The following is a 144,179-nucleotide window of genomic DNA, read 5'->3' as shown; positions in this document are numbered from 1 at the left end:
GTCCATTGTTTGTGTTTCTTGGCCCAAGCAAGTCTCTTCTTCTTATTGGTGTTCTTTAGTAGTGGTTTCTTTCCAGCAATTCGACCATGAAGGCCTGATTCACATAGTCTCCTCTGAACAGTTGATGTTGAGATGTATCTGCTACTTCAACTCTGTGAAGCATTTATTTGGGCTTCACTTTCTGAGGCTGGTAACTCTAATGAACTTATCCTCTGCAGCAGAGGTAACTCTGGGTCTTTCCTGTGGCGGTCCTCATGAGAGCCAGTTTCATCATAGCTCTTGATGGATTTTGCGACTGCACAAGTTCTTGACATTTTTCGTATTGACTAACATCCATGTCTTAAAGTAATGATGGACTGGCATTTCTCTTTTCTTATTTGAGCTGTTCTTACCATAATATGGAGTTGGTCTTTTACCAAATAGGGCTATTTTCTGTGTACCACCCCTACCTTGTCACAACACAACTGATTGGCTCAAACGCATTAAGGAAAGAAATTCCACAAATTAACTTTTAACAAGGCACACCTGTTTATTGATATGCATTCCAGGTGACTACCTCATGAAGCTGGTTGAGAGAATGCCAAGAGTGTGCAAAGCTGTCATCAAGGCAAAGTGGGGCTACTTTGAAGATTCTCAAATATAAAATACATTTTTACTTGTTTAACACTTGTTTGGTTACTACATGATTACTACATTGTGTTATTTCATAGTTTTGATGTCTTCACTATTATTCTACAATGTAGAAAATAGTAAGAATAAAGAAAAACCCTGGAATGAGTAGGTGTGTCCAAACTTTTGACTGGTACTGTAAATATTCCTCAGATTTTGGGCAGAGTAAAACCTCTCGCTTCGCCTCTTCCTCTCTGACTAACAGCAAAAAGACAGTGGGCAGTAATGTGGTGGTAAGGAAATGGTTAACATGAAGGGGGTATGATTCTATGAGGGAGAAATTGCACCTGGGATAAGTGGAATATTCAATTTATTCTAAGAGGTAGTTATTATAACAATGGTTGCATAAATGTGGATTTTTTTTTTGTAGGCGGGCAATTCCATGGTCACAGAATTAAGCTGAGACTTGAAAAGTATTCCAAACAAAACCATCAAATGCAAAGTGAAACAAACCAAACACCATGCATAAGGACTACTTTTAACAATTTCCACACAAAATGTTACAAAAACACATTTACCTGAAGAACAGTGCAGAAGTAATGTTTGGTAGAGTGATGGTAAAATCTCCCTCAGTTTTTTGTGACCATGTTTTCCAAAAACTCTGTTAAAGATCTACCCCAAATTAAGATTCAAAGATGTCTGCAGTAAGAATGGGGTGTCAGCTAAAATATGACAACGAGTTTAAAAAATATATATTTTGGTTATTGAACTACAGTAGGCCTAAGTAAAGTGGATTAACACTCAGTAACAGAATGACATCATGGGTCCCTGATCTGCATTATAAAGACATGCATAATTATGAACATCCTTCCCTTAATGGTGATGTATCCTGAATAAGTACACATTGGTAGAAAAATGTACTATCCTCCTTTGCTTGTATGGGTATTATTCTACAGACTGGCTATTATTCTAATGAGCTCCGCCCCAAACAAGACCAAATTTGCATGGCCCGGACCGGACCAAATTTGTATCAATCACAGTACAGCACAGAAGAGCACAGTACAGTACAGTAGAATATAGTACAATACAGCACAGTAGAGTAGAGTTCAGTACAGTAGCGTATAGTTCAGTACTGTACTGTACCATAGAGTATAGTTCAGCACTGTACTGTACTGTACAATACAGTCAATTATACTGTACTAAATTCTAGGCCTACTGTGCAGTACCTTATTGTATTTTACTGACCTATTATCTCTACTCTACTTTACTGTACTATACTGTCCAAACTTGTGAAACGGTCGTCTATGATTGGTTCAGATTTGGACTGACCAAATTTATATGACTTTTCAACATCCATGGACATTTACATTTTAAAAATGTATTTAACCTTTATTTAACTAGGCAAGTCAGTTAAGAAAAAATCTTATTTACAATGATGGCCTACCCCAGCCAAACCCAGACAATGCTGGGCCAATATTACGCCTCCCTATGGGACTCCCAATCACAGCCGGATGTGATACAGCCTGGATTCAAACCAGGGACTGTAGTGATGCCACCTGCACTGAGATGCAGTGCCTTAGACCACTGCACCACTCAGTCAGCGCTCAGTTGGTGAGAGGGCTAGTTACAGTAAATGGAAGAGAGGGGACTTATGGTTAGGTGTTAGTAAGAGCCAGGAGAGGTGACATTAACGAGAGAGAGAGAGAGAGAGTTTATTATCTACTTCACTTGCTTTGGCAATGTTCACATATGTTTCCCATGACAATAAAGCCCTTGAATTGAATTGAGAGAGAGAAAGAGAAGAGGGAAGAGAGACACAGAGAGAGAGAGAGAGAGCGAGAGAGAGAGGGAGGGGTTGTACAGATGGTTTTCACACTCTTGCTTCAACAAGGGCTTCTGAGTGGCGCAGCAGTCTAAGGCACAGCATCTCAGTGCTAGAGGTGTTACTACAGACACCCTGGTTGGAATCCAGGCTGTATCACAACAGGGTGTGATTGGGAGTCCCATAGGGTGGTGCACAATTGGCCCAGTTTGGCCCGGGGTACGCAGTCATTGTAAATAAGAATTTGCGTTTAACTGAATTGCCTGGTTAAATGAAGGTTAAATGAAAAAAAAAAAAAACATGAAAGAGAAAGAAAACAGTTATGAGCTGAACATAATAGTATGCCAGTGGAAGGGAGGACAGTAGCAGGTGACCCAACGGTGGTTTGTGACAACTATGAATTCCCTTTGTAGCCAATTCTGTTACAGATTTTTGGGTAATTCGGTTAATGGTTTGGTAACAGAATGACGCATTTTAATCATTTAATAAATCATAAACCAAATGATTTATCAGCAAAAACACAATAACTAATTGGTAGGTCTAAATTACTCGATACTCTTGTGAACTTCTATTATCCTCTCTCCTCATGATGGAGCGACATTTGAAAATATCTTAAAGATATGTGGGTTTTTGGAAACAGAATGGCAAAACACGAGGCGATATTTTCTTAACCTTACAAAAGGCAAATCATTTCTGCAAATCTAAATATAACTGTTGATATTAGTTGGATACCACGTCATTTCAATGTGGACATGTGTGTAATATTTGGTAGAGACATTGACCAATGAGATGTCAACCTATATTGGCTCACTCAAAATGTCAGACAGAAGTTTGTTGAATTCCCAATGTGTTATCACAATGATCTCAACCATGTAAAAGCACAACCAAAGTTCCTACGGGAATACAACATCCGATATGTTATTTATTTATACAACAGATTAACGCGCTATCACTGTGCTTAGCAGAACCAAATTGACAGTTTCATAATTTAGCACACACTCTTAGCCAGAGCAATTTACAGGAGATTGACCTGGATAACAGTTGAGACTATAATAAAGTACATGGTGCAAGTGATCAATGCCGTTCAAGATTCTTCACAGATTATTACAGCACTTACAGCACAAGATCTCCACAGACTTGCGATGACCTAGTCATGCTGTCTTGAACATGCACACTTTATATGATTACACGAGAAGACATTTATAGTTACAGTAACTTCAAAATATGGCCATAGATGTTTTACTCATTTTAATGTTGATTTAAAAAAATATATATGTATTTCACCTTTATTTAACCAGGTAGGCCAGTTGAGAACAAGTTCTCATTTACAACTGCGACCTGGCCAAGATAAAGCAAAGCAGTGCGACAAAAACAACAACACAGTGTTACACATGGAATAAACAAATATGCAGTCAATAACACAATAGAAAAGTATATGTACAGTGTGTGCAAATGTAGTAAGATTAGGGAGGTAAGGCAATAAATAAGCTTTAGAGGTGAAATAATTACAATTTAGCATTAACACCAGAGTGATAGATGTGCAGATGATGATGTGCATGTAGAGATACTGGGGTTCAAAAGAGCAATAAATAAATAAATAACAATATGGGGGATGAGGTAGTTGGGTGTGTTATTTACAGATGGGCTGTGTACAGGTACAGTGATCGGTAAGCTGCTCTGACAGCTGATGCTTAAAGTTAGAGAGGGAGATATAGACTCCAGCTTCAGTGATTGTTGCTATTCGTTCCAGTCATTGGCAGCAGAGAACTGGAAGGAAAGGCAGCCAAAGGAGGTGTTGGCTTTGGGGATGACCAGTGAAATATACCTGCTGGAGCGTGTGCTAAGGGTGGGTGTTGCTATGGGGACCAGTGAGCTGAGATAAGGTGGGGCTTTACCTAGCAGAGTCTTATAGATGACCTGGAGCCAGTGGGTTTGGCGACGAATATGTAGCGAGGGCCAGCCAACGAGAGCATACAGGTCGCAGTGATGGGCAGTATATGGGGCTTTGGTGACAAAACGGATGGCACTGTGATAGACTACATCCAATTTGCTGAATAGAGTGTTGGAGGCTATTTTGTAAATGACATCGCCGAAGTCAAGGATCGGTAGGATAGTCAGTTTTACGAGGGTATGTTTGACAGCATGAGTGAAGGAGGCTGAGAATGTTACATTAGTTTGTAAGATAGCCTTAACTTTAGGCTATTTAGTGTATTACAAAAGTAATATTGACTTGTGTTTGGTTAACAACACAACCAATGATCAACATTTAAAGGAGATGTAGAATATCTACTGCTTGGATAGTTTCATCTGAGCCCCTGGCTTAATGTTAACTTTTATTTTTGGTTTAGTTCATCATTAACTTGAAAATTACATTTGAAATCAACCAAAGCTTGAAACTGTAGGACCAAGTGTATTGTCTATTGTTAGTTGAACCCTGGGTTGAACTGAAACAATAGCAGGAGGTGCTGCCCAGCCTATAGTTTTTTTCTGATACTGGATATAACGCTGAAGATCTGACGTGGTTTCAAAGGTAGAAATTCAACATACTTTATACAAGATTTGTCTATGTTGAAAATTTGCTGATATGATGACATAATCCTGTGGTTGAAATTACACCCTCAAAACAACAGTTGATTTTTTTTAATTTCAAATCAAATGTATTTTACAGGAAGACTCCACGTCACAAAATGTTGACAAATTACGTTGAAACAACATTGATTCAACCAGTTTGTGCTCAGTGTGAGAGGTCTTTACTTCAACATTATTGTGTTTTGAATGTATTTCTAATACCTTTTAAGACTTTTTCTGCTAGATGTTTTCTAGGACATTTTCTCCATCTGTTTGACCAGAAATCAAAGCCTTTACTTATTCCATATTTTTATGATGGAAAATGGTTTTAAAAAATTATATATGCCTAAACCCCCTAAGGTCGACACCCCCCCCCCCCCCCCCCCCCCCCCCCCCGCAAAATAACAAAACCTCCATAAAAATATGTCAGTTGAAGCTAGTGATATCAGCTTTTTGCATTGGATGCTCTCAATCCACCGCATCTGCCTATGTCGAACTTCCGCCTGTGCGATAAAAGATGACAGGGTCAGAGCGGTGTTTGTTAGAGCATGAGACATCCCGAAAATCTGTTGTTTTTTTACAAAATCGTCTGTAGCTTCTGAACGGTTTGGTCTACAATTATGACACATCTATGGAAAGATGAGACTCTCATGAACACGGTGGTGTTCTTTCTCCGTGTTTTCTCTATGACCTCTACAAGTGTCCGGAGACTCGTCTGAAGTCAGTAGAGCTGATCTGCCAACTCCTGTCTGTAGCATCTGAACTGTTTGGACTACACACTAATATGATATGTGGCAAAGGTCTGTGTGAAGGTGAGACTTCCATGTTTTGCTCTCGGACGCCCACAGGCCTCACAAGACTTGTCTGAAGGTCCCCTATACACGTTAAAACAGTGAATGGAAGCATAGAGTACCAGTCAAAAGTTTGGACACACCTACTCCTTCAAGGAGTTTTCTATATTTTTTTACTATTTTCTACATTGTAGAATAATAGTGAAGACATAAAAAATAACACATATGGAATCACTTAGTAACCGAAAAAAAGTGTTAAACAAATCAATGACAGCTTTGCACACTCTTGGCATTCTCTCAACCTGCTTCACTTGGAATGCTTTTCCAACAGTCTTGAAGGAGATCCCACATATGCTGAGCACTTGTTGAGGGCTTTTCCTTCACTCTGCGGTCCAACTCATCCCAAACCATCTCAATTGGGTTGAGGTCAGATGATTGTGGAGGCCAGGTCATCTGATGCAGCTCTCCATCACTCTCCTTCTTGGTCAAATAGCCCTTAAACAGCCTGGAGGTGTGTTGGGTCATTGTCCTGTTGAAAAACAAATGATAGTCCCGCTAAGAGCAAACCAGATGGGATGGCGTATCACTGCAGAATGCTGTGGTAGCCATGCTGGTTAAGTTTGCCTTGAAATCTAAGTAAATAATTGACAGTGGCACCAGCAAAGCACCCCCACAACATCACACCTCCTCCATGCTTCACGGTGGGAACAACACATGCGGAGATCATCCGTTCACCTACTCTGCATCTCACAAAGACATGGCGGTTGGAACCAAAAATCTCAAATTTGTAATCATCAGACCAAAGGACAGATTTCCACCGGTCTAATGTCCATTGCTTGTGTTTCTTGGCCTAAGTCTCTTCTTCTTATTGGTGTCCTTTAGTAATGGTTGCTTTGCAGCAATTCAACCATGAAGGCCTGATTCACACAGTCTCCCCTGTTCTTGCCATATTATGGACTTGGTCTTTTACAAAAAGCAGCCAACAAGTGCTCAACATATGTGGGAACTCCTTCAAGACTGTTGGAAAAGCATTCCAGGTGAAGCTGGTTGAGAGAATGCCTTGAGTGTGCAAAGCTGTCTTCAAGGCAAAGGGTGGCGACATTGAAGAATCTCAAATCTAAAATATATTTTGATTTGTTTAACACTTTTTTTGGTTACTACATGATCCCATATGTGTTATTTCATCGTTTTGATGTCTTCACTATTATTCTGCAATGTACAGTGGTGGCCAAAAGCTTTGAGAATGACACAAATATCAATGTTCAAGTCTGCTGCCTCAGTTTGTATGATGGCAATTTGCACATACTCCTGATAGTTATGAAGAGTGATCAGATGAATTGCAATTAATTGCAAAGTCCCTATTTGCCATGCAAATGAACTGAATCCCCAAAAAACATTTCCACTACATTTCAGCCCTGCCACAAAAGGACCAGCTGACATCATGTCAGTTATTCTCTCGTTAACACAGGTGTGAGTGTTGACGAGGACAAGGCTGGAGATCACTCTGTCATGCTGATTGAATTTGAATAACAGACTGGAAGCTTCAAAAGGAGGGTGGTGCTTGGAGTCATTGTTCTTCCTCTGTCAACCATGGTTAATTGCAAGGAAACACGTGCTGTTATCATTGCTTTGCATAAAAAGGGCTTCACAGGCAAGGATATTACTGGCAGTAAGATTGCACCTAAATCAACCATTTATCGGATCATCAAGAACTTCAAGGAGGGCGGTTCAATTGTTGTGAAGAAGGCTTCAGGGCGCCCAAGAAAGTCCAGCAAGCGCCAGGACCGTCTCCTAATGTTGATTCAGCTGCGGGATCGGGGCACCACCAGTACAGGGCTTGCTCAGGAATGGCAGCAGGCAGGTGTGAGTACATCTGCACGCACAGTGATGCGAAGACTTTTGGAGGATGGCCTGGTGTCAAGAAGGGCAGCAAAGAAGCCACTTCTCTCCAGGAAAAACATCAGGGACAGACTGATATTCTGCAAAAGGTACAGGGATTGGACTGCTGAGACTGGGGTAAAGTAATTTTCTCTGATGAATCCCCTTTCCGATTGTTTGGGGCATCCGTAAAAAAGCAGCTTGTCTGGAGAAGACAAGGTGAGCGCTACCATCAGTCCTGTGTCATGCCAACAGTAAAGCATCCTGAGACCATTCATGTATGGGGTAGCTTCTCAGCCAAGGGAGTCGGCTCACTCACAATTTTGCCTAAGAACACAGCCACGAATAAAGAAAGGTACCAACACGTCCTCCGAGAGCAACTTCTCCCAACCATCCAGGAACAGTTTGGTGATGAACAATGCCTTTTCCAGCGTGATGGAGCACCTTGCCATAAGGCAAAAGTGATAACTAAGTGGCTCTGGGAACAAAACATCGATATGTTGGGTCCATGTCCAGGAATCTCCCCAGACCTTAATCCCATTGAGGCGGGTGGACAAACAAAAACCCACAAATTCTGACAAACTCCAAGCATTGATTATGCAAGAATGGGCTGCCACATGTGGCCCAGAAGTTAATTGACAGCATGACAGGGCGGATTGCAGAGGTCTTGAAAAAGAAGGGTCAACACTGCAAATATTGACTATTTGCATTAACTTCATGTAATTGTCAATAAAAGCCTTTGACACTTATGAAATGCTTGTCATTATACTTCAGTATTCCATAGTAACATCTGACAAAAATATCTAAAGACACTGAAGCTGCAAACTTTGTGGAAATTAATATTTGTGTTATTCTCAAAACTTTTGGCCATGACTGTAGACAATAGTAAAAATAAAGAAAAACCCTTGAATGAGTAGGTATGTCCAAACTTTTGACTGGTACTGTATATGGAGACAGTTTAATGCCAAAATGATGGGGTTAAATACATGGACAAAAAAAATGATAAATGTTTCCTAATCTTTCTTATATCGCTCAGATATAGGAGAGACACTTCAGAACAAACTTTATTTAGATCTTTGGGGGGGACCATCTGTTGTTCCATGTAATGAATCTGTTATTCAATGCGTTATTAAGGGCTAATAGCATTAAGGCCAAAAATTATTTTTCATCAAATCGTTTTTTGAAATATATACTGGGGATGATTCAATGGGTCTTGAATTTGAAAATAAAATAGCTAAATGATCCATGGTATGACCTTATTAAAACAATTCCATATAGCTTAGACAGGGCTTAGAATCTGAATGGTTTTAATAAAGCATAAAAAGATAGACTTTTCATTTGACACCAAATTTGATGTACTCCTATGGACTTCACCTGTTAGTGCTCATGGGGCTTTTTTTACATGGAAATACCTGGGCTTATTCATAGCAAGGGTACACATCTCAGAAAGGACCCTATATGCCCATATGCCTTTTATGTTGTGATCACATTTATATTTGCACCAAATGAACTTTAGGCTCTCACCAGGTCCCAGTTACATAAAAGCTCCCAATGATTCAGTCTTGGATGTGTATTCCCAATGACCAGTCAATTGTGTGATTCATACTTTTAGTGAGAGTGAATGTAGTTTGAATGTACAATAGGTCTTTATGTGAGATAATTATGCTTGTTAAGTGCTAGCTACTCCCTCCATCCCATATAAATCCCATATGAATCCCATATAAATCCCATATGAATCCCATATAAATTTGGACACACACACACACACACACACACACACAGACATTTCAAAACAGAACCTATTCTTGAGCCACACGAAAATAGCTCTACCTCAACATTATCACAACATACAGTGCTATGCAACCAGAGAGGTCTGATTGCCACAGTAGCTAGTCTGTGGTTGACTAGCCTAGTCAGATCATCACAGTGGCTGATGGTCTATTCTAGCCCCATCATTTTTGTCTCTCTGGCACAACACATGTGTATGTTTGTACATGCACAGAGAGACAGTTAAATATGCACGCACACACACACACACACGCACACACACACACACACACACACACACACACACACATGTATATACATTGTCAATAACTCCACAACAGCACCATCAGAAATGCTTGGAGGATCACATGACAAGTGACAAGTGCTGCAGGGACTCGGCCAGTCAGTCACTGCCTGACCTGACCACGCATGGCTCTCCCTTGTGACCAGAATAAGTCCTTACATTAGGCTTACTTGCACTGTCTGATCTGCTCCGAGTGTCAAATCTGAACCCAATCTAAAGTGTTTAAGAGAGATTTATTTTGCGTAGGTAATCTATCTTCAGTCTGTTGACTACATTAGTTGACTACATGTGCGTAATGCCGCGAGGGCAAACCCTTTTGGACCTGAATAGCCTAGCCTATGTTTTTATTTATTTGTATGTTACTGTTCTATATGCATGGGTTTTAGAGAGTGATGTGAAGGGTTAACAAATTGAAAACAGATGAAACAAACATTTTTCATGTCGGACGTCATCATGCAATGGGCGTGATGTAGCCGTTAAAGGTCTGTTGCTGAGTTACTATGAAAATAAACTCACATCAGACAGCTCTCATCAAATAATACTAATCAACATCTATTTGTTTCAGCGTGTAGAATATAATTTCATAAAACTAGAATGGTGAATTGTTTCTCTCTCGTCTATGTTGGTTTATTTGTGTGGGTTATTTTATTTACCATTCTATGGTATGTGTGGTCCTCTGGTCCTTGCCTTAGCTGGCAATCTGGGTTTCAAAAATCTGTCATCATTCCAAAGCGCCGCGTCTTCATGGAACGACAGACACGAGCGCAATAATGCCAAAGGGGGGTGTGCGTATGGCAAGCAGAGAGCGGAGCGGAGAGAGAGATATTTAGAGCGAGAGGCAGATGTCTTTCTCCACTCCAGAAGAGAATACCGCAGCAATGGACAAATAATAACGACGTAGTAAAACTCATTGACAGCTTGATAAGACCTCATTTCTGACTTCCGCTAAAGACACAAAATAGCCTGACGCATGCATGTAGGAAGATCCAGGTAATATCGGTCTCAAATCGCGTAAACGCGAGGCGCATAATCATCGTTTTCATAATGCGGGCGTGAGTAACATACTGTAAACGGAGGGAGGAATACGGGAGGTTAGTAGAGGGCCAGTGGTAATCGGCTCAACACTATACGAGCTATAGTCCTCTCCGCCAGACCAAAAGCGGGCGAGAGCGGGCCGAGACAGCAGTATGTCGAACCGAAAACATCGGGACAGCCAAGAGATATGCGCCCGCAAGGTCCGGGAGCTGGCCCAGGCTGTAGTAAACAAACACTGCTTCGAGTGCAGTCAACCGGGGGTGACTTACATCGATATCACCGTGGGCTGCTTCGTGTGCACGTCGTGCTCTGGAATGCTGTAAGTAGGTGGATACACAAGGGACATATATATTTGGATAGCTTCTATAACATGCTTATTGCGCACATGAGGCTATTATATATGCCTATAAAAGAAGCCCATTGCATGCAAATTATTAACCAATAATAATGTCCGGTATGCTGCATCTGCAGAGCATATTTGAAGATGCTGTTATATTTGAGCATTGAGAAGGAACTGAAACGTGAAACTGTAGCCTAACGTGGCCTATGCGCCCTGTATTCATTTACGAGGTCGCCCCTTGGTGTGTTAACTTCCTATGGCTAGAGTTAATTGTACTACTACTACTTTAACATTTTCAGGCGTGCCCGTTTACCGCGCCGTGTTACGTTTCCTTTCGTCGTGGCCCAGGTTTGGTGTCTCTTTCTGGTTCATGTAACATTCTGCATGCAGACCGTTGCCAGCTCAGGTCCTCAACACATTATAGGCTATGGCTGTAGCATGTCGCAAGGTTCAGTCATTTGCAGTGGCCAGATTTCAGCACAGGTTTAGACTCTTGTCACGAGCACAGAAGAATAGTCTAAACTTTAAACCCTTTGCACACTAAATGAGCAAACTATTATGTCATGTTTTGTATGCCTAACCTCTACACTAGATACATTTGCACTATGACAATTTTCGCATTTTCTCACAGTCACCTGTCATGGCATCCATTTCTCGAACACTTTAAATCCCCCTTACATCCCATTCCTCTTCAATTCTCTATCATGAGTGTTCCTCTTCAGTGATTTATGTGATTATAGGCAGAGCAAATGTGAAGTGCCCACTTTTACACACCTTCCATCTCTCATTTATTGTTTTTTCTTATTTTTTCCAATCTCTCTGCCTCAGGAGAGGACTCAACCCTCCCCACAGAGTCAAGTCTATCTCCATGACAACCTTCTCCCAACAGGAAGTGGAGTTTCTGCAAAACCATGGCAACGAGGTGAGTGACAAACGGGTCGCATCCATTATTGACAGTCAGCTGGGCTTGTAGGCGGGACCTAACAGTATTCCAACTATATTTCACCTTCCTCATTACAATTCTGGGGGTAATTTTCAGTGCTCCGCTGGAGACTTCAATATTTTAACGTCAGGAAAAGGTGAACAAAACACAATTGTGATGCATACTTGGAATCGTAACATTCAGTATTCTATACATTTTTGATGTTCCAGGATAAATAGAGCAATAATAGATTATATACCATAGGTATTATAAATAGATATCATAAATGATACATGTACATCCTTTTACCGAAGCCACCTTGAGAGGGATTGAGGCGACGTGAGGTAGATTTATCCATCTCCCATAATAGTTTTTTTTATGTGAACTAGACAATATTAGATCCAAACCCTCACCTCTCTAGACCAGTCTGTTGTAGAATCTCCTCTATTTTCTTATCCCTCTTTTTGAGATAAAAGGGGATGCTTGATGCCCCCCTCCTTTATCAGTCAGACCAGATAATGGCACTGTTTTGGTGGTTGCAGACGGTTTCTGGAGGAATTTAGCTGCTCTGCCCAATTTGTGCAGTGAACAGAACGCAACATCACAGTTACACCCAAACCACCTCGTGTGTGTGTGTGTGTGTGTGTGTGTGTGTGTGTGTGTCTAATGCATTGCTTATGCCCAATAATTTAATTTTTGTGTGTGTGAGTGTATGCATGAGTGTCTGATTCATTGCTCTAACGCAGGTAGAAAAGTCTGGATATTTCAGTCAGATTTAGTCATGATTAATCATCTTGGTGATTCATTTTCATGTCAGTGAGATGCAGTACTGTGACTAAAACATGTAATTAATGTGTGGGAAGGCATGTGTATTGTTTATGTTCTGTATCATTGTGTGTGTGTGTGTGTGTGTGTGTGTGTGTGTGTGTGTGTGTGTGTGTGTGTGTGTGTGTGTGCGTGTGTGTGTGTGTGCGTGTGCGTGCGTGTGTGCGTGTGTGTGTAGGTGGGGAGGAGGACCTGGCTGTGTGCCTTTGATCCAAAGACAGAAGGTTGTTTCGACACAAGGGACTCCCAGAAACTGAAGGAGTTCTTCCAGGACAAATACCAGAAGAAGAAATGGTGAGGAAATCAATAAATATGAAATATTATCATCATATATTCAGAAAGATATCCATATGTCATATCTCACCTTCTCTGAACTAATCTGATCAAAGCTCCATAGTAAATCATTTGTAATTGCACATTGACCAGAATTTGTGGAATTTTTAGGACAGTGCATTTACTTACCGTGAGAAAAGTTTTCTTTTTTAGTTTAGTTTAGTTTCATTGAGATAGAATCTCTTCCTCAAACGTAGTCACAGCAACGTGTAACTATTTCCAGGCATTTTTCGAAGAACAAGAACAGGAGGGAGGTAGAGGGACCCTGGAGCCCTCCTGGGGTACAGGCCTTACCCATCTCTCACGGCCCCACACCCGCCCAGGCCCAGTCCCACGCCATGCCCCCCTCGGCCAGACTGTTACGCACACTGGTGAGATACATAACACCTCCGAGAGATTGAGGAAATGAGAGAGAGAGAGGCAGAGCTGTATTTCCTGTCAGTAAAACTGCATTGAATCAAATTAAATCAGAGAAGGTGAAGAAAGAGAGAGAGCGTGAGATAGAGAAGGGGAGGGAGAGTGATAGATAGAGAGAAAGAGGAAAAGAGATAGGCAGAGAGAGGTGTTACTGTGGACAAGAGTAATAGAGGTAGAGAGAGGTGAATACTGTGAGGTCATACGACACAGAGAGAACCCACTCCAGGTCGTCTCCACATCAAAGATAAAGTGATTCATAATAGATGAAGGGTTATATGAGGATATGTAACACAGAGGGGAAATACACCCACCCACTGTGTGGTGACTGTCTTGTTCCCTCCCTGTCTAGCCTCTTCTCCAGTCCCAGCTCTCGTCCTGGGGGGACAGAGTCCCCGCTATCTCCCCTGCGGACATGAGGGCTGACGTGTTCACTGCCCGTGCTCCCTCGCGCTCCCAGAGCTTCAGAGATCCCCCTATGAAAGGTTGAACTGTTCACCATCTTTTTTTGGTACTATGAATAATGGCACCTGAGGCAACATGATTTGACCTTGTTTTTTCTTTCTCTTTCCACTTCTCTCTATTGTTATGTCTGTCTCTCTATCTTTCTCACTCTCTCTCTGTTATTCTCCCCTGTCTCTGTCCTCTCTTTCCTTGTCCCATCTCTCTCTCTCTCTCTCTCTCTCTCTCTCTCTCTCTCTCTCTCTCTCTCTCTCAGACTCTCTACTGAGTGGTATAGAAAGACAACGTCCAGGCTCTCTTTCCTCGGCTATGGGAAATCATAGCCATGCCCCCTCCTTCCCTGCCCTCCCTCGACCCTCAGGTACAGACCACACTGACCTCTTGTCTGATTGGTTGTCTTATGAAATATACTCCTGGTGTCTTCTTCTACCTACATATCTCTCATTTTCTTCCCCATCTCTGGTCCCTCTTTTTCTTTCTCTTTTTCCTTCTCTCTCTTCACGTTTACCTCCTTAGCCAGTAGCACTTTCAAAAACAACTTCACTTTAGGTAAGGCACTAACCTGTACAGTATTTGAAAGTGTGCTGAATGGTTATTCAGCGGAATATAATAGAAAATAATAGAATAGATTTGGTGGTTGTGCATACTGCATAATTTCCTGTAAAACAGTAGTAAATGTGTATCTCAAGCCTGGCCAGGTCAAGGAGAGACACACTGTACCCTGAGAGGGAGGGAGGGAGGGAGGGAGGGAGGGAGGGAGAGAGAGAGAGAGAGAGAGAGAGAGAGAGAGAGAGAGAGAGAGAGAGAGAGAGAGATAACACATTTAAAACTATTTTTAGAGAGTAGCCAATGCTCCTTTCAACGAGGGCCCAATGGTATTCCACCATGCTGTGGTGCAGTAGTGTAGTGAGCTATATGGGTCACAGTTCTAATCATGCACATTGACATTCCGAATAAGTATGCTATGAAGAAGTGTATGATAAAGTAGGCTATGATTCAGTCCAAATCCTGCTGGCTGCTAATACATGTAGCATGCTAAATGTTTATGCAAAGCTAGTATTGCCCCAATTCTGAGGTTATATTTGCCATATTGGACTGTTGAGGCTATTGCCTGGTCAGGTCATATGGTCAGAAAAACAAATGCATGGGCTGTGTCTGAAATGGCACTCTATTACCTATATAGTTCACTACTTTGGCCCTGGTCAAATGTAGTACACTATAGAGGGAATAGGGAGCCATTTCGAACTCACCCCCAGCCTTCCTTATGTCGGCCATCTTTTTGTTGGCTCTCCCAGGTCGTACAGTGGCCTCCTCGGGGGGCTCAGCTCCCTTCAGGGCCTTCCCTAAGTCTCTGAGTGTGGACTTTGGAGGGCTCAGCCAACAGCACAGTCGCAGTGCCCTCAGCGTCGCCCCCCCAGCCCCCGGCCCCAACACACACACAGACCACCAGGACCGCTACGCTGCCCTGTCCCAACTGAACAGTGTCTTCCCTGACACATCACCCGGACCTGCAACTGGACCAGGACTTACAGGTAAGGGTACAAGGAGTGAGTGGGGGGTGTGTGTGTATGTGTGTGTGTGTGTGTGTGTGTGTGTGTGTGTGTGTGTGTGTGTGTGTGTGTGTGTGTGTGTGTGTGTGTGTGTGTGTGTGTGTGTGTGTGTGTGTGTGTGTGTGTGTGTGTGTGTGTGTGTGTGTGTGTGCATGCATGGGAGAGACAGAGATAAAAGGTTGTTGTCAGCTACATTGCATAACGTTTATAATTCCCATTGTGCTTTCAGCTCTGAATGCCACACCACTGGGTTGTAGCAGAATGACTTTGGAAATATGTTCCTGTTTTGATTTAGCAATGCTACTAAATGCTAACATAACTAATGCTAACATAAATGTGCAGGAACAATGCTTTGGGCATGTTTAAACATATATTGTTTTATTCCCATGATTGAGTACATACTACTTCTCCCCCAGGCAATCATATAGGTATTGTTTTTCTGTGTCATAGTTTAATTTGATGAATATAGCGTTGAACTCTAGAGCAGTTTTTTTTTTACACTTTTACACTCAATACATTCACACCTTGACGACTCAAGCTCTCAGGAAACTTTGCATCCTATGTCTAAGTGATTTAAAGTACTCTTACCAGCTAATTACACTTGATCTCTCGAATTAAGCTCCAGCTAAAGCCCTGTGCTTATGGTCTGTCTATTGTTTTAATGTCTGTTGTTAGCACCCCCCGGTGGACTACGCCAGTATAACACACTCTTTGGGAAGCGCCTGTCCTCCAGTTCTACTCCTGCCAGGTAATGAATTCAATGTCAAGCAAATGCACTTAACGTTCATATTAAGTTAACTGACTATGTGTCAACTCTGTACACGTGCATTGCAAATGCGCCGGTCCCAATACAAAAAGATTATTAAAGATGATTTATTTTCTCAGGATATCTGCACACCCTTGGTTTAGTAATTCATGACAGTCCTACACCAGAGCTGGAGACAACTGCAATAGTAAATGGATTGTTTTAGTTGTTTTTTTTTATGTTCATACATGTAGTAATACAATAATACAATAATTCATACCCTTTGACTTAATCCACATTTTGTTACAGCCTGAATTTGAAATGGATAAAATATATATGTTTTCTCAACCATCTACACACAATACGCTACAAGAACAAAATGAAAACCTTTTTGCAAATGCATTGAAAAGGAAATAGAGAAATATCTCATTTACGTAAGTATTCATCACCCCTGAATGTTCGGCAGCGATTACAGCTGTGAGTCTTTCTAGATAAGTCTTTAAGAGCTTTGCACACCTGGATTGTACAATATTTGCACATTATTATTATTTTAATTCTTCAAGCTCTAGTTGGTTGTTGATCATTGCTAGACAGCCATTTTCACGTCTTGCCGTAGATTTTCAAGCCTGTTTAAGTCAGAACTGTAACCAACTCTGTATCTGTTTTAAAGTCACCATTGGCCTCGTGGTGAAATCCCTGAGCAGTTTCCTTCCTCTTCGGCAACTGAGTTAGGAAGTACTCCTGTATCTTTGTGTTGACTGGGTGTATTGATACACCATCCGAAGTGTAATTAATAACTTCCCCATGCTCAAAGGGATATTCAGTGTCTGCTTTTTTCTATATATTTTTTTACCCATCTACCAGTAGGTGCTGTTCTGTGCAAGGCATTGGATAACCTGGAACACTTATTGACTCAAGACATTTCAGCTTTTCATTTGTAATTCGTTTGTAAAAATGTCTAAAAACATTATTCCACTTTGACATTATGGGGTATTGTGTGTAGGCCAGTGAAACAACATCTCAATTCAATCCATTTTAAATTCAGGCTGTAACACAGACAACATTTTGAAAAAGTCAAGGGATGTGAATACTTTGTGAAGGCCCTGTATATAGTTGGTCCTCCCTCATCCTCACCTTCCTTCCTTCGTCTCTTCTTTTCCTTCTTTCTTCAGCTCTCCAGGCGTGGATGCCGTGACGGGATCCCAAACATTTGCAAGTAGGCAGTGTTACAAAAAGATGAATTAATCACGCGGGTGTATATTTCTCATGAAAGATTTTAAAAGACATGACCAAATCCCTTAACCTCTTTGTCTCTCACTTGTCTCTCTCTCCCTGTCTCTCTCTCTCGTTGTCTCTCTCTCTCTCGTCTCTCTCTCCCTGTCTCTTTGTCTCTCTCTCTCCCGTCTCTCTCTCTCCCTGTCTCTCTCTCTCTCTTTGTCTCTCTCCCTCTTTCTCTCTGTCTCTCTACCTCCATGTCTCAGATTTCCCCAACCCATTCAGCTCCTGTTCCAGCTCTCAGCAGCAGCCTACCCTCTCTCCCAGTAACCCCTTCCACAGCTCCACCTCAGGAGGTAAGTTTCCCGCAGGGCTAGTGCAATCCAGCGTCCTTGGGGCGTCTCTACCCTAAACCTTAACCCTAACCCTAGTCTTAACCATACCCCTAACCCTAATCTTAACCATAACCCTTACCTAACCCCAACAATTACCTTAACCTTTTGACATTTCAACTTCAATTGGGTAACGTCAGAGTTGGGACGTCCCAAGGGGAAAAGGTCAAGAATGTTCCAGTAACAGTTTACATGAAGGTACTCTTTAACGTGTTAAACTGTATATAAGTAGTTTATAGACCGTGTTCATGAGTTAGTACTGTAGTTTAGACATCATTAACAAGCGGTTATAATGGAGAATTGAGAATAACATCTGCTCCATATACAAGACCCCTGGATTCGCGGTGTATTGGAGGACACAAGATGACACCCCAGTGTTGTGTTTCTTCCAGGTGACTCCAGTGGGTTTGTCACCTCTCCCACCTCAGTGTTTCCTCCGTCTGCCACCTTCCCAGCTCCCACTACCCAGAATGCATTTCCTCATGAGCATGCCAACAAACAGGAAACCAACGGCAAGTAGAAGTCAACAATCGTTCAATTCTATTCTTCTAAGCTCTGCTCTTTCCTATTCTATTCTGCCAACAGAATTGCGAGAATGTTCTCCAACGATCCAGTACAGGACCACACGAAAATAGCACTTGCCGTTTTGCGTTCTGTATATACAAAGTACAGTACATGCTTTGCCAAGAAACACAAAAGTTAGCCAGTACTGTGGTGTTTGATGGCTGCGCTACCACAGCAGCATGCCATGTCACCCCACAGCTAATGATGATTACCAGCATCTTCCCTCCCCTGCTTACACAACACCAACTCAGTCCCTAAATATAGAGTTACAACCCAGAAATGTTGAATTAGTGATATTGCCATGGTTTGTGGGGCGTTGCCCATTCTAGTAATTATATTTCTTTGTTTACTCCCCCTTTCATGTTGGGTGCTGGTTGATTTCAATGTGTGTTGAATGGCAATTCCCATGTGGTCCTATATTTGTCAGACTAGTATAGTATTTGATGTATTAGTATTTGGTCTTAATGTGTCTCTGGCTTTGGGGGTGTTGTTGTGTTTGTAGGTTTTGCCTCTTTCCCTGCACCGGACTCTCAGCCCAAAGTTCCTTGTCCAATGTCAGTGAACCCATTCACTGTGAGTACCACACTACAGCAACACAACCACAATGAGCATTGAGTGCACTTCAATAGGTTGAGCGGTGTTTGCTGGGGATTTGGATGGGAGCTGCTTAATTATCATGCTGAAGCTTAATTCAACAGGAATAAACGGTTCATTGGTGTTTGAGGGCTTTTCTGGAGCAGTACATTTACAGTAGGAGCTCTCCTTCGCTCTCTCCCTCTCCCTCACCATCTCCTTCGCTCTCTCACTCTCCCAACCTCTTTCCCTCCTTCGCTCCCTCCCTCTCTCAGGGGAATGTTTACCCGAGTAGAGGAATGTCGCGAAACCCTTTCATCTGATCCCGGCGCCCCGGGCTACGACCGACATGGAGGGGTGGACTGAAGACCGGTGAACTTGAAGAGCTGCTGCCATTTCAATGCCCCTTCAGAGAGAGGGGGGGGGGGGGGGGCGTTCATGCAGGCCCCTCTCCCCTCTACGTGTGTGTGTTCGTGCGTGCGCGTGTGGAGTATCTGTACTGTAATGTTTATCCATGGAATGTGTGCATGTGCGTGCCGGTGTGTTTGAGTGTGTGTGTGTGTTTACCATATACCATTTACCAAGGGTGTTTATATGGCAATAGAATCCACCTCAGGGATCTGTGCGTGTCATCACCAAGACGTACACACACACTTACACACTTAAGCTGGGTGTACACTACATGATTTTGGCCCCGATTTAGCTGTCCCAGACAAGATTTTGAGATCGGAGACAAACTGTCGTTGCCTACTCCTTTAATGTGAGCGGGTCAGAGATGCAATCTCAGGGCTACTGATCCCGTCTTTGAGCAGTCCCAGACGTCCCGATATTTTCAAACGTTTGATTTTTGTCGGCACAAGATCTACAATGCTCTTGGAAGTGTGAGATTGTGCATCGACAAGTTCTGAGAATGGTGATCAGAAAGAGCCAATGAGAGCTCGCCAGAGAAGAAGCCAGTTAGATGATGACGTTGTTTCGCATCACCCAGAATGTGTCGACTCTCAAGCAGAAGCCATGACTACTAGTATGCATTTGTACTTGCCTTTAACCAAAGCCAAAGTGTCAAATTGTTAAACAGCTCTCTCTTCACAAGCAATGTTATTCCATTCAAAATGTTGGCTAGATATTTCAACTCTGTATGGCAAGCGTGAATGTCTGACTGAAAACGTTTACGAGGCTGCTTTGAGCCACACAGCTCGCTCTAGTAACATTAACAATCCAATCACATCATCACGTCAATGTTTTGATGAGACAGCGGGGTGGTACCGAGAATCCTCACGGCCAAGTGAAGAATCTTGGCGTGTGTCACACCCATTTGTGCTACGTTGGCAAGACTAAAAACTACAGGGGAAAAAAGTTTGTTTAATGTGAGAGGCTGAGCGATGTTAGGATTTTAAAAGTCGTGCAGTGTACACCCGACATTAGCTGTTTCTCCCATGTACTGCTTCTGTGCAACAGCAGCCCCATCAGCACGTCAAATCATCATATTTTGCTCACTTTTTGGATACACCTCTGATAAGGACATTGAAAAACTCCCCAAAGCTAGCCAGTCCAGTCAGTCAGTGTGTATCAAGTCACAGAATGGAAACATCCCTCTTCAAGGCTTTCAGAGCTGAACAATATGACAAGCGCAAAGAAATTATGACAAGAAAGCATTTGTTTTTCTTAGTGACGGTTATGCCAGCCTTAACACAACATTCTCTTAACGCATGTAGATTGGAAAACATTCAGACAAGCCTGCCCCCCCCCCCATGTGCTGCGTGCGTATCAGAAGAGGCTGGTGGGAGGAGCTATAGAAGGACTGGCTCATTGTAATGGCTGGATTGGAATCAATGGCACGGAGTCAAACATGTGGTTTCTGTCACAATGAGCCTGTTTTCCTACAGCTCCTCCCACCAGTTTCCTCTGTTGTGTCCGAATGTGGAAAACACATTTGTCATTGTTTTTTTTAAAATGTTTTGTTGTTTTTTGTAAATCGTTTGTGTTTCAGTCTCAGGCTGCATGCGCTGGGAGGGCTGCAAGAGGAGATGCTATTGAATGTAAAAGCTGTTTTCAAAACAATAACAGTGTGTTTCATCTCTCCCAGTGATGGACCAAATGTTTCTTGTTCTTCTGGGTGACAACATGGAGGTGAAATTCATTGTCTTTCTTTCTTTCTCTTTTTTTCAAGAGTTCCATCGAGAAAGTATTTGTAATGAGAAGTGTCCGTGTTCATAAATTCAAATAATATTGGTTGCTTCTTTAAACAGTGTCTAGTTCTTTATTCGTTGTGTGTGTGTGTGTCTCTCTCTCAATTTTTCAATTCAATTCCATTTGCTTTATTGGCATGACTTAACAATGTACATATTGCCAAAGCTTACTTTAGACATTTAAAATATTAACATAATTAATAATAATAATCAATATTGTCAACGGGACAACAGTAACAACAATAACAAAAGGTCAAAATAGCCATACATTTAACAATAACAATAAGCATAGAGGACACATGTTGGTTGGTCTGTCAGACACTGTCCCTCATTTTATGGCAGGCAGCAATGTAGTGCGCTGCCAATCCACAGCTCTCTGCGTCCTCCCCCAACAGGACGGGTAGCCTGTCCTCATCAGAGAGTTATTTGAAACCTTGAATAAGGGTTTAAAATTTGTGGAAATTACACTCTCTAATTGTTTTATATTTTTGACATTTTGTCAGGAAATGCAGCTCTGTCTCAGGTTCTGCTGTTGTGCAGTGGTTGCACAGCCTTTCCTCTACAGGGAGCCAGGTTTTCCTGTGTCTACCCTTCTCAATGACAAGGCTGTGCTCACTGAGCCTGTACTTCGTCAAGGTTTTTCTAAGGTTTTGATCAGTAACCATGGTCAAATAGTTATCCACGGTGTACTGTCGATTTAGGGCCAGATAGCACTGCATTTTGTTTTGTGCTTGTGTTTCTCAATAAGTCATGTCGTTTTGTTTTGACTGTGTTGTAATTTGGTTTATTCTGATTGATTGGAGGTTCTGGTCCTGAGGCTTCAGTGTGTTAGTATGTGAATTCAGCCCTAGGACCAGCTGGATGAGGGTACTCTTTTCTTTGCTCAGTTCTTGGATTTGCAAGGCTTGGTAATGAATTGAGAGGGGCTCACTGTATTTTAGATGTTTCCAAAACTGAATTGCTATTTTTGTTTGTTTTTATTAATACTAATTTATACTAGCTATACTAATTTATTTACTAATTCTGCCCTGCATGGATTGTTTGGAGTTTTCCTCTGGACATGTAGGAGAATCTTACAGAACTCTGCATGCAGGGTTTCAATGAGGTGTTTGTCCCAAAAGGGTGAAATCTTGTTTTGCAAGTGGACCCAACACCTCGCTGCCATAAAGTGCAATTGGTTCAATGACACATTCAATTAGTTTTAGCCAAATTTGAATAGGTATTTCAATTAGATTTTTTTTTTAATGGTGTAGAATGCCCTGCGTGCTTTCTCTCTCAACTAATTCACTGCATCATTAAGGTGTCCAGTTGAGCTTGTTTTTAAACGTAAGTAGTTGTAGTGTGTGCAGTACTCTATATATGTTGTACCAACTGAGAACTTTGGTTTAACTTCCTGAGATCTAGATCTTCTCTAGAAAATCATAATTTTTCATATTTTTGGGGTATACTGCCAGGGTCCAGGTCTGGCAGTACTGCTCTAACATGTCCAGGCTCTGCTGTAGGCCATGTGCTGTGGGTGACAGCAGGTACAGGTCATCTGAAGAGCAGGCATTAAACCTCTAAATTGTGGAGACACTATTTTTCTAGAATAGTGGCCATTTCGTTTATGTAAATATTGAAGAGTGCAAGGCTCAGATTCCAACCCAGCTCCTGGTTAAAGAATTAAAGTTATTTTCTTGCCTTTTCTTTTCTCTCTCTCTGTGTGTGAAATGTTTCAATTGTTTCACTAAACGTTTTGTAATACATAACTTGTAACAAACAATTTGGATCATCAAATATTCACCCAAGTAATTCCTTCCTTCTGGCTATCGGTCAATTATGAGTATACTATTGTGACAACATTTAACCACCAGGTGGCGTATGTTCAATAGTTTTCAAACCATGTCCATTTATTTTTTATTTTATGTAACCTTTATTTAACTAGGCAAGTCAATTAAGAATTAATTCGTATTTACAATGCCGGCCTACCAAAAGGCAAAAGACCTCCTGCGGGGACGGGGGCTGGGATTTTAAAAAAAATATATATATAACATATATATATAGGACAAAACACACATCACGACAAGAGAGACATAAGACAACAACATAGCAAGGCAGCAACACATGACAACATAGCAAGGCAGCAACACATGACAACATAGCAAGGCAGCAACACATGACAACACAGCATGGTAGCAACACAACATGACAACAACATGGTAGCAGCACAAAACATGGTACAAACATTATTGGGCACAGACAACAGCACAAAGGGCAAGAAGGTAGAGCCATATTGCATAATTCTACATCTACAATGTAATAATGAAAATAAAGATGAATCGCTAGGCTGCTAGTTATAATTATTAACTATGTGTAATTAAAATAATACAATAAACAATCTTCATAAATAATACATTCATATGACTGAATCATGTAATTATGCCTATAAACATCATGTAAAATATTCCCATTACAGTTCAATCGATCGCACCAACAGCTGTAAAAAGATTCAACTGAAAAGTTTAATAAAGCCAAATGTGCTCAGAGTTTCCATCATCGGGAGGCAATTTGATGAGGGTTGCATTTTTGTTGAGTCTTGAGTGTTGTATTTCTTGTTATGAAATGTCCCAATCGTTCAACCGTGCAGCACATGATGTGATCTTCAAAATAACTTAGCAAATTCCACAATATTGGCTGAAGAACACATAGGTATTCCTCTAAGAACCAAACGGGAATTCATTCGATTCGAATTAATCTCTCTCTCTCTCTCTCTCTCTCTCTCTCTCTCTCTGTATACTCTGCCTCTCTCTCCCTCTTAAATTATCTCACATACTATGGACAAGTGTTGACTGACAACTTTTCATAGTAGCCCCACGTCTAAGCGAGGGGACAGGAGCGGAGGGGACAGCGTTACAGCGAAGTAGTCCGTACACTGCTGCAGCTACAGTACATGGATTAAAGCGCTCTGCCTACTAGCTAAATAGTATCGATGTGCATTCCGCATCATTTGGCTCCGTTCAGTTTAAAAGAGCCGCATAATTTGCCTCCCAAACGACTCTTCATTGAAACTGTTGGAAAATCGACCTAGAACCACGAAAACATTTGCAAATCTCCAATGCAAAGACAAAATAGTAAGTTACCATTACCCTATGTGAGATCGTGATATGCAAGTTGAACTACATTTTTACCTAGCCAAATTGTTAGATCGCCTGCAAAACGTATTTTTTTTTAATGCACTGCAAAAATTAGAGTGAACCAGAATGACCGCTATTTATTGTTTCTGCATTCAGAAATCCTCCATCTTCAGATAATGATTGTGTAACTTAGTTGTAAAAGCAGTAGTAATAGTAGTAGTATACAAATCAGGGAGCCAAATGAACGGCTCTTTCACGAGATGCGATTTGGTTCCCAACGTTTGCCAAAAAGAGCCGTTCATTCGCGAACGACTCATCACTACTACACAGTAGTAGCAGGCGCTTTCGCGCAGTTGCCGAATGTGCTCGCCTGTGTGTTCGTGCAGAAAACTAAAGGAGAGACTGCTGAGTTGAACAAGGTAGTTATTGCAACGAGAAAGGAAGGGGATATTTAGCTAATCTTTTAAAAGACTAAACTGGACCAGAGGACCTCTCTCCCTTGCATACATGTGTTAAAGGGAGGGAGGGGAACGGCACATAAGGATGTTTGAATTACCCTCTACAGTTAGCTTGCGAGAGTGTTTTTGCTGAGTTGAAAATATTAAGTTTAGGTTCGAGAAAAACAAGGTAACTCAAGCGCAATGGAGAGCCAACCACCCGAGCCGCAAATCTACGAGGACGTTCGAAAGAGCGGCTATCTCCGCAAGCAGAAATCCATGCACCGGCGATACTTCGTGCTCCGGACGGCCTCGGAGAGGGGCCCGGCCCGGCTCGAATACTACGAGAGCGAGAAGAAATTCAGAGGAAAGACACCCGTCCCCAAGAAAGCGCTGGTGCTGGAGACGTGTTTCAACATCAATAAGCGGGCTGATGCCAAGAACAAGCACATGCTAGTGCTGTACACACGGGCGGAGAGCTTTGCCATCGCGGCAGAAAACGAGGCGGACCAGGACGAATGGTATCAGGCCATGGTGGAGCTGCAATGCAAAAGTAAGTAAGCAAACTACAACGAGCTCTATATGGCTGCCTATCGTTATAACGAAGTGGCCATAGTATTACATCTGAACGTGGCGATGTAGCCCACTGCAGCAATTTGCTCAAATGCAGCTTATAAACACGACACGTGCTGGTTTAATATACCACGACTGTCATTGTTATTAGGCTATTTGTTATTAGGTTATTGTTATTAGGCATTTCAAATATATATATATGGTTATTGTTATTAGGCTATTTTTAGGACATCCAGAAATGTGCATAACGGGAGTAACTTAACATTGCTCGTCAGCAGCGAGGAACGTCCCACTGCTCACTACCAGCGATGTTTTAAAACATGTCGGCACACGATTTTAGCGTAATAGTTTGAGGCATGCTCTTTGCGTTTTAAAGAAAAGTGATGTCAAAATATATCCATATTACAGTGGGTTACTGTACTTATTAATGTGTTTTGCTGCCTATGGACCATCATTTAAATATGATGTAAAATTACAGTGCATACTTCTTTGCATAATAATTATATTTAGCCAAGGTCCCCCAGAAACGGCAAATCGTATGTTCCAAGTTGCGCTTATCCTTGCCAACACCCTGAGAACGTTATCATACTTTTTTCCCACACCCATATAGATAGCCTACTTGCGCCAAAAGTTCACATATGGACCAAAAGCTTGTGGTTTGTACAGGGTTTAGAGACGGGTTAAGTAAGTAGTTTCATTAAAACGTTGCCTGTATCAAGAGTAGGCTATATTGGAGACAATGTTCTACAGCCAACCCTCCTCCTGCTTCTTCCTTTGCCGAGTCAACCCTGGCCATTGCGCAAACGCATCCAGATTTTTTGTCATGAGCCTGATTCTCTGTTTACTTAGTATGCACGATAAAAATATGAACAAAGTATGAACACTCCCTACAGTAAATCGCCAGAGCGTCTGTTAAATTACTAAAATGTAATTATAAACTGGGTGATTCGAGCCCTGAATGCTGATTGGCTGACAGCCGTGGTGTATCAGACTGGTATGACAAAACATTTCTTTTTTACTGCTCTAGTTACACTTGTAACCAGTTTATAATAGCAATAAGGCACCAATGGGGTTAGTGATATATGGCCAATATACCACCGATAAGGGTTGTATCCAGGCACTCTACGTTGCGTCGTACCTCAGAACAGCCCTTGTGTGGTATTTTGGCCATATACCACACCCCATCGTTCCTTATTGCTTAAATGTATGTTTTTATTTTCTGCTGAGATGACAATATTTGCCAAGACAAGACATCACAGTAGAGGATACACACAAAACCAACAGCATGAACAAGTTTACACAAGATCCATATTGTTGGATACCTGTGTAGTGTGCACAAGTACCACTAGGCACACTCATCTTCCCTTCAGAGTTTTTTAAAAATTATTTATTCACATTTGCAATTATGCACATACAGTAACAAAAAGCATCGGTTTTCAATTTATACACGCTTTCAAATCCCTCCTGATATCAGCAGTTGAGCAAACCTTTTGTGCAAACAAAACTATCAAGCCAGTGGCTGACTGTGGCTGCAATCACCCGTTTTTTTTCTGCAGTCTCATCATGGGAAAGAAAGCTCATAGACCAGTGACGGGGGTGGGGAGGACACATGATGCAATCTTGGGTTCAAGGTACTTACAGCTGACCTGCTGGCCTACGTTATGTAAAAGAGCTGACTACAATGGGGGGGGGAAAGTAGGAGCTGCCGCAACCAACAAGAGAGAAAAGCAGAAGCCTCTTACTGTGTTGAACATGTCTTAAACATTCTCCACAGGTAACGGTGATCAAGAGGTTGACATAGAATTGGACCTCTTTTGACTTGGTTAACCTGTGCCTTAAAGTAACTGTCCAGTGTTTCTATGAAATATGGCCTATAATTTAAAAGCATATTATCTGTGTGGGAAGGGTGTGTGTGTACCCCAACAACAGAATGGTGTGGGCATATACCAGTCATTAAAATTATTCATGCGAGTAGACCGTTGATTGGCCAGGTCATCCTACTCTAGAATGGTGATTGGCCAGCTCATCTCCCCTCAGGAGTATGATATCTTACTCGATTAGAAAATAGTGAGCATTTTTTAAACGGCCTGTTGGAGATACAATTTTGAGGTGGGGTTTTTTAAGTATTTTTTCCCCCTAAAATGTATTCTTTGGCCACAGATAGTACCGTAGGACAACTTTATTTAGATATAAGTCGACAACATTATTTGGGTATAAGTCAACAACATTATTTGGATATGAGTTAACAGAATATGAGCTTTTAAATTAGATTTTCACTGGACAGTTACTTTAAATAATGTCTTAGGCCTATGACCTGTGCAAAGGGGTCCAGGCTGTCTCGGGCTTTAGTTGGCCCTATGTACAGATCTAAGATCAGTTTTCCCTACTCCAGTCCTAACTGTAACCAATTGGGCACCAAAAACAGCAACAATATGTTTACATTTACATTTTAGTAATTTAGCAGACGGTCTTATCCAGAGCAATTAGGGTTACGTGCCTTGCTCAAGGGCACACCGGCAGATTTTTCACCTAGTCAGCTCAGGGATTCGAACCAGCAACCTGTCAGTTACTGGCCAACACTCTTAAACACAATGCTATCTGCCGTGCATATGTTATATGCAATAGGTTACATACAGTGCCTTCAGAAGGTATTCATCCCCTGGACATTTTACTCATTTTGTTGTGTTAGACCCTGAATTTAAAGATTTTTCGTCACTGGCCTACACACAACACCCCGTAATGTTAAAGTGGATTTTTTATTTTATTTTTTACAAATGAATAAAAAATGAAAAGCTGAAATGTCTTGAGTCAGTAAGTATTCAATCCCTTTGTCATGGCAAGCCTAAATACATTCAGGAATAAAAATGTGCTGAACAAGTCACATGATAAGTTGCATTTACTCACTCTGTGTACAATAATAGTGTTTAACATGAAAAACTACCTCATCTCTGTGTCCCACATACAGTGCATTCAGAAAGTATTCAGCCCTCTTGACTTTTTCCACATTTTGTTACATTACAGCCTTATTCTAAAATGGATTAAATTGATTTTTTTCCCTCATCAATCTACCCACAATACCCTAAAATGATAAAGCAAAAACAGGTTTCAACCGGAAATATCACATTTACATAAGTGAAACTCAGTACTTTGTTGAAGCACCTTTGGCAGCGATTACAGCCTTGAGTCTTCTTGGGTATGACGCTACAAGCTTGGCACACCTGTATTTGGGCAGTTTCACCCATTCTTCTGTGCAGATCCTTTCAAGCTCTGTCAGGTTGGATGAGGAGCGTCGCAGCACCGCTATTTTTAGGTCTCTCCAGAGATGTTCTAACGGGGCTCTGTCCGGGCCACTCAAGGACATTCAGAGGCTTGTCCCGAAGCCATTCCTGCGTTGTCTTGGCTGTGTGCTTAGAGTCGTTGTCTTGTTGGAAGGTGAACATTCGCCCCAGTTTGTGGTCCTGAGTGCTCTGGAGCAGGTTTTCACTAAGGATCTCTCTGAACTTTACTCCGTTCATCTTTCTATCGATTCTGACTCATCTCTCAGTCCCTGCCGCTGACAAATATCCCCACAGCATGATGCTGCCACCACCATGCTTCACCTTAGGGATGGTGCCAGATTTCCTCCAGACGTGACGCTTGGCATTCAGGCCAAAGTGTTCAATCTTGGTTTCATCATACCAGAGAATCTTGTTTCTCATGGTCTGAGAGTCTTTTAGGTGCCTTTTGGCAAACTCCAAGTGGACTGTCATGTGCCATTTACTGAGGAGTGGCTTCTGTCTGCCCACTCTACCATAAAGACCTGATTGGTGGAGTGCTGTAGAGATGGTTCTCCTTCTGGAAGGTTCTTCCATCTCCACAGAGGAACTCTGGAGCTCTGTCAGAGTGACCATTGGGTTCTTGGTCACCTCCATGACCAAGGTCTTTCTCCCCCGATTGCTCAGTTTGGCCGAGTGGCCAGCTTTAGGAAGAGTCTTGGTAGTTCCAAACTTCTTCCATTTAAGAATGATGGAGGCCACTGTGTTCTTGGGGACCTTCAATGCTGCAAAATATTTTTGGAATTATTCCCCAGATCTGTGCCTCAACACAATCCTGTCTTGGAGATCTACGGACAATTAGTTTGACCTCATGGCTTGATTTTTTTTTGTCAATTGTGGGACCTTATATAGACAGGTGTGTGCTTTTCAAATCATGTCCAATTAATTAAATTTACCGCATGTTGACTCCAATCAAGTTGTAGAAACATCTCAGGGATGATCAATAGAAACAGGATGCACCGGAGCTCAAGTTCGAGTCTCATAGCAAATGGTCTGAGTACTTGCAGTTGAAGTCGGAAATTTACATACACCTTAGCCAAATACATTTAAACTCAGTTTTTCACAATTCCTGACATTTAATCCAAGTAAAAATTCCCTGTCTTAGGTCAGTTAGGGGCACCACTTTATTTTAAGAATGTGAAATATCAAAATAATAGTAGAGAGAATTATTTAGTTCAGCTTTTGTTTCTTTCATCACATTCCCAGTGGGTCAGAAGTTTACATACACTCAATTTGTATTTGGTAGCATTGCCTTTAAATTGTTTAACTTGGGTCAATCGTTTTGGGTAGCCTCCCACAAGCTTCCCACAATAAGTTGGGTGAATTTTGGCCCATTCCTCCTGACAGAGCTGGTGTAAGTGAGTCAGGTTTGTAGGCCTCCTTGCTCGCACACGCTTTTTCAGTTCTGCCAACACATTTTCTATAGGATTGAGGTCAGAGCTTTGTGATGGGCACTCCAATACCTTGACTTTGTTGTCCTTAAGCCATTTTGCCACAACTTTGGAAGTATGCTTGGGGTCATTGTCCATTTGGAAGACCCATTTGCGACCAAGCTTTAACTTCCTGACGGATGTCTTGGGATGTTGCTTCAATATATCCACATAATTTTCCTGCCTCATGATGCCATCTATTTTGTGAAGTGCACCAGTCCCTCCTGCAGCAAAGCACCCCCACAACATGATGCTGCCACCCCCGTGCTTCACGGTTGGGATGGTGTTCTTCGGCTTGCAAGCCTCCCCCTTTTTCCTCAAATTATAATGATGGTCATTATGGACAAACAGTTTTTATTTCTATTTTTATTTCATCAGACCAGAGGACATTTCTCCAAAAAGTACGATCTTTGTCCCCATGTGCAGTTGCAAACCGTTGTCTGGCTTTTTTGTGTCAGTTTTGGAGCACTGGCTTCATCCTTGCTGAGTATAGGACTCATTTTACTGTGGATATAGATACTTTTGTACCTGTTTCCCCCAGCATTTTCACAAGGTCCTTTGCAGTTGTTCTGGGATTGATTTGCACTTTCACACCAAAGTACGTTCATCTCTAGGAGACAGAACGCGTCTCCTTCCTGAGCAGTATGACGGCTGCGTGGTCCCATGGTGTTTATACTTGCGTACTATTGTTTGTACAGATGAACGTGGTACCTTCAGGCTTTTGGAAATTGCTCCCAAGGATGAACCAGACTTGTGGAGGTATACCAATGTTTTTCTGAGGTCTTGGCTGATTTCTTTTGATTTTCCCATGATTTCAAGCAAAGCGGCACTGAGTTTGAAGGTTGGCCTTGAAATACATCCACAGGTAAACCTCCAATTGACTCAAATTATGTCAATGAGCCTATCAGAAGCTTCTAAAGCCATGACATAATTTTCTGGAATTTTCCAAGCTGTTTAAAAGGCACAGTCAACTTAGTGTATGTAAACTTCTGACCCACTGGAATTGTGATAGAGTGAATTATAAGTGAAATAATCTGTCTGTAAACAATTGTTGGAAAAATTACTTGTGTCATGCACACAGTAGATGTCCTAACTGCCTTGCCAAAAATTAACAAGAAATTTGTGGAGTGGTTGAAAAACGAATTTTAATGACTCCAACCTAAGTGTATGTAAACTTCTGACTTCTACTGTATATAAATAAAGTATTTAGTTTTTTTAGGTTTAATACATTTACAAACATTTCTATAACCCTGTTTTTGCTTTGTCGTTATGGGGAATTGTGGGTAGATCGATGAGGAAAACAATACATTTAATCATTTTAAAAATAAGGCTGTAACGTAACAACACGTGGAAAAAATCAAGGGGTCTGAATACTTTCCAAATGCACTGTACAATTAATTACCTGTAAGGTCAGTCAATCAAGCAGTGAATTTCAAACACAGATTCAATCACAAAGACCAGGGAGGTTTTCCAATGCCTCACAAAGAAGGGCACCTATTGGTAGATGGGTAAAAAAAAGCAGACATTGAATGATCATGATGAAGTTATGAATTACACTTTGGATGGTGTATCAATACACCCAGTTGCTACAAAGATACAGGTGTCCTTCCTAACTCAGTTGCCGGAGAGGAAGGAAACCTCTCAGGGATTTCACCATGAGGCCAATTTTGACATAAAAACAATTAGAGTTTAATGGCTAATGATAGGAGGAAACTGAGGATGGATCAACAACATTGTAGTTACTCCACAATACTAACCTAATTGACAGAGTGAAAAGGAAGCCTGTACAGAATATAAATATTCTAAAACATGCATCCTGTTTGTAACAAGGCAGTAAAGTAATACTGCAAAAAATGTGGCAAAGCAATTAACATTTTGTCTTGAATACAAAGTGTATGTTTGGGGCAAATCCAATACAACACATTACTTAGTACCACTCTCCATATTTTCAAGCATAGTGGTGCCTGCATAATGTTATGGGTGTGCTTGTAATCGTTAAGTACTGGAAAGTTTTTTTCTGGATAAGAAGACACGGAATGGAGCTAAGCACAGGCAAAATGTTAGTGGAAAACCTGGTTCAGTCTGCTTTCCACCAGACACTGGGAGATTAAGTCACCTCTCAGCAGGACAATAACCTAAAACACAAGGCCAAATCTTATCTGGAGTTGTTGACTCAAGAGGTTGAATACTTATCAAATCAAGATATATTAATGTTAGAATTTTTCTTCCACTTCACAGAGTATTTTGTGTAGATCGTTGACAAAAAAAAATAAAATTGATCCCACTTTGTAACAGAACAAAATGTGGAAACAGTCAAGGGGTGTGAATACTTTTTGAAGTCACTGTAGGCCTCACTGATCCTGGATCTATGTCAACAGTTTCTCCCCCACACACAGCACTACGCATGGAGTGGGTATGGGATGTGGTTGCCAGATTAGGGAGACCGGGAGCAGGGAGGGAGAAGAGAGGGAGGAGAGGGGGTGTTTCTCACTCTCTGTAGTTGTCAGCCAATAAACAATCGGCAGAGCAAACCAAATAAACGACCCTGTCGACTCTTCGTCTGGTCAAACATTTTGACATCTGTCTTTTGGCATATCTTGTGTCAATTGTGCCACTGAATTCTCTGTTACTGAATGACAGCTTAACTCAACATTGCTCAGAATGCTGCCACCCTCTCCTCCTGTTTGTTTAGTGTTGTGTTATAAGTGTAAATCTATTTTCTCTGACTGGTCTGAAGTTTAGACATTTCTCAGTCAACCCCAGCGCCAGCCAGCTACATCAATCTACACCCATACGGCTCATATTGCATATAGGGTCTAGCTCATGCGGTTTCAACATTTTCCATCTCTTTCATGCAGACGTTTGACAAAATAATTTTTGAGGTGTATGAGGCCACCTTGTGTGCACACCCACTCACACACAACCCTTGGGATTCCAACCCATATAGAGTAAACGGGTATATCATACAGTGCTTGGAAGAGTCGACAACAAGCTCCTCCCATTTTAAATGATGCCATTGGAAAAATGGGCGGAGTCTCTGTGTCAGTGACCATCTAGTCTTCGGGGTTTCCGTCCAGTAAGCTGAAAGTGTATGGGGGTAACGTGAACCCCCACTTGTACAGTTGGGAGGGCAGAAGGATTCACACCCACCCAGATACCTTTTCAGTCGAGCAAATACTGTGCTGCTGCCACTTTCAAGTCATGTCAGTCTCCTTGATCCTATAGCAGTGCTTGGTGACATGCTATGGCTTGAACTGAGGTTTTGAGCCAAAGCTGACACATTGAGAGGTAGCTACAGTATTACGTCACAGTGCTACATTATTATTGGCAGTGTATGTGAGAACAGGGGCTACAATGGAGAGAAATGCATTCTCTCTCTCTCTACACACACACACACACCCTAACACACACCCTAACCCTAACCCATAACTCTCATTGTAACCCTAACCCTAACCCATAACTCTCATTGTAACCCTTACCCATAACTCTCATTGTAACCCTAACCCTTACCCATAACTCTCATTGTAACCCTAACCCTTACCCATAACTCTCATTGTAACCCTAACCCTAACCCATAACTCTCATTGTAACCCTTACCCATAACTCTCATTGTAGCCCTAACCCTAACCCATAACTCTCATTGTAACCCTAACCCTTACCCATAACTCTCATTGTAACCCTAACCCTAACCCATAACTCTCATTGTAACCCTAACCCTAACCCATAACTCTCATTGTAACCCTTACCCATAACTCTCATTGTAACCCTAACCCTTACCCATAACTCTCATTGTAACCCTAACCCTTACCCATAACTCTCATTGTAACCCTAACCCTTACCCATAACTCTCATTGTAACCCTAACCCTTACCCATAACTCTCATTGTAACCCTAACCCTAACCCATAACTCTCATTGTAACCCTTACCCATAACTCTCATTGTAACCCTAACCCTAACCCATAACTCTCATTGTAACCCTAACCCTTACCCATAACTCTCATTGTAACCCTAACCCTAACCCATAACTCTCATTGTAACCCTAACCCTTACCCATAACTCTCATTGTAACCCTAACCCTTACCCATAACTCTCATTGTAACCCTTACCCTTACCCATAACTCTCATTGTAACCCTAACCCTTACCCATAACTCTCATTGTAACCCTAACCCTAACCCATAACTCTCATTGTAACCCTTACCCATAACTCTCATTGTAACCCTAACCCATAACTCTCATTGTAACCCTTACCCATAACTCTCATTGTAACCCTTACCCATAACTCTCATTGTAACCCTTACCCTTACCCATAACTCTCATTGTAACCCTAACCCTTACCCATAACTCTCATTGTAACCCTAACCCTAACCCATAACTCTCATTGTAACCCTTACCCATAACTCTCATTGTAACCCTAACCCTTACCCATAACTCTCATTGTAACCCTAACCCTTACCCATAACTCTCATTGTAACCCTAACCCTTACCCATAACTCTCATTGTAACCCTAACCCTAACCCATAACTCTCATTGTAACCCTAACCCTAACCCATAACTCTCATTGTAACCCTAACCCTTACCCATAACTCTCATTGTAACCCTAACCCTTACCCATAACTCTCATTGTAACCCTTACCCATAACTCTCATTGTAACCCTAACCCTTACCCATAACTCTCATTGTAACCCTAACCCTTACCCATAACTCTCATTGTAACCCTTACCCATAACTCTCATTGTAACCCTAACCCTTACCCATAACTCTCATTGTAACCCTAACCCTTACCCATAACTCTCATTGTAACCCTAACCCTAACCCATAACTCTCATTGTAACCCTTACCCATAACTCTCATTGTAACCCTAACCCTTACCCATAACTCTCATTGTAACCCTAACCCTTACCCATAACTCTCATTGTAACCCTTACCCATAAGCTTAAAATATCCTTTGTCCCACAAGGGAGAATTTTCTTTGTTTAACTATCCTTGTGGGGACTTTGGGGGATTTCCTGTACCCATGAGGAGCCCACACACACACACACACACTATCCGTGCTGCGTTCTGGGAAACTCACCTGGAGCAACCAGGGACTGCCTTCATCTTAATATCTCGCAGGCTATCTCCCTCCCTCCGTAACTTTCACAAATACAGCCCAGCTGCCATGCAGAGACCGAGAGAGATATTGAGATCTTGATTTGTTCAGCTGGGTCCAGGGGGGCCATATGGCCAGTAAATACAGTATCAAGCTGTAAGAGAAGCTTATTTACCAACCTATTTATATTCACTGGAGTGTATCAAGGCTGAAGTAGGGTATTAGAAGTATGGAGCATCATCGTTTGCCAGGCAAATAAAGTCCTCTGGCTCACAAGCCACCTCAATAACTGTTGTTGGACCTAGTAAACAATGAAGCAGTGTAAACTGGAGATGAGAGATGAGATACACGGCACTGTCAAGCCAGGCGCCAGGCAGGGGCACTGTGCGCGCGCACACACACACACACACACACACACACACACACACTAGGAGGTAAACCGCTCATTAAACTATAGTGTCATACACAACCAGCAAGCCACAACCCAGAACAAAGGCCCTTCCAGGTCTGTCTCGATGATAAACAGCTACTAAGCTCTGATCTACAGTCAGTGTTCCCTTTTGGCCTCACATGAACCACAGATATATTCACTGGTGTATGATCCACTAACCCCATATTAGCTCTGATCTACAGTCAGTGTTCCCTTTTCACTTCATATAACAGACATGACTATTATCTAATACTCTGACTCTATATCAGTGCAAGCCAAGACACCACTTCACCCATGTGGATACACTTGTCTCAAGGCATGGCTGTAGTGTAGTATTTATACCCAGCCCTTGTCATCCAGTCATCCAGGCAGGCGGTATGATCCGGACCTCACCGGTGGCCGCCTCGGCCGGGGAGGCGATTAAAAGTTAAACCCAGTTAAACTGCTGCTCATCTCCCTAATTAGACCGTAATTGTTGTCTCCGGGTCGGCCTGACCCGGCGCTGCCCGACGGGGACAACAGGATGGTGGGTGTGAACCGGAGCTAGCTTAGCCTAGAGCTATTTTGGCCGCTCCTTCTCTGTGTCACAAATGGCACCCTATTCCCTATGTAGTGCACTACCTTTGACCAGAGCCCGGGTCAAAAGTGATGCACTACATAGGAAATAGGGCACCATTTGGGATGCCGCCTGAGTAAGCACTGTGAGCTGGACCCTCCCTCCTCCTTCTCACGTTAGCCACAGGGCCACGGGGTCATTTCCTATGCAGAAAATAGTTGACACCCATTAACACCCTGTAATTTCATTCAACATGTAGGGCTAGCCCGTGTTTTGCTGGGCAGGTAGATCCCCTGTTGCACAATAGACCCATGTTCTCTCTCAACAGTCAGCTACTGTAAAACGTCAGCCCGAAGGCTCGGCTCGACATTTAGGCTTGAGAGTGATCAATTTAAATCCCCTACACGTGCTTCATATGCATGTTATATGTGCAACAAGCGCAATTTATCCCAAGGATAGTCGGTAAGTGTCCCATAATTTGATTGACATGAGGGAAAGGCTGAGAGAGGAACACAATCGATCACGTCGATGAGCATGCATAGAAACCTTTTTATGGCGATATTGATCTGCTGGTTGATAGCTAACCACCAGCTCACCGCACGCTGCTGCAGGACCAGATCAATGGGTTCATCTCAGTGGTGAATGAATTGGACTTCTGCAGCTGCATTGGCATGAAGAAAACTGGACAGGTTCCAGTTAATTCCATTGGTAGTCCTCCTCTGCTATATTACTTTGGCTTATCTTGTACTTTTGGCTGAGTGATGAAGACTAGGAGACGAGAATAGACCGCCTCTTCTGGTATGCACCTGGTGTGTGTCTTCCTCCAGCGCAGTCTTCATCTGTCAGTGGTTCTGTGAGCACACAAGAGCCTTGACGTGGCGCTCTTTATTGATTGCTGCCAGGTTGACGAGGCTGTTGTGAAGACCGACCAGCACGCTAGCTAACCTTCACGCTCACTTTCATGTGGTGCTTTAGCGATGACAAATCTGGATGCCTCACTGATAATTGTGTGCGTGTGTGTGTGTGTCTTCATAACGCACACCATATGTGCGAACTGAGCCTTAGGGAGGTGGTGGTGTTGTGTACGTGTTGTGTTTTTTCCTCCGGGGGGGCCGGGAGAGAGGGGGATGGATCATGAGGGAGTGGGAACGGAGGAGAGGTGGGGGAGTAGAGGAAACAGACTGGGACACTCGGCAGTAAGGGAGATACTTTTTGGAGGGGACCCACGGTTTTATTGACACACACAGACACACACACACACACTAGACACAGCTGTCCTGTGTCTCTCCGCACTGGTAACTCAGGGTGATGGCGAGAGATGAGGGGGAGAGATAGCCAGGCAGGCAAGATGGTAAGCGAAGGGACTTCAGGCCTCAGATGTCCAGCTTGTTGGCTTCTTTAGTGGCGTATTTTAGAGTGTTGTGGCATGCTAGGGCACTGGGGTCAGCGGCATGAAACAAGGCCTAGTGGGAAAAGGATCTTTCCATGCCAGCTCTAGCTTTCAGTGATTAGCTGAGTGCATTAGCGAAACTAGGAGAGATAACGTTTTTACGCCTAGCACTCACAGATATCGATCCCCTCCATGAATCTGATGCGATTGGAATGTAAAAATCCACAAAAAGCGATGGGGGGCGGGGGCGCCACACGGTTTGGGAACCCCTGCCCTACTTCATAAAATGATCATACATACAGTACAGTAGGCTACTTCACACCAAAAACATAGGTTCTAAATGTAACCTAAAGAGACTTTTTGGTCAAATGAAAGTTGAGAAACTAAACCCTCAACTTCACTACAGCGTCTGACTAATAAAATAGACTATACATTATGCAACACTACTGAATCCTACCAGACATCACACATGCAGCCTACCGGCCAACTGAGGGCTACTCCAAGGCACAATGTCCATACTGAACCTACATGTCAGAGTTGAGGGCATTTCCATGGAAAAGGATCCATGAGCACCAACATGTGAAGTTCATAGGAGCATATCAAGTCGGGGGTCAGATGAAATGAAATCTACGTCTATCTTTTTTAGAAACTGGAATAAGCAAAGGCTTTGATTTCTTGTCAAACAGATGGAGAACGGGTCATAGGAAACATCCAGACCGAAAAAGTCTTTAAAGGTGTTAGAATTACATCGAAACACAATAATGTAAAACTAAAGACTTCTGGCAACTAATATCAGCACTTACTGATATTTAGTTAAGGATATATATTTTTTCCTTCTGTAAGTTTAAAGGGACACTTCTGCTCCCCAGAGCCAGATGAACTTGTGGATAAAAATCGTATGTCTCTGCGTGCAGTTTGATGGAAGTCGCTAACTAGCATTAGCGCATTTGCTAACTAGTGTTATGGTAACTGCTAGCATGCTAGTAAATACCATAGCCTTCCAGACAATGGCCTAACACTAGTAAGTGCATTGGCTCGCGAAACTACCTCTTAACTTCCTTCATACTGGATCCATTGCCAAAATCCCAAACAATACCTTTATGAAATATTGCCTTGTGCCTTGAAATTCAGTAACCAAAAACCCCACACAGATCATTAAGATATTTTCAAAATGTTCTCCCTTTTGAGGAGGGAGGATCATGAAATTTCACAGAAGTAATGAGTAAAGGTAGACCTATCAATTAGTTATAGTGTTTTTATGTTAATTAACTATTAAGTAATAAAAGTGAAATTCTGTACCTATTATTCTGAAATTCTATTAATGATTTGGTAACAGAATTTCTGCAATTTAATTGGCTACAGGGAGAAATTGTAGTGGTCACAAACCACAGTTGGGTCACCTGCTACAGTCCTTCCTTCCACTGGCATACTGTTATGTTCAGCTCTTTACCGTTTTCTTTCTCTTTCTGTGGTCATTTCCAAACGCCTGAAAGTACCATGTTCATCTGTACAAACAATAGTACGCAAGTATAAACACCATGGGACCACGCAGCTGTCATACCGCTCAGGAAGGAGACGCGTTCTGTCTCCTAGAGATGAATGTACTTTGGTGCGAAAAGTGCAAATCAATCCCAGAACAACAGCAAAGGACCCTGTGAAGATGCTGGAGGAAACGGGTACAAAAGTATCTATATCCACAGTAAAACGAGTCCTATGTCGGCATAACCTGAAAGGCCACACAGCAAAGATGAAGCCACTGCCCCAAAATAGATGGCAGTATGAGGGAGGAACATTATGTGGATATATTGAAGCAACATCTCAAGACATCAGTTAGGACCCAAGTTAAACATTTTAAAGGCAATACTACCAAATACTAATTGGGTGTATGTAAACTTCTGACCCACTGGGAATGTGATGAAAGAAATAAAAACTGAAATAAATCATTCTCTCTACTATTATCTGACATTTCACATTCTTAAAATAAAGTGGTGATCCTGACTAACCTAAGGCAGGGAATGTTTACGAGGATTAAATGTCAGGAATTCTGAAAAACTGAGTTTAAATGTATTTGGCAAAGGTGTACGTAAACTTCCGACTTCAACTGTACACACGCACACACGCGCGCGCGGCTAGCAGCCTCACAGGTTCATGTGCAAAGGACAAACAGCTGTTACGACCCCCAATAAAGGCAGGGCTGAGCTGGAGCAGGAGGAAGCAGGGGGAATACCGTAGTGCCTTGGAGCCAACAAGTCATAATCACACCTTAAGTCATATAATGGCCTGTGGAGAGATTCCCAGCAAGACATCTACTGTATATGCTTATACTCGTCTTGAGGGGGTAGAGAAGGGTCCAGTTAATAAAGTATGCATGAATAGTGCAGTGTGTGTGTTCTGGACTTCACACTGCAGTTGGTGGTAGCCATACGTGAAGCTGAACGTTGTCATAAGGTTGTAGTTAGGTTATAATACGTGACCTATCTTGTATGAATAGAGTAGTGTGTCAGAGTGTGTTCAAACTGCAGTGTGTTACATCCATTAATCACATGTTGAACTGAATGTTTCCGTAATTTTTATTTATTTTTATTTTACCTTTATTTAACTAGACAAGTCAGTTAAGAACAAATTCTTATTTTCAATGACGGCCTAGGAACAGTGGGTTAACTGCCTGTTCAGGGGCAGAACGACAGATTTGTACCTTGTCAGCTCGGGGATTTGAACTTGCAACCTTTCGGTTACTAGTCCAACGCTCTAACCACTAGGCTATCCTGCCGTAAGGTTGAGGTACAGAAACGATGGGCTATATGAATAGAGTAGAAAGTGCTCTACTTATCCTGCAGTTTGGCTGTAGCCACAGACTAGCCACGTGGAAAAGCCATCTGAAGCTGAATGTTGCGATAAGGTTGCCCTACAGTTGTTTTGCTAGCTGGAACCGTCTGCTGTTCACCCAGAGAGGTGCTCCTTGTAGCCCAGGAGTACAGGGTCACTTTGACTCCGTCTTCACCATCCTGTAGTCTTATGAATCATCAAGACCGCTGCTGAGGGCTTTGGGAAATGACCGCTGTGTGTGCGTGAGGGCTAAGCTCGTTTGCAGTGTTATGTATCCCCCCCCCCACCCCTGTCCCTCTGTCCTTGTGCTGGACCTGACTGCACGGCCACCCCACTGGGTTTTCATTGCGTGAGCTAAAGGCCTTGCTCTTTCTCCACCGCTGGCTCTGTTAGTAACACTCTGCCAGGGAGAGGTCCCTTAGGGGACAACCAGTCACATCTAGAATTCACACACTTCTGTACACCTCCTACTTCTGGAACGTCTGAAAGAGGTTGGTACGATGGCAGGTTGGGTAGCTGAGATGGATATTATGGCCACTTTAAGGCGACGATAAGTGCAGCAGTGGAACCATGTACGCAGAGAGTCTGGAAGCACGTTCAGGGAGCGAATACATTCAAATAAATAAATGAGCAAAACAAGAAACACAAACAGCGTGCCGTCATGAAAAACAGGAACAATGACGACTGGAGAGGAAACCAAAGGAAGTGACATATAAAGGGCAGGTAATTAAGGAGGTCATGGAGTCCAGGTGAGTGTCATAATGCGCGTAACGCGCCCTAACGAACAGCCAGGTGACCTACGAGGCCGGAGAGGGAGCACACGTGACAAGCTGATGCGTTTAACTGAGCTAGCGGGCTGCTCTGACTGCTGCAGACGGCGTGTGTGGGTGCGTGTGCACGTGCACTCTGTGCGTGCGTATCACTAGCAGGTGTAGGAGGGAAAGCAGTGGCCTTGCAAGACCCGAGATCAAAGAAGGCTGTTGTGGGGTTGAAGTGGGAAACTTGACGCTCGGCTGATTTCTAAGGATGTATTCATAACAAGCAACACAGGGCTGCTTCGCGGATAGCTGAGGAGTTGTTTGGGATAAATGAAATGCCCGGTTGAGCGGTATTTGGCCTGGGGATCTGAGGCCGTGCGTGGGAAGGATGGTCAGCGGAGGGGGATTGTAAGATGGTGACAGGGAGAGATAGTGTGAAGGAAGGATGGCGGATCTATTTTGACTTCCATTATTACCCTTCAAGTCAAGTTTCTGTCGTCACTCAGTAGATCCCGGAAAGTCTACGTCTTTTCCTTCCTCGTGTTTCATTCATTCTTTAACTTCTGCTTTCATTTTTCTCAGGGACCTTTTATTTTCCTTCTGCATTCCCTCATCTGTCTCAGTCCCTCTGCCTCAAAATCTACAAAACACATTTTTCTGGTGGTAAATCTTTATGCAGCTGGCAACAACACACACACACACACACACACACACCCACTCAGACAGCGGTCGATTAAATAGTCGTGCTTGGCTTAGAGTGACTCATCTAATGCAGAGGACATGCATCGGACACAGCCAATGGTCTACGTTGTTTTCCATGTGTTTGGTACCATTGATTCCATTCCAGCTATTACAATGAGCCCGTCTTCCTACAGCTTCTCTCACCAGCCTCCTCTGTCTGGCATAACAGCTATTCTGGTGTGCCTTGATGTCCTGGTTCATCATCCATTTAGCGGTAAGAAAGCCAGAAGAACATACACACGCAGGTTTCCCATTCCACGGCCACAACTGAATGTTTTGGAAGCGGGGAGTGGAAATGTTAGTCATAACAGATGGTCGAGTCTGTCGTCGTTTTGTTTTTGCGTTCGTGCCGGAGGTTTTTGTCCATACACGTGGTTGTGATTATTGGGTTAAACAGAAGGCACGGGAGAGACAGAGGAACACATGCTTCCCTGCACCTAATTGATACCACTTCATGTATGTGCGCGAGCACATACACACAAACATGCACACGTGCACAGTCCAGTATGATAATGTTGGAGGCTATGGAGAAGTAAGGGCTTTCTTGTGTTTGGTTGAAGTTGACAGAGGTGCCTCTAAGAGCTATCAGTCTAAACATCTAAGCATTTAGGCCTAGTCTTAAAGCGAGTGTGGGTCGTTTGCTTGCGAAGGATTCATTGACACCCATTCTTATCTATTAAAGCCGTTATTAAACACGTGTTCTGGTTCCCTTACCTACCACTGATATTAACAGAGGACTTCACTGTTCAGTATTCAGTGAGTGACCTGTAAATGAGGGTCTACTGTAACCAAACCTTATACAGTAAATTAACATTTTTTTCTATGGGGTTGTAATGTATTCAGAACGTCTCAAACCTGCAAACGCCAACCAGGTGTATGGAAAAGAAGTCGTCCTAAGGGCTACAGAGATGGGCGGGATGGATGGTAAATTATCAACACCGACCATACCGATCACTTATCGCAGGCATTTTGCTGATATCGTTCTTCACAACAAGTAGCCTGTTCTACAGAAATTAAGTTTGTAATTAAAGAAGTTTGCTAATGCGGGTGATCGTTAATGGGACAATTGATGGCTACAACCATCAAACTAGTAACAGTAGTTTAAAGGATAATAAGAAAAGAGGAGTGGTGCACATGAATGTTATGAACCTATTGTTCCATTTATCGTTATCACATCAGTTCAGACAGTTTATCACGCTGTGGATTTTTGTCCATATCGCCCAGCTCTAATCCGCAGGAAGTCGCCTGTAGGCGTTGCAAGTCAGGTAAAAGACAGGCTAGTCTTTTTGTTTTCAGTCATTGTCCTTTTGAAGTGCCTGAATCCTCAACCGTTTACATTTTTCACGCGTGTGTGTGTGTGTGTGTGAGTGTGTGTGTGTGTGTGTGTGTGTGTGTGTGTGTGTGTGTGGCCACCGAGTTGAAACATGCAGCTGCATGAAGAGCAGGACTCACAAGCCCGCTGTGGATTGTTCAGAATTTGTTAAAACACTAGATATCAGCACAGTTTGCATAACAGCGGAGGCTTAATCGTGTGTGCTGGGTAAATAGTGGTGCTTTCACCTCACATTCCCTCGTAACTGAGGCACGACGGTCATGTTGGTCTGTTTTTATCTCTATATTCCCTGTATCCGCCCACCTGTTTTAATCTCTATATTCCATCCCTCTATCCACCCACCTGTTTTTATCCCTCTATCCACCAACCTGTTTTTATCCCTCTATCCACCCACCTGTTTTTATCCCTCTATCCACCCACCTGTTTTTATCCCTCTATCCCACCCACCTGTTTTTATCCCTCTATCCACCCACCTGTTTTTATATCTCTATCCACCCACCTGTTTTTATCCCTCTATCCACCCACCTGTTTTTATCCCTCTATCCACCCACCTGTTTTTATCTCTCTATCCACCCACCTGTTTTATCTCTCAATCCACCCACCTGTTTTTATCTCTCTATCCACCCACCTGTTTTTATCCCTCTATCCACCCACCTGTTTTTATCTCTCAATCCACCTACCTGTTTTTATCTCTCTATCCACCCACCTGTTTTTATCTCTCTATCCAACCACCTGTTTTTATCTCTCTATCCACCCACCTGTTTTTATCTCTCTATCCACCCACCTGTTTTATCTCTCAATCCACCCACCTGTTTTTATCTCTCTATCCACCCACCTGTTTTTATCCCTCTATCCACCCACCTGTTTTTATCTCTCTATCCACCCACCTGTTTTTATCCCTCTATCCACCCACCTGTTTTTATCTCTCTATCCACCCACCTGTCTCTCAATCTCTATATAAAACACTTCTCTCTCTCTCTCTCCTCTATATCCATCCCTTCTGTCCTTCTTTCCAGGTAAGGTGGCTAGTACCGACACCGGTCCGGGAGGGGACTACGGTGTACCCACCCCAGGCCCCGCCTTCAAGGAGGTGTGGCAGGTCAAGGTGTGGCCAAAGGGGCTGGGCCAGGCCAAGAACCTGGTGGGTGTCTACCGGCTGTGCCTGACTGAGAAGACGGTCAACTTCGTCAAGCTTAATTCAGACGCCGCAGCCGTGGTCCTGCAACTGATGAATGTGAGGCGCTGCGGTCACTCCGAGAACTTCTTCTTCGTGGAGGTTGGTCGTTCCGCGGTCACAGGCCCCGGGGAGTTCTGGATGCAGGTGAGATGAGATGTAACACAGGTCTAGTCTCTGGGGTTGCAGCTCTGAGTGGTCACTGTGTTTTGATTGGCAAGCTGTGTATTCATCCTAATGCATGACCATTTGATGTTGGCTAAACTTAAAGGAAAAGAGAACCCATAGAGTATAACTGTGTTCTGTCTCATGCAGGTGGATGACTCTGTGGTGGCCCAGAACATGCATGAGACCCTGCTGGAAGCCATGAAGGCCTTGAGCGAGGAGTTCCGCCAACGCAGCAAGTCGCAGTCCAACTCCGGACCAGGAGGGGGCGCTACAGCCTCCAACCCCATCAGCGTCCCCTCGCGACGCCACCACCCCAACCCGCCCCCCAGCCAGGTGGGCTTCACCCGCAGGCCCCGCACTGAGCCGCCTGGAGGGGCTGGAACTGGGGGCAACAGTGCCAATGCATCGCCCACTCCCCACCACAGCTTCCCCAGGTCACGCACAGCAAGCGACGGGAGTAAAGGTGAAGAAGGTGTGGGTGGAGCGTGTGGAGGGGTAGGGCAGAGTTCCAGTCTTACTACCAACGGGTCCTGCTCCACCACGCCCATCCTCAGGTCCAAATCGGCCCGCTCGGCCCCCACCCTGGCCAAGAACAAGCCCATGGGCCTGATGCGCTCTGTCTCCACCCCATCCCCCTCCCCGGCCCCCAGCCTCTCCTCCAGCTCCGGCCACGGCTCAGAGTTTGGGATAGTGGTGGGTGCGACCGGAGGAGGGGGTGGTGGAGCAGGGTCCAGTGCATACAGCCGCGTCCCCTCGCACAACGCTTCCGTGTCGGGCTCCCCCAGCGACTATGGCTCCTCGGACGAGTACGGCTCCAGCCCTGGGGAGCAATCCTCCCACTCTCTCCTGGCCCCCTTCCCCAACATGCCTGGAGGGTCAGCCGGGTCGGGCGGCCACGGTCAACCCCTGGACGATGAGGCTGCTAACTACACCCTAATGGGTCAGCGTGGTGGTGGTGGAGCCACGTCATCTGGCTGTCTGCCTGCTGGTGCATCCAGCTCAGCCCCTTCCCACCAGGCCCAGACCAAGAGGGTCTTGCGTCGCTCCTCCAGCCGGGAATGTGAGGCTGAGAGGGGGCTGCTGAGCAAGCGGGCGTCCCTGCCCCCCATGGCACTGGAGCGCCTGGCCCCACGGCCCCGCAGGGGGGAGGAGGAGCAGGACGAGGATGCGGCCGACTACGCCATCATGTCACGAAGCACCAGCAGGGAGTCCTTCACCACCTCCTCCTCTTCACGGAGAGACTCTGAAATAAGCCCAGGTGGAGAGGGGGGAGGAGGGGGGTACCTGGATGTGGCTGGAGAGTTGGGTGGAGGTGGAGGTGTAGTGCGGGATAATGGCTACATGTCCATGCTCCCGGGAGGAGTGACCCAACCCCCTGTCAACCTCACCAACTCTCTTTCCGCCTCGGTTGCTGACGAGTCCAAGCTGGCGGACGACTACATGGCCATGACACCCAACAACAGCGTATCACCGCCACAACAGATCCGGCCCCCTCCCGGAGACGGCTACATGATGATGTCACCCAACAGCAGCTGCTCTCCGGACCAGCGTGGTGGCCTGGCAGGCGGGGCCTGGGTGGGCAGCAGCAGCGCGGACAGCCGGGCGGGCAGCGACTACATGAACATGTCCCCCATGAGCGCCCGCTCGGCCAACAGCAGCCCCCCTCCCCCCGAGCACCCCCCTCAGACAGACCCCCATCCCCTTCAGCAGGCCCCTCAGACAGACCCCCATCCCCTTCAGCAGGCTCCCAAGATGGTCTACTCCTACTACTCACTGCCCCGCTCCTACAAACACACACCACCTGGTGGACACTTTGAGGACGGCCGAGGAAGGAGGCCCAATGGGAGCAGTGGTGGTAGAGGGGTTGGCAGAGCAGTGGGTGGTCGTCAGGACCCCAATTTGGGTGCGGTCCAAGGTCGCCACCTGTCCCTCTCCTCGTCCTCATACTCCTCCAGCTCGGCCAGCAGCGAGAGCCTAGGGGAGAATGAGGACAGGTCTTCCCAGGGAGCAGGCCCCTCAGGTGGGGGAGCTCACTCTAAAGACATAGGGCTCCTCCAGCAGAGACGGGCGGCCCCCAAGCAGGGCCAGCAAGGGGGAGCCAGGACCCGGCCGGTCAGCCTGTTTGTGGACGTTTCCAAAGCCAACACCCTCCCCAGGGTCCGTGAGAACCCCCTCCCCCCGGAGCCCAAGAGCCCAGGGGAGTATGTGAGCATCCAGTTCAGAGGAGGGCCAGGAGGTGGGGAAGGGAGGGGACTCAGACATGGAATGTCCCTCCCTCGCGGTTCCAGCCAGCGCCCCTCACACCAGCCCACGTCCTGCCTGGGGGGGTTCCTGCCCCTCTCCCGCAGCCCCTCTGCCCCCCTGACACCCCTCACCCCACCATCAGCCTCTGAGTATGTCAACATGGACCTGGGGCCCTCTCCGTCCCCCTCGCCCCTCTCCCTGACACTGCTGGGCTTCCCTTCCTTCCCCACCCCTCCTACGCCCCCTCCCATGGCCCTGGCACCCAAGGCCCGCGGTGTGCTCAGGGTGTCCCCTCAGCAGCAAGTGGAACCCGAGGGGGTTGAAGCAGGGCCCAGGATAAACAGACAGACTACCCGCGTTGTGGTGACTCAATCAGAATCCCCTACCTCCTGTGGGGACTATACAGAGATGGCCTTCAGCCTGAACAACAACAGCGTTGCCAGCTCCATGTCCAACAACACCTCCTCCAAAGCCCCCTCCCCAGCCAGCCCCGAGCCACCAGTCCCTGTCCTCACCTTGGGCCTGGACTTCCCCCTGGCCAAAACCGGGCCCAACCCAGACCACGGCGCTAAAGTGATCCGGGCCGACGCCCAGGGCCGCAGACGCCACTGCTCCGAAACCTTCCTCCAATCCCCCTCTCTCCCTCCCCAATCCTCCAACTCTTCCTCTGTCGCCTCCCTCTTCCCGGAACACGCCCAGGCTGTGGCTCGCCGTCTGGGGTTGGAGGGCGTGCTGTGGGGAAACGGAGCATCAGCCGAGCATCTCCCCTCGCAGTTCCTCCATCCCGGGCCTGGCCTGCCCTCTGCCCAGACTTCATCCATGGAGCAAGGCCTCAACTACATAGACTTGGACTTGGCTAACAAAGAGAACCATCATTCAGCCCTAGACGGGTCTTCAACCGTCCAGGCCAACCCCCTTCGCCTCTACTCGTCCATGTTGACTGGGGGGGCCGGGGCAGTGGCGTCCAGGGCTGGAGTGGGGGGCAGTGTAGGCTCCAACCTCAACACCTATGCCAGCATCGACTTCTATAAGTCAGAGGAGTTGCGAACGCATCAGAACGGAAACAAGGATGGTACAGGTAAGATGAACTGTTTTTTCACATCTGCTCCTTTTGTCATATTTAGGTAGTAGTCTAAATGTCCTCGCTCTCTCTCTCTCTCCCTCTGTCTCTCTGTCATGCTCTGTGTGCAGCTTTGGTTGCTCTCCTGAGCCTCTTCTTATGCCACCTCTCTCTCTCTCCCACCTCCATCGCTGTGTCCTGCTGCTACTGTCGAGATTATTCAGATGAAACAGTGGCCTTTTACATAATCAAATGAAACTGAGCAGTTCTGTCCGTTTATGTTCATATTCAGGCCCACCTGGCGCCGGATTACGCACACACACACACACACACACACGCACACACACACACACAGAAACCAATCAGATATTTGTTACTGTCTATTTAAGCCTAAATCAAAGATATGGTTAGGCTGCTATCTGTAGCTAAGTACATGCAATGGTTTTATCTGCAAATCTATTTTGTCTAAAGGGCAGAGCAATATGAAACCTTTTTAAAATTCAATGTTCATTTGTAGCGGTTGCATAAGGCTGAAACAACCTATTAAAACAATTCTTATTCCATGAAAATGTGCTTATCAATTTTTTTCATGTCTCGGACTGCACATTCTATTCAATTTTATCAACAGAAAATATCCATTTAGATAAAAGTTCATAGCAAATTCTATAATAGCCTTGCGTTTTGCTACATGTATGACAAACATCTTCTCTGAGAAGGAGACAAACGTTATCTGTAAGAGAAGGCTGTCTTCCCTGACCTAGCCTGAGCTGGCTCATTAGAGAAGCCCGTCTTCCCTAAGATTGATGAGGGAAATCTCTGTGGAGTGGTACTGCTTGACCTACAAAAGGCCTTTGATACAGTTAACCACTGTCTCCTAATCTCCAAACTGGAGGCACTGGGGTTAAGCAGTATCCCTCTAACGCTGGGTAAAGTCCTACTTATCAGGAAGGGAGCAAGTAGTAGAAGTTAATGGCTCACTGTCTCAGGCAAAACCAATAAGTTGTGGCGTTCCGCAGGGGAGCGTGCTTGGTCCTCTGCTGTTTTTATTGTATATCAATTATATGAAAGACGCTTGTTCTTGCCGTCTTTTTCTTTATGCGGATGACTCTACACTTCTGGTGTCTCACAAAAGTAAAACTATGTTGGAGAGCATACTTAGCACAGAGCTTACTAACATTAGCAAATGGCTTGGAGATAATAAGCTATCTCTGCACTTAGGGAAAACTGAAGCAATTATTTTTGGATTCAGACCTAAATTGAGTAGGTCCTCTGAAATCAGAGAGGAGTTACAGGGTGAGGTGCTGACTACTAAAACCTCTGTTAGCTAACTGGGATGTATCCTTGATGGAAGCTTGGGAGGTGTGAGCATGTCCAATAAGGTGCTAGGGAAGGTTAATGCCAGGAGTTTTTGGGTAGAAAGTCCAAGCTGCTTGATAAGGACTCCATGAAAGTGCTAGCTACTGCCCTCATTCAATGCCATTTAGTATATGCTAGTACTTCCTGGTTTGGGGGCTTAGCAAAGCTTATGAAGGGGAAGCTCCAGATAGGCCAGGATAAGCTAATCCTGGTAATATTGAAGGTGAGTCCACATACTCATATAGGCAGGAGCTGCTTTATCGAACTAAACTGGCCTGTTGAGGCTAGGGTGTCCCAGATTAGACTAGGTTTGGTTTACAGGAGTATTTATGGTCCTGCGCCCAGATATCTAAGTGATTACTTTCCTCATGTTAGGGATGCACACAATCACAACACCAGATCAGGTGTTGCTGATGTGTGCTTATACAGGTTCAGGAGTAATGCTGGGAAAGGTACCTTCTTGTATACTGGAGCCTCAGAATGGAATGAGTTGCCTCTGCCTATGAAAACATGCTCCCGGTCGAATTAATAAACTAAACTAAACTATCCTGAGCTGGCTCATTAGAGAATCCCGTCTTCCCTGACTTAGCCTGAGCTGGCTCATTAGAGAATCCCGTCTTCCCTGACTTAGCCTGAGCTGGCTCATTAGAGAAGCCCATCTTCCCTGACTTAGCCTGAGCTGGCTCATTAGAGAAGCCCGTCTTCCCTGACTTAGCCTGAGCTGGCTCATTAGAGAATCCCGGCTTCCCTGACTTAGCCTGAGCTGGCTCATTAGAGAATCCCGTCTTCCCTGACTTAGCCTGAGCTGGCTCATTAGAGAATCCCGGCTTCCCTGACTTAGCCTGAGCTGGCTCATTAGAGAAGCCCGTCTTCCCTGACTTAGCCTGAGCTGGCTCATTAGAGAATCCCGTCTTCCCTGACTTAGCCTGAGCTGGCTCATTAGAGAATCCCGGCTTCCCTGACTTAGCCTGAGCTGGCTCATTAGAGAAGCCTGTCTTCCCTGACTTAGCCTGAGCTGGCTCATTAGAGAAGCCCGTCTTTCCTAACTTGGCCTGAGCTGGCTCATTAGAGAAGCCTGTCTTTCCTAACTTGGCCTGAGCTGGCTCGTTAGAGAAGCCCGACCACTGTATCTGTATAGATAGACCCCAGTTAAACCCTGAGTGGGGATTTATAAGCCGATACTAACTATTAAAGTACTGAGTGGTGGAGCGTTAGCACTAGCTAGCCTTCACACTGTGGGCCTTTATGGAGGATTTTAGCCCTCCACAGTGGGTTCTTATTGGGAACATGTTAGCATGGTCGCGTAAGCCAGGCAGCATGGGGCAGAATGTTACACGTTGGCTGTGAATGTTGAGAGGGGGCCAGCGTTTCACTAACTCACAGTGCTCCCAAATGCCTCTGTACAGTGACCCCTCCTCTCTTCATCCCTCCAGTCCATTCCGCCTCCCCCTTTTTCCTTCTCCAATAAATGATCCTTTTGTTCGGGTGTTTCTGCCGTGGTAGGTTGCCAGCTCCCTTCAGCTGGGCCAGGCTGGACTGAACTGAACTGAGCTCCCCCCTCTCCACTTAAACGTGTTTTCGCTCTCTCTCTCGTCACAACCTCTCTCTCATCTCTTTCTCTCCTTTCTCTGTGTCTCCTCTTCTAATCTTCTTTCTTCTGTCTTGTATCCTCTTTCTGCTCTTTCTATTCTCCCCCTCTTTCTCTCCTCTCTCTCTCTCTCTGCTCTTCTCTTCCCCCCTCTTTCTCTCCTCTCTCTCTTTCTGCTCTTCTCTACTCCCCCTCTTTCTCTCCTCTCTCTGTCTCTTTCTCGTCTCCCCCTCCTCTCTCTGTCTCTTTCTCGTCTCCCCCTCCTCTCTCTGTCTCTTTCTTTCCCTTCCCTCTGTTTTCCCATTGTGTCTCGCTCCGTCCCGGAACGATGAGAGAAGGCAGATAAAAATAGATTTTGGGAGTGCATGGGAAGTACCCCTCTTATGGAGGAAAGAGGAAAGCGACTAGGATAGAGTGCCAGATAGGAATAGAATGAGAGCCAGTGTGAATGAAGTGTGAAGAACCCAAAAGTACAGACTGATCCGTGGATTACGACGTGGTATGGAAGCAATTATTAGTCTCGTCTGTGCATTTATGTAGGCCTAAGATTTTAGGTAAACTAACTCTGGTCCATGGTAATTGTGGGGATTTCTTTCTGGCAAGCTCCAGCATGTGCGGGTGTGTGTGTGTGCGTGTGGTGGGGTGGGTGGGTGGGGGGTGTGGAGGACTTGTTTAACTATACTTGTGGGGACCAGAAGAGTAAACTAACAAAGATCGGACCAACTGGGAGGCATTTTGTTTGTCCCTACAAGGTGAAGTGTTATTTTGAAGGCGTTAAGGTTAGAATTAGTGTTATGGTTAGAATTAGAATTAGGTTATAGGCGCTAGGGTTAGGTTTAGGGTTAGGTTTAGTTAGGTTTAGAGTTAGCGTTAGGGAAAATAGGATGTTGAATGGGAATGAATTGTGTCTCCCAACAAGGTTAGTTATACGAGACTGTGTGTGTGTGTGTGTGTGTGTGTGTGTGTGTGTGTGTGTGTGTGTGTGTCTGTGTGTGTGTCTGTGTGTGTGTCTGTGTGTGTCTGTGTGTGAGTGAGTGTGTGTTTGTGAGAGTGTGTGTGAGAGGCTGTCTGTTTATGTAGAGTTTATTCGTGGGTGTGTACGTCATGTGTAGTGTACAGTGCACACGACTGCATGCCTGTGACCGTTTATGTGTTTTTTAATGGGAGCTTTAAATGATTTAGATGGGAAGTGCGCTGTGAACACGTGGCCCCTCCTGAAACACACACATCTGTGTTTAGGGTTACCTCATACTTATGTATGTTTCAACTACGGTGTCCTGCACATATGCTTCGTCAAAAAGGAGAAAGGCGATTTGGATGGTTGGGGCGAGTGCATGTGTTTACCAATGAGTGATGTGAAGTGGTTTTCCTGTAAAGTCAGATGGTGGAAATCCAATCCCCCTGTAGGCCATGCCAACATGTTTCAGGAAGACCATGTGACACTCTATTAGCCGTCTCACCACCATGCCTCGGGCTGCCCCTCTAACCTCCACATTACAACGGTTCATAATGTACCTCGATCCTTGGTCATTTGAAAAAGGCGACCTATGCTAAACTGACACCTAGCCCCTAAACCGACACCTAGCCCCTACCCCCTAAACCGACACCTAGCCTCTACCCCCTAAACCGACACCTAGCCCCTACCCCCTAAACCGGCACCTAGCCCCTACCCCCTAAACCGATACCTAGCCCCTACCCCCTGAACCGACACCTAGCCCCTCCCCTTTCCCTACCCCCTAAACCGACACCTAGCCCCTCCCCTTTCCCCTACCCCCTAAACCGACACCTAGCCCCTACCCCCTAAACCGACACCTAGCCCCTACCCCCTAAACCGACATCTAGCCCCTACCCCCTGAACCGACATCTAGCCCCTACCCCCTAAACCGACACCTAGCTCCTACCCCCTGAACTGTTACCTAGCCCCTTCCCTCCTAAACCGACACCTAGCCCCTCCCCTTCCCCTAGCCCCTAAACCGACACCTAGCCCCTCCCCTTCCCCTACCCCCTAAACCGACACCTAGCCCCTACCCCCTAAACCGACACCTTGCCCCTACCCCCTAAACCGACACCTAGCCCCTCCCCTTTGCCCTACCCCCTAAACCGACACCTAGCCCCTCCCCTTTCCCCTACCCCCTAAACTGATGCCTAGCCCCTATCCCAGGTCCCTAGCCCCTATCCCGGGTCCCTGGCCCCTACACCTAGCCCCTACACCGAGCCCCTATCCCGGGTCCCTAGCCCCTACACCTAGCCCCTATCCCGGGCCCCTATACCAAGCCCCTACCCCAGGCCCCCTATCCCCTACACCTAGCCCCTATCCCGGGTCCCTAGCCCCTACACCTAGCCCCTATCCCGGGCCCCTATACCAAGCCCCTACCCCAGGCCCCCTATCCCCTACACCTGGCCCCTACCCTTTTACCCTTTAATAGTTGCCTCCAACTACTGACGTAGGATCCGATACTTTGCAATCTTTTCAATTCAATAAATCTTTTTAAGTCTCTGAAGGGGCAGCATAAAAACTCAGGATTAGTGAGAAACAAAAAATCATGACCTACTTACTTATATGATCTCGGTCCCTGCATTTTCATAGCCTGTCATAGTGGTATACACACCAGTAGCATGGCACTGTCCTGTATCGCTCTGTAATGCTGTAGTGCCTCCTGGCAAGCCTAAGGGCGACATGGCATGTTGGCACCTCCTCAATGCCCCATGCCAACTGTGGAACTTCTGGAGAGGTGCTTAACCAGCCATGGGCACCACTTGCTCTGGGGCACACGACACACACACAACACACCACACAACACACCACACCACACACGGACGCACATATATACACACACCGTTGGGACTCGGGAGGAAGGGAAAAATAAGAACCCATTCACCCAATTCTACTGCTCTCACTCACACACACACACACACACACACACACACACACACACACACACACACACACACACACACACACACACACACACACACACACACGCCTGGCCTCTGTTCTGTGGTGGCTGCTCTCCCAGTGGTAAGTGCTGCAGTGAGTGATGGAGTAAAGTTGAGCCGAGGCGGTTTAGAAGTATTTAATCCGTCTCACCCCTCCTCACCCCTCCCTCTTCATCCTTGTTGTTGGAGTTATATTACAAACACACACACATACAGTACATACACACATACAGTACATACACACATACACACATACAGTACATACACACACACACACACATACAGTACATACACACATACACACATACAGTACATACACACACACACACATACAGTACACACACACATACAGTACATACACACATACAGTACATACACACATACAGTACACACACACATACACACATACAGTACATACACACATACAGTACATACACACATACAGTACACACATACAGTACATACACACATACACACATACAGTACATACACACATACAGTACATACACACATACAGTACATACACACATACAGTACATACACACACACAAATACAATACATACACACACACACACATACAGTACATACACACACACACACATACATACAGTACATACACACATACAGTACATACACACATACAGTACATACACACACACACACATACAGTACATACACACATACAGTACATACACACACACACACACACACACACACACACACACACACACACACACACACACATACAGTACACACACACATACAGTACATACACACATACAGTACACACACACACACATACACACACACAGTACATACACACATACAGTACATACACACATACAGTACATACACACATAAAGTGCATACACACATACACACATACAGTACACACACACATACAGTACATACACACATACAGTACACACACACATACAGTACATACACATATACACACAAAGTACATACACACATAAAGTACATACAGTACATACACACATACACACATACAGTACATACACACATACAGTACATACACACATACACACATACAGTACATACACACATACAGTACACACACACATACACACATACACACGCAAACCCTTTTTCTTTCTGTCCGTCCGTCTGTCACTCACTCTTTTGCTCTCTCTCACACACACACACACACACACACACACCTGGACACCACACACTGAACAAGTCTACTCTGTCATTGAATCCCTGACCTGAAACCATAGCCAGGCGAGGCCTATTTATATGCCTCCAGTATTTTCACTATCCTTTTGTACTTGTTGGATGACTGCAGTCAGTTCATAGCTTCTTTTTTACTTGGTACAGATGTAGGATCTTAATTTGATCACCCTGCTGCAGGAGTACTTTCCTTGCAATGCAGCACATGTTAAACGTGAAGGTGTATTTGAGGTTTAAAAAGGCTTCTGAAATTTGTAATTTTCACGTTTAAATTTCAGACTTGATTTTCCCTTCAACGTGTATCAACCCCTACAAAAAAATGGCATTAATTATAATACACAAAGTAATTCACATTTCTGTTTCTGCAGGATTATTTGCCTTCGACATCTATAATAAGACGGTTGTATAGATGCAGTGCCTATTAGAGTATATGACCAGGTATGACATTCAGTACAGTTAGTCACACAGTTGCCGCGGGTGCCATCTTGACAGGGAAATTATGAAGAGATGTTCGTAACTTCTCAACGTGACGCTACTCAAAAGGACTTAGAGAAACTGAACTGTAAATGAAGTGTTACAGAGTGTTGAACATTAGGCAACATCCTGCCAATTGCGTCATATGTATCAGTAACTGCCTTCTCATGGATGCTGCAGATTATTATGAAATTCATTCTGCTACAGATATTGTGTGGCATGGTCAGTTTGATGAGAACATTTTTCCACTGTGAAAAGTGACTTTCTACTATTAGCTCTATGCTATAGCTATATCTACTTCTACGAGAGAGAGAGAACCCTGGAGATCCTTCTGGACCCTCAGATCCAGTTGATCCCCCCTCAGCCTATGTTAGGTCAGGATGTGAGCTATGCTATGGACACAACCCTAGTCTAGACCAGACCTAGGTTCAAATACATGTGTATTTGAGTATCTGCCACGCTCCCCAGCATTGCACACTCCTGCCACCATCATTACATACACCTGCCCCCCGTCACGCGCATCAACGATTATTGGACTCACCTGGACTCAATCACCTCTGTCATTTCCTCCCCTATATCTGTCTGGTTTCCTGTTCTGTTCCCTGCTTCAGCGTTGTTGTCGTATGTTCTTGTTTACCCATGTGCCAACGCTTCGCCTGTCTTGTTACCTGCCTGTTCCTGATTAAATGTTGACTCCCCGTACCTGCTTCTCATCTCCGGCGTCGGTCCTTACAGTACCTGGTATTTCAAATAGTTATTTTTGCAAAAAACAGCCACTTTTATTTAAGTAATGGTTATTTGTAAAAAGTAAATAGTCTACCAAATACTATTTTCAAATACCTGGGTTAAATACATGGGTTAAATACATGGGAGTCTATTTGAGTCAGTGTATTTGAGTATCGACAGGGTAGCCTAGTGATTACAGTGTTGGACTAGTAACTGGAAGGTTGCAAGTTCAAACCCCCGAGCTGACAAGGTACAAATCTGTTGTTCTGCACCTGAACAGACAGTTAACCCACTGTTCCTAGGCTGTCATTGAAAATAAGAATTTGTGACTTGCCTAGTTAAATAAAAAATCCACATTTACTTCCAAATACATTAAAATAGACAACTACTTGTCTTTTCAATTAAAATAGATAATTGAAAATAGTTACTTTGAATTGATGTGAAAGTTAGCCTAATTCAGATATTTGAAGGTCTGGTCTAAATATAGGACAAATAGCATTTTCTTAAGACTATTTATTTATTTATTTATTTTACTAGGCAAGTCAGTTAAGAAAATATTCTTATGTTCAATGGCGGCCTTGGAACAATGTGTTTACTGCCTTGTTCAGGGGCAGAACAACAGATTTGTACCTTGTCAGCTCGGGGGTTTGAATTTGCAACCTTCTGATTGCTAGTCCAATGCTCTAACCACTAGGCTACCCTACCGCCCCACGATGAAGTGAGTTTTCCATTTGTATCTACAGTTGAAGTTGGAAGTTTACATACCTTAGCCAAATACATTTAAACTCAGTTTTTCACAATTCTTGACATGTCACGTTCTGACCTTAGTTCCTTTGTTTTGTCTTTTGTTTTAGTATTCTCAGGGCGTGAGTTGGGTGGGTTGTCTATGTTAGTTTGTCTATGATTTTCTATTTCTGTGTTTGGCCTGGTATGGTTCTCAATCAGAGGCAGCTGTCAATCGTTGTCCCTGATTGAGAACCATATTTAGGTAGCCTGTTTTCCATTGTGTTTTGTGGGTGGTTGTTTTCAGTCTTTGTGTGTCTGCACCAGACAGAACTGTTTTGTTGTTGTTTTGTTATTCAGTTTACTTTATTAAAAAGATGAACACGTACCACGCTGCACATTGGTCCTCACCTTCTTCCACCGACGACGGCCGTTACATGACATTTAAGTTTACCAACACTCAATTAGTATTTGGTAGCATTGTCTTTAAATTGTTTCACTTGGGTCAAACGGTTCCGGTAGTCTTCCACAAGCTTCTCGCAATAAGTTGGGTGAATTTTGGCCCATTCCTCCTGACAGAGCTGGTGCAACTGAGTCAGGTTTGTAGGCCTCCTTGCTCACACACTTTTTCAGTTCTGCCCACAAACTTTCTAGGGGATTGAGGTTAGGGCTTTGTGATGGCCACTCCAATACCTTGACTTTGTTGTCCTTAAGCGATTTTGCCACAACTTTGGAAGTATGCTTGGGGTCAATGTCCATTTGGAAGACCCATTTGACTTCCTGACTGACGTCTTGAGACGTTGCTTCAGTATATCCACATCATTCTCCTGCCTCATGATTCCATCTATTTTGTGAAGTGCACCAGTCTCTCCTGCAGTAAAGCATCCCCACAACATGATGCTGCCACCCCTGTGCTTTACGGTTGTGATGGTGTTCTTCGGCTTGCAAGCCTCCCCCTGTTTCCTCCAAACATAATGATGGTCATTATGGCCAAACAGTTCTTTTTTTGTTTCATCAGACCAGAGGACATTTCTCCTAAAAGTACGATCTGTGTCCCCATTTGCAGTTGTAAACCGTAGTCTGGCTTTTTCATGATGGTTTTGGAGCAGTGGGTTCTTCCTTGCTGAGCGGCCTTTCAGGTTATGTCGATATAGGACTCGTTTTACTGTGGATATAGATACTTTTGTACCTGTTTCCTCCAGCATCTTCACAATGTCCTTTGCTGTTGTTCTGGGATTGATTTCACTGTTTTGCACCAAAGTACGCTCATCTCTAGGAGACAGAACACGTCTCCTTCCTGAGCGATATGACGGCTGCGTGGTCCCATGGCGTTTATACTTGCGTACTATTGTTTGTACAGATGAATGTGGTACCTTCAGGCATTTGGAAATTGCTCCCAAGGATGAACCAGACTTGAGGTCTACAATTTTTTTGCTGAGGTTTTGGCTGATTTCTTTTGATTTTCCCATGATGTCATGCAAAGAGGCACTGAGTTTGAAAGTAGGCCTTGAAATTCATCCACAGGTACACCTCCAATTGACTCAAATTATGTCAATTAGCCTATCAGAAGCTTCTGAAGTCATGACACCATTTTCTGGAATTTTCCAAGCTGTTTAAAGGCACAGTCAGCTTAGTGTATGTAAACTTCTGACCCACTGAAATGGTGATACAATGAATTATAAGTGCAAAAATCTGTCTGTAAACAATTGTTGGAAAAATGACTTGTGTCATGCACACAGTAGATGTCCTAACCAACTTGCCAAAACTATAGTTTGTTAACAAGAAATGTGTGGAGTGGTTGAAAAACGAGTTTTAATTAGTCCAACCTAAGTGTATGTAAACTTCCGACTTGAACTGTACGTGTTTGGCAGAATTGGCCTGGGATTTCCAGTGTATTATAAATGCTGCATTATATAGGGCCCTATAAAATCTGTTTTCTTTTTTGACTGATTCCCGTGGCAGGTTTCCACCCTAAAACTCACCCTTTTTTATAGAACATCCAATCTTGTTGTTTGTCCACAAGAATGCTTAAACAAACATCAGGGTACCACTTGAGGTCTGGGGAAAATCTCTCATTTGTGGTGTTGTTGTCCTTTTAATGCATGTGTGCACCAGCCATAGACTGTTGTTTGGCCAGCGGTGTTTCTGGTGCCCACATGTGAATGCAGAGTTTGCAAAACAAATTGCGACTGGATTGATGCAAATAATCATGATATAATGAATTAACATTTAATTGAGAAGATTTTGGGGGATAGCCTTTCTATCTACCAGCAGATGGTTATTGTTAGCATTATCGCTAACGGATACACAAAGTGAGGACTAGACATACACAACACACAGACAGTGACATTCCTCCCACTGGGCACAGACTGGTTGAATCAACGTTGTTTCCACGTCATTTCAATGAAATTCCGTTGAACCCACGTGGAATAGACGTTGAATTGTCACCTGTGCCCAGTGGGCTGTGTCGTTTCAGAAAGTTGCAGGAAAATACGAATCGCTCATCCATTTTGTTCATGTCTTCTGATTATCTTGGGCAAATGAATGCATTTTCTAATAGTACGAATTCAACTTAATGAATTGAACTCAAGTTCAATACTTTTTTTTTTTACGTTGTTGAATTCCGTTTGAATGTCTGGATTCCGTGATTCTCAGCAGATTTTATAGAGCCCTAATTATATAGCCGCTATGTATTTGTAATGTAGTGGAACCCAACCCAGCTCAACCAGTCTTCCTGTGCTAGTTTTATTCATGTTTGGGCTTGTACGTCTGTCCTATTGACATATACTAGTGCTGTACTGCCCTCCATAACTCATTGGCTAGTAGCTACATCACTCTACACAGCTAGTGGTCTCACGGTGTGGATACGTTTGTTACGCTCTTTGTATGAAACTGTGTCAAGGATATTTCAGAAACAAGCCATCTTGTTCAGACTTGAAGGGGTGGGATGATTTCTCGGTGCACACTGACCCTGAACACCACATTCCACTCGAGTGACATCATCTTTGTGCGCCAGATCAGAATATGTCAGTTGTCTAATAACACCATGTTGTTATGATGCCATGAGTCCAGCTGTATGTTAGTTAGTGGAAGTAGCTCAATTTAATACCCCTACATGGGTGAATCCCGACCCAACTCATAACCCCTGGGGGCTGGGTGATGTAACCACACACAGGTGTGTGCACACTATATACACACACACACACACACAGCTTTCCACTATACTGTAGGGGGGGAGTGATGAAAGAGACACAGCAAAGCATGCGGGCCAGCAGAAGGGGACAATAAAAGCAGAAATGACATGTTTGGGCTGTGTCACAGTAATGTCCCCTGGAGTCACCTGTGACCTACTTTACTCGTGTTAATGGTGTCACTTGTGTGTGTGTCCTTTAAAGTTGTGTGTGTTGCGTCAGTCTGTGCCCGAGCCACATATCCCATTGACCACAGAGAGAGAGGAAACGGAAGGATCTGGTTCTTTAAAGGAGGAATAGAGACCGAATCCCTCATAGAGAGAGAGAGAGAAAGAGAGAGAGAGATTTAGCATGAACAGGGCTATCTTCCATTCTATCCACATTCAGTTACAGCATATATGGTTTCATTTTCCTTGTCAGTTAGAATGTCTTCTATTCATGTATTCTATAATATTCTGTGTTATCTTTCTGTTCCATTCTATTCCCTCCTGTATGTTGTAGTGTATGAGGCTAGTGGTTGAATGGAACCCATTGTGATTGCCTGTGTCCGTTTTGTTGCCCCTCCCCTCTCTCTCTCCCTCTACCTCCCTCTACCTCTACCTCCCTCTACCTCTCTCTACCTCTACCTCTACGCTGGTTATATTTACTATAGCCGTCCTGACATTGATTTCATTTTGGTGGACTTCAAAAGGCTGTTTATTGCCTACTGTGGACAGTCAGCGGTGTTAGCCTTAGTGGAGCGCTACACTTGACTTGGTGAGACAGACTGAGGTTGTACAGGAACAAATATTGAAAGGAGGGAGGTAGAGAGGGATAGGTTTTTTTGGACTTTGATTTTAGCCCTCAGGGGAGGAAGTAGGTTTAGTTTAGCTCCGTTTCCTTGGCGATGCTAATGAAAGAAATACAAATAAAGTATTTATTTATTTCTCGCTCTGGCTCTCTCTCTGTCTCTCTCGCTCTCTCTCTCGCTCTCTTTCTCTCACTCTCTGTCTCTCTGTCTCTGTCTCTCTCGCTCTCTTTCTTGCTCACTTTCCCTCTGTCTCTCTCGCTCTCTCCGTCTTTCTCGCCATCTGTCTCTCTCGCTGTCTTTCTCGCCCTCTGTCTCTCACTCTCTGTCTCTGTCTCTCTCACTCTCTTTCTTGCTCACTTTCCCTCTGTCTCTCTCGCTCTCTCTGTCTCTCTCTCTGTCTCTCTCGCTGTCTTTCTCGCCCTCTGTCTCTCTTTTTTCCCTTCCTGCTCTTTATCTCTTTTTTCACCCTTTCTTTCTCTCCCTCTTCTTGCCTTCTCTCCTCCCGTTCGTCTTCTCTTTCACCACCCCTCTATCAGTTACCTCTCCATGGTATCCTACCAGTCTCACCCTTCTATCTCTCCTTCTCTCACTCCCCTCTGTCCAATCTCTTCCACGCATCTCCCATCTTCCCATTTGTTTGTGTCCTCTGTTCTGCAAGTGCACGCACGCACACACACACACACACACACACATACACTCACACTTGGCTTTCCTGTTTGGTGGGAGATTGCCGATAGCGCTGGGGAATGGTGTGTGTGTGTGCATGTGAGCATACGAGTGGGTGCTGTGTGTCAATAGATGACCTTTTGTGTGCGCGTGTGTGACTTTGTTGTTCATGGGGGTCATAGTGAGAGACCTGACTATCATCATTCCTATGCTAGAGAGCGAGAGTCAGAGAGAGAGGGGGGGGGTGCTTACGTCCACGGATGACTGGAGTAAGGGATGACAGATCAGATGCATGTGTATGCATTGCAAGTGTGTGTTATGCAAGCTTGTCGTGACAGTGTATTTGTTGTTGAGTAAGTCCAGCAGGAATAGTTCAGTGGCCTATATGGTAACAGACAGTCCCATCCCTTAGTACACCAGTATATCACGTTCACTGAATAATAGTGCATTAGTTACACAGGCACACACACATACATGTTCCCTGTCCGTTTGCCAGTCTGGTTGACTCTAATGGGGAGATCCAATGACTAAGTAGACTAGTCGTGTTTTGAATTCTCAGTGCTTTATTCAAATGCTTTGACGAACACACACACGCGCGCAGCGCTAAGAGAAAAAGGTCTTCTTGGCAGTCAAACCAGTCAATGGGGCGCCAGACAAGTTTGCGAAAGAGTGTGTGCGTGTGTGTGTGTGTGTGTGTGTTCCTCAAATAAAATTGTAATAAAAAAAGTTGTTACGTTTTAATAAGCTCTCAGGTCGCTGTGTTTATGTACACACGTGGTCGGGGCTCCTCTCGCATTCACTAGGGAAGGGCTCAGACTGGTCTGGAAGCCAATCAAATCACAGGAAAAAGGGATAGCCAAAAAGCCTATCCCCTAATGCCTTAAGGCCTCAGCCAGGCTCAAGTCTGCAGAAGGCCTTAAGACTGCTTTCCTGGCAGTAGACCCACTCGCTCTCTCCTCTCTCCAGGCGTTGATGTGCTCCCTCTCTATTTATCTCTCTCTATTTCTCTCCCTCTCTTCCTCCCTCCCTCTCTCTAATTCTCTCCCTCTCTACCTCCCTCCCTCTCTCTAATTCCCCCCCTCTTTCTTCTTATGATCATGTTTGTGGTTTAAGGAGTGTGTGTGTTTGTTTGTGGTTATGTGTGTGGGTGGTTGTGTGTGGACGGAAGAGGGTTTCTCTCTCTTTTTCACTCTCCATGACACACGCCCTCTTTCGTGCATTTCCTCTCATTCTTTCTCTCGCTCTCCTTGTTTTTGCCATTTTGTTTCTTTTTGGCTTAGTCTTTCTTCCATTCTCTCCCTCTTTCTCTACCACTTTCTCTCTCGTGTTGCGTTCTCGCCGTCCTATGCTCATGAACTCTCTCCCCCTCTTGCTCCCATCAATCTCTCTCTCTCTCATAGCTCTCTCTCTCTAACTGGGTTTGTCTGTAAAGAGCTTTGTGCCAATGGGCGTTCCAGAACACTAAGCTGATTACTGTCTGCTAATGAGACAGTTCTCACATGGGGGAGGGGGGACTGGTGTGTGTGTGTGTGTGTGTGTGTGTCACAGACTTGGGTCAATGCTGAGGCAGAGGGTCTCATTTGTCAGTGGGGTATGATGAGTGATGTGTAAAGGCCACATATGGGGTCAGGGGTTATTTTTTTGCAAAAAATAGTTTTATTTCACCGCAAGTCAGTTAAGAACAAATTCTTATTTACAATGACGGCCTAGGAACAGTGGGTCAACTGCGTGGTTCATGGGGCAGAATGGCATATTTCTATGTTGTCAGCTCTGGGGTTTGATCGAGCAACCTTTCGGTTACTGGCCCGACGCTCTAACCACTAGGTTTCCTGTCATCCCAGGTTATAGTGCATGTAGAGGATCAACCCAGGGTGACAGAGAGGGGATGTGATGTTGAAGGGGTCAGGTTAGTAATATTGGATCAGATGGCGACTGTGTGTTTGCTGATTCACACACACACACAAACTTTCTTAGACCAGCTCTCAGGGCAAAGACTGGTTCAATCATGTAGAGACAGAAGAACAAAACTGATTCAGCTAGACAGCTGAGTTATGTCATCAATGTGCCAGAGGGCAGGCAGAGGTAATGGACAGCGAGAGGAGAGGAAGTTGCTTGCTCTTTCTCTCACTGTGGTGCTTGTTATCGTCGTCAACCTTCAAGGCTTCTGCCACTGAAACAGAAAGAAAGTCCCTGCAGAAATGTCACGGACACTCTGAGGAGTGTGTCTTGGTGGAGGCTGTGTATTGTGTGTGTGTGTGGCTCATTTATATGTTGTCACAGAAATGCCACAGAGGCTGGTGTTAGATAGAGAGTGTGTGTGTGTGTGTGCGCAACTGTGTTTTTGTGTGCAATTATGTAAATCTGTGTCTCTCAGGGATGCAAACAAGTCACCTTTCGGTTTTTGAATACAAAATAGATGACCTACGTAATTTGTGCAGATCCCATGAGAAAAGTTTGTGGGGTGGGGGCTTTGGAACACTACTGGCTGCATGCAAGAGGATGCGTGTTTGGGGCAGTACTGGCTGTATCCAAGGCTCAGCCAACCATTCACATAACAGCAGAATGCAGCGACTGAGGAGAGAAGAGACAACCAATGTGCTAGTTACAGCATCAGAGCTCTCTGGAAAGACAGCAGAGAGTGGAAAGGCAGTTTGCTAGTTACAGCATCAGCGCGCGTCTGGAAAGACAGCAGAGAGTGGAAAGGCAGTTTGCTAGTTACAGCATCAGAGCGCTCTGGAAAGACAGCAGAGAGTGGAAAGACAGTGTGCTAGTTACAGCATCAGCGCGCGCTCTGGAAAGACAGCAGAGAGTGGAAAGACAGCAGAGAGTGGAAAGGCAGCAGAGAGTGGAAAGACAGCAGAGAGTGGAAAGACAGCAGAGAGTGGAAAGGCAGCAGAGAGTGGATAGACAGCAGAGAGTGGAAAGACAGCAGAGAGTGGAAAGGCAGCAGAGAGTGGAAAGGCAGCAGAGAGTGGAAAGGCAGCAGAGAGTGGAAAGATAGCAGAGAGTGGAAAGGCAGCAGAGAGTGGAAAGACAGCAGAGAGTGGAAAGACAGCAGAGAGTGGAAAGGAAGTTTGCTAGTTACAGCATCAGCGCGCGTCTGGAAAGACAGCAGAGAGTGGAAAGGCAGTTTGCTAGTTACAGCATCAGGGAGCGCTCTGGAAAGACAGCAGCGAGTGGAAAGGCAGTTTGCTAGTTACAGCATCAGCGAGCGCTCTGGAAAGGCAGCGGGAGAGTGGAAAGGCAGCAGAGAGTAGAAAGGAAGTTTGCTAGTTACAGCATCAGCGAGCGCTCTGGAAAGACAGCAGAGAGTGGAAAGGCAGTTTGCTAGTTACAGCATCAGCGACCGCTCTGGAAAGACAGCAGAGGGTGGAAAGGCAGTTTGCTAGTTACAGCATCAGCGAGCGCTCTGGAAAGACAGCGGGAGAGTGGAAAGGCAGTTTGCTAGTTACAGCATCAGCGAGCGCTCTGGAAAGACAGCGGGAGAGTGGAAAGGCAGTTTGCCAGTTAACTTACAGCAGCGCGTCCTATGATGATAATGAAGAGGTAAACTAGGTGAGAGGCCTGACCACGGAGACAAGGGGTGAGAAGGTAATGAAACGTACTTCATGAGCTGTAACCGAAAAACAACTGCCATTTAGAAAGTTTGAGGTGAGGGAGAAAGTGTGGTGGAACAAGTATTGTTAGCATTGTTAAATATCTTGCTAGCTGGATCGAATTCTCTGTTAGCTAGCCAGAGAAATGTTGAGCAACATTAGCCAACTTAACTGATCAAATAATTGAGTTTATGGTGTGAAAATTAGCTGTCTAATAAAGCCAGACAGCTAACATTAGCTACCTAACGTTACAACATCAGATGAGCTAACGTTAGTAACCTAACCAATTCGCTATAGTATTAACTGTTAACGTTATACGACTCCTTGCCGTTCCTCAAGTTATAACGCGTTAACGTTAGTTGCTTACTGAACCTTGGCAATCTGTGTGAAATGTTAACTAGCTAATGTTTTCCCTCTACAGTATGTGGTTAATTTTCAGAATGAGAGAATTAGGTGAAAATGAGGCGTTGCTTGTTAAACAAGTGGTTTCAGGGATCAAGTGTAGCCGGGCCTGGCTTAAACTGGATGCCTCTATAGAGGTGAAAGGAACGCAACACACTTTCCCTCTTTTTCAGTCAGTGGATAAAAGGGGTATGCCAGGTGTCCTCTCTGCCTGAAAGAGATCCGTTATGCCAACAAAGGGTATCATGCTCTGCTGGCACATTGTAGAACAGATGTCCGCAGGCAGAAAGTGTACAATGTAATAATGTGCAGTGCAGCCCAAATATATTGTATGTGTTGTGTTGAACTTGACAGTAACACATGTGGGTGAGTGAGTGAGGGGGGATTATTACATTTTTTACTCAGTGAACGTTATTTTTGCACACATGTAGCCTTGTGCACTTGATTGATGTCTACTGTAGTGGCCACTATAATAGAGCAAAAATAGAATGCCTGTTTTGTTTCATTCTATTTCTACTTTAAGATGTGTTTTCCCCAAGTGCAATATTTAGATGTGTGTGGTCACAAGCGTTCTATTATAAAGGCTGTCATGGCTAACTGAAATATTAGTGGATTGTTTTTTCTCAAGACTTGAGTGTCATTTGCAGTAAAGTCTAGGCAACAAATAACATTGGATTGCTTTCTTTACATTTTTTAGCTGTGAGTTAGACATTAACCACTTTTTATTTTACACACAGAGACGGATCATGTAGATCATATAATTTGTTGTTTAATTAGTTAAAACCTGCATTTCCCACTAGCGGGGATGTTTTGCATGTTTCAGGGCAACAAAAGTGTCACCTTTTTGTGCCCTGACCAGTTTGCTTCCTTGGTCTCTGTCTCTCTACCATTTGGAACACATCCCATGCCAGTAGGCTTGTGATGCTCAGCGAGCCAGCGTCAGTAATTAGTGTCCGTCACAATGTTCTCCGCCAGCCGCAGAGATGCACATAGAACCTAATCTTCGGTGCATCAGGACTTATGAAAGGATTGACTCACCCAGGAATGGAAAGGAAATAACCACTATACTCCCCAATTAGAGAGAGAGAGAGAGAGAGAGAGAGAGAGAGAGAGAGAGAGAGAGACTACATCCAGTGGAGTGAGGGATGACAGATCAGGAAGATGTGCCACCCCTACCCTGCTTTGTTTGTTTATCTTTCATTTCATATTCATTTGTCCTTTGTCTAGTCTATCTGTTTGTATTCATCAGCGGCCTCCCGGTGGTAGGCTGGAGTGGTGGGGTTAGGCGTGTTTGTGTACTGTGCCTGTGTGTTTAAGTGGTCCTGGAGTGGCCACGTCTTTTCACACTGAGGTCAACTGCAGATGGATTGAAAAGGCTTTTAGAGTACAACTGGGTATATGTCATATTACCAACCAAAACGCACATCAAGCACCACTGCTGTGCGTCATGTGAGGGTACATTTAAATATGTACTGGTGACTGTGTGCCCGTGGGGTCAGGCAGAGTGGTAACATTTATGCCTGACTGTGTGTTTGTGTCGTTAAGTGCTGTTGGTTGATTATGTGTTTTGTGAAAGATCATGGTGACGTGTGTGTGTGTCGATTGGTCGAAATGTTATAACGTGTATTTTTCCATTTATAGACACATCACATGTGTTTTAATCAAATCAACTATATGCACTGAGCTTGTCGAATACTTTAAGCGCACAGTTTGATAATTAAGGCACACAAATGACTAAAGGGAGTCTAACCGCAATTGATTTGATTTCACCTCCATGCTGCAGCGACCACTACGGAACTTCAACAGTGTTTATGGCTCTGTCCATGTTGCTGAAGCTGCAATATAATTACAGCCATTTCTGACTGAAAAGGTATTTTACCGAAATCTCTAATTCCTTTAGGAAAAACATTCCCAATTCCCTCAGCTCTCTTTATCGCATTCATGTGACCACTAGGGCCTGACCTATAGCATATCATAATCACATCAATAAATTGGTTATAACAAACTCTGAACACGTGACAGCAAAATGGATGCAGATGACGTGACAAATAAACTCGGGGAATGTTTACTGGTTGCTCAGGTGGTAAAGGGGACGTCGGATACATTTGTGGAATAAATTTGACTAGTTGTGGAAAATACTGGCGATCAAGAAAAAGAAAGTAAGGAGCCAGCACTGTGTATATATTATGTGTGCCAAACATGTGCTGTTAGATTACAATATACATTTTCTGGCCATTTGGAGCAATGTAAACCACATTAAATGTCAGGTGGCAGGTAGGTAGCCTAGCGGTTAAGAGCGTAAACGAAAGGTCGCTGGAACGAATTCCCAAGCTGACCAGGTGAAAAATCTTTCGATGTGCCCTTGAGCAAGGCACTTCACCGTAATTGCTCTTGTAAGTTGCTCTGGATAAGAGTGTCTGCTAAATGATTAAAATGTATATAAATTATAAACGTACCAGACAGTGTTGTTGTAATGCTTTTTGTAAAGCCTTTTTTACAGCAAAGACTAAAAACAATTTACCGTTTATTACGCTAATTATTCGAGACGTTTTATTTGATTTTAAAACTGAAATGCTTTATTTGCATTTCAAAACATGAATGACTCATGCTGTGTGATGAAATGAACAAATTAATGATTGATTGATACAGAAGCCTATACAGGTATTGAAATATAGGCCTAAGTAAGTTATGGTATTAAGACTAAACAGGATGTGCTTTTTGGCCTACAGCTCGATGGTGGTTATACAAGGCTGTTATACCCTGCCTACTAATGATAATGATATGACTTTTTATTATAGTAATAGTAACAATAACAATAAGAAGGCGGTCAAGAAAAAGGAATGTTATGGCCTCCCGAGTGGCGCAGCGGCCTAAGGCACTACATCACAGTGCTTGGGGCATCACTACTGACCCGGGTTCAATCCTAGGCTGTCACACAAATGTCCGTGACCGGGAGTCCCATAGGGCAGCACACAATTGGCCCAGCTTCGTCCGGGTTAAGGGAGGGTTTGGCTGGGGGGGCTTTACTTGGCTCATCGTGCTCTAGCGACTCCTTGTGGCGCCTGCAGGCTGACTTCGGTCATCAGTTGTATGGTGTTTGGTGTTGTAAGGAGCGCGGTTTGGTGGGTCATGTTTCGAAGGATGCATGACTCGACCTTTGCCTCTCCCGAGCCCGTTGGGGAGTTGTAGCAATGAGACAAGATTGAAATTGGGAGAAAAAGGAGCATTATTATTAATATTTTTATTTGTAAAAGTATAAACAACACTAAATAAATTATAAGTAATACCAGAGAGGCTGTTGTAATGAAAAAAGTGTAAAGCCTTTATTACCACATAGCAAAGATTTAAAAACAGCCGAATTTGGTAAATTGTGGTTGCTCACGGAATCAGTAGGCTATTAAACAAACAGGATCTGTCTTATTTCAGTAGATATACACTACCTTTCAAAAGTTTGGAGGCACTTAGAAATTGTCCTTGTTTTTGAAAGAAGAGCACATTTTTTGTCCATTAAAATAACATCAAATTGATCAGAAATACAGTGTAGACGTTGTTAATGTTGGAAATGACTATTATAGCTGGAAACGGCTGATTTTTAATGGAATATCTACATAGGCTCATTATCAGCAACCATCACTCCTGTGTTCCAATGGCACGTTGTGTTAACTAATCCAAGTTTATCATTTTAAAAGGCTAATAGATCATTAGAAAACTATTTTGCAACTATGGTAATCAGCACAACCGTTTTCAGCTGTGCTAAAGAAGCAATTCAACAGGCCTTCTTTAGACAGGTTTGTGCCTTTCCAAATCATGTCCAATCAATTGAATTTACCACAGGTGGACCATAATCAAGTCGTAAAAACATCTCAAGGATGATCAATGGAAACAGGACGCACCTGGGCTCAATTTCAAGTCTCATAGCAAAGGGTCTGAATACTTATGTAGAGAAGGTATTTCTGTTTTGTATTTTTAATACATTTACAAACATTCTACAAACCGGTTTACACTTTGTAATTTTGGTGTATTGTGTATAGATTGCTGAGGATTTGTTTTTGTTGAATAAATTATAGAATAAGGCTCTAACAAAATGTGGAAAAGGTCAAGGGGTCTAAACAATTTCCGAATGCACTGTATATTTTTTGCGGTCGACCAACAGCCTACTGACAAAACAATCAACCTGTCGACTAAATGGGGTCGGCCCTAGTGTGTGTGAGCCAAGGTCTGCGAAACGTACGTGTGTGTGTGTTGGGGACATAGCCTCCTGGGATGGTTAAAAACAGCAGTGTTGCAGACATGCTTTATGACTACAGACAGCTACTGTTACCCTGCTGTCCAGACAGTCCAACTGGATCCCACCGCTCTCCCTTACACACGACCAGCCAGCAACTCTACTGCTGCTCTCCCCCTCAGCGACACACGTGTCAAACATGCACACACACGCAGACATTCCGGTACAAACACACGCACACACATCAGCTGTCTCTTCACCACAGGGCTCCAAACGCCAACATTTCATTAGGATGAGCAGAGAAAAGAATCTACCATTGTAAGTCTACCAGCCTACTTACGTGGGTTGGAGAAATGGATTGAGGTAGGGAGGGTGTTGAGAGCTCTAAAAAATGTTCTCTTTTTCTGTTGCCACTGGTGAAGAGAAGGGAAGGAGAGAGCCCCTATGGAGTACCTAGCATTCCCTAGGCTCATGGATAAATATTTGCGGTGCCATGTTGGGCCTGGCTGGCTATCTACCCGCCTCATGCACACACACACACACTTGTCTTTCACACACACACACACTTGTCTGTCGCACACACACTCTCTCCTGTGCACCCTGTTTCACAGAACTGCACTCCTCTGAATTAACGTCCTAAGGTTACACATGGTAACTTTAAACACCCCAGGGGGGAGGAAGGAGGGAAGGGGGACTGGATTGATGGGATGCCACTTACATCTCTATTAATAATTACACTGTTTATTAGGAGGTCTCAGGACAGGGGTATGATCCGGGCATGTGGGGACACACACACACCAGTTTCTGCCTCCTTCATGGTATGATGTTCGCTAATAAGACGTTTGGTCAGCAGTTTTGTTTTCTCTTTGTCTACATTTCCTAAGAAGTTTGTCAATCAATCCCTTTGGGGCTCTAATCTAGTAACCAATATTTCTGACTTTGAGAAATCTGTTTTAGGTGAAACAAAGAAACAGGGGATGTGAAATAGCCTTCGAGGTACATGTTTTTCTTAGCCACAAATCTAGGATCAGATTACCCTCCCCTAACCTCAGTCTGCGAGTACAAACAATACTGACCCAAGATTAGTGTCTAGACCAGGGATGGGCAATTTTGATGGGGGTGGGGGCCCACAAAAAGGCTGAAATGCTGATGCTTGCGGGTGCTACATTGTGTGCAAAACATTTTAGCAGCCCACCTCTTGACAGCAGAGAAATGTGTTACAGTTAATTACATGCAATTCTACACATTTTGCCATAGGGTGGAGAAACATGTTGGCCATTTTTAATATGATATCTGATTGAGACTGACTAACAAAATCAATGGGGTCCCCCCCGAACGGTACATTTACCATGGTTACTAGGTTGAGATGGCTGGCTGCTAAACTGATTTACCATGGTTACTAGGTTGAGATGGCTGGCTGCTAAACTGATTTACCATGGTTACTAGGTTGAGATGGCTGGCTGCTAAACTGATTTACCAATCTCAAAAATGTTAGCTGACATGGGCTAATTGAGTGACTATCAGTGACTGACCTGACAAGAGAAAAACTGCTGATGCACAAACCAAGTTCTACGTTGCACCTTGTGTATTCTACTATTCTAACCTGCAAAAGTAAGTTGAGAACCCGACTGAGTTAAAAAATATATATATTTATAGTGTGTGTATATATACAGTGCCTTGCGAAAGTATTCGGCCCCCTTGAACTTTGCGACCTTTTGCCACATTTCAGGCTTCAAACATAAAGATATAAAACTGTATTTTTTTGTGAACAATCAACAACAAGTGGGACACAGTCATGAAGTGGAACGACATTTATTGGATATTTCAAACTTTCTTCTTGCCACTCTTCCATAAAGCCAGATTTGTGCAATATACGACTGATTGTTGTCCTATGGACAGAGTCTCCCACCTCAGCTGTAGATCTCTGCAGTTCATCCAGAGTGATCATGGGCCTCTTGGCTGCATCTCTGATCAGTCTTCTCCTTGTATGAGCTGAAAGTTTAGAGGGACGGCCAGGTCTTGGTAGATTTGCAGTGGTCTGATACTCCTTCCATTTCAATATTATCGCTTGCACAGTGCTCCTTGGGATGTTTAAAGCTTGGGAAATCTTTTTGTATCCAAATCCGGCTTTAAACTTCTTCACAACAGTATCTCGGACCTGCCTGGTGTGTTCCTTGTTCTTCATGATGCTCTCTGCGCTTTTGACGGACCTCTGAGACTATCACAGTGCAGGTGCATTTATACGGAGACTTGATTACACACAGGTGGATTGTATTTATCATCATTAGTCATTTAGGTCAACATTGGATCATTCAGAGATCCTCACTGAACTTCTGGAGAGAGTTTGCTGCACTGAAAGTAAAGGGGCTGAATAAATTTGCACGCCCAATTTTTCAGTTTTATACAGTTTTATATCTTTATGTTTGAAGCCTGAAATGTGGCAAAAGGTCGCAAAGTTCAAGGGGGCCGAATACTTTCGCAAGGCACTGTATATATATATATATATTCTCTCAACCAGCTTCATGAAGTGGAATGCTGGAATGCATTTCAATTAACAGGTGTGGCTTGTTTAAAGTTAATCTGTGGAATTTATTTACTTCTTAATGCGTTTGAGCCAATCAGCTGTGTTGTGACAAGGTAGGGGGGTATACAGAAGACAGACCTATTTGGTAAAATACCATGTGCATATTATGGCAAGAACAGCTCAAATAAGCAATGAGAAATGACCGTTTTTATTTATTTATTTCACCTTTATTTAACCAGGTGGGCTAGTTGAGAACAAGTTCTCATTTACAACTGCAACCTGGCCAAGATAAAGCAAAGCAGTGTGACACAAACAACAACACAGAGTTACACATGGAATAAACAAACATACAGTCAAATATACAGTGTGTACAAATGAGGTAGGATAAGGGAGGTAAGGCAATAAATAGCCCATAGTGGCGAAATAATTACAAACACTGGAGTGATAGATGTGCAGAAGATGAATGTGCAAGTAGATATACTGGGGTGCAAAGGAGCAAAATAAATAACAGTATGGGGATGAGGTAGTTGGATGGACAGTCCATCATTACTTTAAGACATGAAGAACAGTTATTCTGGAAAATGTCAAGAACTTTGAAAGTTTCTTCAAGAGCAGTAGCAAAAACCATCAAGAGCTATGATGAAGCTGGCTCTCATGAGGACCGAAACAGGAAAGGAAGACTCAGAGTTACCTCTGCTGCAGAGGATAAGTTCATTAGATTTACCAGCCTCAGATTGCAGCCCAAATAAATGCTTCACAGAGTTCAAGTAACAGACATCTCAACATCAACTGTTCAGAGGAGACTATGTAAATCAGCCCTTCATGGTTGAATTGCTGCAAAGAAACCACTACTAAAGGACACCAATAAGAAGAAGAGACTTGCTTGGGCCAAGAAAGACGAGCAATGGACATTAGACCGGTGGAAATCTGTCCTTTGGTCTGATGAGTCCAAATTTGAGATTTTTGGTTCCAACCGCCGTGTCTTTGTGAGACGCAGAGTAGGTGAACGGATGATCTCCGCATGTCTGGCTCCCACCGTGAAGCATGGAGGAGGAGGTGTGATGCTGAGGGGGTTCTTTGCTGGTGACACTGTCTATGATTTCTTTAGAATTCAAGGCACACTTAACCAGCATGGCTACCACAGCATTCTGTGACGATACTCCATCCATCTGGTTTGTACTTAGTGGTACTATCAATTGTCTTTCAACAGGACAATGACCCAACACACCTCCAGGCTGTGTAAGGGCTATTTGACCAATAAGGAGAGTGATGGAGTGCTGCATCAGATGACCTGGCCTCCACAATCACCTGACCTCAACCCAATCGAGATGGTTTGGGATGAGTTGGACTGCAGAGTGAAGGAAAAGCAACCAACAAGTGCTCAGCATTATGTGGGAACTCCTTCAAGACAGTTGGAAAAGCATTCCAGGTGAAGCTGGTTGAAAGAATGCCAAGAGTGTGCATAGCTGTCATCAAGGCAAAGGGTGGCTACTTTGAAAAATCTAAAATATATTTTTATTTGTTTAATACTTTTTATGGCTACTACATGATTCCATGTGTTTTTTCATAGTTTTGACATTTTCACTATTATTCTACAATGTAGAAAATAGTAAAAATAAAGAAAAACCCTTGTGTGAGTAGGTGTGTCCACATTTTTGACTGGTACTGTATATATTATAATAATAATAATATATATTTTAAATTAAACTGAGGGCCTTCAAAAGGGCGCCGGCCGCCGAATGCGTCAAGACTCTGGGGCTGGATGGAGCCCCATGCTGCCTTGCCTGTCTTTATGTTAGTAAATCACTTCTCTGAACTGAACAGTATTTATTCTGCAGCCTTCTACGAATACTTTGGCAGAAACGTGGAAGAGAGGGAGAGGCGGAGCGAGGCTTGATGTCCAAACTGTAGAACACAGGTCGTAGATAGGCCTTAAACTTCGGGCCCAACAACACGGTGATCTAACGTGTAAGGTGGGCATTAGAGGTTTACACAGATCCACCTGTACCCAGGACCCAGCCCGGGAAGGGCCCATACAGATCAGCGACTGCTGCAGAAGGGAGAGGGAGAGAGACATTTGATCATTTATGCTGCTGCTCTTGCTTTTCACGAGAGTGGAGCGTGGTGAGTGTTATCTAATCAATGGATGCAATTCAAATGATGGAAGGAGAGGCTACAATGATCAAGAGCCGACAGGTAGGCTGCTACATAATATCCCGAATGGAGTTGTTACACAGTAGAAGGAGAAAGGACGTGCACTGTTTTACCCACTACCCTTTGCTCTTGTTGGCTTCCCCCTCTCCCATTCTGGAGCCAGGGACAGGACGTTCTTAACAGATCAGGACGCGCGCGCACACACACAGTCACACACCCACATGCTTTCTCATTCCCATTCCCCCTCAAACAAATGCCAACGCAACAAGTCCCTATCCTCCATTCGGTATTGGTACACAGCCACACCCACCCATAGCTTTTACTGCATACTGCAGGCCTTACCTGCTCCACAGCACAGCACATACATCTCCCAGCTATCTCACACACACACACACACACACACACACACACACACACACACACACACACACACACACACACACACACACACACACACACACACACAGAGAGACTGCATTTCTCACTCGCTATATCTCTCTCTCTCTGCTCTTTGCACTGGTCCCCTCTTCCCTACTGGCTTTCATAAGACACTCTCTTTGCTTGGCAGAGGCCTTCCTATGGTGATGCACCCCCCCACCCCACCTTGTGTGTGCGTGCTTACTGTGGCTGCAACATTGTGAGTTTTAGTACGCACATTGCACAGGTTCAAATCCCTAAGAAGATATGTATACACTCATACATACTCACATTCACACACCTGCCTAAATGAACATTATATAACTTGACAGCCGTGAAGTAATTGGCAGTGAGTCAGAGGGGAGAGTGAGTGAGTGAGTGAGTGAGTGAGTGAGTGAGTGAGTGAGTGAGTGAGTGAGTGTGTGTGTGTGTGTGTGTGTGCGCGCTATGGGCTCCCCGTTTCAGCCAGTGTCAGACTACTAAGTACAGTGACCCTACACAGACAGACAACTTACTCAGATAGACAAGACACTAGAGTGATCCACAGACCTGTGTGTGACATACAGAACAAGGCATTACATCTTAATAAACAACTTGTATTAAGTGAGCGGTCGCGGACACTGACTCACAGAGTGACAGATGCAAGGGTGACACACACACACACACACTCAAATCAATCTACTTAAAGGCACAGGAAACAGGGTGTCTTATCCTTAATGAATCGCTAAAGTGAGCCGTGACAGAAAAGGACATTGACAGCCCCAGACAGGCAGACGAACACACGCAGACACCCACCAAAACACACGCACTACAATGACTGCTCCAACAAATGAGCCATCACTGCCCCAGACAGACTGACAGGAGGACAGAAATAGAGAGGGAACTGTTTATTGGCCAGTCAGTGGCAGAGGCAGGTCGTAGCCCCATCTTGGCTTCAGAGTTAAGGAGCCTGCAGAGAGGAACAGTCACACTCACACACAGACTCCCGCAGGCATCATCACATCGATTAGATCTCAGAACGGAAAGGCAACTCAAGGAAATGAATGAGATCGATAGACAAGCAGAGAGCGGGAAGGAGAGAGAGAGAGATCTGATTACAGTAGAAAGGAAACGCTTCCTGTCTGGTCTGGTTGCATATGACTGCACCGATGTCAGTGGTTAGTGTGTGTGTGTGTCTGGGTTCGCATTTAGATCTAGAATAGCAGAAGAGGATGCACCTACAAGCCTAATGGATTGGTGCATGTTTAGTAATAGTCTGTTTGGTCTAATGTGCCATCCATATAATCCTCTGTAAATCCCAGTCACTGTCTCCTCAGACACTCTGTGTCTAGACGCGCGTGTGTATGTGTGTGTGCCCACACCAATATGTGTGTGTTTGTGTGCGTGCCAATGCGTTCCCTGTCTCCCTGGGTCCGTTGGGCTGATTGTTGGTACGGCTCTCTCAGGCTGAGCTGCACTGGCTGCTGTTGTTAGCTGGCACCATCTGTGCCGGGACGCTAAATATAGCTCTGCACCAGGAAGAAGAAGAAGAATGAGGGGGGGGCTCTCACCAGAAATATAGACGAGACACTTTTTTTTTTCATTAACAGTTAGAGAGCAGGCCTGGGAAATTTCAGGGAACAAGAGAGTCCTTTCTCTCAATCGGTCACCATTCATCACTGTGTTTATTTGATGTATCTGCCATGCGGCCAGCCCCCAGCAACCTTTCCTCCTATTTTAAACTGCCCTTTAAGGACGATGTTAAAAACATGATGATTAATATACACCTACAGTACATACTTGTCACATGTGACTGTTAGCTACCCCTAATAAAGGGATAATCGACCGATGGAGAGGAAGACGTATTAGAGTCGTGTTATGGTGTGCATTTTCAGTCCTTTTTCCTTTCCGTAGTCTAAATATCCTCTGTCAGTACGACCCTCGCAGGCATTATCAATCGTACAATAGGTTCCATAACAAAGACAAGTGTTGATGACCTTTTCTTAGTGACGTACTTGCTCTGGTTTTGTAATAAGATGGGGAAAAGACTATATTACCCTAAAACAAAACATGTACGCACACACACACACACATTCTCTCTCTTGTCCAACCTCTCTCGCTCTGTATTTCTCTCTCTCTCTCTGTATTTCTCTCTCTCCGTATTTCGCTCTCTCCATATTTCTCTCTCTCTCTCTCCGTATTTCTCTCTCTCTCGCTCCGTATTTCTCTCTCTTTCCGTATTTCTCTCTCTCCATATTTCTCTCTCTGTATTTCTCTCTCTCTCTCTCTCTGTATTTCTCTTTCTCTCTCTGCATTTCTCTCTCTTTCTCTTTCTCCGTATTTCTCTCCCCGTATATATCTCTCTCTCCGGCGGTCTCACACATTCCATCCCTCTGTTGAACTTCGCCATATATATTTCATTTGAGGACACAATATTCCCCTGTGGATAAACAGACATAGATATTTTATTTGTAGATTTGCAAACAATGTTGGTGATAAAGTGTGGTAGTCAGTAGATGAATGTCATAATATTTTGTTCATCTTCGTATCATATTCTGTTGTCTACTGTTCTTCTAACCCAACCATTTCCTCTGCTTCCAGAATGCTGATGTCTATGCCCTGGCCTTGGAATTATGGGGGGGGGGATTACAGGAGACTTGGAGATCCCTAAGCTCCTCATCCTTTTGTGACAACCAATGGGAAGAGAGAGGAGTTGGACTGGTCACGCCCCTGAAGCACTTTGGAAAGACTGATGGAAAAACTTTATTTTGTTGCTTTCAGTTTATTGGTTGTGATACCAATGGGGATGCGTGCCCGATTCTAGCCCGTGAAGGGAGGACTCTCAGCCAATAAGAGAGAAGAATAAAGACTGACTGCGGACCGGGAGCCAATGATATTTTTCGATCATCAACCTAAATGAAAACACAATTAACCAATCAAAAAGCAGGATTTCCTCTAATGATGGCTGAATATACATAGTATTATAAGGAAATATATAGAAGTATATATCTTTTCAAAAGTGCCTCATTTTTTGATTGTAGCCATTTTACAAAGAACTTAGCATTGACTAAGGAACTGAAGAAGCTTCAGTTGTTGTGCTCCTTTTGAAGTAGAATATGTTGTGGCGACCAGATGTAACGGACAAAGAAGAGAGCACTGGTACTGGTATATATTTTGAATAATAATGATGATGATGATAATAATAATAATAGCAATTAGCTGGCCTGACTGTGTTACTGTGAGAGATGTTAGCGGCATAGCTTCTAATGACTTTATGCTCACCGCTTCAATGTAGCTGACAGATGTTTCTCTCTCTCTCCACTCTCTTTCAATATCTCTATCTCTCTCTGCCCACACCTCTCATCCAAGAATGCAGAGTTATTCTATATCACATATCAACATGCTCACATACTACACAATATGCTCTGGTCAATATGTATTTAATGCACAGAGAGACACTTGGCACTTGTTGCCGAATAAAGACAACTAAAAAAAACAATTGTATGGAACTATATTTAACCATAAATAGTTCTTTCAAATACTTGTATTAATTATAACACAGAAATAGATTACTCCACAATGTCCGTAATCTTAGCCTATCTATACTGAACAAAATATAAAACGCAACATGTAAAGTGTTGGTCCCATATTTCATGAGCTGAAATAAAAGATACCAGAAATGTTCCATACACACAAAAAGCTTATTCTTTAGCTCCCGAGTGGCTCAGGGTTCTAAAGTACTGCATCTCACTACAGACCCTGGTTTGATTTCAGGCTGTGTCACAACCGGCCGTGATTGGGAGTCCCGTAGGGCGGCGCACAATTGGCCCAGCGTTGTTCGGGTTAGGGTTTGGCTGGGGTAGGCCATCATTGTAAATAAGAATTTGTTCTTAACTGACTTGCCTAGTTAAATAAAGGTGAAATAAAACATTGATAAATACATCTCTAAAATTGTGTGCACAGATTTGTTTACATCCCTGTTAGTGAGCATTTCTCCTTTGCCAAGATAATCCATCCACCTGACAGGTGTGGCATATCAAGAAGCTGATTAAACAGCAAGATCATTACATAGGTGGACATTGTACTGGGGACAATAAAAGGCTACTCTAAAATGTGCAGTTTTGTCACACAAGAAAATGCCACAGATGTTTCAAGTTTTGCCCAATTGCAATTGGCGTGTTGACTGCAGGAATGTCCACCAGGGCTGTTGCCAGAGAATTTAATGTTGATTTTTCTACCAAAAGCCGCCTCCAATGCCGTTTTAGAGAATTTGGTAGTTTGTCGAACCAGCTTCATAACTGCAGACCATGTGTAACCACACCAGCCCAGGACCTCCGCCTCCGGCTTTGTCACCTGCGGGATCATCTGAGACCAGCCGCCCGGACAGCTGATGAAACTGGGAGTTTGCACAACAGAACAATTTCCTCACAAACGTCTCAGGGAATCTCATCTGCGTGCTCTTCGTCCTCACCAGGGCCTTGACCTGACTGCAGTTTGGCGTCGTAACCGACTTCAATGGGCAAATGTTCACTTTCTATGGTCACTAACACTCTGGAAAAGTGTGCTCTTCACTGATGAATTCCGGTTTCAACTGTACCAGGTAGATGACAGACGGTGTGTATGGCATCATGTGGGTGAGCGGTTTGCTGATGTCCATGTTGTGAACAGAGTGCTCCATGGTGGCGGTGGGGTTATGGTACTGACAGGCATAAGGTACAAACAACAAACACATTAGCATTTTATCGATGGCAATTTGAATGCACAAAGATACCGTGACGAGATCCCGAGGCCCGTTGTCGTGCCATTCATCTGCCTCCATGTCCTCATGTTTTCAGCATGATAATGAACAACCTCGGGGATCTGTATACAGTTCCTGGACGCTGAAAATGTCCCAGTTCTTCTTGGCCTTTATACTCACCACACGTCACCCATTGAGCATGTTTGGGATGCTCTGGATAAACGTGTAGTCCAGACTACTTTACACAGCCATTGAAGAAGAGTGGGGCAACATTCCACCTGCCAAAATCAACAGCCTGATCAACTCTATGCGAAGGAGATATGTCGTGTTCCATGAGGCAAATGTTGGTCACACCAGATACCGACTGGTTTTCCATTTTTGTTCAGTGTTGTAATTATAGAATCACCCACGTTTGGTAGGCTATACTGTTTCATGCAATACTTTATGGCCATGGGCATGGTTGTTCATGCAGTGGTTACAATGTGCCACTGTTCAAACGTTGCTATAAGGCCTTAAAAGGTCAGCAGCAAAGCCGCGGGAGCAAACGAGTTTGGTACAGGGACAGACAACATTTTTTACATGCAAATCTGATTGGATACAGCATTTGATAATTGAAATATCAGCCTCATTTTAACTTCCAAAGTTTCTTTTTTCTTTCTGAGGGCAAATCAGGGACTTTTCCGGGTACAGGGAACAAGCTACCAAAATCGGGGACTGTCCCAGGAAATTGGGGACTGTCCCGGGAAATCTGGGACATCTTGTCACGCTAGTCCATAGGGATAAAAGAGGTGCTAACAATAGCCCTTGCTAATGTTGGCTTACCTAACGTCTGGCTTTGATAACATGGCGTGCCTCGCTTGTGTGGGCAACATGCTAACTTTAGCCTAGTTAGCAAAGTATTCGGTTCTGAGGCATAGATAGGGCCACAACCCTCATTTATGTTTCTCAGTTGCCGTCTTTCTCTCTCTCTCTCTCTCTCTCTGTCTCTCGCTCTCTCTTTAGCTCTTACTTTAGACTCTTTCTGCTATGCATTAGCACTTAAGTACCTGTCTGCCTGTCTGTCTGTCTATATGTCTGTTCCTGTCTTTCCCTTCAGCGCTATGAGGGAAAAATATATACAGTCTATTTTCCTCTTATTTCTCTATTATTAGCTGTTCAATATTGTGTAAACTTAAGGTACCCTGCCCTGATTGATGTGTCAATGATGTTCAAGGATGTAGTGACCCATGAAATGACTTGACCAATGGCCCCTACCTTCGTGTTTGTATTGGGTTCGTGCTGGCTGTTTTGGCCCCGTGGAGGACTCCATTGAGGACCTCATCTATGGATGGCCGTATCAGTGCCAAAACAAAAATACGTTTTGACTCTTTGACAATATATTAAATAGCTAGCTACAAGTTCAGACCTTTTCTGTTTTCTTCTTGTTTGTTAAATGCTATTATAACCTTCCCTCCGCTCTCGTTTGATTTTGCAAAAAAAAAAAAAAAAACTGTCTTGGAAGTTTGAGAGACATCTTGCCTCATTAGTTTGCCTCTGGGACACGTATGAAAGAAAGGGGTGAGAGGAAGCACTTCTGAAATGACTTCATGAACAATACTTACCATAAGTTGCCAATATGAGCCATCACAGAAAGAGAAAACACCATTCAAAGAGAACCACGTTTCTCTGTCCACGTTTCACTACCAGCACATATGTATATTCCGACAGTCAGTCCAAGGTGTCTGCCTCGTGCACTTCGTCCTCCCTCTTGTCACATGACTGTCGGGACTCGTAGAATAACAAAGCAGCTTTATTGCTACCAGATTGGGATCTGTGGTCAGGGCAATTGGCCATAATGGTTTCTAATGCAAAGGTGAGATTAGGAAAGTAGTTGGTTTCCAACCTCACTGTGCCGGGTTTGTTTCTAATGAGGGTTCACTGCAAGGCGCAACCAGGCAGTGATACGAGCACAACTTACACATTACAACACAAACAGTAAATAGTGTCAATGTTTCCAAAAGGTTTTGGGGAATGTTTTATTTTGTTATATAATGACTCCACAATCTTCCAAACTGAAGCCAGAGAGTTCACTCTGAAATCAAAGTTAAGTCTGATGCTTTCTGGCCTCAAAAGTGGACAATGGTCATGAACCCAGTCACTGTTGAGGTCTGAAAGCATCAATATATATGACAAACTTTAACTTTGGAGTGAACTATCACTTTAAAGAGCTACTGAACATACCGATTGACACCTGTGTTTTTCTGTTGCTCATTAGAAAAACAAGGTTTCCTGACCGATTCCGCGTTTGGTTAATGATGTTTGCCCCCGTAGACACTAGACGGGAAGCCTATTTCACTTCCTCAAAATCCTCAGAATTAATTTAACATAACTCAAGAAATCTGTAATTAGTTTTGATGTTTTGCCGCGGATGTTTTAGTCATGCATTTTTACATCTAACTAAGGTGTTTGGTGCAGTATTTCTCAAGTTTAAAAAATGTGTGGCGTGCTGGGCAGGTTTGTCTCACTGTGTACGCTATTGGATAGAGAGCAATCACTGCAGCTGTTCACAGCCATGTTAGGGGGCAAATGGACATCATCAAATCAAAACCCAAACTTTATTTAGCCGTTGTGACGCACGGATGTTCCAAACCCCGTTCTAGACCAGACTGACTTTATGACCAAAATGATCCTATATACACCTTGTAGTCAATTTTGACACAAGAATGAATGTTTCTGACTCATCTCAATGCCGTATGAGCCATTTCCAAATGGATTTGTTTCTTTTTCAAATGAAATTAATGAATGGTGATCATGTATAATGAACTTTATTTGGGAGAATTCAGGGGTTCGGGGGAGGGGGTGTTAAGCTTAATTGCTGTTCTCCATGACGATAGGGGGGGGGGGGGGTTCTAGAGGATGTGAAAATACACATTTTTCCTATCTACAATTCTAAATGGGAAATTCTGATGCTCTTTGACTGTGATGTGACAATTTCACTTTTGTTGCTTGAGAAGAAAAAACGACAACAACAACAAAAAGATCTAGGAGTTGTCCTTTGATTAAAGGTAATGATCTGGTTAAAAGAGGAGTTGTCTAGATGTCTGTGCGGAGGGACAGATTGAGACAAAGGGAATCAAGGCAAAGTGACGGGCACAGACAGTTATAAAGGCAGGCGTTGGTACCGGCATACTGTACTGTAGTGACAGACACACAAACACGCACAATCACACTCATAAAGGCTTTAACAAGCATAATCAAAACTGTTTCATGATTAGTTACCGTAAACAAAAAGCCTCTATTAGGCATCTCTCTCCCCAGTGATAAGATCGATGTGACTATGTAGTGGCAAGATGCCAACAGAGTTTATCACTTATCTCATTGGAATTATGACCAATTGCTTTGTTTGTGCCTGGGAAAGGCTCTCTGTGTGTGTGTGTGTGTGTGTGTGTGTGTGTGTGTGTGTGTGTCACACACTCTCTCTCTCAGGCTCTCTCACTCACAATTCAATTAGTTTCAATGGGCATTATTAGCGAGAAAAGTCGGTATCTTTCATGTCTCTCCCTCTTTCCACTCACTCTTTCTTTGCCTAATGAAGTCTATGTTGTGATGATTCTCTGTGTCTGTCTCTCCCAGATGGCTTGGTAACTCAACCCCAGGTTATATGTGCACCAAATCCCCATTGGGATGAATAGGAATGAGAACACAACACACACACACACACATCTGTATGAACATGAAACAGATGCTCTCACTCTCTCTCTGCCCTGCCCATGAATAGGATGGAATATGGGAGAAAAGGGCACATATCATCACCAGTATGTATTAGGGGAATATGAGGCTGAAACCGCTTCACCAGAAGGCCAATGAAAACCATGTAAGTACACTGTATCTGTAGTCTATTCACTGTGGCCCTGACCCTATTGCTCTTTTCTTGTAAGCTGGCTCTTGTTCCCTCTCACCTAACGCCTCCTCTATGCTTCCCTCAGGGCATGTTTAGCCTTGTTAGACTTACATGTGAACCTTGTAGTCTAACCTCAGACACAGGAGCGTGGATCTTAGGGGGGGGGGGGGGGGGGGGGGGGGGGGGGGGCATGTCCCACTCAATGTTAAACAGACGTTAACAGAGACGCTAAAAAGCCAGAAAGCCTGGTGGCTTGGCCCTAGGTGAAGAAGTAAGCTGTACTGAAGCTAAGCGCTAGCTAACCGCTAACCACAAACACACTGCTTCACTCTGTTAGGGCTGCTCTTACGTTACAGCGACCATTGTTGATGTAACGTGACAGGACAGGACAGTAGAGTAAAGTCTTTCAAAGAGCCAAGCTGTGAATGAATGGCCTTTGAGATGGATGGATGAGAAGGGATGAGAATATGGCACTTGGAGCCTCCACATCAGAAAGAAAGAGGTAGAGAGGGATCGAGTGAGTTGGGAACTTCCGCCATCTGGTCATCATGGAGACGCAGAGTCAATGACCATGTTCCGTTGCCTCCGCGGCAGTGCCACAGTTCACCCCTCCCATGAGAGATAGAGAGAATATTCTGGGATGGCGCCAAGGAGAGGTGGTAGAGGACAGCAAGTTTAGATGGGCTCCGGGCACAGACAGCCACGTCATAAACCTAGAGGAAACGAGAGATAGAGGGAGGGGGGACGAGAGGTAAAGAGAAATGAGGGAGGGGAAGAGAGGGAGTGACAGAAACGGAAAGAGGGAGGGAGAGAGAGAGAGCAGCTTTCCTCGAAGGCCAGAAGACAACAGGTGGATCTGTGGCTGTGAACTCTAGTTGCAAAACTAGGTAGAAGGACACACCCTCTGTAAAGCAGCGTCCAAAAGCATTAAACACATAGTTTCCATGTGTTTGACCGTTCCATTCGCGCTGTTCCAGCCATTATTAAGCGCCGTCCTCCCCTCAGCAGCCGCCACTGGTCTCAGCCACGTGTTCGGGTGACGGACAGGAGCATGCGGATCCACACACATGCATACAGACTAGACATTGTAGGGCTTGGGGTCCACATGACACACAGACAACAGGTGTGTGCTTACAATGTAATATGTAATACTCATCAGTAGGCTATAGAAGAAAATAAACACGTGATGATGTGATACTGGGCATTGTACATAAGAATCCATCATTGTATTTTGACAAAACAAAAAAACGTAAAGAGACTAACATGTTACAGAATTACTTTTGGATGGGTATGTGGGGGCTTTTTCAAGCCTGTGTAGTGGGATCAAAAAGTATATTCATTGGCTTTTTATCACAATAAAAGTGTAGAATGGATGCATTTTAATACATTTCATGTCCCATGATCTGTCATTCATCAGCTCCAACCCCCATATGATGTAGCAGCATGTAGCTGTGCTCTGACCCATCGGTAAGAATACAGGAAGTCTTCCTGCTTTATGACTTCCTCTCTGGCACGGCCAAACAGGAAGCTCACTCTGTATTTGACACAGAAATAGCAGGAGTCCCTGAACCAGTTGCACAGAAATACACTGTCGAACAAATATCATGTTTTTATAGATTGATAAATATCTGAACTCTAGATTCATAATATACTTGATACGGTTTTGTACGTTTCGGTTATTCACCCTCTCCTTCACATTATCCTTTTTTAATCAATTACATTCTATGTTGGGCACTTGTTAAAGGTAATTTATTGTGAAAATGTTGCGGCACAATTACTAGAGTACAGACTAATAAGGATGCCAATGCTTCTGGTATCTGAAGTAATTTGATCTGCAAAGGCCACAGCAGACCCAGCCCTTTCAAATGTATTTTCAGCCCCTTTCTGTGTCCTCTTTCCTCCCACTTTTTCACAGTGTTCTTAGCCAAACCAAAATGTCTTCAATATCCCCCCCCCCTCTTAATCGTGCTCTATGGGAATGTGGATGTCAATGTTTATGTGTTTAGTTGCGTACGTCGTTAGCTCAGTTACTCTGTCGTTTTTGGTTCAGAGAGAGAGAGAGTTAGAAAACATAAAATGACCACATGTAGCGAGGAGGGGGAGGGAGGGAGGAAGGGGAAGGTGACTGTGAGGCCTCCATGCTTTATTTTCCTTGAAAGCTTCCTGAAAACCACAGACACATGGTACAGAATTCCCCTCACAGTGGGAGAGAGGGGGACCAGGGGGTAGACAGTTTTAAAGAGAGAAAACACACACACACAAATACATAGATATGCAAAAACAAACACAGACACACACACACAGAGTGAGAAAGAGAGTTACGAGAGAGAGCTTAGAAAGAGCCGTCAGTCTAACTTGGCTTTGATGGGTTTGAACTCTCAGGGAGACTTCTATGGGAAAGTGGAACACCACGAGTTTTGCAGGGGAGGGGGAGGTGGGCTGTAGGGTAGTTGCATTAATCCAATGTACAATGTATTTCAACTTGATTGACAGATCCCCCAAGCTTCTCTCTTGGCCCCCCGCTGCTGGGTCCTGAAAGACAGTTGAGGACAAGCGAAGAAGTGGGTATTTTGGTGAGGCTTGCATGCTGGGAAAAGGTAAAGGGTCATCCTCCATAAATTAGACTGTTAGCGCTGTGATTTGAGCTTAGCATGGACACATGGAACCATGTTAAATCACTAGCTGCTGGACCAAAGCAACAACACCCTGTAGTTGTGAAATGTGTGTCTAATTCAGACTGTAGAAAATCCCCAGTAAAAAGCCACTAAACTATACTGAACAAAACTATAAACGTTACAGTTCATATAAGGAAAACAGTCAATTGAAATAAATGAATTAGGCCCTAATTTATGGATTTCACGACTGGGCATGGTGGCAGCCAATGGGTGGGCCCTCCACCCACTGGGGAGCCAGAACCAGCTAATCAGAATGAGTTTCTCTACAAAAGAGGTTTATTACAGACAGAAATACACCTGAGCACATCCGTGGCATTGTGTTGTGACAAAATTGCTCACTTTAGAGTGGCCTTTTATTTTCCCAAGCACCAGGCGCACCTGTGTAATTATTTAATTTGATTTGGATCTCTTTTAGTCCTCATTTGGACTAATCTTCCAAGAGTCCTTAAACATTAAAATACAATTTATAATACAATCGCATTTTTACTTAATACACTGACATATTGACCAGATAAATACTCTTAACAGTCTGAAAAGATAGATTGGTTCCTTCAACTTCCCATAGTCCTGCACAATCTTCCAATTTGTCCTAAAGTATTGTTTGAATTTATATATTGAAAGGTTTCTTGTTTGCTCTTGTTTGATAAATTATTCAATTTCTTTATTGCTCTGAATCAAAATGTTATTTTGCCTAGTGGGCTAACTAATGATCATGCTGTCAGTTTCATGATATGCCACACCTGTCAGGTGGATGGACTATCTTGACAAAGGGTAGAATGCGCACCAACAGGGATGTAAACAAATTTGTGCACACATTGAGAGAAATAAGCTTTTTGTACATATGGTACATTTCAGAGACATTTTATTTCAGCTGGGACCAGCACTTCACTTTGCGTTTATATTTTTGTTCAATGTAGTTTCAAAGTTAATGTCACATCTACAAGTACAGTGAAATGCCTTTTTTGCTAGCTCTAACCCCAATAATACAGTAATCTATAATGTAATACTAAAAATAATTTAGAACAAAAACACAAGAAAATAATAAACTAAGTAGCACTATGACTAATCCAGCAATAATGTTTGGTATCCATTAAGTGTTATGTACAGTGAATGTGTTTTATAGTTTCATATTTGGGTTCCCTTTCTCTACTTCTACAGATTCCTGTAGTAAGTAAGCACTAACATTACACTTCTTACACTGGGGAAACCAACTGGAACTGGAAAAAAAATATACGCCTTTGGTTTTTAAGTGTCACGCGCCACCTAGTGGGCTAACTAGGTACTTGCAGTAAGTGCACTTTAAATCATTGAGTCCAACAAGTCTAGACAGCTATTACTCCACTGTATGCATGTCAAGAACATCACTGATTACAATCTGGATATCAGGTTTACTGAATATGTATGTGACCTAGAACTTGGGGAGGATTGTCTCTTGACATTAATCCCAATGTTCATGTTCTTATGGCAGATGTATTTCAACCTTTCCAACTATTGTTTCGATCTCATTTGACCTATTTTTCCCCCCCCTTCCTCTAGCAGCAAGTTCAAGTGAACATAAACCACATTTACAGACTGAGACATTGTAAAACTAGACTTTAGGCATCATCCAAAAGAACAGTCATCATTAAAAAACAAATACATTTTCCCATGTGGTTTTGTCAAGGGACCATTATGCCAAACCCTCAAGCAGAGACTGGAGAGAAAGTATGTCCGTAGATTGTATAGGTCCTCTGGCTGAAAGGGACTCAGATGGGTAAACCATTTTAACAAAATTCCAATTTCCCCTAACTAATACTCCATGACAAAATCCAAATAAATTGTTTCCAAACAACCCTAATGTCATGTACAGTGGACCATGAGTGCATCCCAAATGGTACCCTTCTCCACTATGTAGTGCACTACTTAGTTTTAGATTAGAATGGGTATCTTGGTGAGATGTTTAAAAAATCACTACTTGTTAATTTACTGTATTTTGTCCTTGAGATGTCAGTGCTTGAAGTGGGTAATGCTGGTTAATACATCCTATAAGCCGCTAAACCAATGTCAGCTGTGGCTAACCAGATAAAATAGACAATCGAGACTAAAAAGCTATTGGGGAATATGGTTGATTCAACATAAAGTACATTCTTCCCAAAGAGAAAGTCTAACATCACATATAACATTAACACTTATGGTGTCACCTGTACAAAAGGTTAACCATGCTGCAATCCTGTTAGTCTAAGCTGAATTGTTAGGTTTCAACAAAACATGGCAAGTCTGCATTAAAAGAGAACACATTTTTTTAAGTATGAATATTTATTATAAATCACATTTACAAGCACAACCATGTTGTGAATAAATACTTGAGAGCAGGGCTATGGGGTAAGGTCACGTCGTTCATGAATTCAAACCGGACTGACTTCAAGGAAAGATTATCTGCAGACACCCTCAACTAGTTAAGTTCTTTCCTCATGGCTCCCAAACTACTAAAGTCCCCTACCACTTTGAACAGCCCATATGACACTACCCACATCCCCCTCTCTACTCAGAGCAGCAGCACTGGGGAATGGTAAGGCCTTGGGGTCCCCTCCTTCACCTTGGGGTGACCCCAACCCTCGGTGTTGGTTGATCTTTGTCCAGTGCGCCGCCATCTTCACCTGATGCTGGGGTATTGGATGTTGACTGCACACTGGGTCTGGAGCTTCCCCTGGGTTGGATTCCACTGAAAGAGGCACTTCCTAGGATATCAGCAAATTGGATAGCCTTGAACCTCATAGTTTGGGGCTTGGCTGGTTGGAAGGCGGTGTCGTTCGAAGGTGAAATACTATGTTGGCTCTGCACGCGCTTCACCTTCACACGTCTGCCCTTTACAACGCTGCTGGTGGGTTTGCGACTCTCTGTGAGTTCAGTGATGCTTAGGTCTGGTTGAACTTGGATTCTGGGAGGGCTTGGGTGGACACTGGGGGCAGAGGTGGGCACAACTAGGGGTGGATGCTCTTTGTTGATGGGAGGCACTGTTTGTGCAAAGAGATCAGCATCCTTGTCCTGGGTTGATCGTGCTTTGCTTATAGGTTTTTGGAAGCCTATGAAAGCATAGCTATTCTGGCTTTTTGAGAGTTTACCAGATATGAACCTAAAGGGATTGCTTGTCATTTCATTTCTATCAGAGTCACGTGGGTGAGACTTGGGGTCTTCATAACTAGAATGATTCACAGTTTTGTGAAATGAGTCACTGCTTTGAGAAGTTTCTTTACTGTGGACATTTTGGCTCTGACTGGCTGTTGTCAAAGTAATGGAGGTGGGCTGGATTTCAGCAGGGGCAGATACATTGCAGCCCGAGGGCCTAGTTTCACCTGGGAGCTTTATGCCCAGAACACATTCATTCTGTTTGGACCTGGAACCTTTGGGCAGTCTGTAAATTACAGACCCAAACATGTTGAATCTAGCTTCAGGCTTGAAAGGGGCCGAGCTTGTTGGACCAGGTTTAGCCTCTCCTGCAGTCAAACGGTCATGGAAAACATTGTTGCCGGGCAGACTAAAAGTTGGCTGAACATGTTTTAGACTCTGGGGAGATAGTAGGGTTGTTTGGGATCCCTTGAAAACATGGCCGATTTTAGCCTCATTATCCTCACTAGGTGTAGATCTAAGAAACCAAGGCCTACCAGATCTCGTGGTAGAGCCAGACATGTCAGTGGTAGTAGTCTGCACTTCTGAAGACTGGACATTGCTGGAGGCATGCAGACTGTTAGAGACAAGGTCATCTATGGACGCAAGTTGGACTTCTCGTGGACCTGATTTGAATGTCATTGGGGCTAGAGTATCGCTTTGGGCAGAGGAAGTTGTAGTGGAAGCTACTCGAATTCTAGGGGCAAAGCTATACTTTCTGTATACAGCTGGATACCCACTGACAGAACTCATTCTCATACCCCTAGGTATACCATGACCATTTCTCCAGCCAGTACCCTGACTCTTTGCAGTGTTTGTGTTGACTGAAGTTCTGATAGCAACAGAGGGTATGTCATCGTCACTCACGATGGGAGCCAACGTTTTCCCGGGATCTTGATATTGGAACCCTCCGAGTGTATTGACATTTGTGGATTTTCCAGGTTTGTAACCACCGGTGGCTAACGCGTACTGACCACTGGATGAGCTGCTTAGCCCAGGTTTCTTCCAAAGGACATAGCCACTCCTGGTTTTCAAAGACTGGTCAGGGGCAGTTTCTCGCTCTGCAGGCTCAGAGGGACTTTGGGTGGGTTGAGTTGCAGTGGGGGCCATTGTGTTCCAGAAAGAGCCAAATCTAATAAGAGGTTGAATTTTGCTGAAAGCACTTTTAGCCTGAGTATCAGCCATTTCACCAGGGAAATAGCTACTAGGGCTACCTCCACTTTGAGCAAAGTTAGCACTGTGATGGAAGGGTTTGTTGATACTAGAAGCATGTTGGGCTTCACTGGTAGCATCTACTTTCGAAGAACCGGATTGGCTCAGAGTTGGTGGGTGCACTTGTTGTCCATTGGCAGACTTAATGGCTGTAGGGTACAACTGAGAGCCTATGTAGCCATAACCCCTTTGGACATGTGTGGATCTTCCAGACCCATGAACACTGGAGTTTCCTTCACTTTGGGTAGCAGAGGCAGCACCAAGTCTGCTAATCGTCTTCACTCCTTCACTAGGGCCCTTGTGAGTGGTTTCAGAGGTGCTGGAAGTGGATTGGGATTCCCTGAAGAGGTAGGAAGACAGAAACGTCCTGTATTTGGATCTCTCATTCTTGCTCACAGGGTTTTCAGCCTGTTGGGCTGGGATGGGGTAGTTTTCAACAGGAGAGCCAAATGTGTCCCTGGCAGGTTGCGAACTACTGGTGGTAACATGGCTCCTTTGGATCATAGGGTTTGAGACTGAATGAAAAGTGCCAGAGGCACCCCAGGTTCTGGGGACAATTGGGCTAACTAGGCCACTAGAAGGGTAGGTACGAAAATGGACAGTCTTACTGGGCACAGAGCTGCTTGAAAATCTGTTAGATTGCCTGTTGGAAGGCGGAGACTCCTCACCATCAGGGGAACCTTCTCTCCCAGTCTGGACTCCCGGTCTCAGCCTGAAGACAGTCTGAGCCTGGTCAGGTTGGACACTACTGGGGACCGGTTGGCTTGGGCCAAGACTATGGCTCTGGCTAAATGTGTAAGGGTTGTTGAAAGTCCTCCATTTTTTTGGGCCCTGTGTACCGAGAGAACTTCTCTGTTCGTGTACTGCTCGCCTGCCTACAGGGAAATAAGAGTGCAATTCAGTATTATTAATGAATGTCATGTCTGTACACTGAATAAAAATATAAGATGCAACATGTAAAGTGTTGTCCCCATGTCCTGAAATAACAGATCCCAGAAGTGTCAAACAGCTTATTTCTCAAATTTGTTCTCATTCCTGTAAATTAGCATTTGTCTTTTGTCAAGATAATCCATCCACCGGACAGGTGTGGCATATCAAGAAGCTGATTAAACAGCATGATCATTGTACAGGTGCACCTTGTGCTGGGGACAATAAGACATGTGGCATTGTGTTGATGTGACATAACTGCACACTTTAGAGTGGCCTTATGTTTTTAGGGTGCGTGCAATTGGCATGCTGACTACAGGATTGTCCACCAAAACTGTTACCAGAGGACGGAATGTTAATTTTTCGACCATAAGCGACCGCCGTCGTTTTAGAGAATTTGACAGTACGTCCAACCGGCATAACAACCGCAGACCACCTAACCATGCCAGCCTAGGCCTCCACATCCAGCTTCTTCACCTGCATGGTCAGAGACCAGCCACACGGACAGCTGATGAAACTGGGTTTGCACAACCCCCCCCCCCCCCCCCCCCAAAAAGAAAACACATGCATGCTCGTCATCACCAGCGTCTGGGCCTGACAGCAGTTCGGCGTCATAACTGACTTCAGTGGCAAAGTGTTCACAGTCGATGGCCACTGGAGAAGTGTGCTCTTCACGGATGAATGTCGGTTTCAACTGTACCGGGCAGATAGCGTGTATGGCGTTGTGTGGGAGAGCAGTTGGTCAATGTGAACAGTTTGCCCCATGGTGGCATGTATGGGCAAACATACGCTATGTACACAATTGCATTATTTTATTTAAATTGGGGGCAATGTGAATGCACAGAGATACCATGAGATCCTGAGGCCCATTGTCATACCATTGATCCTCCACCATCACCATGTTTCAGCATGATAATGCACAGCCCCATGTCACAAAGATCTGTACACAGTGTCCCAGTTCTTCCATGGCCTGCATATTCAGACATGTCACCCATTGAGCATGTTTGGGATGCTCTGGTTTGACATGTACAACAGCGTGTTCCAGTTCCTGACAATATCCAGCAACATCACACAGCCATTGTGGAATGTTGTCCCACTCCTCTTCAATCAGCCTGAGCAACGATGCAAAGGAGCTGTTGTGCTGCATGAAGCAAATGGTGGTCACACCAGATACTGACTGTTTTTTTGAGCCATGCCCCTTACCTTTTTTAAAAAAAGGTACCTGTATTCCCAGTCATGTGAAATACAGACTAGGGCCTAGTGAATTTTACATTTATGACAGATTTCCTTATATGAACTGTAACTCAGTAAAATTGTTGGGGAGTGAACTACAACCTCACATCAATTGCATCACTGAATTAAAACGGACATGTTGGTAGTGCTCAGTTTCCTAGTCAGATTATTTGGACAGAGAAAAAAATACTGAGCCCTAAATATAATATTTTAAAAGTTGGCTTGTCCTTAAATTTAATATGTATGCTTACTAATAAAGTAACATCAGCTATGGAAGTTCACTGAGCATGTTGTTTCCAAACAGTCTAAATCATGTCTCCTCAAGGAAAACAATTTCAAGTCAAAAGATATGAGGTCAAGCACACAGGTTATGTAAGGATAGATTCTGAGCAATAACCCTGGGCAGCTGGATATTGTTAACCATTAGCCCAACTCACGTATTGAAGTCTATGACAAACAAAAACGTCACCGACATAGGTATGACCCGAAAACATTCACTTTCTGTGCAATAAGTTAAAGATAGAAACGGTATCATGCTTATTACTCTTACCCCTTGATAAACATGAGCTGACTTCCACAGTAGCTAATACCAGACACAGGAACAGAAGCCTGTAGGACAAAAAAGAACATTTGATTTCATTAGTGATAATTACATTACTGAAAGACAAGTCAATTTCTCATTGTTATCGTAGTACACAAAATATTAGGCAATAGTCTGAGGTTACTTGATTAAGAAAAGAACATACCTAGAATTAAGTCTTAAAGTCCTTGTCATTATTGCTGGCCAGCAACCAACATATGATACGACAGCACAATCAGATTGTAGTAGATTGTAACTGAAAAAGAGTCCAAGGTAAAAATATCAATTTAAAAAAGCCTTGTTTTATCAACCTCTTGCTCCTCTAGTTGTTAAATAGCACACTGTGGTCACAGAGCCCCTTGATTAGCATATTAGATGTGCCTGTTGCTATCTCAACAGGTGCATCTAATTCAGGACCAGTTCAGAAGAGTGCAACATTACAGTATTTTTCAATAGGGATGTATTGTGCAGATTAAAACATATTATTGTCTGTATAGAATAGACCAGGGAATCGCGTTAGCGCTGTTACGTTTATATTTGCGTCCTGAAATTTTCTGAACGTTTCACCTCACTGAACACACGCCCCGCCCATGTGAACACAGGTGCAACCAATTATGTTGATTGCATCCTCCAGAATTTTGGGGGGACATGACACCTGGTCTCACTTGTTGGATAGGTCTATATGACGTGAGCTTACGCTGTCTTATATTCTAAATAATGGTAAACCGAGCAGAAGTTCAGAACAGTATTATTTATTAACTTATTCTTCAGCGAAAAAGCAAGCATCAGTTACTACTGCAAGCCATTTATCCCGGCGAGAGAAGAAAATTAACAAAACAATAACATGTTTTATTACAAAACAAAGGTGCAAAATATCACACACAATCAATAAAAGTGAATTTAATAAATACACTACAGTCAATTAGTTTTATATTGAACTGAGCACCAACAAAATTCAACACATTCTAATAGTTGGAAATGGAAAGCCACTACTTCAAAGCACAAAAAAAAAATACAATTTTAGATAAAACTATTTCATTCAGTAGCCCAATGGCTTCAAATAATAGCCTATGGTCTTTACAATTCTGTTACCATTATGTGTTTGGTCACCACCAATTATTACATGCATGTGTGAAGAAATGGACACAGAGGCCTAGTTGGCTATTATATGGAATACATATTACTGCTTGCTCCAACTTCCAACTGGACCCGCCAGTCTTCTACAGTCCAAATATGTTACTGTAGTGTAGGCTCGTGGACTGCAACTCTGATCAATCAGGTGCCACTGAGGTGCGTTCAGTTCGCTCGAACGTTTGCTAAGTTACGGAACGGTTTGTACCGATTGACACGTTTCCCCCCAAACGTTCTTGAACAGACTGAGGTAGGGTGGCTCCCGTTGGTGGGTGTGGCGAGGTGTGGCTTGAAGCAATGTGTGACATATTTAAAGGGCAGTGGCCATGCCGACAGCTTTCTCCAACCCGGTTTTTCAACTGGTCGTTCAGTACAGCACCGGATCCGTTCAACTGAATGTGCCAGAACGTAAAAACGTACTTAACGCAGCCCTGATGACTTTCCAATCAATTAAGTCCTCATCAAATGGTATAGCATGACATCATGAAGAGGTCTCGTAGGTCATCATCAGTCATACAATCTGTAGGGGGAAAATAAAATATGTAAGAGAACACAATAAATGTCCTTCTTTGGGCAGGCTACATACAATAGCCTATTTTGGTCCGCAGGTCAATTGTTAAGGAAAATACCATCAAAGTAGGCTATGAACAACTACCGGAATATGAAGTAATGTTTTGTCGTGAAAACTAGAGTATTGCAATATAATAGGACAACTTACGCGCTCTCCTTTGGGAATGATTCCCAGTGAATTTGCCCCAGACGCGCCTCAGCGAACGGCGGAACCTTCCACCTCTGGAACCCCTTTCCTCGGCTGAGTTCTCATGGGGAGTGTCATTGTCATCCTCCTCCCCCTCGCTATCCCCCTCGTCGTCTGTCATGCTTTCCCCGAGAACGCCAGATACCACCATGCGCTCTAGAACACTTTCGTCTACCGGAAGCGCTGCCCTCACTTTTCCCGATACAGAGGTCTGGTATCGGCAGAGTGGGCAAACGATTGTCTTGTCCTGCGGCGAACATTCCTTCGTGGATTCCACTTCACATACTGAGGATTGGGAAAGAGTCACCAGACAGCGCTCACAAAAGCTGTGTTTACACTGTAACTCACGAGGACACCGACGGCCGGTGTTGTAGCTTCGGTAACAAATTCCGCACTCAAGATCTGAACACATATTCCTTTCTCTTTGGGTGCTGTTTCGTTCAACGAGAATGAACTGTCTGACTTAATTGGCTATTGGGCTATATTTATATTTCTTAGTGTGGGAGGGACTTTCACTTGACAGAGTGCCAAAAAACATAGTAGTAACCTATGACTAATATTTTGGAAATAGTGATGTCATCAAAGAGACGCGGCGTCCACGTGCTAACCCTCCCACTCTCCACCCACACATCCTTTTTTACTGTATATGGAGGAGTGTTAGTGGGCCATTCTGCTACAGTTTGGCCAATGTCTGTCTGATATTCACCCACAGTTTCCAGGTATGAAGAAAGTTAGCCCACTGTACAGATTATCACCCACATTTCCCAGATATAACAGAACCATGAATGTAAGACAAAGTGCTTGCATCAAGAAGGTTTCCTCTCTTTTGAAATAGTGATTTTGATATTAATCTGTGCCGAACTGGCTCCTGTCTGTCTGTGTCTTATAAACAACAGAACTGCCTTATGGGAGGGGGAGGAGAGAGACGAAGATACGAGTAAGAATCTTTAAATAAATTCCAGATCCCTTAGTAAATTCCCCCGGTCTGTTTCTTGATGACATCGTACTACTTTGTAACTGAACAGAACAGGAGTGAGCCATGACTGCAAGGAGCTTGAGCTGTCAACTTCCTATGCTGTCCTATAGCCGATCTGCTAATATCTGTCTAGCCCATAGATAAACCCATATCAGTCACTTAAGATGACCCATAGGTCTCACTGTTGTCTACTCTCGTGACTCACACTGGCTCAGATACCCTTTGAATTCCATCTCATTTGATATGCCCTTGATTACTGAAAGCATAATAGAAACATTGATATCAAACAAGCTGATAGTTGCAAACGTGTTGTGCAACAGTCTGTTATGAAAACACAACAAAATACTATTGTCTCTGTTGCCGCTGCCTACTCACTCTACTCACTCTACTGGCTTTACCCTTCCCAGAAATCCCAGCACCTCCCTCTTACTGACACTCTCCGGGGTGTATCTGGTCGTAAACGTGACGTCAGCCTTTGTCCCCACGCTAATCCTCCAGACAAAGCCCTCCAGGTGACCCAGTAACTCTTTTCATGGTGATTTCCTTGTCCTACAGTCAAAGCCAAGAGTAACAGGATCTTAGGGAGGATAAGACATTTGAAAGAAATGAAGACAGTACTCTTTGATGTGTTATTGTGATCTGAGGAACCATTTTCCTCTGTGCCTGCCACCTGTAGATTGACTTAATGTAAAAAGGATCATGTATTTATGTAAAGAACAAAACAGTTTACAACTTGTACTGAACAGAAAAAAAGAGGCATAGGGCAAGTTTCCCGGACCCAGATTAAGCCTATTCCTGGACTAGAAAATACTCTCAATGGAGATTGAGCATTGAGCAGCATGCTTTTTAGTCCAGGGGTAGGCTTCATTTGGGTCTATTAAACCTGCCCATAAACTTTACAAACTTAATACATCTTTTTATTTTTTATTACACATTCCTTTACTTTCTCATTCCCAGCTCAGTCCATATAATGATGAATTGACAAACTATTTAACTTTTGTCATGTGATTGGGAAGTACCGAGATTCCGTTCTTCATTTGAAATGACACCCACATGGGGCTCTGAAGTTTAAACTCAGCTCAGATAAGGAGACAGGGAAAGCTGGGTCTGGTTTTGAAAGTGAGTCATCCTCTCGTGGGTGAAAGAGTGCAACGTCCAATCTCACACATACATTATGGTGACTCGATGCGATAAGATCCACTGACTGTCATACCTGACCAGACACGTCACTCTGGGTTTCTTCACGGTATCCAAACCCCCAAAATGTATTGAATACATCGCTCAGTTATGTATTAGAGCCATGTCATCATGGAATGCTCTTGAAAATAAAAGAGAGCCGCACACTCTTGGAGCTCAGATGCAAAAATTGAATTACCAACGTTTCGACAGCCAAGCTGTCTATATCAGGGTATATCAGGGTTCATACCCTAATGAAGACAGAAACGAAACGTTGGCCATTACATTTTTGCATCTGAGCTCCTAGAGTGTGCGGCTCTCTTTTATTTTCAAATGTTCTACTCCGCTAGCCAGCGCCTCGCCTAAATAGGTGTGCGTTTCTTTTACTTCTAGATTATCATGGAATGCTCTGCCACCAGAGGTTACTCAGGCAAAAAGCAAGTTTAGCTTTGAAAAACAAGATACAAAAAGACACATTGTATCACGGTGCCTCTTCTCTCATCTAATGTAACTGCACTGTATATTAATGTATATATGAATAGTGTGTAAATATTAATATATAATTGTGACATACGATACACACACACCATACCACAGCATGAATGTACAGAAACACATGCACACACAATATTTGTGAATTAGGCAAAGAGTGATTTGTTTGTATCCTATTTTTGGCAAACTAACTGTATGGGGATCTTATTTGACTGCATACATGCATGATCAGAGACATGTTTTTCTGTAGATACACTATATATACAAAATAATGTGGACACCCCTTGAAATTAGTGGATTCAGCAATTTCAGCCACACCCCTTGCTGACAGGTGTTTAAAATTGAGCACACAGCCATTCCATCTTCATAGACAAACATTGGCAGTAGAATGGCCTTACTGAAGAGCTCAGTAACTTTCAACGTGGCACCGTCATAGGATGTCACCTTTCCAGCAAGTCAGTTCATCAAATTCCTGCCCTGATAGAGCTGCCCCCGTCAACTGTAAGTGCTGTTATTGTGAAGGGGAAATGCCTAGGAGCAACAATGGCTCAGCCGCGAAGTGGTAGGCCACACAAGCTCACAGAATGGGACCACCGAGTACTGAAGCGCGTAACACATAAAAATTGTCTGTCCTTGGTTGCAACACTCACTACTGAGTTCCAAACTGCCTCTGGAAGCAATGTCAGCACAAGAACTGTTCGTCGGGAGCTTCATGAAATGGGTTTCCATGGCCGAGCAGCCGCACACAAGCCTAAGATCACCATGTGCAATGCCAAGCGTCGGCTGCAGTGGACTCTGGATCAGTGGAAACACGTTCTCTGGAGTGATGAATCACGCTTCACCATCTGGCAGTCCGACGAACAAATCTGGGTTTGTCGGATGCCAGGAGAACGCTACCTGCCCGAATGCATAGTGCCAAACTGTAAAGTTTGGAGGAGGAATAATGGTCTGGGGCTGTTTTTCATGGTATGGGCTAGGCCCCTTAGTTCCAGTGAAGGGAAATCTTAATGCTACAGCGTACAATGACATTCTAGACCAGGCCTGGGCAATTTCAGTCCACGGGATCCTTATTGTTGTCACACTTTCCCCCCATCCCTAGCAAACACACCTGATTTAAACTAATTAAATTTTTAACTGAATATCATGATTAGTTGATTATTGGAGTCAGGTGTTTTAGCTGGGGCTGGGGCAAAAGTGTGACACCAATCAGGCCCCTGAGGACTGGAGTTGACCAGGCCTGTTCTAGATGATTCTGTGCTTCCAACTTTGTGGCAACAGTTTGGGGAAGGCCCTTTCCTGCTTTAGCATGGCAATGCCCCGTGCAAAAAGCGATGTCTATACAAAAATGGTTTGTCGAGATCGGCGTGGAAGAACTTGACTGGCCTGCATAGAGCCCTGACCTCAACCCCATTGAACACCTGTGGGATGAATTGGAACGCCAACTGCAAGTCAGGCCTAATCGCTCAACATCAGTGCCTGACCTTACTAGTGCTCTTGTGGCTGAATGGAATCAAGTCTCCACAGCAATGTTCCAACATCTAGTGGAACGCCTTCCTAGAAGAGTGGAGGCTGTTATAGCAGCAAAGGAGGAACAACTCCATATTAATGCCAATGATTTTGGAATAAGATGTTCGACGAGCAGGTGTCCACATACTTTTAGTCGTGTAGTATAATTCAGAGAGGATGTTAGCATGTGTGTCTCCTGGGATCTTGCAGATATACAGATAGAAAGACTAAACACCATATAAGTTCCATTAGACCATCACCAGTAACTCAACTAGTTATCAGGTTGCTGCTTTTTGAACTGATATCCCGAAATCATAAAACATTGTTTTCCACACTTGAATGATATCCACAGTAATTTGACTCACAACTGTCATTCTGAATACCCTGGACATTGAAAAATACAGTGTACATACAAAATACCGTACTGTGAGGACAGTGAGAAGTGTCAGGGTTATAGGAGGTGGCTTCTACCTCTATTCCATGTCCCTGGTTACTAGTTACCACCACAACCTAGAGATGACTTAATGTCAGGGCAACCAGGAGACAACCCTGGCTCCAGTAGGAGAGGATGTCAAGGCATGGGTAAAGCAAGAGAGGAGAGGAGATATGGAGTGAAAGAAAACAGAGAGAGGGAGAGCGAGCCAGTATAAATAAGAGGTAGAGAGGTAGATTAACGAAGTGTGTTCATTTCTACTGTAAATGAGAACCATGATGTGTCCGGTGAGAATTTTGGTAGTGGAGAGGAACGTCAAAGCTCACCCTTATCTGAGAGGTGTGTGACAGCGAGTGTATGAGGCGGTAAGTGTTTGTTATCTTCCCACACACTACATGATTATGAATTCTCGGTGAGTTTAACTCCCATGGTGTTTTCATATCAACTGAACTACATACAGTAGATAAAGTATGGCAATATATTAATTTACAAGCTATCATAGCAGTTATGACATCATGCAGTATCTATTTTTGCCATTCTGTTGTAATGCTGCACTATATACCATTTCTGACTGTGGATGTCAAGGAGTTGGAGAAAGTAATTCATTATTGTCAGGCAAATTACACAGGGTGAATGTTGAACAAATTTGTCTGGAATATGTATTGAGATTATTGAACCAAATAAAAGTGTGACACGTACAGATAGACCAATCCTATGGAAACATGTTCATTACAATCTCTGCTCCTGGGGCCCAAATACAAAATAGACCACTATTGCTAGGCAACTGCCCTGTTGAGTATGGCTTGCCTTGCTCTATCCCATGTGAATGGAGAGGCTGCTGTTTATGAAAGTACAGTTTGATCTTTATGAGGTAAACACATGGACACCGAAGGGAATATCAGATGAGTACAGTACACCCCTTTTCCATCATGTATATTACAATTGATTTTCATATTGTGGTTCATTGGTGCTGTTATGCAGCAGTGGAACAACGTTGACTTTGGGAGGAGATCCTTGGCAGTTTACTTGATTCAAATCTCTATTTCACTAGTCAACTATCAGTGGAATTTTATACAAACCCAGTAGCGCTGAGGGCATTCTTATTCATTGTATGATCATTGCGTTGGTGTTGTTAGTGCATCAGCGTTCTAACTAGCCCACAGTGAGAAATAGCTCAAACACAACAACACACAGAGGGACAGAGAGAGAGTGTAGGGCCCGGTAATCACTTCTATCCACGGCTCCTGTCCTTTGTTTTTCCACCTCCACTTCTCTACCTTTTACTTGTTATACTGCTTTCACATAGAGAAAAACAAGGGAAATGTTTATCTGCCCCCCCCCCCCCCCCCTTTACAAACATACCCATTTTTACCACCTTTTTGCCTGCATAAGCCTTTTATAATTACCATGTACAGGCTGACATGCCAGGGACAAGTGGCAGTAGTGGTGTGCAGATGTTGGGGGGCATCTATTTTAATAAATCTATTGAATATACACCATCAAAAGTCAACATTGTTAATTTGTTTTGGCAGGGGCTCAGAAACTATAAAATGTATTTTCAAAACTATAGAGTTGCATAATTTTAGTTGAATTATGTTACCTTATGTTAGTCTGAAGCCATTTGGCTCTGGTTTCACAGCCCTGTAGTAATGCTTTTTTTTTAAACTGGCAAATACAGATTTTTACTCCAATCTGGCAACCCTCATAAAATCTGACATAACACCAGTATCCCAAAGTATTAAGTGAAAACAAGCATAGAAAACAGTATTGGCATTAATAAAAATTAAAAAACTTAAGACTACTATTATATTATAATGATTTAGGTGACAACCTGGTTGATTAACAATATTGGGTTGTTAACACGTTTTTTTATATAAATAAATGTGGGGGGAAAATAAAAATAATAATTGCAATCCTATTTTCAAAAGCGTGCAAGTATCCTGTTCATATTTCACAACCGCAGGCTTTTGTAGCTGCCTTTACTCGATTGAGCAAAAACAATAGCCTTACACTTGATTTGGGCTACATTATTACATGCTAAATGTTTCTGATCAGTGATAGATGAGCAAATGAATAAATGAGCTACCATTTCCACTTGTACAGCCAGAGAGCAATTAACCAAATATACAGACAGAGATTCAGTGAAACAAAATCACATTGATTGAAGTTACGTGCTTTTGGTCGGGAGTAGTCCTATGCTACTAAGCGACAGGGAGTGAAGAGCAAAATAATCCACTTGCTAAACTAAACTACATAACATGCTGGCAAACTGTTCTAATAAATGAGCCAACTAGACAAGATGATCATGAGCAGCCCTCACCTCAATTTAGCTAACATTTTCCCAGCCTAATTGTAGCCTAACCAATATCCAAACAGAGATTCAATGATCACAAATCTTACATTGATTTATCATTTCTCAAGAGGAGTCCCCATGCTTGTCTCAAAGCAGAGAGATGGCGCTGTCCCAATCTGAAAACTGCACACAAACTGAAATTATAATCTAGTTGACCGTAGGCGATTAGGCTATTGCTTGACATTTTATTACAATGATTGGATGACTTTGGGAGTTTCAATAAGCAACAATTTTATAGCATTCCTTCAATTGCATTAGCCTACTTTATGCCAATATTTCCATAATTAAGTGATATTTATTCCCACAGTAATTCTTAATGGATCCATCCAGTTGTGTTCATGCTTAGTGGTGGGTTATGGGAGAAGTGGCAGGGGGATGGTTAACTGGCGCTGCCTAGCAACCATCAAGAGTTTAAAACCTCTTAAGGTGTAAAGTCCCCTGTTTAGTCCCCTGTTTACATTTTCTCTTATAAATCGATTTGTGCACATGCCTGCAATCCTTACATCATAGTGCAGTAGGAGAGAGTGGTTTCATCACAGTAGCACATTCAGAGATCGATTTATAGCGATTCATCTAAAATAGTTTATAGATAAAAAAACAAACAGTTTATCATAGATGGACAATATTTATATGAGATGAAAGGGAAGTTCCTATTGAGTTCAGGAAGCTAAGATATAGCCCTGTGAGACCTTCACAGTGATGGGGGCTGATGTTCTGATCAAATCCAATTTTATTTGTCACATGTGCCAAATACAACAGGTGTACGACCTTACAGTGTAATGATTACTTACAAGCCCTTAACCAAAAATGAAGTTTTAAGAAAAATACCCCAAAAATAAATAAATAAAAGTAAAAAATAATTAAAAGAGCACCATTAAAATAACAATAGCGAGGCTATATACAGGAGGTACTGGTACAGATCAAGAGAGACCTTTAGAAAATATGCACATTTTCTCTAACACTAAACATACAAATATGTATTTTACGGTTATATGGAAGGTGAAATGTTATAATCTGATTATACTATATTTAGGAAGTATGTAAATAATTTCAAGCGGTATTCATACAGTTATGTTGAATAGAAAATACACCAAATCAAATATTTCACATTTTTATCATATTTGTGCTGTGTACTTGAGCTTGTGTTCTCAAGTGAATACACCTCAGCAATTTATTTTTAAAAATGACTAGAAAAGTGAGACTTTAACCTTTCTTGGAGTATGCAACATTTCTAGTTATTGTTTATGGCCCTCTCATAATAAATAATTACTTTGGGGGATTACATTTAGTTACATTTAACTGGTTTAAATAGCATAGTGCGTGCCAATGCCGCCTCAGCATTACGGCTAAGTTTTATGCTAAGCCGTAGGCAGAAGTTTACCGAAATGATACTAGATCATTAGGCAGCAATAAAAGTTTTGGCTTTGATACCGGCAATAGCTTTCAGATACATGGAAATGGCGGAAAAAAAGTTGGCAGCATGGAAAAGTTGGCGGAAGAACATCTTAGTATGAAAGGGATATCAGTCTGAGTGTGGATCCTGCAGTCAGGCTTTCCATTTCCTCTGCTCCCCACTGCTAGGGGCTAGGGGGCAGGTTTTACATCTCTTCTTCATTTGGTAATTAACTGAAGCTAGTGATTCAAGGGCTTAGGAATCTCGCCATAAACCAAGAGGAAACAGAACAGAAAACCCCAAGGACCAGGTTTAAGATGGACTATTTTAACCCCATATAGGCCTAGGCCCATCCCCTCTGTTACACACATACTGAAAGGTTAGGTTACAATAGCCAAAAACACTTGAACTGTAATACTGTATCAGAATATAATCAATATTTATTATATCATATCTTCCTCCAGGTTCTGCAGACATAGCAAAGAACATCTGACCATCCCAAACGAAGTCTGACCCTGAACCCCCCCCCCCCCCCCCCCCCCCAACTCCCATCCCCACTTCCATCTCTCCCTTTCCCTCACGATGGCTGAGCCTCCAGAACCAGTGCACTTCCAGGGGGGCCAAGCAGCAGCAGAAGCAGCAGCACTCGGCTCTGAGCCGGGTGAGTCCACAGAGGTGGAGTGTCCCATCTGCTACCACGAGTACAACCAATGTGGCAAGTGTCCTCGCATGCTGGAATGCCTCCATGTCTTCTGCACCGAGTGCCTCCAGAGAATCCAGCTGTCCCCGTATCCAGCTGAACCCGTGGACCCCCAGAGCCCTCGCAGCCCTGCCATTTTCTGCCCCCTCTGCCGCCACCCCACCCTGCTGGAGACCGGCGACCCCCTCACCCTGCCCTGCAATTCCCGCATCCTGGCTCAACTACCCCCCATGGCTTTCTGCACACCTGTGTCGATGGCTGCCCACTTGGCCACCGTTACCCAGAGGGTGGTCCTCTCCCTGGATACCAGCAGGGACGCCCGCTTCATCATCCTGCCCACAGTGAGCCTAAGGGTGGAGCAGATGCACCCAAGCGATAGGCCCCACGGTGGAGGTGTGGGCCTGGTGGGTGAGGTGGAGGTGCTGCAGCACCACAGGAGGACCTTGGCCGTGGTATTCTGGGTGTTGTTTATGATGACCTGCGTGGTGGGACTGGTGTTTGGGCCCAGGTTTTTCCGCAATTAAGGGGAGAAGGAACCGAGGGGCCTGTTCCAATACTTTTACATGCATCCTTCCTTCCTTTTGTATTTCCTTGTTTCCTTCCCCCTTACTCAAGGAAGGAAGGGTGTATTGTCAACATATTTGAATATGGCCTAAGATCTAGACTGAACTACGGGCCTACATCAAACGTAGCCTTGAAACGTCCTGTTAACTTCAATTCAACTGTCAATTACATATCTTTAAAATATATAAAAGGTTGATGCATACAGCCTCATAATCACATGTCTAGCTCTGTTAATTGGTGTTGAGAAAATTATATATAGACAGTTCTGAGTTTTTCCGCTATGCACTGATTTAGAGTTCCCTCTAGTGGTCTAATCTAGGAGCGCCTATTACATTGGGGCGCCAGGTAGCCTAGTGGTTAGAGAGTTGGGCCATTCAACAGCTTGCTTGTTTTGAATCCCTGATCCGAATAGGATAAATGTCTACCGATCTGCCCTTGAGCAAGGCCCTTAACCCTAACTGCTACAGGGGTGCGCAATAATGTCTGATCCCTGGCCTTGACCCCACTCTCTGAGGGTGTCTCAGGGGGAGTGGAATTTCACACCAAGCACTTGTACAGGTTACCCACTAGTACATGTGTGAAACAGGACAAATATAAGCAGCCCCTATTTGACCTTTGATTGTATTGGCTATTTATTAAAATATTTTCATGTGTTTCATATTTTGACTCTCTCTCCCTGTGCATGTGTGTGTGTGTAACATCATTTAGGCTACATAATGAATATGAATTATGACTAATGTGGAAAATGTATTGTGGAATAAAATCTCCGGAATATTTCTACAGGGGGACGAGGGCACGTTGAGCAAAAACGTAAAGGGAGCATAAACGACGTCATACGCCGCGTTGGCTTGCAACAGTCGAGACAAACGTTTTTAGAGTCCCCCTTCCCTCCGTATGTTTTTGTTGGGGGAAAAGTTGTGGGTGGCCGACAGTGTGAAGGTAGGGTATGCTTGGTTTTTAAATCTTTGGCCGTAGGAGAATGATATTTTGTATCTTTGGGAGATAGAAACTAAGAGGATATGCACGTGATATAAGTATAATTTTTTACTTTTTTGTTAGTTCTGGCCAGTGCAAATATACTGGCTAGCGTTGTAAGAGCATTTCACCTCACCCCCTTTTCCCGTTAGCCTGTTAGCTTTCTCTTCCATAGTTTTTGTGGGACAGCTGAAAAAGAGTTTGGAGAAATGGCGGAAACCAAAATAATATACCACATCGACGAGGAGGAGACGCCGTATTTGGTGAAGATTCCGATTCCTGCCGAAAATATCACTTTGTTGGATTTTAAACAGGTCTTGAACAAGCCCAACTACAAATTCTTCTTCAAGTCTATGGACCAGGACTTTGGGTGAGTGAGCGCTAACGTTGGTGATTAATGATTGTGCGAGTTGTGGGTTTCAGGCAAATTATGATAAAGGAGAAAACCAACCAACCCAGCATGAGTTCTATAAGAGCAATGGGATCCAATGTTACGAACGTTTGTGAGTGACTTTCGCCTATCGAATAGGGAGGGGATGTGGGGGTTGACTGACTGCGCGCAGAATGGGAACCATTCAATTAGGCCTCTCTCGCTATACATCACACCCTTCCCTTTCTCATAGCTAAGAGCGCCTTCACACTTAGAGATTGATAGAAATTTACATAATTGGTACCTGGAGGAAAATGGAGGAGGGTCATGCTTTTTCAGTCAAGGGGAGGGTTTAGTATTTTTTTATTTATTATTATTCTAGTCCAGGGGAGGGTCATGTAATTTGTAATGGCAATATTTCTCAGTGTTTGAGTTGCTTACTAGACTATATATCGATGTGTGCTATAGGCTACAAAGTGCATGCTCAGAAACACAGAGCAAAGTTATATTTCTAAAATAGCTGCTGGGATGGTGTAAATAAAACTAGGCTACATTACACACGGCAATGCATATTCCACCCCTAAGCCCTTGCCTGCTCTGCTCTTGGGCCCCTATTCCAACCCGAGTTAAGCGACTGTAAATGGAACTTAATTCCATTTGAATGCGCTTTTCTCTCCATGTATTGTGACTTTGAACTTAAGTATGAAAATAACATGCTATTCACCTACTTTGTTTGAGGTAGAGCTCGAATAAAGGTGTGTTTACAGATGACATATTCTGACCTTGACTTAATTTCCTTATACTTCCACCAATTTTACGCTTGAGGAAACCATAAGATCAGCAAACCTGTCAGTTCCAAGTGGAAAAAGCGTCTACTTTTTTCAGATAAAAAAATAACAGCATTCTCCATGTGCTGTAATTTATAAATTGGTCAGAGCTATTGATAAGAGCTAGTTAAATGTGTATTGTAAATGCACATAGCAATTGTTTTACATGATTTAAATGCTTTTTCCTTATGATAACAGGAGATGAATGTGAAACCAGCCAAATGGAAGCAAACTGAAAATCATATCGCCATGTATTGCAGCCCCTTTTTCCACAGTGAAATAGGATATAAATTAGAGGTCGACCGATTAATCGGAATGGCTGATTAATTAGGTCCGATTTCAAGTTTTCATAACAATCGGTAATCTGCATTTTTGGACACCGATTGTGGCCGATTTGTTTTACATGTCATTTTTTGTATTTTTTTTTTACCTTTTATTTAACTAGGCAAGTCAGTTAAGAACACATTCTTATTTTCAATGACGGCCTAGGAACAGTATGTTAACTGCCTTGTTCAGGGGCAGAACGACTTGGAGTTTGACAAAAAGATTCTCTGGTCTGATGAAACCAAGATGAACTTTTGTGCCTGAATGCCAAGCGTCACGTCTGGAGGAAACCTGGCACCATCCCTACGATGAAGCATTGTGCTGGAAGCATCATGTTGTGGAGATGTTTGTCAGCGGCAAGGACTGGGAGATTAGTCAGGATTGAGGGAGAGATGAACGAAGAAAAGTACAGAGATCCTTGATTAAAACGCTTTTCCACTGCGCTCAGGACCAGGGCAAAGGTTCATCTTCCAACAGGATCCTTAGCGCACACAGCCAAGACAATGCAGTAGTGGCTTCGGGACAAGTCTCTGAATGTCCTTGAGTGGCCCAGCCAGAGCCTGGACTTGAACCCTATCAAACATCTCTGGAGTAGAGATCGACTGATTAATCGGAATGGCTGATTAATTAGGTCCGATTTCAAGTTTTCATAATAATCGGTAATCTGCATTTTTGGATGCCGATTATGGCCAATTACATTGCATTCCATGAGGAAACTGCGTGGCAGGCTGACCACCTGTTTCGCTTGTGCAGCAAGGAGCCAAGGTAAGTGGCTAGCTAGCATTAAACTTATCTTATAAAAAAACTATCGATCTTCACATAATCATTAGTTAACTACACATGGTTGTTGATATTACTAGGTTAACTAGCTTGTCCTGCGTTGCATATAATCAATGCGGTGCCTGTTAATTTATCATCGAATCACAGCCTACTTCACCAAACGCGTGATGATTTAACAAAAGCACAATCGTTGCACGAATGTACCTAACCATAAACATCAATGCCTTTCTTATAATCAATACACAGAATTATATATTTTTAAACCTGCATTTTTAGTTTAAAGAGATTCAGGTTAGCAGGCAATATTAACTAGGGCAATTGTGCCACGTCTCTTGCGTTCATTGCACACAGAGTCAGGGTATATGCAGCAGTTTTGGCCGCCTGACTCATTGCTAACTAATTTGCCAGAATTGTACATAATCATGACATAACATTGAAGGTTGTGCAATGTAACAGCAATATTTAGACTTGGGGTTGCCACCCATTCGATAAAATACGGAATGGTTCTGTATTTCACTGAAATAATAATTAACGTTTTGTTTTCAAAATGATAGTATCCGGATTTGACCATATTAATGACCTAAGGCTCGTATTTCTGTGTGTTTATTATAATTAAGTCTAGCAGTCTGACTGAGCGGTGGTAGGCAGCAGCAGGCTCGTAAGCATTCATTCAAACTTTACTGCGTTTTCCAGCAGCTCTAGGCAATGGTTGAAGCACAGTGCTGTTTATGACTTCAAGCCTATCAACTCCTGAGATTAGGCTGTCAATACTAAAGTACCTATTAGAACATCCAATAGTCAAACGTACATGAAATACAGATAGTCCTATAATAACTACAACCTAAAACTTCTGAACTGGGAATATTGAAGAACTGGGAATATTGAACTACCAGCTTTCATATGTTCTGAGCAAGGAACTTAACTTATGGTATAGGGGAAGCTTGCGTCCCACTTTGAAACAAAACCAGGGAAAATTCAGCGCGGTAAATTCAAATAATGATATAAAATCAAACATTCATTAAATCACACATGTAAGATACTCAATTAAAGCTAAACTCGTTGTGAATCCAGCCAACATGTCAGATTTTAAAAAGCTTTTCGGCGAAAGCATTAAGAAGCTATTATCTGATGATGGCACAATGTCAATAAAGAGGGTAGCATATTTCAAACTTGCAGGCGCTACACAAAACGCTGAAATAAAATATAAAACATGCATTACCTTTGACGAGCTTCTTTTGTTGGCTCTCCAATATGTCCCATAAACATCACAATTGGTCCTTTTTTTTCGATTAATTCTGTTCATATATACTCAAAATGTCCTTTTATAAAGTGCGATTGATCCAGAAAAAAACAGCTTACAAAAACACGTCACTACAAAACATTTCAAAAGTTGCCTATAAACTTAGCCAAAATATTTCAAACTACTTTTGGAATACAACTTTAGGTATTTTTAACCTTTCTGATCTCCCCATCCCGGATCCGGGATCGTGAATACAGACTCAAGCTCATTACCATAACGCAACGTTAACTATTCATGAAAATCGCAAATGAAATGAAATAAATATGCTAGCTCTCAAGCTTAGCCTTTTGTTAACAACACTGTCATCTCAGATTTTCAAAATATGCTTCTCAACCATTGCAAAACAAGCATTTGTGTAACAGTATTGATGGCTAACGTAGCATTTAGCATTAGCATTCAGCTGGCAACATTTACACAAAAAAACAGAAAAGCATTCAAATAAAATCATTTACCTTTGAAGAACTTCAGATGTTTTCAATGAGGAGACTCTCAGATAGCAAATGTTCAGTTTTTCCTGAAAGATTATTTGTTTAGGACAAATCGCTCCGTTTTCTGCGTCACGTTTAGCTATGAAAAAACCCCTGTATCCAGGATTGTGTAAATCTATCAGCAAGCTCATTAGCATAACACAACGTTAACTATTTATGAAAATCGCAAATGAAATGAAATAAATATGCCATCTCTCAAGCTTAGCCTTTTGTAAACAACACTGTCATCTCAGATTTTCAAAATATGCTTCTCAACCATAGGAAAACAATCATTTGTGTAAAAGTAGCTAGCTAGCGTTAGCATTTCGCGTTAGCATTTCGCGTTAGCATTAGCGTTAGCATCCAGCACGCAACATTAACAAAAACATAAAAGCCTTCAAATAAAATCATTTACCTTTGAAGAACTTCTGATGTTTTCAATGAGGATACTCTCAGTTAGACAGCAGATGCTCAGTTTTTCCAAAAAGATTCCTTGTGTATTAGAAATAGCTCCGTTTTATACATCACATTTGGCTACCAAAAAAAATCTGAAAATTCAGTCCTCAAAACGCGAACTTTTTTCCAAATTAACTCCATAATATCGACTGAAAACATGGCAAACGTTGTTTAGAATCAATCATCAAGGTGTTTTTCACATATCTCTTCATTGATACATCGTTCTTGGACACATGCTTTCTCCCCTGAATCAAATGGTAAAGTAGAAGCAGCTGGCAATTGCGCATCGAATTCGACGCAGGACACCAGGCGGACACTTGGAAAATGTAGTCTCTTATGGTCAATCTTCCAATGATATGCCTACAAATACGTCACAATGCTGCTAAGACCTTGGGCGAACCACAGAAAGTGTAGGCTCATTCGTTCCGCAATCACAGCCATATAAGGAGAGAATGGAAAACAGAGCTTCAGAAATTCTGCTAATTCCTGGGTGATGCATCATCTTGGTTTCGCCTGTAGAATGAGTTCTGGGGCACTTACAGACAAAATCTTTGCAGATTCTGAAACTTCAGAGTGTTTTCTTTCCAAATATGCATAGTCGAGCATCTTTTCGTGACAAAATATCACGCTTAAAACGGGAACGTTTTTTATCCAAAAATGAAATAGCGCCCCTAGAGCTCTAACAGGTTAAACGTTAATAATCGATCAAATTGTAGACGGGGCAATCTGTATTCAATACAGCAAGTAAACAAACCATGCTCCTTTTTACGTCTTGCGCAACTCTCAATAGTGTAACCTTGTTCCAGGATGTGCTTCTTCTTCGTTGCACAATTGAATAACCTCAACCAAATTCCAAAGACTGGTGACATCCAGTGGAAGTGGTAGGAACTGAAAAATGGTTCCTATCAAATATCCCTTGGCAAAGACAACAGAGGGAACGGTCAGAGGCAAAAAAGAAATACGAGCCTTAGGTCATTAATATTGTCAAATCCGGAAACTATCATTTTGAAAATGTTTATTCTTTCAGTAAAATATGGAACCGTTACGTATTTTATCGAATGGGTCGCAACCCTAAGTCTAAATATTGCTGTTACATTGTACAACCTTCAATGTTATGTCATAATTATGTACAATTCTGGCAAATTAATTACGGTCTTTGTTAGGAATAAATGGTCTTCACACAGTTCGCAACGGGCCAGGTGGCCCAAACTGTGGCATATACCCTGACTCTGCGTGCAATGAACGCAAGAGAAGTGACACAATTTCCCTAGTTAATATTGCCTGCTAACATGAGTTTCTTTTAATGAAAGATGCAGGCTTAGAAAAATATACTTCTGTGTATTGATTTTAAGAAAGGCATTGATCTTTATGGTTAGGTTCATTGGTGCAACGATTGTGCTTTTTTTCGCGAATGTACTTTTGTTAAATCATCACCCGTTTGGCAAAGTAAGCTGTTATTTGATGATAGATTAACAGGCACTGCATTGATTATATGCAACGCAGGACAAGCTAGTTAAACTAGTAATATCATCAACCATGTGTAGTTAACTAGTGATTATGTTAAGATTGATTGTTTAAAAAAAATAAGTTTTATGCATGTAGCAACTTACCTTGGTCCCTTGCTGTACTCGCATAACAGGTGGTCAGCCTGCCACGCAGTCTCCTCGTAGTTTGCAATGCAATCGGCCATAATTGGCACCGATTATGAAATCGGCCCTAATTAATCGGTCGACCTCTACTTTAGACATACTTTTTTCCTCTTCTTACTTTATCCCATTTAAATCCTCCAGACTGGAAGAGCTGTGACTGTCAATCTTTCTCTGGTGGCTGTTTGTCAGTTGTGCCCTACCCTAGGTTGAATGGAATGCATGTTTGTGGTGGAGTTTGCCTGATGAGACCTAGGGCTTCTGTTAAACACATTAATTGCAGTAAAACCGCTTGCGTTTTGTAAGCTACAATGAAATGTAAACTTACTCACACAAACAAAGAACACCACAAAACACCAACTTATATTATAAAAACAGGCGCTAAAACAATCAAGTTCTCCAGCGTCTACTGAGTTGTCTGACCATACTTCTACCGCAACATTTGGAAATGAACCTCAAAATTCGTTACAAGTAGGCTACATTAAAAATCTGCTCAGAAGTCAGCTACCCAATCAAAACTGAGCTACTTTTCTCAGGGCCTGTTCCTTCAGCCTGTGGCCTCAGCAAAGTAACTAAAGCATCAGTGTGTGTGTTTTGCCTGTTCCTTTTGCGTTTTCTTTTCCGGGAGTGCGAGCCAGCTGTCAGACAGGCTGTGTGTCAGTCGGGGCAGAGCCAGCAGCATGGAGTGGAGCAGACCAGGAGAACCTAGGGTTGGAGAGGGGCCATTTGCTGGGGGTCTGGCTGCGGCAGATTCAACATCAAGAGAGGCGCGAGAGATGGACAGGAGGGGTGGGGGAAGTGGATGGTGGTTTTGGGTGTGATGTGTGAGACATTAGTAGACGGGAGAAAAAAGTTTATTTGTTTGGGATGTGCGGCCAAGGGGTAATGGCTATGAGGGGATATTTGCGATGTTTGTGTTTTGAGGCTTTTTTTTGTGCGTTGGTGAAATAGCTTGAGGGGAGATAATTTGTTTGTAATGGTGAGGTATGCGGACAATTACTCTGTTGGGTAGAATGTTTGGGAACACACACACCAAAGCACGGAACAGGATGACCAATACAAGGGTTGAAAAATGCTTTTTGAGCCTGACAATGAGCCATCCTCAACAAGGTTGAATAGTGACAGTGAAGATGAGGCCTCAGAGTCTGATGCTCAAGAGGTGGACAATGAGGAGGTCCAGGGAGAAAACATGGAAGCATGAGAGGAAGACAACCACAGCTTTAGTTTCTAGGCTATCATTTTACAGATGTATGTTAAATACGTTTTTGGAAGATGCGATGGATCATTGGGGATCATTGTCCTGTTGTCTGGACCTCTGGCCTGTTGTCCGGACCTCTGGCAGTCTCTATGGGGGTGCCACAGGGTTCAATTCTCGGGCTGACTCTTTTCTCTGTATACATCAATGATGTCGCTCTTGCTGATGGTGATTTTCTGATCCCCCTCTACGCAGACGATACCATTCTGTAAACTTCTGGTCCTTCTTTGGACACTTAACTAACCTCCAGACGAGCTTCAATGCCATTCAACTCTCCTTCTGTGGCCTCCAACTGCTCTTAAATACATGTAAAACCAAATGCATGCTCTTCAACCGATCGCTACCAGCACCTGCCCGCCTGTCCAGCATCACTACTCTGGATGGTTCTGAGTTAGAATATGTGGACATCTACAAATACCTAGGTGTCTGGATAGACTGTAAACTCTCCTTCCAGACTCACATTAAGAATCTCCAATACAAAATTAAATCTAGAATCGGCTTCCTATTTCGCAACAAAGCCTCCTTCACTCATGCTGCCAAACATACCCTCGTAAAGCTGACTATCCTACCGATCCTTGACTTCGGCGATGTCATTTACAAAATAGCCTCCAACACTCTACTCAGCAAATTGGATGCAGTCTATCACAGTGCAATCCGTTTTGTCACCAAAGCCCCATATTCTACCCACCACTGCGACCTGTATGCTCTCGTTGGCTGGCCCTCGCCTCATATTCGTCGCCAGACCCACTGGCTCCAGGTCATCTATAAGTCTATGCTAGGTAAAGCTCCGCCGGATTTGGATACAAAAATATTTCCCAAGCTTTAAACATCCCAAGGAGCACTGTGCAAGCGATAATATTGAAATGGAAGGAGTATCAGACCACTGCAAATCTACCAAGACCTGGCCGTCCCTCTAAACTTTCAGCTCATACAAGGAGAAGACTGATCAGAGATGCAGCCAAGAGGCCCATGATCACTCTGGATGAACTGCAGAGATCTACAGCTGAGGTGGGAGACTCTGTCCATAGGACAACAATCAGTCGTATATTGCACAAATCTGGCCTTTATGGAAGAGTGGCAAGAAGAAAGCCATTTCTTAAAGATATCCATAAAAAGTGTCGTTTAAAGTTTGCCACAAGCCACCTGGGAGACACACCAAACATGTGGAAGAAGGTGCTCTGGTCAGGTGAAACCAAAATGGAACTTTTTGGCAACAATGCAAGATGTTATGTTTGGCGTAAAAGCAACACAGCTCATCACCCTGAACACACTATCCCCACTGTCAAACATGGTGGTGGCAGCATCATGGTTTGGGCCTGCTTTTCTTCAGCAGGGACAGGGAAGATGGTTAAAATTGATGGGAAGATGGATGGAGCCAAATACAGGACCATTCTGGAAGAAAACCTGATGTAGTCTGCAAAAGACCTGAGACTGGGACGGAGATTTGTCTTCCAACAAGACAATGATCCAAAACATAAAGCAAAATCTACAATGGAATGGTTCAAAAATAAACATATCCAGGTGTTAGAATGGCCAAGTCAAAGTCCAGACCTGAATCCAATCGAGAATCTGTGGAAAGAACTGAAAACTGCTGTTCACAAATGCTCTCCATCCAACCTCACTGAGCTCGAGCTGCTTTGCATATAGGAATGGGAAAAAATGTCAGTCTCTCGATGTGCAAAACTGAGAGACATACCCCAAGCGACTTACAGCTGTAATCGCAGCAAAAGGTGGCGCTACAAAGTATTAACTTAAGGGGGCTGAATAATTTTGCACGCCCAATTTTTCAGTTTTTGATTTGTTAAAAAAGTTTGAAATATCCAATAAATGTCGTTCCACTTCATGATTGTGTCCCACTTGTTGTTGATTCTTCACAAAAAAATACAGTTTTATATCTTTATGTTTGAAGCCTGCAATGTGGAAAAAGGTCGCAAAGTTCAAGGGGGCCGAATACTTTCGCAAGGCACTGTATATATTTTTTAAATAAGGTAAAAGGTTTTATGTTTCTGTCTCCATATGATATTGTGAATATATCCATTGCAAAACATGTGCAACCCTAGTCCTCACAGAGCGAGAAAGAAGAGTGAGCAACCAAAATTATTCATAGACTGTGAGAGAGAGTGAGAGCAGGGTAAGAAAAAGATGGTAGGAGGGAGAAAGAGGTACCAAGAGGAAGTTAAAAGAGTGAGAGAGTATGTGAGGGACTAAACCAAGTTTGCTCACACAAGGCCAGCCTCCTTCCGGTGACAATGCCTCCCCGGTGCCCACAACAATCTGGCCCTGTGCTACCACTCACCCACAACAATCTGGCCCTGTGCTACCACTCACCCACAACAATCTGGCCCTGTGCTACCACTCACCCACAACAATCTGGCCCTGTGCTACCACTCACCCACAACAATCTGGCCCTGTGCTACCACTCACCCACAACAATCTGGCCCTGTGCTACCACTCACCCACAACAATCTGGCCCTGTGCTACCACTCACCCACAACAATCTGGCCCTGTGCTACCACTCACCCACAACAATCTGGCCCTGTGCTACCACTCACCCACAACAATCTGGCCCTGTGCTACCACTCACCCACAACAATCCGGCCCTGTGCTACCATTCACCCACAACAATCTGGCCCTGTGCTACCACTCACCCACAAAACCAACCCGCAATCGCTGCTTACAAAACCCCAAAGTGAGCCTAGCAGACCGTACTACACACACAATGTTGCAAAGCACCGACATCCATACACGCGCACACACAACCTATCTCTGGGTTTCCATTAGCTGGTAATAGCCAGCTTTTGGCCATAGAAAATGAAAAAGCCAGCAAAGAAAATTGGTGCAGGCTAATTGTCCGGGAAAGGAAGAAAAAAATCAGATTCGCAAAATTACGCTTTTTAGCTTATACATTAATGCAAATACATTTGTCTGGCCATGCTAATCTGTCTATAGGTTAATTTGCATAATTATGTGGAATTAAATTGGCGAGTTGTTCAGTATAGTCGTTATGTGCAGTACCAGTCAAAAGTTTGGATACCTACTCATTTAAGGGGGTTTTGCTTGATTTATTATTTTCTACATTTTAGAATAATAGAAGATGTGAAAATGTATTTTATATTTTAGACTCTTCAAAGTAGCCACCCTTTGCCTTGACAGCTTTGCACATGCTTGGCATTCTCTCAACCAGCTTCATGAGGTAGTCACCTGGAATGCATTTCAATTAACAGGTGTGCCTTGTTAATTTGCGGAATTTCTTTCCTTCTTAATGCGTTTGAGCCAATCAGTTGTGTTGTGACAGGGTAGGGGGGACAGGTACGGGTGGTATACAGAAGATGGTCTTTTACCAAATAGGGCAAAGTCCATATTATGGCAAGAACAGCTCAAATAAGCGAAGAGAAATGACAGTCCATCATTGCTTTAAGTTTCTTGTAGTGCAGTCGCAAAAACCATCAAGCGCTATGATGAAACTGGCTCTCATGAGGAACGCCACAGGAAAGGAAAATCTGGAGTTACCTCTGCTGCAGAGGATAAGTTCATTCGAGTTACCACCCTCCAGAAATTGCAGCCAAATAAGTGCTTCACAGAGTTCAAGTAACAGATACATCTCAACATCAACTGTTCAGAGGAGACTGTGTGAATCAGGCCTTCATGGTCGAATTCCTTCAAAGAAACACTACTAAAGGAAACCAATAAGAAGAATAGATTTGCTTGGGCCAAGAAACACGAGAAATGGACATTAGACCGGTGGACATCTGTCCTTTGGTCTGATGAGTCCAAATTTGAGATATTTGGTTCCAACCTCCGTGTCTTTGTGAGACACCGAGTAGGTGAACGGATGGTCTCCATGTGTGGTTCCCACCGTGAAGCATGGAGGAGGTGGTGTGATGGTGACACTCTTTTATTTAGAATTTAAGGCACACTTAACCAGCATGGCTACCACAGCATTCTGCAGTGATACGCCATCCCATCTGGTTTGCGCTCAGTGGGACTATCATTTGTTTTTCAACAACACAATGACACAAAACACACCTCCAGGCTGTGTAAAGGCTATTTGACCAAGGAGAGTGATGGAGTGCTGCATTAGATGCTCATCCATATATTTATATGTCCATATTCTTAATCATTCCTACTACAAATAAAGAAAAACCCTGGAATGAGTAGGTGTTTCCAAACTTTTGACTGGTAGTGTATCATCACACGCGTACAACAAACATACAGAGCCTTTGAGTGGAAAATCTGTCAGACAGTGCAAGACCTGTTGCTGCTGCAGCACCTCAAAAGCAACAGAAGGCAGGCTTCATCAGTTTATCGCACCACTTTGCAATGAGTTGGAGGCATTATGCATTTTGAAAACATACTTAATTGTTTGAAACCTGAATGTTTGAAACCGTCTTATGAGGCATGTCTTACCTTGCTTCAAAGTAGCCTATTAGATCGCTCTTTCTAAATATCGAATGTCTATTTTCATTTCTCAGAAGAAACCGCTAGCATGTGTGGTGGCCTTTTGATAACGTTTTACCGCTAATTGCATTATGGAACGAGCATTTGCGCGTAGCCTACTGCCTGGTGCGCATTGCTGCGCTTATAATGTGAAGAAGTAATAGTTTATCAACATTTTTAAGCTAAACGTTCTGATCTGTTGCACGAGACTCATTGCTTTTTAAAGTTTTTGTTTTTATGTTGCCTAGGCCTACTGGTTGTATGAATTTGGGGTCGATTGTCCCCGAGTCTGTTTTGGAATAGGCTTTTTCTTTCTCGACAAGCTGACCAGTAGAATAGGTACATTTTTCTACTATAGGGGACAGTAGATTTACATAGGCTATTGCAGGGGTCTCCAACCTTTAAGAGCCGTTTTTTCTATTTATAGCTTTCAAGTGCGCACCTTTTCTTCTCTCCCCTGCAACTCCTTCCCTGGGTCCTTAGTGCAGTTTTCGGTAAAGTAATGGTTAATAAACTCCTAATTGTGTTGAATTTCTTGTTTTTAGAGTTGTTTTGCTTTACACTCGCAAAATTACAATAGTTCATAGAGAAACAAGGAAATTTGATGTTCTGAGTCCATGTCAATGCTTAAATCATATCTGAAGACACTTTAAATTAAAACAAACAAATGTAGTTTTTTTTGTTGTGTAATTCCCCTTTAATTGCACATCTGGCCCTTTTTTTTAATTGCACATCTAGCAGGTGAGGAATGTGCCCTTCTAGCGATGGTTCTGTACTGACTAATGCTCATTTCATGTCAAAGTTTTCAAATAACAAATAATAGATATAAATAATATACTTATGATATACTTCTGCCAGGTAAGCCTGCTTTTTAGTTAACATTTAATTGAGAAGGCTTTGGGGAAAGTATTTCTGTCAACCCACAAGATGGCTAGGCCTATCGCATCAACTGGCTACAGACTGAGTGATAGACAAACCTGTGCACCACACTGACAGGCTGGGGAAATATTGATGAAAATTAATTGGCAGATAATGTTAGATTTGAGCTTTCTTTTAGCCAATAGTGGCTAACCAGGGGTGAGATAATGATATGTTGCGTTGATTAGCTGGGAGCTTGCTTGTGTCTGATACTTCTGAGATTTGTTTGACAGTTTGAGGTGGAAATTGCATGTAGGCTACTTTCAGAATTGTTTAGCGAGCTTCTCATAGATGGGATGCCCAGTAGTTCACGATGGACCTGATCCTAGTCTGGGCAGTCGGTTAAGTGTCTCCTCGACACAGTACTCGTGTCCAGCCCAGGTCCTAAGTACTGCGGTAATAACATGGTAGTTGGACAGACGGATAGAAATTATACAGCAGATGCTACCTGTCCAATCAGAGTGAAGAGGTGGATGCAGAGAGAAAGAAGGGTATGTTATAGAAGTCTTGAGGAACAATGGCTGGTCCATGAGTTTGTTTAGTTGTAGGGAGTTTGGTGTGTGTGTGTGTTTATCTATCTCCATTGTGGTTTGGGTAATGATGGTGAGTCATTGGAAAACAAGCAATAACACAGCAGTGTCCTCATGTTGCTCTTTGCATCTGTCTCCTGTGTATGAGGAGCGTAGCCTAGTGGTTAAAGTGTTGGACTAGTAACCAAAAAGTTGCAAGTTCAAATCCCCGAGCTGACAAGGTACAAATCTGTCGTTCTGCCCTTGAACAAGGCAGTTAACCCACTGTTCCTAGGCCGTCTTTGAAAATGAGTTTGTTCTTAACTGACTTGCCTAGTTAAATAAAGGTAAAATTTAAAAAATGAGTTTACAGTGTGTATTTGTCTCTGTGTTTGTTACTCTTGGCTTAATCAAAACTGCATCGAACTCCTCTGTTCTGTTTCCTCTGTCTGTCTTCAGGGTGGTGAAGGAAGAGATCTCGGATGAAAGTGCTAAGCTCCCGTGCTTTAACGGCCGTGTGGTGTCATGGGTAAGAACAGAGTTGGGAGAGGTAGACTGTACACCATAATCTTGGACCCGTAAAAGACCAGCAGGAGAAGGGGAGCCAGAGGGGGGGAATTCCTGAATCGCTTGAAACTATTTTTCCAGGACTGAGTTGTAAAAGTCCCGTTCCCAAGTCGAAACAATATGGCTGAAATGGTCCTAGCAGCTCTAAGAATGCCAATTAGAATGTTATTGTCATGGAACTCTTGGTGCCAACATGGCCGATTTTTCTTTAACGACCTCTGTAGCAATGGCCTTGCTTTACTAGTAGAACCGTTACAAGAACCCACTATCTGTGATCGTAACACTGAAGAAACAAAGGATTTCTTACATCCTCAAATTTCCCCGCTTATGATTACCCGTCCCTAAACAAGGTTTATTACTTTGAGTCCTCCAGACAAAACATTGGGACTCGTCCCGGATAATGGGGGGTTGGGGAGGAATGCATCTGCTAAGTGCATAAGGAGGAGGAGGACAAGGAAGAAGGGAGAGGGATTGAAAGGGTTGGCCAAATAGAGGAGACCATAAGGATGGACACGTGATAGGATGGTCCCAGAGGCACGAGTGCTCTATAGTCAAACAGCAATTAGAGGAGACGGAGGAAAGTTTTTAAAGAAAGGGGGGCAAATTTGTTCTGTCACTTGGTCACTTGGGGCAGGGATATTAAATCAAAACCACAAACCGGTTCTCAAGGTTAAGTTCAAGACGGAACATTTGAATGCATGTAGTTTGTTCAATGCTAAGTCCCTCCTTTTCATACAACAGAAATGTATAGAAATCAGAATCTGTGGTGATTGTTAAAGTAGTTGGCATGTTTGTTAGCATTAACCCCCCAGGCAGATGTACGTACGTACGTACGTACGTACGTGTGTGTGTGTATAGGTGTATGCTAGGTCTGTAGAAAGTAGGTAATAGAACACCAGTGCTATTGATGGGGCCAAATTGCATGGGTATTTCCTTTTACCTTGCAACCATCCGTGGAGGACTGTGGTGTGTGTGTCTGTTCGTTCTCTTAAGCACTCTGGGGATATAATGGAGGGAGACAGGCTAAGTGTCAGGTTAGTGTCTGTTGGCACCTGAGATTTTCCTCTGAATGGAGTAAAGATGTCAATTGCTTTGACAAACACATCTCTTACCCCCATATTTCTTTTCTCCCTCCCTATCCCGTTCTTTTAACCCCATATTTGTTCTCTCCCTCTCCCCCTCTTCAACCTATTTCCCCCTGTCTTGTATACTCTCCTCTGCTTCTTACTTAATTCCTCCTCTTTTGCCCTCATCCTCCTTTTTTCCCATCCTCACTATCATCCACTTTCAACTCCTTGTCCCTCTATCCATCTCTCTACTATTCTCCTCTCCTCCTCAGTTGGTATCATCAGACACCCCAGCAGCAGCAGAGCTGGTATCACCAGTCCTTCCTCCGCCCCCAGCAGAAGTCCGGCCCCTGCCCTCACCCCCTCCTCCTCCCCTCCCACCCCCACCTGTTGAGAGGACCGGGGGCATCGGTGACTCCAGACCCCCATCATTCCAGTACTTACACACAGACACCCTCTTCCGCAATCACATGAATCACAGTATCCTAGTCTCACTGCTGCATCTCTTCCACTGTATCTAGCGTATTCTACTCCAGCCATCATGTTACCTACTATTAAATTCAACTGCCCATTTCAACGTGATCATAGCCTGTGCCGCCCATTGACTCTTAAGCACCTGTCTAGAATATCATAATACACAGCAAACCTGGGTTCAAATAGTGTTCAAAATCATTAGCTGCACTAGATTCAGTATGCCTGGCACAACGGGACCAATGGAATGGCCCCAAAAGTACAAACCCGCCCATCTAGCACTGTTATTGAAAATGTAAATTTAAAATACTGTTTGAACCCAGTTGTGATATACTACTAGGCTTGATCCATTGCTTCCTAGTCATACACATTGTAGGGTGTCCAATCAGAAATGCATCTTTTAACCAATTGGTAAAATAATATGTTAATTGTATAGATACTCCTCTAAGGAAACCAATGGTCAAAACTCACGTCGATCATAATCCGTTCAAAAGCTATTGGAGTTTTAACGTGAATAATTTAATGGCCAGAGAAAAAGTCTGGAAAATAGCATATTTTGTCCGTTATTTTACCAGGTAAGTTGACTGAGAACACGTTCTCATTTGCAGCAACGACCTGGGGAATAGTTCAAATCAAATCAAATTTTATTTGTCACATACACATGGTTAGCAGATGTTAATGCGAGTGTAGCGAAATGCTTGTGCTTCTAGTTCCGACAATGCAGTAATATCTAACAAGTAATCTAACTAACAATTCCAAAACTACTGTCTTGTACACAGTGTAAGGGGATAAAGAATATGTACATAAGGATATATGAATGAGTGATGGTACAGAGCAGCATAGGCAAGATACAGTAGATGGTATCGAGTACAGTATATACATATGAGATGAGTATGTAAACAAAGTGGCATAGTTAGTGGCTAGTGATACATGTATTACATAAGGATACAGTTGATGGTATAGAGTACAGTATATACGTATGCATATGAGATGAATAATGTAGGGTAAGTAACATTATATAAGGTAGCATTGTTTAAAGTGGCTAGTGATATATTTACAGTTAGTTACAGGGGAGAGGAGGGGGATGAATGAGCCAAATGTAAACTGGGGATTATTAGGTGACCCTGATGGTTTTGAGGACCAGATTGGGAATTTAGCCAGGACACCGGGGTTAACACCCCTACGATAAGTGCCATGGGATCTTTAATGACCTCAGAGAGTCAGGACACCGGTTTAACATGCCATCTGAAAGACAGCACCCTACTCAGGGCAATGCCCTGGGGCATTGGAATATTTTTTTAGGCCAGAGCAAAGAGTGCCTCCTACTGGCCCTCCAACACCACTTCCAGCAGCATCTGGTCTCCCATCCAGGAACTGACCAGGACCAACCCCCTGTTTAGCTTCAGAAGCAAGCCAGCAGTGGTATGCAGGGTGGTATGCTGCTGGCAGAGTGTCAGCTAGGCTGGATGCTGTGCGAGAACTGACAGTCTCACCTTTTGAACTCAGTTTTCTTTTCGAATCCGGAGGACATAAAACATTGTCGATTTTGGATATCGATTTTGAGACATGACGTAGTATTTTCATATTTCAGTATACTCTTTTCAAATTAATGAGGTGCCCTTGTTTTTGTGAGAAATCTTGTCAGTGAAATGTCAACGGAGCACTGAACATTTTATTTACAAAGCATTTTACATTTAATTCAGCTCGTGTTAATTTAGCTTTTTGCGACCTGCTGAAACAACTTTGCAGACGACCACCACAAAATGTTAAGTCCTCAAACGTCACTGTGAGAAAGCGGCGCTTCTGTCAACAGAGCTCGGTGCGTATTATCGGATGTATTAGGTTACGAAATCCAACTTTTTGGATATCATTGTTATGATATGTTAGAAAGTCCCCACTGAACGATTCAGAACATAAATAATCATATTTGTCTTGGTCAAATCTGTTTTATAACATAAGTGACTCACCAAAGTGCGTTTTCAGCCACCCTGGGCAGAGTGGGTGGACACCCTACACCATTGTATGCTAGCTATCTGTCCTCCGGTCCTAATATGATCTGGCTTGTAGCCTATTTGATTAGAGGTTGTGTGTGCTGCTATTTGTGGTTTATTAGGTCATTTATGTAACAGAGCCGACATACAATACCATCTCTCACCCATAGAATTAGAATGAGTAGAATGGACAAAGTAATTCTATGTTTTCCCCACTTCTACCCTCTCCCTATCCAGTCCCAATGCAGCAGACAGTGTGGAGAACCTGGATGACCAGTCGGAAACAGAGTCTGTGGTGTCCTTTAGGAGAGAGCGACCCAGACACAGGGAGGCCATGGAGCAGCGTGGTGAGCACTCTGCACAGCACACACTCTGTCACATGATGAAACTGCACTGGGTTGTGTTCAGTAGGGCACACGTAGGAAAAAATGGACAATGACAATGAGCGTTTCTAATTGGCCAATGTCAGGCTTCGCGTTTTCAAAATGTTTTCTCCCATTTTGGGCCTACTGAACACAACCCTTGTTCTAGCTGTAAAAACAATTGACATTAACAACATTACTAAACATGAGAGCCATAGTAAAGCCTCTCTTTCTCTCGTCCTCTCCCCTCACTCTGTGTCATCTCTCTGCGGTGCCTCAGGGCCAAGGATGAACGGCCAGAGTGGCATGGAACGCCACCTAGCGGGCTATGAGAGTGCTACAACTGTGATGAGCAGCGAGCTGGACACTACCAGCTTCTGTGACTCTGAGGAGGACGACACCATCAGCCGATTCAGCGGCTCCACGGAGCAGAGCACGGCTTCCAGGCTGCTCAAACGCCACCGCAGACGCAGGAAACAGCGCCCCCCGAGGCTAGAAAGGGTAATGTGTATGTGTGTATACATATGTGTTTATGTATATTTCTCTATGTGTGTATATATATATATATATATATATGTATATGTATGTGTGTGTGTGTGTGTGTGTGTGTGTTTATAGTATATACTTATATACTTTTTTTTTTTTTTTTTTGCCTGAAACATTGCTTGTCAGAAATGGCCCATTCTGCGTTGGAATGTATTGTAGTTTTACTTTTTCCCCATGTCTTGTCCCAGGCATCGTCGTTCAGCAGTGTGACAGACTCCACCATGTCTCTGAACATCATCACCGTCACACTCAACATGGGTCAGTAACATCACTGTTCCCTTCTGTCAGTTGTTTTTACCTCTTCCATCAGTTTCTCTGACCTTCTCTTTGACTGTCATGCTTCTTCATGTTATTTTAAACCTCGAACCTAACATCTACCTAACCAGTACTCTGCCCTATCCGTTTTGTAAAAAAAACTATTTCTTGAAATTGCTGAGAAATCCTAGCCTGGTGAAACCAGCCTGGTCTCGCGGGTGCAGCGACCAGACTATAGAAATCCACCCCTCTCGCACATTTCTGCCCTGTTGACCTCCCTATGGGGCCTGGTCCAAAATAGTGCACCATTTAGGGAATAGGGTGCCTTTTGGGACAAAGCCCAATCTCCCAATCTCTTCGTCGCCTTTGCCCTCCTGTAGAGAAGTACAACTTCCTGGGTATCAGCATCGTGGGGCAGAGCAACGAGAGAGGCGACGGGGGCATCTACATCGGCTCCATCATGAAGGGAGGGGCGGTGGCAGCAGACGGACGCATCGAACCCGGGGACATGCTGCTACAGGTGCGGGGCCGCCCGGGGGACTACAGGATGACCCTTGATAGCCATGATACTACTGGTGCCATTTGTTCCTGACTTAAGATTGAACCATTAATGTTTACTGACTCTGCCTTTCTCATCAAGGTGAACGACATCAACTTTGAGAACATGAGCAACGATGACGCTGTGCGTGTGCTGAGGGAGATCGTACACAAACCGGGGTCAGTGGCTGACATAAATACGTTCTCATTGACATTCCCAACCAGTTGTTCTCAGTGTGAAATGTCTGGTCAGTTGACATGTGATGACGATGGTGATGACCTGTCTCTCTCTCAGACCCATCATCCTGACAGTGGCAAAGTGCTGGGACCCGTCACCTCAGGGTTACTTCACACTCCCTCGCAGTGAGTAGTAAGCTGGACGTCTCGTCTCTACCATAGAGATCGATGGAAGACAGATTAGTCGACTTGGTCTTTATATGGTGGAGCCATCAATACATGAATCTCTGAAATGTCAAATAAATTATGTTTCAAATTAATAAATTAGATATTTTGCCCCCCCCCCCCCCCTCTCTGTAGATGAGCCAATCCGGCCAATAGACCCAGCAGTGTGGGTGAACCACTCTGTGGCCCTGACGGGGGCCTACCCCCCCTACACCGCCAGCTCCGCTCTCAGCACCGTCACCTCTTCCTCCTCCGTCACTGAGACAGAACGTCAGTACCCCTCTTTTTCCCTTTCTATCTCTTTCAGTCTTTCTATTTTAGCATTCTCTCTTTTCAACTTTGCCTGCTCTCATGCTCCGTTCTACTCCTCCATTCACTCTTTCCCTCTCTCCCCTTGACCCCCATCTGCTGTCTCTTACTTCATCTGTTTGTCTTCTCTGTTGTTCTCGTCTCTGCCCTCCTCCCTCTTTTTTTTTTTTATTGTGGTATATCCATCCCTTTTTCGTGTGCCAGGCGTTTTAAACTCGGACATGGCACAGGAAGCACCAGCCACATCCGTCTTGCTCTTCTGGTCTTCATTGTTTTATGTGGTCAATGATGGCTGTCTACCTCCCTCTGTTTTCATCCCTCCCTTTCTCTCTCCACCTCTTTCCCTCCCTACAACCCCCCCCCCCACCCTTTTTAAAAAATCATGTCTTTATTTCTCTCTCCTCGTCTCTCTCTCTCTCCCTCCTTTTCTTTCTCTTACCCCTTCTCTGTCTCTCCAGGTTTTGATGACTTCAACCTGTCCCTCCACTCTGACATGGCGTCGGTGGCTAAGGCCATGGCGTCCCCGGAGTCTGGCCTGGAGGTCAGAGACAGGATGTGGCTCAAAATCACCATCCCCAACGCCTTCCTGGGTGAGAGAGAGTGTGAACACTGAGGGCCAATAGTGACGCTGTGGATGGGGGATGGGGGGGGTCGAACTGATGGAACACATCTCCTGTTTTTCTCCTTTTTTTTTTCATCCCTGTGTGTGTGTCCAGGTTCTGACGTGGTGGAGTGGCTTTACCACCACATCGAGGGCTACCAGGACCGCCGCGAGGCCCGGAAGTACGCCAGCAACCTGCTGAAGGCCGGCTTCATCCGCCACACTGTCAACAAGATCACCTTCTCAGAGCAGTGTTACTACATCTTCGGAGACTTCAGCGACTGCGAGAACTGTGAGGACTTATGGGGGGGAGGAACAGTTTTAATTCCTTCGATTTTATTTAGAAAAATGTATTTGTGTAAAGGTTGATGTTTGTACACTCCCATCCGTATGTATTTGGGCAGTGCAGCTAAAATGTAACATTATGAGAGAGTACAGAATGTCACTTTTTATTTGGGGGGTGTTTTCATTCCAGTTTTAGAAGTGAAAGCGGTTTTATTTTTCTAGTCCCCCCCCCCCCCCCCCCCCCAAGTCGAGAATCCATTTATCTACTCACTTCGAAGGAAAATGACTCCAGTCACCATTCAGTAACTATAGGGCAAAACAAACTGCAAATGCATCCAATGTTTTTAGTCTCAAGCTTGATGTAGTCATTGCGTGCTAAGAATATGGGACCAAATACTGTTTGACTACTTTAATACACTACAAGTGAATTTGTCCAAACACTTATGATTTCTTCAAACGGGGGGACTAGATACATAAAATGCTTTCATTTCTAAACGGTAAAAGATGTGTATGAAAATCCCCTCAAAATAAAAGGTGGTTTCATATGAAACATTTTGATTTCAAATCCAAAATGCTGGAGTATAGAGCCAAATAAAAAATGTTAGCTTCACTGTCCAAGAATATTCGGTGAAGAGTGTACAGTATCTCCTCAGTAGATGCACCTACAATTAGAGCTTATTCAAACCCTTTGGCCAAACGAGTTGTATGACCAGTTTAACTTGACCTCCTTTTCTCCCCTCCCTCTCTACTCTCTTCTTCCTCCCTCCTTCTTCTCTCTCTTCCCCACCCCCTCTTTACCCCCAAAGACATGGCCAACCTGTCCCTGAACGACAACGACGGCTCCAGTGGGGCCTCTGACCAAGACACCCTGGCCCCCCTGCCCCTCCCGGGGGTCACGCCCTGGCCCCTGCTACACTCCTTCCCCTCCTTCCAGTACCCCCACCCCCACCCCTACTCCAGTCAACCCCCACCCTACCACGAGCTGTCCAGTTACAGCTTCGCCCCAGGCAGCACGGGCACGGCCAGCCAGCACAGCGAAGGTAAGCCCTAAGGGGAGGGAGGGATCGACAGAGCGAGGGGAGGTAAAGAGAGACAGAGCGAGAGGGGAGGTAGGGAAAGAGGGTCGGGGGGAGGGAGGGATCGACAGAGCGAGGGGAGGTAAAGAGAGAGAGCGAGAGGGGAGGTAGGGAAAGAGGGTCGGGGAGGGTGTCACATTTGGTGGCTAATTTCCAAATTGCGACTGCGTTGAGAGCTGGCAGGGACATGTATGAGAGCTGGCAGCGACATGTTCTATACTCTCCTGACCCATTCTAACCAGTTCTGACCTGTTTCTGTCCCCCCAGGGAGTCGGAGCAGTGGGTCTACAAAGAGTGAGGGTGGCGAGAGGCGGCGGGGAATTAAGGGAGGTCCTGGCAGCACGGTGGTGGGGGGGGGAGCAGGAGGAGAAAAGTCCCCCTCTGGAGGGGAAGGGGAGGGCTCGGGCAGCGGCAGCGAATCGGAATACTCTGTCCGCAGCAGCCTGAGGCGTGGCCACGGCTCAGCCACACCCAGCGAACATAGCCACACATCACAGCGCTCGCATCATCACCGCATGCCCCCCCACATGTCGCCCTACCCCCCCGGGATGCCCATGCCCTACAACCCTATGATGGTGATGATGGTGCCCCAACACCCACACATGGGACACCCAAACATGGGACACCTCCACCAGCACCATCCCTCGGTCCCCATGCACCCAGGCATGGGCCCCTCCGCTGTCCCTGGAGGACCACCCGGGGCCCCCCCAACCCGTGACCTTGGCTCTGTGCCCCCTGAGCTGACCGCCTCGCGCCAGTCCTTCCACCTAGCAATGGGCAACCCCAGCGAGTTCTTTGTGGATGTCATGTAGTCTGATTGTGTGTGTGTGTGTTTGTGTGTGCTTGTGAGGTGAGTGACCATTCGTGTGAGGTCTAGGAGTATTCCACTCTCTGGATGACAGACTGTTCTAGTCTGGTGGTAATTAACTTGTGGTCTGATTAGGCCCTAGTAGATTGGTGTCGTTCATTTCTAGTCTGGTAAAAACTGGGTTCAACAGTGAGTCAGGAATTTTGGCACAGCAACGTAAAAGACGTGAAATGCATAACGTCTGGCTTCCCTCTTAAATATACTGGCATGTTTTCAAGTCTCGTTGTTTTCCCTCCAAACCGTTTAGCTGGACAGACCTGCAATCAAGAGGTCAGATCTAGGCGCAGCAACTCCCCCCACAACGTTCCACATATCTTATGACTCCAAAACATGTTGCTGGACTCCATATCAGATAAGCCGCAACTCTTGTTTGATTTCAAGCATGTATATTGGTTTAGTTCTGCCTCTCACACCATCTGTGAAGCTGTTGTGTGTTTTCTAACTGATTTCCCTTTTAGCATCGTGTTTGTTTTTCCTACCTGGGACTGACTGACTGATTGGCTGGGTGTAAGGAACAGTAGTGGTCTTTCATTGAATTGACCGAAGTAACATATTAACGGGCCAAATGAAGAGTCGTCGCCAAGTGTCCTGAGGACTAGAACAGTAGAGGGCGCCACTTGCTCTTATTTTCTATAGGGAAGAAGACATTTGAGAAGGTGAAATGTATCACGTTTTCATTGATTTATGAACATGGTGGGACGTTAAGTAAAGTATCCCATTTTGTATGAATTTGTGTGCCAATTAGTTTTAAATGCAATCGTACAGAATAGTTCATGTTAAGATACAGGCCAACTTCTGTCTAGTATTCAGAGGATAGATACCTCAAATGACAAGAATGGGTGCCATGTATTGTAACACTGTCTTGGACTATGTGGTATAGGAAACGGTACTTGGAGGAAGAAGAGGGCAAACCAAAACGGTACTTTTGGGATTGAATCATGAGTTTTCTCTCTTTAAATAACTGTGATCCTCCTCATATTTTGTATGTTACTGACGCACGTAAGTGTCCATTTTGTACGAGTGAATATATATATATATATATATATATATATATATATATATATATATTGATGATAATCTCGTTTAACCCAGAACAAAATGCAGATATCTGTCCACACGAGATGAGGATGTATAACCGAACCATAAAGGTGCTAAATGAAGTCAATAGTTTCACAAGTATAGCAGTGTCACATTGGGGTGTCATTTTTTTGGTTTGATTTCATTATTGTCACTTTTGTTTCTGTATTTGAGAATAAATGTGTAATAGACTGAAATCCAAAGACATTTGTTTTTTCTCTTGTATATGGAAATGGATTTTTATAGAGAATTATTAACATACTTTCCAGCACAGTAGATTACAAAATGTCATGAATATCTTCTATTTTGTTGACTGCCATGTTTCTCATGCTGCAGAAGTCTGTTGTTGACAGGTGGAGAATGGCGTGCAATTGCGACCTGAATTCGGGGCGTTCCTGCATCTGCCGGAAACTCTCTTTTATACTTCTATTGGTCCACATGCAGGAATGCCCTGAATTGTGGGCAGCAATCTCTGGCCCCTGCTCTACGGAGGGGGTGGCTCAAGGCGAGACGTCTCACTGGTTAATTTTTTTCAGGGCGGGGTGGATAGGGTGAGCTGGAGGGAACAATAAGTAGACCAGAGCTCACTCGCCTGAGCATGCCAAATATTATGGAGGAACCATGTGCTCGCGGGAAAAGCATGCTTACGCTAGAGGAAACACCCACTTACATGGACAGGAACCTTTATTTTAGTAAAAATGTTTGTCATTTAGCAGATGCTCTTTTCAAGAGCAATTAAGTGCCTTGCTCAAGTGCACATTGACAGATCTTTCACAAAGTCAGCTCAGGGATTCGAACCAGAGACCTTTCGGTTAGTGGCTCAACGCTCTTAACCACTAGGCTACATTTCATGCAATTCTACATAATTTACGTGATAGAAGACATAAGCAGAATCTTTTTTAATGCCACACAAATGACTGGAATGAGTGACACTGACAAACTGAGATCAATCTGGTCTTGAGTTTAAACAAACAATAGCCCAGGCCAATGAAGCAACACACAGATAGTACAATATTAGGAGGCTATATACTGTATATGTATATACAGTGCCTTCGGAAAGTATTCAGACCCCTGCCCTTTTTCCACATTTTGTTACACTACAGCCTTATTCTAAAATTTATTAAATTAAATAAAAAATCACTCCATCAATCTACACACTAACCCATAATGGCAAAGTGAAAACAGAATTTTGCTAATTTATAAAAAGCAAAAACAAAGCCATGAGGTTGAAGGAATTGTCCGTAGAGCTCCGAGACAGGATTGTGTCGAGACACAGACCTGGGGAAAGGTACCAAAGAAAATCTGCAGAATTGAAGGTTCCCAAGAACACACCGGCCACCATCATTCTTAAATGGAAGAAGTTTAGAGCTGGCCACCTGGCCAAACTGAGCAATCGGGGGAGAAGGGCCTTGGTCAGGTAGATGACCAAGAACCCAATGGTTACTGACAGAGCACCAGAGTTCCTCTGTGTAGATGGGAGAACCTTCCAGAAGGACAACCATATCTGCAGCACTCCACCAATCAGGCCTTAGTGGAAGAGTGACTAGACGGAAGCAACTCCTCAGTAAAAGGCACATGACAGCCCTCTTGGAGTTTGCCAAAAGGCACCTAAAGGACTCTCAGACCATGAGAAACAAGATTTTCTGGTCTGAGGAAACCAAGATTGAACTCTGGCCTGAATGCCAAGCGTCGCGTCTGGAGGAAACCTAGCACCATCCCTATGGTGAAGCATGGTGGTGGCAGCATCATGCTGTGGGGATGTTTTTCAGTTGCAGGGACTGGAAGACTAGTCAGCATCGAGGGAAAGATGAATGGAGCAAAGTACAGAGAGATCCTTGATGAAAACCTGCTCCAGAGCGCACAGGACCTCAGACTGGGGCGGAGGTTCACCTTCAAACAGGACAAGGACCCTAAGCACACAGCCAAGACAACGCAGGAGTGGACAAGTCTGAATATCCTTGAATGGCCCAGCCAGAGTCCGGACTTGAACACGATCAAACCTCTCTGGAGAGACCTTAAAATAGCTGTGCAACGACGCTCCCCATACAACCTGACAGAACTTGAGAGGATCTGCAGAGAAGAATGAGAGAAACTCATGACGCTTGTAGCATCATTGCCAACAAGTCTTGAGGCTGTAATCGCTGCCAAAGGTGCTTCAACAAAGTACTGAGTAAATTACCTTTCGTAGTTAAATAAAGTCCGATAAGATCAAATTCTTATTAACAATGATGGCCTACATCGGCCGAACCCGGACTAATTGTGCACCGCCCTATGGGACTCCCAATCACGGCCGTTGTGATACAGCCTGGGTCCAAACCAGGGTGTCTGTAGTGATGCTTTAGACCGCTGCACCACTCAGGAGCCCAAAGGGTCAGAATACTTATGTAAATGTGATATTTCAGTATTTTTATTAATTAGCAAAAATTTCTACAAACCTGTTTTTGCTTCGTCATTATGGGATATTGTGTGTAAATTTAATAAAAAAAAGAACAATTTAAATACATTTTAGAATAAGTGGTCTGAATACTTTCTGAATGCACTGTGTGTGACACACAGTTTAAGTTGGAAGTTAACATACACTTAGGTTGGAGTCATTAAAATTCGTTTTTCAACCACACCACAAATTTCTTGTTAAACAACTTTTTGAAGTTGGTTAGGACATGTACTTTGTGAATGACACAAGTCATTTTTTCAACAATTGTTTACAGACAGATTATTTCACTTATCATTCACTGTATCACAATTCCAGTAGGTCAGAAGTTTACATACACTAAGTTGACTGTGCCTTTTAAACAGCTTGGAAAATTCCAGAAAATGATGTCATGGCTTCAGAAGCTTCTGATAGGCTAATTGACATAATTTGAGTCAATTGGAGGTGTACCTGTGGATGTATTTCAAGGCCAACCTTCAAACTCTGCCTCTTTGCTTGACATCATGGGAAAATCAAATGAAATCAGGACCTTGTGACGATGCTGGAGGAAACAGGTACAAAGTATCTATATCCACAGTAAAATGAGTCCTATATCGACATAACCTGAAAGGCCGCTCAGCAAGGAAGAAGCCACTGCTCAAAAACCGCAATAAAAAAGCCAGACTACGGTTTACAACTGCACATGGGGACAAAGATCGTACGTTGCGGAGAAATGTCCTCTGGTCTGATGAAACAGAAATGGCCATAAAGATAATTTATGTTTGGAGGAAAAAGGTTGAGGCTGCAAGCCGGAGAACACCATCCCAACCATGAAGCACGGGGCTGGCAGCACTGTTGTGGGGTGCTTTGCTGCAGGAGGGACTGGTGCACTTCACAAAATAGATGGTGTCATGAGGAAGGAAAATGATGTGGATATATTGAAGCAACATCTGAAGACATCAGTCAGGAAGTTAAAGCTTGTCCTCCATGCAGATGATTCTGCACTGTTGGTTTCACACAACGACAAAAATGTGGTTGAGAAAGTCCGTGCTGAACTTCTGAGTGACAGTAACTGTCACTTCGCCTTGGAAAAACAGTCCCATCTTGTATGTGTACAAGTTGAAACTGAGGAAATCCCCTGAATTTAAGTTGGTAGTAGGTAACATAGTGGTCACAGTTAATTACCGTTAATTATCTTGGATGTGTGCTAGATAACCATCTGACAGGGGAGAACATGGTTCTAAACGTTCTCTCCAAAGCGAACCATACAACTTGGTTTCTGGCACGAACCTCAATATTTCTGTTTAAGAATGCAATGTTGGCATTGGTTAGAGCCAGGTATCCTAGTGGTTAGAGCAAGGTAGCCTAGTGGTTAGAGCCAGGTATCCTAGTGGTTAGAGCCAGGTAGCCTAGTGGTTAGAGCCAGGTAGCCTAGTGGTTAGAGCCAGGTAGCCTAGTGGTTAGAGCCAGGTAGCCTAGTGGTTAGAGCCAGGTAGACTAGTGGTTAGAGCCATAGGCAGTTTCAAGTTCTCATTGAAAAAATGCTAAATGGTGAAATGTCTCAAAGTGAGTTGTAAGACTACAGTACGTGGGTGAAAAGAAAACGCCCGGGATAGCATACGGTCTGCCTTTTGGTGTCTATTATGTATCATATTGTGATTGTCTTGTATATATTAGGCATTAGGCGTATGAAGACGAGGAAAATGTACCTGGCCAGAGTTGTTTATCCAATTCCGAGGCTATCCACATTTACTTTTCGTCAGCCAACGAGATGAGTAGGCCTAACAAACAGCAAAAGCACGAGCCTATGTCAATCTACTATCCCCCATAGAACAAAAGTTGACCTATTCTGTGTAAGAAATAAATATTCCAAACATAGTCTGGGACAGTTGTGGGATGCGATAGATCCCAAATTAATACAACAACAAGCATTAAAAAAACAAATGTTTTTATGTAATGAAGCTGATGCAACAGATCAGAACGTTTAGCTTAAAATGTTGCAATGCACACACGGCAGTAGGCCATAATGTTCCATTAGCGGGAAAACACCATTCTCAAAGCAAATTTGATTAACGTGTGTAATGCTTTTATTATAAAAGTGCATTTTAATGGTGAAAATGATCTTCCCCAAGAAACTCACTCGCTGCGTTTGTATTCCAGTTAGGCTCTACATGGATTAATGTGCTTCTTTTTAATAAGTTATTTGGACACTTTAGTTGTCATACAAACCTTATCAAAACATGTAGCCTAGCCCATAGGCCTATATGAGGTGTGATACTAACCTTATTAAAACATATAGGCCTATGGGCTAGGCTACATGAGGTGTGATACTAACCTTATTAAAACATATAGGTCTATGGGCTAGGCTACATGAGGTATGATACTAACCTTATTAAAACATATAGGCCTATGGGCTAGGCTACATGAGGTGTGATACTAACCTTATTAAAACATATAGGCCTATGGGCTAGGCTACATGAGGTATGATACTAACCTTATTAAAACATATAGGCCTATGGGCTAGGCTACATGAGGTATGATACTAACCTTATTAAAACATATAGGCCTATGGGCTGGGCTACATGAGGTGTGATACTAACCTTATTAAAACATATAGGCCTATGGGCTAGGCTACATGAGGTATGATACTAACCTTATTAAAACATATAGGCCTATGGGCTAGGCTACATGAGGTATGATACTAACCTTATTAAAACATATAGGCCTATGGGCTGGGCTACATGAGGTGTGATACTAACCTTATTAAAACATATAGGCCTATGGGCTAGGCTACATGAGGTGTGATACTAACCTTATTAAAACATATAGGCCTATGGGCTAGGCTACATGAGGTGTGATACTGACCTTATCAAAACATATAGGCCTATGGGCTAGGCTACATGAGGTGTGATACTAACCTTATTAAAACATATAGGTCTATGGGCTAGGCTACATGAGGTGTGATACTAACCTTATTAAAACATATAGGCCTATGGGCTAGGCTACATGAGGTGTGATACTAACCTTATTAAAACATATAGGCCTATGGGCTAGGCTACATGAGGTGTGATACTAACCTTATTAAAACATATAGGCCTATGGGCTAGGCTACATGAGGTATGATACTAACCTTATTAAAACATATAGGCCTATGGGCTAGGCTACATGAGGTGTGATACTAACCTTATTAAAACATATAGGTCTATGGGCTAGGCTACATGAGGTGTGATACTAACCTTATTAAAACATATAGGTCTATGGGCTAGGCTACATGAGGTGTGATACTAACCTTATTAAAACATATAGGCCTATGGGCTAGGCTACATGAGGTGTGATACTAACCTTATTAAAACATATAGGCCTATGGGCTAGGCTACATGAGGTGTGATACTAACCTTATTAAAACATATAGGCCTATGGGCTAGGCTACATGAGGTATGATACTAACCTTATTAAAACATATAGGTCTATGGGCTGGGCTACATGAGGTATGATACTAACCTTATTAAAACATATAGGCCTATGGGCTAGGCTACATGAGGTGTGATACTAACCTTATTAAAACATATAGGTCTATGGGCTAGGCTACATGAGGTGTGATACTAACCTTATTAAAACATATAGGTCTATGGGCTACATGAGGTGTGATACTAACCTTATTAAAACATATAGGCCTATGGGCTAGGCTACATGAGGTGTGATACTAACCTTATTAAAACATATAGGCCTATGGGCTAGGCTACATGAGGTGTGATACTAACCTTATTAAAACATATAGGTCTATGGGCTAGGCTACATGAGGTGTGCGACTATGATTTGAAAAAGTCACCAAAAAAAGGCATGCGCTGTTTCTTGCCTTAAGCTGGCCATCATTCGCAAGTGAGAATATATCATTCACAAGTGAGAATATATCATTCACAAGTGAGAATATATCATTCACAAGTGAGAATATATCATTCACAAGTGACAGGCTAATATTGTCACCCATCAGAATATTCTTGATTTAATCTTGCCTTTACATATACTAAATAATATTAAGTGTGAAATTTGTTTTGATTTAGAATGGACCATTATCATGCACCTGTCTCGAAACCGGTGCAGCGAAGGAAATGTAATCTATGCACTTAAATAGCGAATGGAGGACGCTTTTCCCCGTGGTTCATTTTCATGCCAGCCAGTAGGCCATTCTCCTGTTGTAAAGAGAAGCAACGTGCTTAATATTAGGAATTTGAGAAATAAATATAGTAGGACCAGCCTATAGAACGCTGATTGGATTCTCTTTTCTCACACAATTGCATAGCCTATAGAAATGTAGCGCAACATGAGTATGGCTCTGGCTCTCATAGTGTTTGATTAGATTTTTGATTACATTTGCATTGATGTCAGAGTGATTAGAGGGACACAGTTAGCAAGTAGGCTACTAATGACCATCAGCAGCATCAGAGCTTGGAGAAGCCTAATAACCATGACTAAACGGTCATGTGGAATTTGACTGCTGTCATGACTAGTGACCACCGGTGTGGCGTAATGTGGTCACCTTAACAGCCCTACTACCAACCGGCCTCACAAGTCAATCTGCCTCACAACTGCAGACCATGTGTAACCACACCAGCCCACTATTGTCACATCCAGCATCTTCACCTGCGGGATTGTCTGAGACCAGCCACCCAGACAGCTGATGAAACAGTGGGTTTTCATAACTGAATCATTTCTGCACAAACTCTCAGAAACCATCTCAGGGAAGCTCATTTGCATGCTCATTGTCCTCACCAGGTTCTTGACCTGACCGCAGGTCGACGTCATAACCGACTTCAGTGGGCAAATGCTCACCTTCGATGGCCACTGGCACGCTGTGTGCTCTTGACGGATTAATCACCCGTTTCAATTGTCCAAGGCCGCTCTGCACAATTGAAATTTGCTGATGTCAGAGTGCCACATAGTGGGGTTATGGTATGGGCAGGCAGGCATAAGCTACTGACAACAAACACAATTGCATTGTATCGATAGCAATTTGAATGCACAGAGATCCCATGGCAAGGTCCTGATGCTTATTGTCGTGCCATTCATCAGCCGCCATCACCTCATGTTTCAGCATGTTGCAAGGATCTGTCCACAATTCTTGGAAGCTGAAAATGTCCCAGTTTTCCATGGCCTGCATACCCACCACATATGTTACCCATTTGAGCATGTTTGGGATGCTCTGGGTCGACTTGTACGACAGCGTGTTTCAGTTCCTGCCAATATTCAGCAACTTCGCACAGCCATTGAAGAGGAGTGGGGCAACATTCCACAGGCCACAATCAACAGCCTGATCAACTCTATGCAAAGGAGATGTGTGGCGCTGCATGAAGCCAATGGTGGTCACACCAGATACTGACTGGTTTTCTGATCCACGCCCCTAATTTTTTAAAAGATATCTGTGACCACCAAATGCATAGCTGTATTCCCAGTCATGTGAAGTCTATAGATTAGTGCATAATGAATTTATTTCAATTGACTGATTTCCTTGCATGAACCGTAACTCACTAAAATCTTTGAAGTTGTTGCATGTTGCGTTTTATATTTTTGTTCAGTGTAGTTTGGGATTGGCGCCCGCCCATGTTGGTAATGACAATAGGTAACCTACACTGGGCATGACGCCACGTGGGTTGAGTGGTGTGATGGGCTTCTCTCTAGGTGCCTAGTATTTTATATTTGCTTCACTCTACTGCTGCCTTTTATTTTGTCACACTTGTTTCCCCTGGTAGTGGTTGGGGGGAATTTCCCCATCATGCATTGTACTGGCACCTTATTTTGCAGTGCCATATCCTGTGGAAGCTTCAGGGTGCAGCACGATCAACTTGTCTTTTTAGATATTGCTCTATAAGCATTTCTGACAAATCTTACAGATTCACAATAAATAATAATAAAGTCATCTGATTAAAAGGAGGACATGGAATATACAAATAAATATCATAGAATAATTGCTAGATAATGTTGTAGCTAACTAATAATACACAGTATGGCCTAACAGATTATTTCATAGCTATCACCACAGACACCACACAAATATAGACCTTGTGGAGTCTGTGGTTGGTATTTCTCAGTAGTTGAGTTATTTTGCTACTTCTAGCCCCCGTCTCAGCTCTCCTATTGTGGTTGGTTGTATTTATGCAAGGCAAGCCTTCAGCTCACAGCTCGTGGGTTGTAGTTGCAGCTCACCGTGAGACCTAGAATCTTTGGTTAAGGCCTCGCATCTGCCTTTTGCTTCCTCCATTGCTAAATGCCCTGCCCCGAAAACATGTGAACAACTCCCAGTATTGAGGTAGTTTGAAGCTGGTGTCTCAAGATGTGATGTTTCTTATTGTTTATATTCCTCTCTCTCTGACAAAGCTAGACTGAGTATGAGCTTCCTCCATTCATGACAACTAACTATTTGTGCCTTCACTCAAAGTCTATCTTTTTTACATTTGCATTTCTTTATGGGCACCAAAACATGTAAGTCTGAGAAGAATGATGACAAGGAAAAACTACTAACTTACTGTACGTTGAGGTTATTATACTTTACATGATTATACTTTGAGGATTTATTGAGGATTTAAAAGCCAGATCCCTCTGCTCATATGGACCTGTATGTCTCCCTCAGGTGGACCACACAGCCAACAGGAACCAGTTTGGCAACTAAATCCACAACTACGGAACCGTCCAAGAGAAGGTGGTAATCGGAGGAACCACACAGACACACATTGGGCTTCCTTTAATTTTGTAGGTCTCTTTCTACAGTCCATGGCCTACACGATCTGTGGGAACATGGACAGTTGGTTCCTTGGAAGTTGTGGGAATGTACATTTTTGGTTTCCCAATGGTTCTGGGAACAAAGTTTCCTGACCGATGAAACAATGTTTTTTTTTTATGTTCTGAGAATGGAAGTGGAAATTTTGCCTGTTATCAGGACGTACATTTTTAGGTTGCAGGGAGATTCTGAGAACGTTTTACTGTGGTTCCCTGAAAGTTTTGATTAATGTTCTGAAAACAGAAATTCTACGTTATTTGAAGGTAATTAAATAACGTTCTAAGAACATGTTTCAATAACACTGCCAGCTTAGTTTGGGCTAACTGTGTTGAACACCAAGCACAGAAGACACTTGGAAATTAATTTGCTTAGGCATTAAGTGTGCAAACATTGTGGCACGGCGTCAGTAAGATTTGAACCTATGATCTTCTGTTCTCCGGCATTAGTCCACTGCACCACCAGGATGGAGCTAGCATGCCATGTTTTTTAAAATCATACAAAGCTGTTCATTTTAGTCTTTTGTTCTCCAGCAAGAAAATAAAATAAATGTCAAACAGAAGGAGGAACTAACCACAACCAAAACTAAACAGTTGTGGTTTTAGGAGGGGTTCTGAAAGACACTCATGTGGGTGTCCACTGAAAGTTGACTAGCAACAACAATTTAGCAACAACAACTGGGACCTAAAAGACACCTGCCATGAGCGCCAACTACATTTGCCCAAGAACAGGCAAACTTAATTAAAACCCACACCCAAACGTAAAGACAGGAAGCAAATCAAAAAGTGGAGCAAAACATTAACAGGGAAGCTCAGAAAATGTAGGGTTTGTCTAGAAATCAAATAGGGCGCTCCGCCTCGCTCAAGATAACCGGAACACTGGTCCAGCCACTCTTAAATATCACCTGGGCCGGCACAGGTGAAACACCTTCCCACTAACACGATGACAAACCAGCACAAGTGTAACATATACTGACTAACGAGGTGTCACCAAATTGGTGTGCCCCACGTGCTAACAGCCCAGCCTCGAATTAGAAATGGAAAAACCAAAGCCTGTAACCATTTTATTCAAACAGACCCCCATTTCAAAGGAAACAAGCACTAGTTAAGATTAGTGTGCTCTGCCCACACACCTCAACACATTTAACAAGTTAGATGATAGAGAGGGTTTTGTTGATGCTGAGAATGGGGGAATGAATATGGTTTCTGAACGTTACTAAAGTTTTCTTGTGTTTTTTATGGAAAGTATTTGGAAACAATTTGAGAACATGTCTGAACCATCAGGAAACCTATAAGCTCAAGTCCTGAAATTCCCACAGACTAACTTTGTTTCTTAATGTTCTCTGAACTATGAGATATTCCCAATGTCCAACCTGTTAGGGAACATTCCTATAACATCACCAACATTTAAATGAAATGTAACCATGTTTGAACTTTTAAGAAACGTTCTGTTAAAGTAATGAAATATCAAGAAAATAACATTTTTTGTCAAGTTTCTTAAATGTGCTGAGAATGTTCCAAAGCCAAGCAACCATCCTGCACCATTCCGGGAAAGTTGTGGGGAGGTTGTATGCAAAATAACCATAGGACAACCACGCTCTCACCAAGCTCTAACAAACTATGGTCTCCGAACAGTATGTGCTAGCTGGGTTCTCTCTGTAAGTATTCACACCGACCCATGTTTATTTGTGGTCTTCCTTATTCTGTTCAAGCCTAGCTGTCGGGACATGATCGTAATCAAGGGAAGTGGAAAGGCTGTGTCAGAGTTGTGCTTTTTGAAATGTAGGGGGGAACCTGCTTGAGAAATGAATGCGGTGTGTGGGTTTGCGTGTTTACACTGTCTCTATTGACAGGAAGCAGCGTGGACAGTAACTTACGAGTGCGTTCAGATCATGGGAGGCATGGGCTTCATGAAGGTGAGATGTCTCCGAATGCATTTTGTTCTTCAGTTCTGAGAACACTCATAGGTTCTTGGTGTGGTTGAGCGCTGCATGCCATGTTACAGAACAACCACCAGGCCCCTTAGGCTGCGTTTAGACAAGCAGCCCAATTCTGATATTTTTGTTCACTAATTGGTATTTTTACCAATCAGATTGGCTCTAAAAAAAAAGATCAGATGTGAAAAGATTGGATGTGCTTGGCCAATTAGTGGGAAAAAAATATCCGAATTCGGCTGCCTCTGTGAAAGCAGCCTTTGACTCACGTAGACACACACGCACAACAACACCACACAGCTCAGAAACCTCATTCGTATTGAAACAGCAGGCTTTTGTAAGGGCGGTGGTGGAAACATTGTAGGGGTGTTGAGGAAAAGATGGCTGAAGATGAGGTGAGGTTAGGGTAGAAACAAGACGTCTCGCTGTGCTATAAATACACCAGACACAATGTGTCTGTTTGTAAAGGTCCTGACTAAGATGTTTGTGGATCTTAAAATGGTCAATAAAGGTGGTCATTTGGAGCATATTCAGTGTGCAGGTTGGAATAGCCAATAAAATCTATGCACAAGACATAACACTAACCCTGGTCCAGGAGAGCCCCAGGGTGGGCTGACTTTTGTTCCAGCCCAGCACTAATTCACATGATTCGACTAGGCCTAATCTATCACGTGTGTTAGTGCTGTGATGGAGCAAAAACCTGCACACCATGTAGTTCCCCTGTACCACCGCAACTGACAACTGCTGCAATTCGTCATTTATTACTTGTTGGGTTGTACTGTGACCACTAGTCTATTGAATACAGCAGCTCAGTATTACTGGAAGATGTTGCTACAACGCCATAGCCACTTGAACTTACATCTGGCCTACGTGTATGTGATGGCGGTGGACTCTACAGTAGCTATTCTCAACTGGTGGGTGGTCGCGGGAAGTTTTGAATGGGTTGCCGGTGTCTGAGTAAAAAAAACAAAAAAAGAGGGTAGAATGTGATTAAGTAACTTACCCTCTGAACTAATTTTTTTCAATCGCAGTATTTTCAATATAGAGCTATTAGCAGTGCTATCTAGCCAATTTGGTTGATTTTGTGTTCTCAAACCAGTGATCTTATTAACATTCATCATCAAGAATATGGGCAAAATTTAATTATTTCCTTTTTCATAATTGCAACAAGTATTACAAAATATAGTAGTAGAAATAGTTTTCCAGCTCGCTGTTTCGTGATTTTTTTTTTTGCGATGTCAACATTGGTTTGCCACTAAGACAACCTGCTTTAATTTGGGTCATGATTGAAACCAGTTGAGAACCACTGCTTTACAGTATGTATAACCCAGTCTATTTTCAGAACAGAGATCATAGTTCTTCCACTGTGCACACTGTCTTCTCAGAGCGATACTGTCACAGATAACCTCCTCAATGCAAGCTGAGGCTCTGTTGCATCATACTGATGGTTCAGCATCCAACTGGCCAAATGGTTCACTGTTCAAGGGATAGTTTAGAAAGTGAAATGTCTAAATTGTTCAATTGAGCTTCACGCATGAAGAGTATTGGTAGACAGTCTTAGCTACATTTTCAGAGACAACCTCCTTAACTTGACATTTTGACATGTTATGTTTGTGTGTGTGTGTGTGTTTGCTTGGATACAGGATTCCAGAGTCGAGCGAGTTCTAACGTCTAAGAATCATCCGGATCTTCGAAGGGACCAATGTCATAATCTGGCTATTCGTGGCACTGAACGGTTTCCAGGTAACAAAGGTTCAATGGTTAATATGCAGAATACTAGGAAGCAAAGATTTGATAAGACATACGAGGCTACAATTCTCTGTTACTAATAATAATTATGTGTAAGTGCTGATAATTACTCAGCAGTCTTTATCAGAATGTAAAGTCACTAGCTGTACTGTTGTGAACAGGACGTGTTTTCTGTTTGATAGTGAGTGCACTGTTGTATTAGCATTTCCTGTGCTATGTAATAGCACTTCCTGTATGGACTGTAATAAGTACAATAACTTCATGTATGGACTGTATTGGCTGCATTAACAATTATAGCATTACTCCACCATTATAGCATTACACCACTATAGCATCAAGATGTGCATCTAGCTATACAAAATAACAAAGTGTGTGTGTACAGAATGCTGGTAACCAGCTGAGGAGCCAATAGATGGCTCTGAAGAAACCACTGGGCAACACTTGGGTGCTGGCTGGAGAACTCACCAAGAGTTTGGTGGCGCATACACACACCTTCAAAATACACAGTACACACACACACACACACACTTTATGAACACATCTCTCCTCTCTCTCTGTGTGTAGGAAGGCCGGTTTGGACACATGACTGACACTACATGGAACTGTTCACCCAGAACTGGCCACCAGTGGAGAACTGGTGAATGTAATGGAGAGACAAACTGATCTGTCTGTCAGTATGAATGTAATGGATGTTTGTTTATATACCTGTATACTTGGTTGGTCTTTTAAATCTGTTATATATCTTGCTCATTCTGCCTCTTTATGGTTTCTCTCAGTCTGTATTCTGTAGACATTTCCATCCATTGAGCAGTTTGGAGTCCTTGATGAAGAGCTGCTCCTCAAACACAGGAAGAGCATCCTACTCTAGGTGGGCGAATGGTGGTGAATATGGTAGTTGTGTGATTGTATCAATTCAAAAGATGTTTGATTGTATGCCTGTAAGTTTATCGTTGTTACAGATGAGCAGTTTGTGCTGAAGAGAGTCGTTGACTGGGCCATTGACCTGTGCGCCATGGTGGTCTTCCTGTCTAGGTATAAAGTAGTACACTGATAAACACACTCTCTCTCTCTCTCTCTCTCTCTCTCTCTCTCTCTCACACTCTCTCACTCACCTACACACTCACACAGACACATTCATCTTCACACTGTGTGTGTTTGGTTCCCAGGGCGTCCCGTTCCCTGAGTCAGGGTCATCTCTCGGCCCAGCGTAAGAAGTGTGAGACCTGGTGTAATGGAGATGTGCAGGTGCAAGGTTATGTCTGATTATAGACAAAGACAAGTATTCCTACTGCCTTTCTCCCCCATCATACTGATTTAACCTTTTCTCCCCCGTCTCTTCTCCTTCCCTGTTTCTCTCCTCCTCTCCGTTGTGTTGAAACACCGTGCGATGTTTATTAACAGTGAGAATCGCAGAATGGTGAACTTACTAAATGACTGAGAGTTTGACTGTGTGATGTTAGACTTCTTCTTGTGTAAATATTTTCTGTCCGGGTTTTAATGATTTGTGTGTCAGGCCGAGGAGAGGATCATGCTAGTGTCTGCTCCCCAGCAGACCTTCAAGAACCCGAGGGCCATCTCTACAGCTGTGGTGGAGAACGGCGGGGTGGTCTCCCCTCTGGCTCAATGGGCTTCTAAATGCCCTTTCTCCTCCCTCCCTCTTCATTTATTTCTCTCCTCTCCTTCTATTTTTCTCCTTCTTTCCTCTTTATTACCCGCTCTCTCCTCCTCCCTCTCTTCAACTGTCCCCCGCTTCCCCTCTTTCCCATTCCCTACCATTCCGAAACTCTACCTCTCTGACCCACCCCTCCATCTCTCCCACCCCTTGTCTTTGTCTATTTAGTCAGTTATATTAGCGCCAACTTCTGAACAGACCTGACTCCATCCTGAGAAAT

At 43.6% G+C, this 144,179-nt stretch overlaps 5 protein-coding genes and 1 long non-coding RNA gene across 18 annotated transcripts; 4 read left to right on the top strand and 2 right to left on the bottom strand.

Annotated features, from left to right (window-relative positions):
• The first annotated feature begins 10,495 nt into the window (after nt 1-10,495).
• Nucleotides 10,496-22,994, top strand: LOC139416087 (ArfGAP with FG repeats 2). 7 transcript variants are annotated; one of them, XR_011635058.1, is made up of 15 exons: nt 10,525-11,093; nt 11,943-12,036; nt 13,040-13,155; nt 13,418-13,565; nt 13,961-14,093; nt 14,327-14,431; nt 14,587-14,619; nt 15,366-15,602; nt 16,296-16,368; nt 17,538-17,581; nt 17,847-17,936; nt 18,365-18,484; nt 19,039-19,109; nt 19,385-20,848; nt 20,996-21,355. XR_011635058.1 is itself a non-coding variant. In XM_071164351.1 (14 exons), the coding sequence occupies exons 1-14, from the start codon at nt 10,927-10,929 to the stop codon at nt 19,430-19,432; spliced, it is 1,479 nt and encodes a 492-aa protein (XP_071020452.1). In that variant the 5' UTR covers nt 10,525-10,926; the 3' UTR covers nt 19,433-22,994. The 7 variants fall into 7 exon arrangements, 4 of the variants coding, with proteins under 4 accessions (XP_071020453.1, XP_071020452.1, XP_071020454.1 ...); XM_071164351.1 differs by having other exon boundaries at nt 19,385-22,994; XR_011635059.1 differs by lacking the exon at nt 14,587-14,619 and having other exon boundaries at nt 10,552-11,093; nt 19,385-20,862; nt 21,009-21,357.
• A 1,647-nt stretch (nt 22,995-24,641) lies between these two features.
• Nucleotides 24,642-104,034, top strand: LOC139416085 (insulin receptor substrate 1-B-like). 6 transcript variants are annotated; one of them, XR_011635055.1, is made up of 5 exons: nt 24,644-25,401; nt 44,306-44,610; nt 44,779-47,953; nt 77,480-77,915; nt 78,098-81,013. XR_011635055.1 is itself a non-coding variant. In XM_071164347.1 (4 exons), exons 1-4 carry the CDS (start codon nt 25,053-25,055, stop codon nt 103,975-103,977), a joined length of 3,858 nt encoding a protein of 1,285 aa, XP_071020448.1. In that variant the 5' UTR covers nt 24,642-25,052; the 3' UTR covers nt 103,978-104,034. The 6 variants fall into 6 exon arrangements, 3 of the variants coding, with proteins under 3 accessions (XP_071020448.1, XP_071020447.1, XP_071020450.1); XM_071164347.1 differs by lacking the exons at nt 77,480-77,915; nt 78,098-81,013 and adding an exon at nt 103,949-104,034 and having other exon boundaries at nt 24,642-25,401; XM_071164346.1 differs by lacking the exons at nt 77,480-77,915; nt 78,098-81,013 and adding an exon at nt 48,160-50,195 and having other exon boundaries at nt 24,642-25,401.
• LOC139417164 (uncharacterized) lies at nt 88,448-93,523 on the bottom strand. The gene is made up of 3 exons (XR_011635164.1): nt 93,434-93,523; nt 93,238-93,296; nt 88,448-91,402 (listed from the first exon to the last, which is right to left on the bottom strand). It is a non-coding gene; the product is annotated as an uncharacterized lncRNA (long non-coding RNA).
• LOC139417163 (RING finger protein 227-like) lies at nt 94,007-95,609 on the bottom strand. The gene is made up of 2 exons (XM_071166404.1): nt 95,117-95,609; nt 94,007-94,918 (listed from the first exon to the last, which is right to left on the bottom strand). The coding sequence occupies exons 1-2, from the start codon at nt 95,565-95,567 to the stop codon at nt 94,860-94,862; spliced, it is 510 nt and encodes a 169-aa protein (XP_071022505.1). The 5' UTR covers nt 95,568-95,609; the 3' UTR covers nt 94,007-94,859.
• Nucleotides 104,035-104,039: 5 nt separating the features above from the next.
• On the top strand, nt 104,040-105,365 carry LOC139416086 (E3 ubiquitin-protein ligase RNF186-like). Its single transcript, XM_071164350.1, has one exon. It carries the CDS (start codon nt 104,067-104,069, stop codon nt 104,706-104,708), a length of 642 nt encoding a protein of 213 aa, XP_071020451.1. The 5' UTR covers nt 104,040-104,066; the 3' UTR covers nt 104,709-105,365.
• Nucleotides 105,366-105,585: 220 nt separating this feature from the next.
• Nucleotides 105,586-129,629, top strand: LOC139416084 (segment polarity protein dishevelled homolog DVL-2-like). Of its 2 annotated transcripts, none has more exons than XM_071164345.1 (15): nt 105,586-105,687; nt 105,899-106,093; nt 119,472-119,541; nt 120,919-121,082; nt 123,346-123,455; nt 123,751-123,971; nt 124,205-124,274; nt 124,652-124,791; nt 124,912-124,988; nt 125,104-125,171; nt 125,346-125,480; nt 125,978-126,109; nt 126,236-126,412; nt 127,212-127,445; nt 127,749-129,629. In XM_071164345.1, the coding sequence occupies exons 2-15, from the start codon at nt 105,933-105,935 to the stop codon at nt 128,291-128,293; spliced, it is 2,304 nt and encodes a 767-aa protein (XP_071020446.1). In that variant the 5' UTR covers nt 105,586-105,687; nt 105,899-105,932; the 3' UTR covers nt 128,294-129,629. The 2 variants fall into 2 exon arrangements, with proteins under 2 accessions (XP_071020446.1, XP_071020445.1); XM_071164344.1 differs by having other exon boundaries at nt 105,629-105,687; nt 105,876-106,093.
• The last annotated feature ends 14,550 nt before the right edge of the window (nt 129,630-144,179 follow it).

This window comes from Oncorhynchus clarkii, chromosome 9 (genome assembly GCF_045791955.1).
Source record: "Oncorhynchus clarkii lewisi isolate Uvic-CL-2024 chromosome 9, UVic_Ocla_1.0, whole genome shotgun sequence".
NCBI classification, from domain to species: Eukaryota; Metazoa; Chordata; class Actinopteri; order Salmoniformes; family Salmonidae; genus Oncorhynchus; species Oncorhynchus clarkii.
The sequence above is the reverse complement of the archived record's forward strand: the minus strand, read 5'-3'. Positions and strand labels throughout refer to the sequence as shown.

Bases quoted from the DNA above. Each gene is read 5' to 3' on its own strand.
- LOC139416087 (XM_071164351.1), top strand. From the start codon at position 10,927: ATGTCGAACCGAAAACATCGGGACAGCCAAGAGATATGCGCCCGCAAG. The intron at 14,620-15,365 runs GTAAGGCACTAA...TGGCTCTCCCAG, and splicing joins CAAAAACAACTTCACTTTAG to GTCGTACAGTGGCCTCCTCG. The intron at 16,369-17,537 runs GTAATGAATTCA...TTCTTTCTTCAG, and splicing joins TCCAGTTCTACTCCTGCCAG to CTCTCCAGGCGTGGATGCCG.
- LOC139416085 (XM_071164346.1), top strand. From the start codon at position 25,053: ATGGAGAGCCAACCACCCGAGCCGCAAATCTACGAGGACGTTCGAAAG. The intron at 25,402-44,305 runs GTAAGTAAGCAA...CCTTCTTTCCAG, and splicing joins GGTGGAGCTGCAATGCAAAA to GTAAGGTGGCTAGTACCGAC. The intron at 44,611-44,778 runs GTGAGATGAGAT...TGTCTCATGCAG, and splicing joins CCGGGGAGTTCTGGATGCAG to GTGGATGACTCTGTGGTGGC.
- LOC139417163 (XM_071166404.1), bottom strand. From the start codon at position 95,567: ATGTGTTCAGATCTTGAGTGCGGAATTTGTTACCGAAGCTACAACACC. The intron at 94,919-95,116 runs GTAAGTTGTCCT...TTCCCCCTACAG, and splicing joins TCATTCCCAAAGGAGAGCGC to ATTGTATGACTGATGATGAC.
- LOC139416086 (XM_071164350.1), top strand. From the start codon at position 104,067: ATGGCTGAGCCTCCAGAACCAGTGCACTTCCAGGGGGGCCAAGCAGCA.
- LOC139416084 (XM_071164344.1), top strand. From the start codon at position 105,643: ATGTTTTTGTTGGGGGAAAAGTTGTGGGTGGCCGACAGTGTGAAG. The intron at 124,989-125,103 runs GTCAGTGGCTGA...TCTCTCTCTCAG, and splicing joins GAGATCGTACACAAACCGGG to ACCCATCATCCTGACAGTGG. The intron at 126,413-127,211 runs GTGAGGACTTAT...TTACCCCCAAAG, and splicing joins CTTCAGCGACTGCGAGAACT to ACATGGCCAACCTGTCCCTG.